Below are 130,106 nucleotides of genomic sequence, written 5' to 3' on the forward strand. Positions count from 1 at the left end.
AATGAGGTGTTGCCGTTCCTACATTACATACAGCATGTGTGGCAATATATTTCACAAGGAAAACTTGACTTACTGTAAATTGACTAAAGCTATATTTCAAACCTGTAAATTGAAAATACTATGGGTTTATCACATAATTCACGAAGCTTTGTAGTAACCCTGCCTAAAAACTTCTCAGGGTTAGTGTGAGCTGAAGGTTTGCTACACAAAAGCTACTTGTCTCTAACTTAATAGGATGCACCTAAAACACGGACAACCTCATGCCCTCCTGGTTGAATGCAACATTGAAAGGTATTTTTCAAGAATTCAAAATGAATTAAGTATGTCTGAACTAAAGTACTGAAATATGTAACAAAATATGAGTAAAGCACATGTTCACATCCCCAACATCCAACAGAATACATGGCAACAAATACAGATCTAAGCACTCCCCAATACCACAGAGATATGTCTGATCTCAGATAAGGTGAGATAACGCAATACGGATCATAAGATTTCAAAGTCACAAGCTAGCCTTCCAGTATAAGCACTATGGAAAATATATCTTGGGGGTATCATAATCACAAGGGCAAGAAAGTATGACATTTAGTGTGAATATGCAAATTAAGTAGGCTTGAAAATATATGTAACGTGACTCTAAACAATAGTCATTTCAGAAATAGTTGTCTTGTGTTATTCATAACAGCAACAAACTGCAAATGCTAACATATTGGCTAGTGTGTTGATACATAGATGTTAAATTAGAGACAGAGATTACCGATCATCTGTTCCGGGTGAATGAATGGTTTAACCTTGAGCTACTCGCTACAGAAAAAGGGCATTATTTTTAAAACAAGGGATAACTTGTAATTCCTAGTCCAGTGTTGATTAGTAGTATTTTATGAGTTACTCTTTGTAATTAAGTAGGAAATTTTGAAGAAAAACAAATGAAAAGTCAACCCCACAGGAAACGTCACTGAAGTTAGTGATGTTATGAACATAGAAGTGATCTTACCTTCATGTCAAAATGTCCAGACCTGATTGGTTAAGTGACCTTAATATAAAATATTATATCTCACTTGGGAGGTAAATAAATTCTGAGTGTATAAATCTGTTTTACCCAACTATGAAGTAAAATGCTGCCAGTTGTATAGGAGTCAATGAAAAACACAGCACAAGTTAACCTCTGCCCAAACAAACAACCATTGTTTTTATCAGTTTCAGTAAATTCGTTTACAATGGCAGATAGAAACATCCCAGTAATATATATTCATTATAGCAATATCACTCAAGGTATAACAGTCTCTGGCTTGTGGTATAAATCTTAATGTGGGATGCAGAAAATGACACATACCCATTGTGAGGGGCTCCAGATAACAGGGCTCGAGCGGTATGTATGGATAAAAATATGCACTATCACGGAGGAAATAAATTAGCAAACGTGAGCAGATAATAAATTACAGCAATGTAGCAGATACGGTCTTAGAATCATTTACAGACAGTACGATATCTGAAAAAGTATTGTTTTATTGTTTATTGACCTACTTACACAAGAGTAGCAATGTTGTGGTGCATATATGAAACAAAACACAAGATTACTGATACTCCATTAAATTCCATTCAGTACTCTAAATGAACTCTTAAGTTTATCCAGTAGTGCCATATTGAAAAAATAAGGAGTACATACTCCTAATGTTGAAAAATTATCTGGACCCTTGTTATAATATAATATCTTGTCTTCTTTAACTAAGCAGTATGATGTCCTATTGCTTAAATGACCAAATCTGCATTGAGAAGCAATAAAACGCACATGTGTAACTATCACAATGTATTTTCACTGTCTTTCTACCTCATGGTCATACAATGTATATTGTGAATAATATACCTCCTTTACAATGAAAAACCCATGTCCAATGTTATATTTCTTGAAAATATTTCACTTGAAATAAATGTCTCATTTTACACATTGCCAGTGTTTCAAGTGATTGTGTCTAGGTATCAGACATTGTTATCATCCCCAGGCTCAACATAATAAATAATCAAACAAGAAATGAAATACACAACACAACAACATGATGCTTGGCAGGAAAACAAAGCGATTACACTGCTGCATGAAATCAGAATGAGTTCGACAAGATGTTCACAACAGCATCTCTAAAAACTAAACCATACATACAAATGAAGGCATCAAACATAGATATTTTGTGATTGAAGTTTCTACAAAGTACATAAAGACTTGGGATCCTGCTGAAGTTGAATAATAACAATAATAATAATAATAATAATAACAAGTGTCCTACACAACTGTTGTTGACTTGTACTATAAAGACCGATAAGCTTGAAAGAAACCCAATACAACCACACAACCAGGGCACAGAAAACCAACAGTTGGAAGGCTGTGTGTTGCCTTTCCAGCTGTCTACACAAATTAACTATGGTCCTATGAAAGAAACCGTATGTTCTGTAACTTCCTTTGAACTATACATCATTACTGACTCTTTCTAAATCCAACATGTTACCATGGTTACACAGAGTCTGAACATCTTATCCAGTTGAGTCTCCCCTTACAACAGCCTAGGGTTGTATTGTAACCTGAGTTTCCCTTCGAAGATGTGTCTTAGTTGAAGTAGTAAAGTCACCATGCTCTACCTGGGATACATAGTGACATTATTTGTTCAGTAGGTTTATAAACTAGTGAGGACCATCAGGGGCCATGACTGATTTTACAACTACATATTAGAATATATTTTGGTCTTGGTAACCCTAGCAATACAAACTATTGTTCATGCCTTCTTTCTTACGGTGGAGGACTAGCAGGAGGTTTGAGACACTCCTAATAATGTTGACAAGAATTCTAAACATTTCATGAAATCCTACAGTCATGAAATAATCCATAGTCCACAGAAACAGCTAGTGAATTCCTGCTTATTTTATCCTGCTCACAAAATATCCACGTTGATACACAAATGCACTTGATACCCATCATGGTTCATGTCGTTCCTTTCCATATCATCAATTTCCCATATCATCAATCCATTTCACATACGATCCATGCCTGTCCATATGATTGATGTCCAGGTCCATATGATCCATGTTCCACCCATATGAGTGATCCATGCCAGAATGGTCCATACGACCCATGTCCAACTATACCATCCATGATCAGTCCAAATGATCCATCTCACACATACATGAGGCACACAGTGACTGGGTGAGACACATTGCTAGCTCCCGTTCTGCTGCTGTTGCTGCTGATTGCCTGCCTTCCTCTGCGAGGCATACTCCACAGTGGTCTGGAGAATCTTCTTCTCACAAGTCCTGAGTTGGAGAGCAAGAAGTAGAGCTGGGGACAAGTCCGACTTCTTCAACTGCTCCTCATCAGCCTGAGAACATGAAGATTCATGTGATTGATTAACACAAAGTCTCTAATTCAGGAACTTAACCAGGATTCTAAACTAAGTGCCCACTGCAGGCGATTTAGGCAAGAAATTGTTACTTTGTCCGAACTGGTCAGTTATCATTATATGATATGAAATAGGAAAATCATAAATCATCTACAGGTGGCTTATTAGATCACTGAGTTTCACAACCAGTAATGATAAAGGGCCCAGAGAGCTGGTAGCCCTCACCTCTAGTGTTGTTGGGTAGGCTTTGAGCAAGATGGCCGCCCTGGTCTGCAGGAAGGACCACACCTTCTGTTCATTCTCCTCTGTTACAGGAGTCTCCAGGTCCTTCAGCTGCTCCACGTCTTCCTGACTCGCAGCACTGTTGTACCGGGACTTCAGGGGGTCTGGCAAGCAGCACAGTGTTATTCTACATGTTCTGGATGTGGCAAGTTTAACTCAAGAGTAACAAAGAAATTGGGACAATATATTAAAGCGGTCAAATGTTTGAAGAAGGTGTTTCAGATAACTTTAGGAATAAAGATCTGATGAATGACTGACTGACTGACTGACTGACTGACTGACTGAGAGTTTGGTTTTATGCGCTTTTAGCAATATTCCAGCAACATCACATCGGGGGACACCAGAAATGGGCATCACACATTGTACCCATGTGGGGATTTGGACCCGGGTCTTCGGCGTGACGAATCAACACTTTAACCACTAGGCTACCCCACCGCCCCTCTTATGAAGGATGTGACTTATGTACAGGAAGACTCATACCACTAGCCATGTTAAAGCAGTCATATAAACATCTGGATAATGACCCTGACCCTCAATCCTAGACTGACTGAATCTGTTTACAAGTCATTAAATAAGTGGAAGACTTACCTTCCTCCATGTTGAAGACCCGAAGGAATGCTAGCAGATCTCCATCAACAGGGTTGTCACCCACATGTAGGAAGAAGGCTCTGGACCTGAAGACACAACACATCCGTCATCATCCTCATCGCCATCAGCATCACCATTGCTGGCAGCACCATCACCAGCATCCTCATGCTTACCATCTCACCATCATCCTCATCGCCATCAGCACCATCACCATTGCTGGCAGCACCATCACCAGCAACCTCATGCTTACCATCTCACCATCACCCTCATCGCCATCAGCAACATCAACATCACCATTGCTGGCAGCACCATCACCAGCATCCCCATGCTTACCATCTCACCATCACCCTCATCGCCATCAGCAACATCAACATCACCATTGCTGGCAGCACCATCACCAGCATCCCCATGCTTACCATCTCACCATCACCCTCATCGCCATCAGCAACATCAACATCACCATTGCTGGCAGCACCATCACCAGCATCCCCATGCTTACCATCTCACCATCACCCTCATCGCCATCAGCATCACCATTGCTGGCAGCACCATCACCAGCATCCTCATGCTTACCATCTCACCATCACCCTCATCGCCATCAGCAACATCAACATCACCATTGCTGGCAGCACCATCACCAGCATCCTCATGCTTACCATCTCACCATCACCCTCATCGCCATCAGCAACATCAACATCACCATTGCTGGCAGCACCATCACCAGCATCCCCATGCTTACCATCTCACCATCACCCTCATCATCAAATCAACATCACCATTGCTGGCAGCACCATCACCAGCATCCCCATGCTTACCATCTCACCATCACCCTCATCCCATCAGCATCACCATTGCTGGCATCACCATCACCACCATTGCTGGCATGCTTACCATCTCACCAGCATCCTCATCGCATCAGCATCACCATTGCTGGCAGCACCATCACCAGCATCCCCATGCTTACCATCTCACCATCACCCTCATATCAGCAACATCAACATCACCATTGCTGGCAGCACCATCACCAGCATCCCCATGCTTACCATCTCACCATCACCCTCATTATCACCAACGCCCTCATCACCATTCCCCACAATTTGCAGTTTATATCATCATCGTGATCCAAGAGATTGTGCCAAAATCAGTCACATAAACAGTCCACAGTAAATGATCCTATGACAGTAAGTTTTCTCAATGACTCAATAACATTCAGAGCCTGAACACAAACGGCTGTGTGTATAAAACAGACCTTGACAACCAGCACATTTCACCAGTTGCCGAGTCCACTGGATGGAATGATCCAGAAATTCAGTTTATTCACAAACAGCTTTGAAGTCACATATCACAAACACTGTACAACAGAAATGTCAACTTACGGCTGCAGCCCTATCCGGTTCAGGACTTCGGCCTTAGCTGCGAAAAGCGAATCTCCCTTGCTGATACCTACACAATGTTACAAAATCACATTTTGTGGTTAGTATAATGTATTTCTAAATGACAAATCTGACATCAGAAGCTGTTCTGGCACAAAATGAAATACCATATTTCACGGCTGGGAGGTTTTATTTCAAGAAATAAAGAGTCATATTATTCAAACTGGTTCCACATCATGACCACTTTCGGCTGACCAGTAACAAAAGCCACAAAAGACAACATTTTCAAGTGACTCACCTAGTTTTAGACACAAGCGATCATGTTCATTCTCTGGGTACACAAACCCATTGTGTACAAGGAACTCTGCATTGGATCGAGCACCATAGAAAATGAAGATCTGTGAAACGGATAGATACAAGACATAAACAGTCTGAGGAGGTGAGGAAACGACTTTTAAGAGAATTTAAGATTACAGTCAAATTCTAAATAGGGTCAAATATTTTGAAAAATCAAAGAAAATGGAACATGATTTGAGACCCATAATTAACCCTAATCATATAAGAACATTTTAGATCAATGAGAGCAAAAAGGATGAGAAGTTTCATTGCTCTGTAGCACATTCTAAGAGTGAGTGAGTGATGGTGAGTGAGTGAGTGAGTGAGTGAGTGAGTGAGTGAGTGAGTGAGTGAGTGAGTGAGTGAGTGAGTGAGTGAGTGAGTGAGTGAGTGAGAGAGAGTATGTTTTTACGCCTCTTTTAGCAATATTCGAGCAATAACACGGTGGGGGACACCAGAAATGGGCTTCACACATTGTGCCCATGTGGGGATTCGAACCTGGTTCTCCGGCGTGACGAGCGAACGCTTTAACCACCAGGCTACCCCACCGCCCCACATTCTAAGAGAACTGAAGAGCATGGTCAGAGTGCAAAAACAAACCAGAATCAATGGGACATTGGTACACTGGCAACTACAAATATACCAAACTTCATACCTATTTTAAAGAAATGGCTGTCTTGCGACTGTCTTGCCTTTTCAATATGGCTACCATTGCAGTCTATTGAAAATCAGATTCAAACCTTGTAAACCATCTTGAGATTTACTCTGCAGGTATCAGCACTTGTCTCCCCTATATATCTAGGACTGGCAAAACCTACTGAAAGGGCTACAGTTCCTCTACAAACTCTCTTCGATGTGTACTTGTTCCAGCTCAACAAAAGAGATCAACTGCAGCTTAACTCACAAGATGCATGGTGGTTGGATGTGTTTTGGCTATACATGTTATGGAAGTGTTTCTCTGTGTGTGTGATATTTCCATTCAGATCACAAACAACAGAACGAACTTGCATCATGTTAAATGCAGAACAGGTACATAAACATTAAATATATCTCACCTGTTCTTCAGATTTGAACTCTCTCAGAGTGTAGCATTCACTACAATCCTTCTCTACATTGTAGTCAGCTGTGAACTGAAACAACAAGCACCACTTACAGTTGGCTACAGATACTACATGGCTCAATACCATATCAGTCAACTATCATCCACAAAAATAGGAGCTGTCGTAAGTGAATGAGAACACATTATTTCATTTAGTTTATTTGTTTACTGCTTCGGTGAAACCAAGCACAGGTAAGGTGTTGACAAACCAAGAAACACAATCAGAGGCAATCAAACCCATGATCATGGGCTACAAGCACTCCCAAGGGTTACAAGTCTACATAGTGAATTGTGGTAGACTCAGACAACTGGACCTTCATAAACGAATGGAAACAGCAGCATTTGTACTCACATAGCCATTAGAGTGATTGCACATGTCCCAGAAGGGGATGAGACCAAACGTTGCCTGAGACCCGTCCTTGGTAGGTATCTGGTTCTGCCTGGTCATCACAGTCGATACTGCCCACCTGAAGCCAGAAACAACTCATGTCACCAGAGTCTCAACTGAACCATCAGAGTCTCAACTAACCATCAGAATCTCAACTGAACCATCAGAGACTCAACTGAACCATCAGAGTCTCAACTGAACCATCAGAGACTCAACTGAACCATCAGAGTCTCAACTGAACCATCAGTCTCAACTGAACTCAGACTGAACCATCAGAGTCTCAACTGAACCATCAGAGTCTCAACTGAACCATCAGAGTCTCAACTGAACCATCAGAGTCTCAACTGAACCATCAGAGACTCAACTGAACCATCAGAGTCTCAACTGAACCATAAGAGTCTCAACTGAACCATCAGAGTCTAAACTGAACCATCAGAGTCTCAACCGAACCATCAGAGTCTAAACTGAACCATCAGAGTCTCAACTGAACCATCAGAGTCTCAACTAAACCATCAGAGACTCAACTTAACCATCAGTCTAAACTGAACCATCAGAGTCTCAACTGAACCACTGCCCCATTACCACAACCTCAAGTGACTGGTCTTACAACACACACTGTTTTACGGCCTGTTTTACCAAGCTCCTAGACTAACAACTAGTCTCTGAAATGAACATATTTTACTGAAAAAAGTTCATAGTAAAAAAGTATAAAATATAATGAAAAGGAGCCCTGAGACCTTCTTCATTTTCAGAAGCTGAGGAAATCTAGACTTGCCACATTTTCTAGACTTGTGTGGGCTTTCTTGGATATATTTGCTTCAGGGTCTGTACGAGAGGCTACCAAGCTCCCTGTAAGGGCATAAAGGAGAGTGGCTTGGCCTTAATAGGACACATAAACAACAAACAATGGTACTGTATTCCTGTTACAATGAAGTAGGAGATACTTATACAGACTATTTATAAGTGAATACAGAGGAGAACCTGTAACTGTTCCAAGAGCAAAATGGAATGGGCATAGCAAAGAGTGCAATGACAAAGGGAGATAACTCCTGGGCCTAAGTCAGGGAATAACCTGTATTCTACTTCTAGTACTTACTGGGTTAGAGTACTTTTTCATCATGAACTTGCAATCATTAATTATCAACTAATGCACTCCACCAATAAATACTTGAATACACCACAAGTTTCCATTGTTGCTTTAAGAACATTTCCCCAAACTAATATGAGTCATAAAATGTTTGCCTTTAAGTTATTTTACAGAACATCTGATATGCAATCATGACCATTGCTAGCATGTGTTAACAAATTCAAACATGCTTTCTGTTTTCCATACCTGATGGAAGTAAGTCAGAGATTGATAGGTACTTACCTATATTCATCGAATGTGAAAATGTCTTTTATAGGAAGATTACTGGCTTTGGGGTTTTTCTGAAATCAAAGAAGAATCTGTGTATAGATAACCATGAAGAGAATAATGTCATATATTTTACTGACTCTACCGAAAGTGTACAGTTTGATTACTAGCCTTTGTTGTTGGACAAATGCAGGTAAAATGTTAGGAATAACAAGAAGAGTAAAACTGAAGTGCTTGTTGATTTTTGACTGTTTAATGGAACACTCAGTAATATTCCAGCTATATAAAGGTGGTCTGTAAATAATCCAGTCTGGCCAAACCAGTGATTGAAGTCATGAGCACGGATCCAACCCTCAGGATACAATGACATAAACCTGTCAAAAAACTAATCCAGTTACAGAAAATACAAGACAATACTGAAAGAATATACAAAATTTTACCCAATAATTTCAACTGTACCCATGGTAACCTACCTGAAGTAGCCTATAGAAGTAGGCGTACTGTCGGGAAATGTTTCGGTACTGGTTGAGGGAATCCCCTGAAATAGACAGTCCCACATGTCAAGTTCTTACTACGTTACCAGAATGAGAAACAACTCAGCACCTTACAATACACACATTCCTCCATATTGGTGATAACACAAACACATAATGTTGTTTGTGCCACAGCGAGCAATTTATCAGCCATATCATGGAAAATAGTATAGTTTGGTTAGTCACACTTAGAGACATAATCCATGTTAACCTTGATTCAAAAAACACAATTATAGGTTCCTGGTATGTCCAAGGGACACAATTCTGCGAGCATATTGCCATGGCCTGAGATTACTGGCCATTCATGCCGCCCCCACCCACAAAGAGAAGAAACCTACCCAATGCTGGGGAGCCCTTGAACTGCTGGAGCTCCTCCTGGCTGAAGTACAGTGGAGTTGTGTAACTTGTCGGCATGATGTCTGAAATGAAGAATTCAACCTTGTGTCAAGTATTACCTCATAGTGTCAAGAAGAATACCATGGCAGCTACACTAGTGTCAAACTAATCAAATTTTTACATACTCCTAGGCCAAATGTAGAGATAACATCATTATCAGGTAATATGATACACCAGGCGTTATCACCCATACTGCATATCCTGATCATGTTGAACACCAGTGCTTGTCATCGTCCATTAAACCATGCAGTTAATACTCATGCAGTTGGTCTATGAACATGTGGACACTGTTTCAGCAGTGGGGTAAACCTTGTTTGTTTTCAGCAAACTGATACATCCTGTATCTAGTTCCACATTGACAAGAATCTCTGGAGGGTGGGAGTTGTCATACCAATTACTGGATAACGCTTTTACTGCTGCTGAGAGATCCTAAAAGATAGGGACTTTTCTAACATTTGGCCTAGGACTATACAGTAGTACAAGGCATATCATTCTGTACAGTGGAAAATGCCTCAACTTTATATGAGACAGTATACTTACACTGCGAGTGTGTGGCATCTTTATGTCACTCTGCCCAATATTTGCCTTACATGACATAATATAAAGAAACAAAAGTGCTACAGATTGTATGAATGAACATTTTTGTGAAACACATAATCTGTAATATACATATTAAAATCATGTTCACCAGATCCTGGAGTTGGTGAGGGAGACAACCCTACATAGTGACTGTACCCTGGTACAACAACTGACCTATGTAGGGCTTCCACAGTGAGTCTGGCGCCCACTTCTCACACAGTAGGTGCAGAGCTAGAGTGATGTTGGGCATTGCCTGGAGTATCTTGTCCTCACTGATCAGGTTTCCTACAAAATGATGCAGCATTGTGAACAAATGCAATATTTCTGCAAAATGTTTAGGATGATATATAAACAGCTCTCTCATTCAAGGTGAGGTGAAATTGGGTTTTACGTCGTGCTTGAGAATATTTCGCTCATATGACGACGTGCATGTGTGTGTATGTGCGGCTGCTTGTACTAGCCCAGACTTAAGCTGGTTTTATAGTGCTAGCCCACTGAGATACCATGCCGCAGTGAAGCATGAATACCCCACTCAGACACATTATACTGACTCCAAGACTACTGACACCATTAATGCCAAGCACCAGGCAGGGACCAACAAGTACCATATTTTAACGTCTTTTGGTTTGATGCGGTCGGGGATCGAACCTGCAACCTTCCGCTCTCCGGGCGGACGCTCTAACCACTACACCACGGAGGCGGTCCTCTCATTCAAAGACATTAGATTAAATGTATTCCTATCCAGTATTCTGCATATGAAATGTGACTGATTCAATCCTTTTCATCACCAACAACAGACAATACAGTATTCAGGTGCTCAGTTTATCTTGTCAGCTGAAGTCTGCTCAAAACATGTTCGGCAGGTGCTTCTTACCAAGGACAGACTTCTTGGCTGAATCCACAGTCAACATCAGCTTCCTCGGGATAGACAGGAACAGCTCTGATTCCTGTAAATCAACACATATTCTAATATCAAAGAAAATACAAGATGCAAATCAAGAGAGAAGAAACTGAGAGCCACTTGACAATGATCTTAACAGATACACTCCCTGCACAAAACAAGGGCAGTTAGGACTGGGACACTGCTGATATTTCACTTGTTATATAAACTACAAGGTGCTTAAAATTAAGAATGAGTGAGGGTGGTGGGGTAGCCTAGTGGTTAAAGCGCCGCTTGTCACACTGAAGACCTGGGTTCAGTTCCCCACATGGGTACAGTGTGGGAAGCCCATTTCTGGTGTCCCCCGCTGTAATATTGCTGGAATATTGCTAAAAGCGGCGTAAAACTAAACTCACTAACACTAAGAATGAGTGAGTGAATATGGTTTTACAACACTATTAGCATTAATCTAGCAACAGCTTCAGAAATAGCTTCACATAATGTACCATGTGGAGAATAGACTGACTGAGTTTGGTTTTATGCTGCTTTTAGCAATATTCCAGCAACATCACGGCGGCCTTAGAGACTTTGTAATAAGATTTGGGGTGTCCCTAGATGCAACAGAAAACATTAGGATTCCAGGACATACACTGATAGAATTAATTTTCAGTAACCCATGCCTGTCATAAGAGGTGACTAATGGGATCGGGTGGTCAGACTCGCTGACTTGGTTGACACATGTCATCGGTTCCCAACTGTGCAGATCGATGCTCATGCTGTTGATCACGGGATTGTCTGGTCCAGAGTAGACTATTTACAGATTGACGTTATATAGCTGGAACATCGCTTAGCGTATTACGCTGCCACATAAAACTAAACTCACGCACTCACTCCAACACTGATATAACCTATTAGTCATTGTCATAACTAATGTCACATTTCTTATCAGCACAATGCTTATATGTACTAAGCAAACTGAGTATGCAAGGTAGATGATCTGGTGTACAATGTCATGTCAAAGATAACCCAAACAGCAACATGTAAACACTGCTTGTTTCGCTACGTGTACTAATCTGTTATAGTGCCAGTCAATTTGTTGATCGTGCTGGAGCTGATCACGGATGCCCCACCCAGATACAGCATACTGACACTCACTCCTTGTCTTATCACATTAATGCTGAGCACAAGGCAGGGTAACAACATGTACCATCTTTTAACAGGATTTTAATGGCTAGATACTGAACCAACGACCATCGACTCCCTGTACAGACACTCTATCCACTACCAGGAGGATGTCCATCAGAGTGTATATAATAAATAGGGCTGTGCAATATTACTGGTAAACTGGTATATACCGGTACAGTACCTTGCGAAATGATTATCACGATATAGTTCAGATTCTGCAATATATTGGGTCATCCAGAGTTGGCTCCCTTTGAATCATATGCCCTTCACTTCCATGCCAACAATATGCGTTCTAAAAGAGCTAAATATTCTACCAAGTTTTGTGGGTTTGGACGTTTTCATATGTGATATTTTGGAGGAATTAAGTGGTATCAAATGGGCCAAAGTTTCATTTGGACTTATTAGTAGACCCTCTGGCTCTGAGTGACCATTTCACAGTTCAAATTATTTGAGTATTTTTGTTTGTTTCATACTGGGACAAATGTTATCAATTTATCATAAAGGCCTAAGTCTTATAAATTTTGTAGGACTGTATGATGACATTCTAGTCCAGGATCTCAGTCATTAGAGGTCACATGAGATTTTAAGCAAGTAGTTCACCTAAATCATGTTTTTGTTTCATTTTGCAAAAGTTCATGTTAACACATGTTATACTGGTATTGAATCTGAATGAATCACTGACATAACGTAACAATAATTACATACTGCATTGAAGAGCACTCTATTTAAGTAGTGAGTATGATTTTATGCCGCTTTTAGCAATATTCCTGCAATATCACGGCGGGGGACACCAGAAATGGGCTTCACACATTGAACCCATGTGGGGAATCGAACCTGTGTCTTCGGCGTGACAAGCCAACGCTTTAACCACTAGGCTACCCCACCGCCCCCTCTGTTGAAGCAAACAACACTGACCATGAAAATCATGTTATACTATTACCTTTATCATTATGTTTGCAAAACTTTGTTGCAATACTTCAATTAAACTTTCCACATTAAGACTCTATGTCATTATATTTATCTGTAAACCATTGGCATACAGCCATACACCATGGGGACGGGGAGCCTGAAAGTATGGTGTAACAGCAACTGAGAAGATGATGTCGCACACAGAGACCTATTATGAATTTATGATGTACGCACATGGGCCTTGACATTATTATATCTCTTAAGTTATTGCAATATATCGCAATATGAAAATCAGGGCAATATCCAGCCCTAATAATAAACACACCTTGAGATCTTTATTTGCCTTGAGCCCATGTCCCAAGTCTTGATACTGCACAATCTCTGCTGATGTTGTGTCCACGCCATTGTTGGCTAACCACTCCAGGAATGCTGGGAAACACTGATCTCGGCTCTTTTCTGGTGGGGCTATGGCTGCAACAGAAGAGGAGATATGTCCATATGTTGATATCAAGAGTACAATATTACATGACAACATCCATTAAATATGACAGCTGTCAATGTGTCATAACATGACAGCCATTTACCATCAGAAGGAACAACTAGAGATCTAAACATAGTGTGTCAATGTTGCTGATTCTTTTACTTGGCAATATTCCAACTGGATCAAGGTACACTGTTAAAAATGAAAACCTGGGATTGATATTATGAGAACTTTCCACCTTGACTGGGTAGAAGAAAATGTCACCAAGCAGTTCACCAAGCCTGAAAAGCACAGAGTTCATGTCCACAGAATCACATAGCACTCATGTGAAGTACCTGATTGTATTTTTCGGATTTTCTCCACAAGTCCATGTATTTCTGGGAAGTCATCCCACTCCTTTGACCCAGTGGCTGGTGGCTTGGAGCAGACTGCACAGGAACGTTACAACACGCCATTAACGATAATATCATAATATCTCCATTGCAATGTGCCAAATTCCACTGGTCAAACATAAAGTATATAAAGTACTGATAATTAATCATTAATATCACTGACATATACAATAAATGTTTGATGGTTCATCAGAGCATACAATTCATATGTGCCAAATTCCACTGGTCAAACATAAAACATCACATAAAGTACTGATAATTAATATCATTAAATTACATATCTCTTTGACATATACAATAACCGTCCTGATGATTCAGGCTGTCCCATCAGAGCAGAAATAATGTCCATTATATTATTGATGATTACTTTTTTTTTAACCGTCTGTATTCATGATATTTATGGTACATATGATATGTTTATTACAGAGAGTTTCACTGGAGCTGCTGTAATATGAATTTAGTGTTGATACATATATGAAATTGAATGAATGCTGTGAATGAATCAATTTCCATATATACACACTGATACAGTGTTGACTTTAAATGTTTCCTAACATCATTACCACTATGTAACATCATCCCTACTTTGAGCATGATAAGTGTAAGGAAGAATACATGACAGAGAAACCATTTAAACAAGTTGAACAAGCTCCACTGTTTTGCTTGTTCGTCTGGTACTCACTGTCAAGGAGCTGGTTAACTAGCTCTGTAACATCTCTCTTGGCAGCCTTGGGTAGGACCTGGGTTTGGCTGGCCCCCTCAGTACTGGTGGTGTTCTCTTTAGCTGCCTGCTTTCCACCTCCACCTTTTCTGCTTTTCTTCCCCATGATGATGTTGTTTACTACTTCTGCCAAAAAAACATCATTTGAAACATAACATTAGTAAAACATTGTCATATCTCAGAAATATAGTTCTCTCTACCCCCATGTATAGTGTAACAAATTACCTTTCCCCCCGAACTATTATAGTGAAAGTACGAGGACGCTATACCCCCATGTATACCCCCCTACGTTAAGACGCACATTGCCGTGAAAACTAATGATAAACAGTTAGAAGACGGTTTAGTTCGGGTTATATATCTTCTCTCTATTACTTTAGTTACGTCTGTGATTATCGTAAATCATATGGGGCAATATGAACATCGCACTTCTGCTTTAGTTTAGAACAGTAAATCCAGATGAAGTTGACTAGTTACATGACATTCCACAGATGCATTGTGGGACTGTGTACATAGGCTTAGTCAGCGAACATTGCTGTGTCGGTATTTAACTGTGATTCGAGCAGACATTTGTTCGTCAAAAAAAAATTAAATGTAACGTTTCCACTAGTGATGTTAGCCGTGTGAAGCAACTGCAAACCAGAAAACAGGGTGCTACAGAGTAGTTTAGAGTAGGAGTCTGTGCGAGGCAATGACAAATGACATGCATTGTGACATCAGTTACCAAAGGTATGCGTTTCATTATGAGGGGCAGATGAGAATGGCGTGAGTGATGTCAATACAGTGTGACGTAATTTCTACATCTCAGAAATTATTACACTGAGGATATACCAATATTTGTTCTTATTCTCAACTTTTGGTGATAGGTCTATAATACTGTGAAAGGGAATAGACACTGCGAATAATCTCTTAAGTTTAACAAAACTCTTCTGGGACTGTCTGAACAAAACAATTCATGAATTTACACATTTACCCATGTGGGCAATTGAACCTGATTTTTCATGAATGACAAGCAGTTACTTAATGACTAGGCGACCCCAACAGCCCCTCGAAAATGAGATGTTTAAAAGTGAGTGAGTGAGTGAGTGAGTGAGTGAGGTTTTATGCAATATTCCAGCGATATTTACAACAGGGGACACCAGAAATAGCCTTCACACATTGTACCAATGTGGGGAATCCAACAGGCCTACAGCGTGACAAGTAACGCTTTAACCACTAGGCTACCCCACCGCCCAACTGAAATTAGTGAATGGATTTAACTGAATGGGTTAATCTGTTTGACCCCAGGGTTTGTGTTACAGGTTCACATATATTCTGTAGGGGTTCCATGCAGTGAATGCACAATAGATCAGAACTGTTCATAAAATAGTTATTAGGAAGTCATATTTCTGATCAATGTTCCATTAATATGCTTTTCTACAGAAGTACAAAAATTAAATAAAATGTTTGTATAATCACACAAATACACCAGTATAGTATAATACTTATCAAAACAATCTTGAGCTTTTGTGTATCTTGTCAAAAGGGCTACTGTGAGGATAAGAACTGGCTATAGAAACATGTTCACTAATATTGACATTAGTGTGATAATTTGATTTGGGGCAATTTGACCAAATTTGCTGGGGCATTTTGTAGCTGTCACTACTTCCTATATAATAGATAACATTATCTTAAACACAAGCCATTATTCAAGGATTTACATTACTAATTCTGTGGACGCAACACACCCGTTATAGCCAAAATGATTTAATATTTCAAGTCGGCAGTATTTCACCCCAATCATGACGATTTTAGCCCGAGAAGGGCTATAAACCTATAAGCCTATTTGATGATAGTTTTACGATGTGTAACGGGATACACCCGAACCGGCCTGAAGCCGAACCGGCCCCTGGATATTTAACCCAAACCGGCCCTTGGATATTTAACCCAAACCGGCCCCACACCCAAACCGGCCCCTGGGTTAATTAACAGGAATCAGACAGACAATTAATCAGACAGACATGAAGATTTCAATTAATTTATTTAATTTAACGCAAGAATCGGACACGTTATCCATGATGAACAAATTATGAATCATGTCCTTCAGATAATGTCTTTTATAAGATTATACGAAAGGTGAAGATAACAGTATACGGTGCAGTTGACACTGAGTGAACGCAATCAGTGTCAAGTAAGAGCATACGCTTAAGACAACATGTACATTAATTCGCTCACGATAATCCGTTCAAAGAAATATTAAAACAACACATTCACTTTAATCGCTCAGTGAGACGTGCGTAAAATAACACTTTAATTTTGGAGCTGAAGAATGTTTTAGTTTTCATAATGTTAGCAGAATTCACTCTGTGAAAGGTGGTTAATGTGTGTTGAAAATCTTGACAAATGTTCCAAGCATGGAAACATGCAAAAAAGATGAAGGACGACATTATTTTTCGTTACTGGAAACTTGGGCATAACAAAGGTGAAACGTGAATTCATTATATTGGATTTATGTGCTATTCTTGTATTGAATTAATGTGTCAATTCTGTGGATACGATACAACGAAATGTAAGTACACGTTTTACTTTAGGATTGTTTTGCAATTGATCTTTTAGATTCTTAAAAGAATTACATAAAATGTCCTCTGCCACGGGATCTCCGTGATCAGCAGCACTTGCATGCATCGACACTAATATTCGCTAATATATTTTCAAAATTGATATTACATGTAAAGACATATGAGTAATATGTTTTCGTCATTTATGTTAAAGGAATTCATATGTCAATGTTGAAATATTTACTTTTCGGGCCGGTTTGGGTCAAATATCAGGGGCCGGTTCGGGTTAAATATCAGGGGCCGGTTCGGGGTAATTCTGTGTAACATACTGCCAGAGATCGGTATATATGCCGCTCTGATACATTGCGTAGTGACAGTTCTAGGGTTGGATTTCTATCCATGAGCAAAATCCTAGAAAGACAGGCAATATAAACATCATATAAATACCTCTACAGCATAAAACAACAATTCAATAGCTGTTCCTTTCCATCAAGATGCTGTACACGTTATTTGCGTTTTTCAATGTTTGGTGCTGCACGTAAGGAATATGATGAAATTATAATCTAAGCCGGCATAATTGTCCGTATAAACACTCGCATATAGAAATATTACAGTTTCCCTCGATAACGAAATGTAGAGAATTACCTGTCAATAAATACCTGACTGTATGCAACCCTTCTTAAGTTTACAAGCCGACTTCCTCAGAAGGACTTGACATGTGAATACCACAACACGTCATCAGTTTGTGTGCACAACGGTATACCTATCAAATTTCTTGCATGGTTCTTCTCTGAACGTTTTCGAATTGATAATTAAGAGATTTCCATCTCTGCATTGCTAAATTCATTTAGTTTTATTATTTCAAAAGTGTAATTGGTAGTGTTGTAGATACATGCAGACTTATGACCAATATTTCAAGTATATTAAGTATAAACAGAAACTTCTCCCATGACTCAGTTACCTCCCCTAGTGGTGATAGAAAATTCAAATTCTACCGAAATTAGCTGAGGACATACCACCCCAGCTGTGTAGTTCTATCAATTGAATTATCTTGTTGTACAAAATATCAAGTAAAAACTCAGACAAACACTGAGATATCCCATGTTTGGAATAGTGATTAGTACGTTAATACATCCAAACATCTCTATCATGGTCCAGTTTCCATTCCAACTTTTAGACGAGTTGGCGATGTCACACTGTAGACTGGTTTTTGTACAGATAGTCGCAACCGATGCGTTCAGTAGGCAGATTCTATTTCATGTTCACGTCACATTACAGTTTTTATTTAAACATTCATGTCAACATTCTAAACGTTTGGAATCAAACTGCCTAAATGCAGTAGTGTTACATAATTTTCGCCATCTCATAACATCTGGTTAATACTGCTCCCGTGGATATTGCTAATTATTTGTGCCTCTGCCAGTTGGGCACTTATAGTTCAGATGGCCGTTCATTCTAGTGAAATATGATAACCCCACCGCGCATTTGTGTCTGTATTGTACTAACTTACGTGCCACGCGGCTTATTCCGCAACCTAGGTTAAAGTGGACTTCTATCTTTAATAAAAGGCCAATCATCTGATCATTTCAGACCTCGAGTACGAAAGCGGATCTACAGGAAGCGCTCGTTTAATCATCAATATCAGGGATACTCTACAACATAGTCTTATATAGTCTCCCTGTCAATATACACCATCTTCTTCAAATGAACAGGAACGATTTTTTTTATTGATAGACAACTTCTTTGTTGCAATGGATGCGACGTAAAGAAGTTGTCAATCCATTAAAAAACCGTTCCCGTTCATCATACCGGCTTCTAAATGCCACTTGAATTTAAGAAGTTGTCTTCTTCAAATATCGCAGGCGCTCGTCATTTACTTCAATCAGATCCCATGTACTAATATATTACATTGTCTCTGCTTAAATAAAGGCATCAATTAAACAATCCAGAGATCTGTTGTCTTCCGTTTGACGACCTGCCCCTGATAGTTATCTCCCTTTGTGGTAGAACTGAACGTAAAGCAACGTAAAATGCAACTTTCACTCTCAAAATAGTTTTTGTTTTACTATCGGATAAAATGTGTAAGGAAGGGGCAGATACAACTTTTTGAGAAAGGTGTGTGTGTGGGGTGGGGGTTGCACACTTCATTTTCACGAGTTTCAATGGTCATTTAATAAACTTTCAGGACAAAGGGGGGTGGGGGGTGGTAAATGCTTTGTATCTGGATCCGCCTATGGGAATTTCAACAGAAATCATGGGGTTTTTCGACATAAAATGACATAAAAGGTAAAAGTAAGACCGGCCGGCCGACACATATTTTTTTTAAAAAGTGATGAGAAACAAGAATATTTTCTTCTCTAGTGTGCAGAATAAAACAATCTTAGGGACGGGTCGCACTTTTAGGTCGGGCGGTATTTAGAAACAAGAATATTTTATATAAGTTAAAATACGCCTTGTCATAATCCAACAATGACATTTACTGAAACAAGAGACTTCAACTTTGTGTATATGGTGGTGAATTTATTTTTAGTGAAAAGTTTTTTTAGGAGTGACATGAATATAAAAGAATCACACTTTTTCAAGTCGTTTGATATAATGCCTACACTCTGTTTTAACCGCGAAAGAGCCTGGTATATAAGCAGGTCCAGCTCGCCCCATGTCTTATCGTTTATAACTCTCGATCAAGATGGATTTAGCTCTGCTTCTAAGCAGTATTTAGTATTGGACAGTGCATAATTAGAATGCATTATATAATTATATAGTAACCTAATCAGGTGCGTAATTATTTTGTCGATCGTTAAATTTAAAATCTTTTACAGACGCTTTGAAAAATAAAAATCAACATTTTTGGTGGCTTATATCAACCATCGCCCCATCCTACAAATCGATCTTAGATCCTCGACTGTCTTACTTTCAAAGATTTTATGTAACTGAATTTTAATATCTAACGCCGAAATCTAATGATTTTACGACCGCTTTGCTCATTTCATTTTCAGGCGATGGATACGGTTGCCCAGTCTGTTTCACGGTCAGACAATCAAGTGTGTCCCAATAGTAAATGGACGTGAAGATGGTTCAGGAGGCAGAGAAGGAAATACTGGCATGTATTTCACCGCGGATCAGACATATGATCGAAGCCTTGATGCTTGAAGGAAAAGTTGGTGTGTGTTTTGGGAAGGTTCGAGTGATTGACACACTGACAAGGTAACTGTTTTGATTTCATCAAACGTCAGAAGTGATCCTCATCCGATAATGACATTTCATTGATGAATCAGTTGAGCATTTGTTTAATACAGTCCATACAAAAACTATTTCACCGTCAATATTTCTGGCATTTTGGTCATATTATGTCAACATGTTGAAATTGGTAACTTATCAGAATTGTAATTTACTGTTTTGAAAAGTAGAAACCGGTCAGGGGGTAAATGCTTTGTATTATAGCCAAATAATATTTCATTCTTGGCTCGAAAAATGATCTGACAGGATATTAATATTCATATAAATATAAGAGAATCTATTTTCAGTTGCGCCTCAGTTCACACGTACCCCAACTGCGACAGGTTCAAGCTTATCGTACCATATGCTGGCCAGTCCATCACATGCAAGTGTATATTTGAATTAATTGTAATGACTTATTTCCTGTTCATTGCCATGAGAGAGTTTGGAAATGAATAAAAGAATACATTCTGCACTGAAAAATAATGTGTTTTCATCTGGTTGAGTTAATTTCCTGCATCAAGTGCGTTGCAGGGCAACATATTCCTCTTTTTTTCCACAGCTTTCTGATGCTGAACCTGGTAAAACTTACAATATGATGTGGCTGTTGTAATATTTCAGTTGTAATGGGAGTATGTTTGATGTTTTAGGGGAAGTATTGTTTGACTGCAACCATCCGAAGGATCCTCCAGATTTCATATTTGGCCCAGATGATGATGAGTTTTGTCCAAATTTGGAAGATCTACAGGTATGTTACAACACTGATGCGCTGTTTATAGTGGGATGGAGGTAATGTATTCAGTGCAGCTTTGAACAGTTGTCATGTCAGTTGAATGTGGGAGGAAAATGTCAAGTAATGCAGGTCGTAGAAACCCAATAAAATCGTGGAAGGTTTTCCCGCTGTTACACCAACAAACCAGGGATCATATTTTGAGCAAAGATAATATTCAAACACTTGGGCAACAGCTATTGGCTGGGCTAAGGGATTGTCTGATCCAGCCTGCACCACACTATCATTCAGGTAGAATATTGCTGAATACAGGCATACAAAAACATACAAAACAAAGGCAGTCTATATTTCCACTTCAAAGCTTTGAAAGTAAACTGGCAGGAATACTGTCTGTACATTCTCTTAAAGGTGGGGCGGTGGGGTAGCTCAGTGGTTAAAGCGTTCGCTCGTCACGCCGAAGACACGGGTTCGATTCCCCCCATGGGTACAATGTGTGAAGCCCATTTCTGGTGTCCCCCGTGATATTGCTTGAATATTGCTAAAAGCGGCGTAAAACCATACTCACTCACTCACTCACTCTTAAAGGTATTGCTTTTTGATATTTTGTCAGTGTTTGCATGACTGGGACTATGATGACTCGCGATCGCTGTTGGAGATGGTGTCAGAACTACTGGAGAAGTATCGTCTACATCAGCAGACGTTGATAGAGAAGAGCTCACGACTCAGTTTTGACTTCTCCTCACTCATGCTCCAGGAAGAAATCACACCAACAGATGTCGAGATCATGCTTTCTAAGAATGAGGTAAAGTACTGATGAATAATTATTGTGTTTGCTTTCCTTGTTTCAGTGATTGGGATTGGCTCATGTGAAATTATCTTCAGTAAACATAGTTCTTGTGTATACTGCATTCCTCAGATATTCTTGCTTCCTCTGGGGCGGTGGGGTAGCCTAATGGTTAAAGCGTTTGCTCGTCATGCCGAAGACCCGGGTTCGAATCCCCACATGGGCACAATGTGTGAAGCCCATTTCTGGTGTCCCCCGCCGTGATGTTGCTGGAATATTGCTAAAAGCGGCGTAAAACCAAACTCAGTCAGTCAGTCAGTCTTGCTTCCTCTATATGAGGAATATGGACATTGAACCCGTGTAGATTTGAGGTCACAGATGTCCATCTGCTATGGGGAATGTTGCACGAGACATATTGCTGATGTAATTAGAATATTCGTTGATCATTGATAGCTGTTTTCCCTCTCACTGAACCAGGATCCAGGTCATGCCTTAATTTCTTAGTTAAACATTGCTACTTCACTGAAAAGAGGATATTAAAATTCATGGGCAATGGAGGTATGTAGTGTAGACACCTGTAATATTTTGCTGGTGGAGGTATGAACTGACAATGACATGGAACATGACTGACTGCAGAAATGACTTGTTGGTCAGATGGGACAGTCCATCTTGAGCATTGTCAGTTTGATCAGTTTGATTGTTGATGGAATAGAACTATCCAATGTGATTATCATTTGCAAAAGTGACTTATGCCCCTGAAGATCTGGGTTAGAATGGCCTTCAGCACTCCATGCTTCTTGTAAGAGGTGTCTAATGGCTTGCTGACTTGGTTGATGTGCTTGAGGTCAATCACTGGATTGTCTGGTCCAGGCTCAATTATTTACAGACTGCTGCCATACAGCTGCAGTGTTAAACAACAAACAGTATTTGACTAAGACTATTTCTCATGTTTTAACTATCACATTATTTCATCTTGCCCTATGCTGCTTCTATTGTTTATGTTTCATCCAATGTGTGTAGTTACTAAATTAACTCAATGCTATACCTTTTTCCTTTACAGCATGGCAAGATGGGGTCAGTGAAGTTCCTTGTGAAATTGTCCATAGATTTCTCAAAGATTCCGGCATATTTAACAAAGGTAGCTCTCATTTTAATTATTTGAATTTGACACTAAAATTTAACTGCATTTCAATCAACAATAAATATTTGTCCATATATTTTAGGGTCTGTCATTTGACCTGTAGTTTTTGTTAGTAACAACTCTTTTTGAAGATGGTCATGTTCAGTGACATGTTTGATTGCGTATCAGTATAAATAATACTCATCACTTGAAATGTGTGTACTACCCGTGAAGGTCTGGGTTAGAATTGATCTTCAGTAACTCATGCTTATCGTAAGCGGCGACTAACGGGATCGGGTTTCCAGGCTCGCTTTCTTGGTTGACACATGTCATCGGTTCCCATTTTGCGCAGATCAATGCTCATGCTGTTGATCACTGGATTGTCTGGGCCAGACTCGATTATCTGCAGACCGCCGCCATATAGCTGGAATATTGCTGAGAGTGGCATAAAAGTAAACTCACTCACTCACTGTATGTACACTTAAGTACATTTATGTATATCTGTGTATAAATATATGTGTGTGTTGTTTGTGTTTTCAGGACAACCCGGGAGAAGACTCGGCAATGTTGTTGTTAAGTCTTCCATCTCCAGAGAGTTCACGAGTCACACCCCAACTGTTCCTGTCACCCAAAGTAGAACAGTAGGTGCCTTTCAGGCATATTGCTGATGTTATGCAAAGTAGAACAGAAGGTTGCATGGTTTTGCGATAGGTTGCACCAGTGCGGGCCAGATATGTTTCACCTGTTGTTCACTAGTAACTATTATCATCACAATTTTCTATTGATGCATGAACACAAGCTTATGGTGTAGGCAGAATCATACAGTTCACTCAAATATGTGAATGAAACTGAATGGCCAAATTTAGTAACTTTGTATATGAAACCCACCAGAGATTTGTCTTCTTCGTACCTCAGTGACTTGTTTGAGTAAGTGAGTGAGTTTAGTTTTACGCCGCACTCAGCAATATTCCAGCTATGTGGCGGGGTCTGTGAATAATTGAGTCAGGACCAGACTATCCAGTGATCAACAGCATGAGCATTGATCTGCGCAGTTGGGAACCGATGACATGTGTCAACCAAGTCAGCTAGCCTGGCCACCCGATCCTGTTAGTCGCCTCTTACGACTTGTTTGATGTTCTTGAACTGTTTTCACGTGATTGCAGCGCCCTAGGTGGATCATCCAGTCTGCGGATACCCAACTTTGTATCAGGAACACCCTTAGGGGATTATGTGCATAAAGTATGTCAACTGTTGAAAAACAAGGTACGTAGTCAACGTAGGTATCAGAAATCTTATTGTATGTGAATAAGACAGTAATCTCCCCTTGAGGCATCGGATTCACTGACTAACTAAGTCAGAAATATGGCAGACCAATAAAATTCCAGTTTATTTAAAATCAATGGCGAGTTTAATCGTCATGCTTTCAAATGCAGACACAACTGCATGTTTGAAACAGTATGCTGAATGCCTTATTTGCTCTGGAACTACTGGTACATGGCACACGTTGTCCTGGCCATTGCACTGGCTACGCTATTCAGTAAAGTTAGGCAACATTTGTCTCCCGAGTTTAGTGGGTGACCGTGTTGGGCATGTTGACACGTGAAAGTTTCGGGGGTTTGTCCTCACAATAGTAGATCCAGCAAATGTAGCATCTTCACAGACAAGTGACAAGTTCAAAATATGCCTCATTTCATCCATCAGTGAATGGGTACCCAGTAGGATGATATGGTAATGTGGCTGTTAGTCTTCTGTCACATCACAAGCAGTTTGTAAAATGTACGTTATTAAGCACAAACAGTGAGACTTAAGTTGAAAACTTTTAATAAAATTTGAAACAAAAATATACATGCAATACATCCAGCCATAATCTCACGCTACAGATCAACACAAAGTATCGTCATATAAACCTGTATAGCGATAAACATTATAATGAAATGTATGAACCTTCAGTGATAGAAGTAACACACAAAGCAGGAGTGATTATTGTTTGTTTCGTATTTTTAGTTTCGTATCACTGGGCTGTGCTCATAACTACTGTTTTTGTGTACTCCCCTGGGAGCTGAGAATGAAAATCGAGTGCACACCAATCCATAGACCAGGCTAATAATGAATGGTGAATGGTGACCAGTAGTGAATAGAATCTCTCTCATTATTGATAGACCAATGTGACATTAAATTCTCTGTAAGTAGGAGAATCGTGAGATGAAGTTGGTGACATGACTTTTGTAACAAAGCCTTGATGGACAGAGCACAAGTCTGATCGGCTGGACATTGGTTTCAAATCACGAATAACACTCCCTCATTGGATGGTTTACAGGTGGATATAGTGATACAAGGCCACGACAAGAAGAAGGAGTACCTGGCTTCCTTCTTAAGCCTGTATGGCAGGTGAGTCTCAGTGTAGTCATCACAGCCCTGACTGAAGTTTTACCAGACTGAACTACAAGCACAACATGGACTACTTAGAACATGTACAAAGGGAAAATACCTTAGAAGGAACTTCCATATTTATGTCTTTATGAGGCATCAACTGAAGAAACCATGGTCACTCTGTAGCATGGTAGATTTATGCAAAGGGTGCACACCATTTCTTATGTTATTTTTATACTGAATAAATACATAAATGTTACCTTTTTATGAATTTTTATATATTCCAAAGATTCCCACCGTAATAAATTCAAGGGCTGGTTATTAATCATTAGCAAAGAGATAAAAACTATACAAAATCAGTGACATGTTAATGGACAATAGTGTAACACAAGCCTTACACATTCTATTAATAGATAATCAGGAAACAGTCGTTTATTAATAGCTCTTCTAGTTATGAGATGTGGAACAGTTCTATTATCGGCTGTTGATTTCTGCTGCAGCTCAGTGTTAATGGTATGTTGATATGTCCCACCTATTTTCTTGTACTTCTGTTTCAGATCGGTTCTTGAATATGACATGGAGAACTTTAACAAGATGTCATACCTGTTTGAGTGGAATGACTTCTTCTTTGTAATCATTAGTAAGTAGAAGTCATTGTTCCAGAATATGTAGTCGTCAATAAGTAGTGAAAGATACCTGTTATGGATAAAAGCAGTGTAATTCTGCAGGTAGATCAACATTGAGGTTTAATATACTGATCTTGAGGCTCAGGATTTAAATACTGTAGCAGCAAGTCTCAAGGAGGGCTCGAGCACCCTTTAATGAAATGTATGAAAGACTTTCAGTGCATTCTGATGCATAGAATCATTTGAGATGAATCACTTCACTGTCAAGGAGTCTGTGTAATAACTATGTTGTTAAAAGTAAAAAGACTCTCTCACTCTGCATAGACATTATTGTCATTAATGTCAACCAAGACCATTTTACATAAAAGTAACATTAGTACAATTTAACATATAACTATTGTTTTCCACACATGTCAGGAAGGTTATGCTTTCAGATATATACCAAAGTTTTCAGTGTTTACTATGCGGCCATACCAATTTCTCATAGGTAATTTTACCTGCTGCAACACTCCATTGATGTGAAGTCATGATGTTCTATAACAGTGATCTGTATCATGTGTTTTGTATGATAAAAAGGGGTCAGAATATCCGTATGTAGCATATACATCAGTAAGGTGTTTGTATTTCAGTTGAGATGCCACTCTTCTTCCCCAAAGAGCAGCCAGTGTTCACGTTTCAGTCTATATACCACGAACACAAGGGCAAACCATACACGGAATCCTACCACGACTACCCCTACAGCCCTCGCTGGAGTGGCACCGAGATGGCCGAGAGGGCAAGGTGAACTGCTGTTTGTCCAGACTTCCACTGAGCCATCTAGGCTTTGACATTTCCAGTTTCTTGATTTACAGATATCAGTGTATGAAATAAGGCCTGTCCGACCTCCCGAGACGGGCTAGATTTCTGCCGTACGGTCTAATTTTACAGCTAGCCAGCCCGATGGACGGGTGAAAAAATATATTCAGATAACGTGTCCACTGGCACTGTCTATGTAGTATTTAAGAGGGTCTGGTTAAATCTCTTCTGGGCTGGTAAGTTTTTGAAGTTACCATCCCAGATGTCTGGCTGGGGTTTTGGCTTATTTCATACACTGCAGATGTCTATTTTTGCAGTTTAACAGACGTAGTATGCTATGGGCCTTTTTGTGCCCCCACTGGATCTGTAACATAATTCTATGTTGAAGTATACTGAGTTGCAATAGTTTTAACAGTACTAATGTTGGGATTCTGTGTTGAGTTGTACAAATATCTGTTTCAGTTGTACTAAATTGTTTCATGTCCTTTCAAGGTGATTTATTCTTTTTTCAGATCATTTATTCTTGACACAGTAGGAGTCTTCCAGAGGACTTCAGTGCAGAATGGACAGTTTTGAGATTGCCATACACTTAATTTTCAACAACCTTAGTGCAATGCGACTTCCACAGTCTTCGGTGCTCAGTGGCTCCCAACACAAGAGAAAAATCAGGATTTGACATTTTTATCTGAAAGAAGATTCCACATCCTCTGTAACATTTTGCCATCTGAATTTGAGATGCTTACTTGTGCGTCATGCATAAGAATGTTCAGGTGGGTGGGTGTTGGGGGTTCATCAGCTTGATGTCGACCAAGTCATCAATTCACTTAACCACTGATAACGATGTGATTCTTGCAGTGCCAACAGTGACCCCTCAGTTCTTAGCTTTACAGCGGAAGCTCTTAAAGGGAGTGTTTCTCTTTATTGTGACATGTGACTCACTGCAGTGCATGAATGAGATATATTATATGATACGTGCTATTAGATATACTTGTTCATGAATGATCCAACATTTTTATGACTTGGATCAGTTGTGAACTTTTTGTACGTTTGTAACTTAGTTTTACTTACTGACGAATAACACTAAAATGTCTTAGTTGTGATGGGGAATCAGGACATACCTTTAAAAGTAACATCAGGAATGATGGGGTAGTGCAGTGGTTAAAGTGTTCGCTTGACATGCTGGAGTCCTGGGTTTGTACCTCACATGATGTATGAAGCCCTAGGTCCCCTGCTGTATTATTGCTTAAATATTCTGAAATATTCCCAGTTAAAAGCCACACTCACTCTCACACCAAGTAATATCATTGTGACAACCCAATCAATTGTTCCATGATCTCTTTCATTCAATGATTTCCCTTAACTAAGTACAGCTAAGTGGTTGTAACCGAGGATATTTTAAGCTTTAAGTTTGCAGAACCAATTACCAGTGCTACAAACTGTCACTGTGCAATGAAAGCGGACATTTGACCGATCTGTGAGTGAACTGATAAAATACAAAAAACTTATTTAGAAACATCAGTTTCACAAGTACATTATTAGAAACCATATTATAAAAACCAATAAACTGAATATGGGCATTAATGTATGTTCTATGTTCATTCCACCAGCTGGTTAATTAACAGATATGAAGTCATATGCTTTAATGAAAAATTGACTTTTTTTCTGTAAGTATGTATGCACCTCCATAATAAGTGAAGACCAGAATGACGTAAAGTTTATCATGTTGAATTGCTATTTTTGTGGATGTGATTGAGATGGTATACGTGACAACTCCGGATCCTGACCACTGATCTATTTGGTTGCCTCTTAAGGACCTGTGGGACTTATTCTGACCTGGAATCCCCCTGAGGGAAAGGTATCGTACAAGGGATTTGAAACAAGCATACTTTCAATCACAAACAGTATTTTATTTCATTTGCTTTTGACTCTTGAATATCTTTGGGCAGGAGGATCCTCACAAGAACACAAGGTCCTTGTGTTGTCTTGGACTGAGAGCATACATCATAATCTACGTGCAATAATTAAGGTTATCCCGTTTTGATGTAATACAAGTATAGTTCTAGAAGCTTGATGAGTTAACATTAGGAGACCTAAACTGTAATAGTAGGGCATTACTAGCTTCTGCCAACTACCATGGAAGTCTTACAGGCTTGTTGATGTATAATTTCACTGTCAGATCCGGAAATAAAATATATAGTCTCTTTATAACATAAATACTTAATTTTAGATATACAAGAAAGATTTATGATGAAGAATAGTTATTAATATGTGTTCATAGTACCTCCGCACCTCAAAGACTGCAGTGGTGGTGTTAGTGCTTGCTTATTAGCGAAGCCGTATGATTACAAATTTACCTTGATCATGTTTTTAGGTTCGTCAGCAGGAACAACTGTTCCGGTATTTCACCAATATTGGTAAATGTGTGAGGACTGCATCAGTTTGACCATTGCCATGTGGGGATTACATGAAACACTGTTCAAATCGTCTTGAAGTCTCACCACCACACTCTTATTGCTTGTAGCAAGGCATGCAGTTGATCATCAAAGCTATACGCAAACGTCATATTAACACCAGTGTATCAATCTTGCTTATGTAAAGTGATGTAGAAGCCAGCTTTCTTCCACTCGTATATATCCACAGATTTTATTGATCGGTATTTTTCACGAGATAAAAAACGAGAACCATTCTATCAAACATACCCTGGAAATGTATGTAAAAACGCCATGGAAAATACGTGAGACATCTTGTGTCACTAATGCATTCAATTTGGAAATAGTTTTTGGTTTTTATCTGCTAAAGCCTGGAATGTCATAACTGTTGAGCAAGAGTCGTATTCAACCTGTGCAGAAAGGGCATGCTTGATTTTACTTGAAATGTAGATATTTGTCGGGAGTTACTTGAACATTGCTCAACATAAAGTTGAATATTGGAGGTTGAAGCCTTCCTTCTTGTCATACTGTCCTTTGGACAGTTGGTTATTTTTTACTCTGAATCTTTGATGATAGATATATATTTTAAATGATGCGTTTTAACTTGTCTCGGGCAGTGGGGTAGCCTAGTGGTTAAAGCGTTTGCTCGGGACCCGGGTTCGATTCTCCACAGGTACAATGAATCCCATTTCTCGTGTTCAACGCCTTGATATGGCTGGAATATTGCTACAAAGTCACTCGCTTTACTCCCTGGTCTCCTATACATGTATTTGTAGTTAATGCGGGTCATCCCATGGAAGGGCATTGGCTTTGTGGCCAATGTAGAACGATCTCAGATCATCAATATACCTGAAGCTCGAGTTAGAATATATAATCAAGACTTTGGGGGCAAATTCCTTTCTTTTTGAATTTGCTAATCAGATACAGAAATTCCGTTTCGTATGCATAGAAGAGACCGGCAACCGAGTGATTTTTAGACGTCTCAAGCAGGATGTCCCAATTTTCGATGTCTCCAATTCCACATTGTACCATATTTCAGTTATATCACGGAGGGTGAAAGAAAAACCGAAACTGATGCGAATCAGGAATTCAGACCCACACTTGTGGAACTCATTAGCGGGCTCCTCATTTCTGTGGGCGCTTATTTTACCCACTGTATTACCGTTTTTATAATGTAAACCAAATTTTGTGTGTTTTCATATATTTATCCATATCTTGTATGGTCATGTTCTGATTTACAGTTTAGTCCTGTGCACCAATTTCTGGATTTAATCACTTCATACTTTGAAATCACTTCCAAGCAGTATGATGTGATATCTTCCAGCGAATTCCTTCTGTAATTTGGTGTCTTTTGGACAATACCAAGAACGCAAAGGTCAAATCAAGGTACAATATATAACCCCTTGAACTAATTCAGGTGTCATCAAGAATGTTCTGGAAGCATCACTGGAAGAGGCCGATAGTTGGCCCTAAACAAGGGCTTTACCGTTTCTATTCTGCCTAGACGTCCGAGTGTGTTAACGTTATAATAGTTCAGGGCAAAAGTGTACTTTATTACACTATACGTAGGGGTAGAGCGAACTGTATTTTTTAAGTAATTTGGCCAGCGTAATTGTTTTGGATTTAGAGCATACCCCTGGCATTTGGAATGACCATGTTATCTGCAGAATAGTTCCCTGGTATTCCAGAGAAACTGAGGTGGCCAGACAGGTGGAGCTGGCTTATAGTACACCCACACTGTACAGCATTTGCATGTCGTACAAGGCCCCAGGTAGTCTGATGCTGTTCCAAGATAACACTTCATGACAGGAAAGTCTTGAAGTGACATGGCAGCTACACGACTATATCGTTCAGGATCGGGGTATCATATCTGTAGTTAGGGTCGATGTCTTTGACACGATTCACATTTGCATGAGTGTCCATTACCGTGGTTTATTTAACAACATGGTAACCACGTGGGGCGTTCCTAGAATGCGTCCCCGGCAACCAGCGTTCGAAATTAACGTCGGGCCTTACAACTTAAAACCACTCGGAACCACAGCTTTTGTTTTCTGCAGGTCCTTACGGCCGACAGCTTTTTCATCCCGAAAAACTAAGAGCATTGTTTCCATATTAAAATATAGGGCCTACACATTCTGATCAGGACCCACTACTTTTAATTGTTATGGGTCCTTAGGGCCTGCAACCTTTCTGGGTGAAGGGCAAACACTGCCAGCAACCTAAGTTCGCCTTTAGAGGAGATCAGTGAGTGAGTATGGTTTTACGCCGCTTTTAGCATTATTCCAGCAATATCACGACGGGGGACACCAGAAATGGGCTTCACACATTGTACCCATTTGGGGAATCGAACCCGGGTCTTCAGCTTGAGAGATAAGCCATCTCCGGCAGGTAGGATGTAGCTCATAATGTCGGTCACTTGTTGCCTGTCTCAGGTATTTACAGACCGCAGTAGTATAACTGGAATATTGGTCAGTGCAAACAAACGAACGAACGAAGAGATCCTAACATGTTTGCAGAGCGGTGTTTTAAGTTTTCATTTTTCTTCAGTTTTTTCTTATGTGTACACGTTGAATGAATTCGTGCATGGCAGATACGATTTCTCTCACGTTTGAAATGTAAGACGCAAGACTTCATGGCTTAAGACAGGTTAAATTTAGCAGGAAAGTCGGCGACTCGGTATATATTACCTAGCAAGGTGTACTGACAGATGTGTCAAGATAGCACAACAAGCATCAAACACATTGATTGGTGACGTAAGTTCGCTAAGGTCGAACAGATTGTAGAAGCATAATGAAACGTTGCAAAAGTGTGAAAAAAAGTGTAAACACGTCGTCGTTATTATCATCAAATACCGTATTTTTATCCCCCGCAAGGGGGGTATTAAAATGGACTCCGTCCGTGCGTGCGTGCGTGCGTGCGTCCGTCCGTGCACTTTCGTCTTTTCCGGAGCAGAACTCTAAAACCGTTCACTATTTCTTCACCAAACTTGGCACATAGATAGATCTGGTGGTGTACTGGTGCCTTTTGGTAGTTTTGGAATTCTGAATAAGATATTTTTTTGGCATTTCCATGGCAACAATTTCGACTTAGACTGAAATTGATGGTAGTGCTCTTTCCGGAGCAAAACTCTAAAACCGTTCTCTATTTCTTCACCAAACTTGGCACATAGATAGATCTGGTGGTGTACTGGTGCCTTTTGGTAGTTTTGGAATTCTGAATAAAATATTGTTGGCGTTTCCATGGCAACAAGTTTGACTTAGACTGAAATTAGTGGTAGTGCTCTTTTCCGGAGCTGAACTCTAAAACCGTTCACTATTTCTTCACAAAACTTGGCAGATAGATTGGTCTGGTGGTGTACTGGTGCCTTTTGGTAGTTTTGGAATTCTGAATAAAATATCTTTGGCGTTTCCATGGCAACAAGTTTGACTTAGACTGAAATTAGTGGTAGTGCTCTTTTCCGGAGCTGAACTCTAAAACCGTTCACTATTTCTTCACCAAATTTGGCACATAGATAGATCTGGTGGTGTACTGGTGCCTTTTGGTAGTTTTGGAATTCTGAATAAAATATTTTTGGCATTTCCATGGCAACAAGTTTGACTTAGACTGAAATTAGTGGTAGTGCTCTTTTCCGGAGCTGAACTCTAAAACCGTTCACTATTTCTTCACCAAACTTGGCAGATAGATTGGTCTGGTGGTGTACTGGTGCCTTTTGGTAGTTTTGGACTCCTGAATAAAATAGTTTGGCGTTTCCATGGCAACAAGTTTCACTTTGACTGAAATTGGTGATAGTGCTATTTTCTGGAGCAGAACTTTGAAAACCTTTCAATACTCCCCTTCCACTTTTCTATATACACACCTAAATATTTGACATAATCATAACTCGTAGACATAATCATGAAGAGTATTTTGCCATTGCGGGGGATATTGATGACTTTGTCTTCTTGTCTCAGTTAAAGGGGCAGTGGGGTTGGGTGCTGGTTCAAGCGTTCGTTCGTCACGCCGAGCTCCCCGATACATTTGCTTTGGGTCTCCGCCATGCTGCTGCTGGAATGTTGCTATAAAGCTACTAATTTCCAGATTCGCGTCCCAACTTTGATAGTCATCAGAAGTATGCTTTTAAGAGGAATTTAATTTATTATCTACTGCATCAGTGATATATAGGTCTGTGCAATCAATATCTACCGCATCAGTGATAATATATATGTCTGTGCAATCAATATCTACCGCATCAGTGATATATATATATATGTCTGTGCAATCAATATCTACCGCATCAGTGATATATATATGGCTGTGCAATCCGTAAACTCCAACCCAGGTCGTCAAGGTGATAGAGGTGGTTAATGTATTCCATAGTTACCACCCTGATTAAACGTTCGAGTACGGTCTGCTTTAGATAAAGCAAATCAAAACTAATCAGCGGATTCTGACACGCCGAAGGGGCGAAACTCTGGATGCGTCTTGGACGACAGTGTCACTCATGTTACCGTCATTTGAATTCAAGACAGTGGCAGGTTGGAAGTTAAAAAGTACATACATCGTTGTCCTAGGAAATATCTGACAAATGTTTCTCCCACGCTGTGTTTTCTGATTGTTTTCGCCAGTTTGACAGCTAAATATCTCGAATCTCTTCACGGAAGATAAACTTCCACATTGTTTTCGAGACATCTCCAAGTGATGATTTCAATCTGAACAGTGACTCGGATACCAACTTACACGACACCAAGTAATCATGTCGGTTGATATAATTTAATACCTCTACAGATAGTTTGTGCGTGGTCAATCTCATACGTCCATCTGATCAGAGCCTCCAAGGCTGCACGTCTCCTCAAAGATCACGCAAAAGAAATGCGCTAAGTAGTCTTGTACTGGAGACCTGAACAGTAACATCTCAGAATGTCAGCCAGATTAATATTCCTCATCGTCTTGAGTGTTCCAGCGGTTACCCCTCAGTTCTCATTTTCCAAACCAGCTTTCGTGGCACCTGCGAAAACAACCGCTACATCTCCAGGTGCAAAGAAATCCAAAAGCAGTACATTTTCCAGTATAGACACCCAGGACGTTAAATCCAACAGTTTTGACCTCTCGGAAAGTGTATCTCTCATAGCAAGCGAGGATAATTCAGGGACGTTTACACTGGACAGCTGCAAGAGCCAATGTTTGCAGGAGGACCTGTGTGCCGTCGCTGTACACTGTGAAGCAGAGGCTGGTGCACCTTGCATACCGCCGGCCTGTATGAGGTTTACCATCAGGGGCATGGGGCATTGCTATATGTATCAGATGTCCAGCGCAGGAGCAGCAGCATCGTCCATCCAAGATACAGATACCTGCAACTTCATGGTCTACCGTAAGGAATGCTTAATAATGAATTTTCTTTTTTTTTCACGGATCTGAAATGTTGGAAAATCATAAATTTGAGAACGATATTAGCCTGTTAACTAATATCGGTAATAGCATAAATGGTTAGAAAGTAATACTCGCCTTATAACATCTTTTAAATATCAACAACTTTACGGATGTTGATAACGAAGAATAGTACCCAATCAATTAAAATCCTTCACTTGAGAGTCTGACAGAGGTAATTTTGTTGTTAAATAATAGCGACAAAACCCTTTCTGACATAACAAATCCAGCATCCATTGTACGATAATATCAACGACTCGTGTTTACGCATTAACATCAAACACTGATGACACCTAGTGTTTCTTGGGAGATGAGAGTACCCTGCTGAACTGATGGCACTATTCACAAACACGTGCCAAAAGCAAGTCAAGCGTTTCCCTGCAAAACACGGGATCAGATTGTACAAGTCAACACAGGGAATTAACTTGGTGCACTGGTCATTGGTGCATCAAACATGTCTTTAATAGAACGTTACGAACGCTGAATCTTAAACCATGATCAAACAACTTTTAGATAAGAGTAGTATGCCTCTCATTGATAACGGACCCGGGTTAGAATTGGTCACCAGCAACCCGTGCTTGTCGTAAGAGGCGACTAACGGGATCGCTGAATTGGTTGATACACGTCATCATATCCCAGTTGATCGATGCTCATGCTGTTGATCACTGGATCATCTGGTCCAGACTCAATTATAACTCTTTGATGACTTCCTGGAAGAGCATGCTCGATAGGTTGGGTGAATTGATCGTAAGCCTCATAAAGCAGCTTTGGCTTACACCCCAGAGTGAGAGGAGAATGAAAATCGATTGCAAATCGATCCATTGAATAAGGTAATAATATGCAACTTTAGGCATTCTTCAATGTGTAGTTATGTTCTTCCAATCGATTTCAAATGTTCTATATCGATTTAAAATGTTCACGGTGAGTTGCAGGTCAACCTCCTCAATTCTATGAAGTAACTTAATTTCAAAGACATCTCTTAATCAAGAACGGTATAATACTGCATGCCTCTAAATACGAATAACTCCCAAGGGCGACAAGACTACATAATGTTTTCTTTTATTCTTTTTGTTAGATCCCAACTGTCGGAGTTCGGCGCCAACACTAGCTAATGCGAACTCGAACCTCCGTGTGTTTAAGACTGGTGGCTTGGTAGAGGTGAAGTACGCCTGTAGACCTGGTCATATCGTTAAAACATTTGGGTCAGCCGTCGCCACATGTGACAAGAATGGTGTATGGATTGAACCCACTGTTGTATGTGACAGTAAGTACAATGTGACATGTGACAGTAAGTTGTGTTGTATGTGTTTCTTTTGTCTTATATTTTGTGTTTATTTATTTTGTGTGTGCGGTCATGTGTACGTGTATGTGCGATGTGCCTTGTAAAATTGAATATCTTAATTGTTGGATTTCGTGTTCTAATAATGATGACATATTCTGTCAATTCTCTCTGCCGGATACATCCTATTTACCTATGTGTCTTCGTCCTCCAGGTGAGCGAACATCCAACACCGGCCCCAGTTCCGGAGGGCTTGGACAGGGACCAATGTTCAACAAAAAAACGAGATAAATCCAATTGGCACTGGTAATTATTAACTTATTTACCGTTACACGTTCAAACCATTCCAATGATCTCTTCTGAAATTGCGAGGTTTCAGTTCCAGAATGAGGATAGACCACCAGCACGGTAAGGTGCTGGAATGGTTATGTCTGTACCTCCAGGCGAGTCTATGGCTCCACAACAGTAGTTCTGAAACACACTGTACTGGCTAGCGAACAGTTATCGCCGCTGTGCCAATACATCAGTATCACACGTGCCCAGTTCCGGTCAGTTACATTTCTGGTATTGTTTCCCCATGGTATTTGACAACAATAAAGGACAGCAAAAGAAAATTATTCACTGTAAGTAACATAAGAGAAAAATTAAAGATGACGTTATGAATGATGTATAATATTTTTAACTTAGTCGGTTGATGCCCCACTACCTATATAATAACAAGTTCAAGTTCACAAGACATCTGTTGTTTCATTCCCTATCAATCTACTGTAAAAGAAACACTCAAATAGTCACACAATCAATTATTCGAGGTTACTGTATGATATAGATATATATATATTATTCCACGAATGGCATGAGAAATTCGGAATGGCGATAACTGTTACAGTTAGTTGTCAGAAAACATTTATTTATACCGCCATGATTCCCTTCCGCCGCGTTATATAAAAACATGATCGGCGGCAGTGAACGGGCTGGACACATCGGTGAATAGCTAATTAAGTATCATAATTAATTCTGTTTAATTAATTTAACAAACGGCGGAGTACGTTTGTAAATACCGCTAAAATATGGTGATAACTGTTTGGTAGCCAGTAACCAACTTTCAGATTCACTGCTCCCTTATTGACCAGTGATTCACCAACTTAGTTTTGTCCCTAATAGACGGCACCCTGAAGGTTCCGACAAACCGATATCCCAGATACAGAATTGGAGGGCATCGTTTGTATATGTTTCCGGAAAATAGAAAGTCCCCACGATCCAAGGATATCTTTGATCAGGCCTCGTGCAATCGGCCTCGTTGTGTCTCATCGAATGGGTGAACCAGGGATTTACCTGCTAAGCTTGAATATCGCTGACTGAATAGTAAAATAACATTTAGTCACTTCTGTGGACAAAACACTCCAATTCTTTCGCCTCCAAGATATTGTACATCATGTAAATCTAAAGGTCTTACCTATATTGAAGATGAATTTCATGTACTGTTCATTTGTGAATCCTATTCACAACTAAGAGAGAGGTTTATTACAAAATGTGTTAAAAAGTCTTATACAGTATATTCTTTAGCAAATCGTTTCAAGAATACTAATGAAGACACTGTAAAATCTGTTGCCTTGTATCTATTTTATGTTAAAAGGATTATTATAAACACACTTGAATGATCATTGTGCCCCTGACTACACTGGAATTTCATTGTGAATGTATTTTGGGCCTACGGCCTTTTACTGGAAATAAACTCTGTCTGTCTGTCTGATCAGAGGTATATATCATTGTTTCTATTCCAGATGGCAGCGGTAGCGGAGAGGGATCAGGTAAGATAGTCCTTGTTTTCTGGCTGGAAGAATCATCAATAATTATTTATATTGTGCAGGGGGTGGGGAGAAATTATTGGAGAGCTTGCCGAATGTCCTGTTTGTCTTCAACACAATCTCGCTCACTGTCACCAGGTACGTTGACAGGCAGGTCATGATAAGGTCATTATGTATTGTTCATAGTCGGAACATGGCTTGAAAATAAGTTGTGAACATGCTCATAAAGGGCCTCCACGAGTAGTACACATGTATCTCTTCATCTTGACATGTAAATATCCAGTCCGGTGTGTATTTCATATGTGATATTTACACTACTGTTCAACTGTATATATACTTCTCGTCAAAAGTTTAGACTCACTAGTGTAAACATAGCCACTTACTTCAGGCAACTGTTCTAAACTAAATTAATCAAATATTCCATACTGTTTAAAGGTACTGTTTACATATGAACTGATGTATTGTAAAACAAATTCATAACGTTGAAAATATTGGCGAATTCTTAACAAAACTTTACACCAAAACGCAGCTTATCACATGCATACACGATATTTGCACTCGCTTTTCAGCAATTTGATCTCCGTGCAATTCATCTGCATAAACTTTGCAGTTGGTTCCCCCAAGTTAGTGGAGAAATCAATCTTTGATGTAGCCACACACACACACACACACACACATATATATATATATATATATATACATATATATATTTATATGTATTCAGACACTTGCAGAGCAAGACGCAATGGTTGCACATTGAATGAATCTGTAGCTCGTTAAGGACAAAGCATACAGACAGTTGCAGGACAAGACACAACGGTTGTACATTGAATGAATCTGTAGCTCGTTAAGGACAAAGTATACAGACAGTTGCAGGGCAAGACGCAATGGTTGCACATTGAATGAATCTGTAGCTCGTTAAGGACAAAGCATACCCACAGTTGCAGGGCAAGACGCAATGGTTGCACATTGAATGAATCTGTAGCTCGTTAAGGACAAAGCATACCCACAGTTGCAGAGCAAGACGCAATGGTTGTACATTGAATGAATCTGTAGCTCGTTAAGGACAATGCATACAGACAGTTGCAGGGCAAGACGCAATGGTTGTACATTGAATGGATCTGTAGCTCGTTAAGGACAAAGCATACCCACAGTTGCAAGACGCAATGGTTGCACATTGAATGAATCTGACGCAATACCGGTTGCACATTGAATGAATCTGTAGTTCGTTAAGGACAAAGCATACCGACAGTTGCAGGGCAAGACGCAATGGTTGCACATTGAATGAATCTGTAGCTCGTTAAGGACAATGCATACAGACAGTTGCAGGGCAAGACGCAATGGCTGCACATTGAATGAATCTGTAGCTCGTTAAGGACAAAGCATACAGACAGTTGCAGGACAAAACGCAATACATTGAATGGTCTGCAGGGACAAAACGCAAAAAACAAAACGCAAAAACAACAACTACATTTGTTTGGCGTTATTAATTCAGAACTTCTCTAACCTTCAGACGACGGCAGTGGCGAGACACCACCGTAGGCCCAGCATGGACATCTACACCACGGAGACGACCCGGATGTATCTGGATGTTACTCTACAACTCTATACCATATATGTTAGGCAACAAGATCACAATTACATTTCAGTTTCCCCGCATGACCCGACGATAATGTTAGAATTGCATCAAATATATTTGTATCATTTTTGTGACAAAATATTTCAAGGTAACAACACCAACAAATGTAATCAAAAGAAACACAACTCTCGCGAGAGATCTTTCTACAACTTGGTTTAAAGATTGTTAAACAACCAACAGAGAAATATTCTTTTATCTGTCTAAGTAAACTTAGGCTCAGTATTATTCGCTACACTGCTATTCAGTATAGCAGTGTCACGAATAATACTGAGCTTAAGTTTACTTAGACTGATTCTTTTATGGACCCATACATAACTAACCGTCGTCATAACGTACCTATCCCTTAACAGCGAACAAAGACAATCAAAATTAATAGATGTTTTTAATATTTGGCATCTTCAAAATGAAACATTGCATGCACGCACACGCACGCACGAACACGCACACACGCACATCTTAGCTCGTCTGCCACATGGCATGCATGAACATACACACGGCTGCATCTCAGCTCGTCTGTCACGTAACACCGGGTAAAGTAACTAATATCAACCGACGATCCGACAAGCCGCATCTAACAGTACAGAGAATCCTTTACACTTGACCTCAGCAACAGAAGTATCGGTCTGGTCAAAATCATGAAGCAAGGTTTCGAATTAGTGTCCCTAAAGTGATATTACACGGAAAAACTCATTTCAACTCATTAAACTTCACAGAAATACTTAAGTGAGTTAGTTACACATTCAACACGCCGTTTGTCAGCTGACAGCTATGACATGTGATGCATGTTTATATAAAGGATCTCCTGCTACTTGGCAAGTTAAACCGGTGATTAAACGCTTACTAACCTATTGCCATGACATTTAGTATTAATACCAAGCATTTGGAGAAGAGGCTGTGCAAATAATAAAAAAACTCTTGTCAAGACTCCAGTTTCTTATCATTTTCACTACAGTAAAAAATCAAAAGGAAGCACAGTGTGACTTGTTTTCATCAACGTAGAATATATTTCCATCTCCATATATGATATTATAACCGTACGTATCATTACTGAGACCGTGAAAGTGTGTTGTGAAGTAGCTTAATATTTTGAAAAAACGTTGGATTTAGTTTATAGAATGTATATATGGCTTATTTAAATGTTTGGCATATTCTTAGTCGTTTATTTTCATTTGCCCCTTGTATTTTCACAGCTTACTGAAAACTTTTGAATTTTAAACTTAAAATGCCAAAATCCTCAAATGATTTTAATTTAACACAGAATCGACCCATTTAAAAGTAGGGTTGCTTTATGTAATGTTCAGATAGTGCCTCGATAAAGTCATATCAAAGTTGAAAGTCAAAGAAATCAGTCATTATTTATTAAGCCAGATGTTACACAAAACAGACCCAGAACTGTTTTCGATCAATGGGAAAATATTCGATTATTCGACAACTTTTTAAAGTAATATATACGTAGATTTAAGTATCACATCTACCTGTAAGAAACTGGTGTTCATGCCATTTAACCTCAGCACTATTTGAAGGAAATAGGTATTTTTCAAACAACAAGATCGTACTTCATTCAGTTTTGTTTATATGGTTAAGCTCTCTCATATGATTTACACAAACGCGCGTTGTACATGGAAGATTGGTCATCCTAATCAGATTAATTGTTTAGCTGTTTGATGTGGGATGACGTCATTTATGTGCATATGTGTGTGGATATATTTGTATGAGTTATATTTGCGTGGCTTCCGCTCTCTCTCTCTTCTTCCCCCCGCCCCCCTTTGGCTACTTGTCCTTGTCCAGAATTATGGTCTGCTTATAGTGTCAGTGGTTGCAAGGACTTGGATCAGGAGTGGGCGCAAGAGGAAGGCAGCGTGTCTCTCTTTAACACCTGACACACCGGCCATACTTTACAAGAAGAAATAGTGTATGTTGCTCTCAACCTTTATTGGATTAAACGAGCAACATATGACAAATGACAAGACATAACATGATAAAACAGTAGCCGAATTAAAATTAACATGTTACAAAAAATGAAATGGTTGGTCTCTAAGTAGAAACCCCCCCTTATAAGGTTTACAGGTCTTGCAAGGAAACCCTTCCAGCACCTTCGGCGTTATGTTGTCCAGACTGTTCAGGTTAGTAACCTGATCTACACTACACTAGTGTATATAGGTAATGCTGCTACAGAAGGGATTGGCCATTTGTTTATCGGAGATATGTATTCTAGATACAATAACGCTAGGTTATGTAACTGTAAAATCAATCGAAACAGAAGTACACTAGGCACTATTTAAGGACGTACATATCATTACATGTTTGTAGCTAGGGTAGGAAATACAAACAAATGATTTATGTATCTCATTTTTTTCGCTTCAGTAAATGTAAAATTGTTTGGGTTGACGTGAAAACAATGATTGTGTATTTGCATTTTCACTGTTGGAGAAGAATCAATGTTTCAGGTACGGAGACTTATAGTATGTATTCAGTGCATTTTATGTGATCGGTTTTATTAACTGTTCATTTGATTTATGTTTTTTTTTTGTATCTGTATGTTTTAGGTCAAAGATGAATGAATGTGAAAAAACATTATGCTTTATTTTCTGATTATAGTTTGTGGCTCCTATTCATGAACAGAAATATAAAATATGCCTTAAATTGCAACTTTAGAAACGCATTTGAACTTTCCCACTCATCAGCAAAACACTCTAATGAACAGTCAACAAAACCTTGATCATTTCGTAACACTTACATGTATGACTCTATGTGAGTGTTTGACAATACACACGTTTACATCGGCGTCCATACCCGTCCAATGTCCCGGCATCTGTGCTATGTAATATGTACCTGGGGTGGCGATAATATATGACATTTACGTGCGTGCACATACAAGTCGGAAGTATATATGGACACTGAACGTTTTCAAACCTTAGAAATAAACATTTCCTTTTCATTGCCTGATACAGATAGTATTAAGAAATTGAACAAATCCAGATGTTTCGCGCACGTTTGACATACAGAGACACGATTGATAAGAAACATAAGCGACATCAATGTATGTCGTCAAAACTGTATGCACGTCTGTAATAGTGTATTTAGTCAGTGCAGATGTCTTCATTTACGTCAAACATACTTCTTGCTTATATCACAGTTAAAAGCGATTTCTTGTAATATTTTCAGTTTAGAGACTCAAGTTAAGTCTACATACTGGTGTTTAAGCTTCCATACCTTGATAACCAGTAGCATGAAGTTGACCCGCATGATGCAACCATCACCTAGTGTAACTTGAAACGTTCGCTCATATTTTGCCAGGACCTTACACTCTGAACACGAAGGAGTTTAGTACTTTCAGTTGGATACATGTAAAGCCACATGTAGAGGGAATTTATTGAGATTGCTTTTGAATTTGAGTTTCTTTTTGAATAGCACCTTTACATGACATTCAAAATAACCATCGCCCAGTCGGCGTTACTTAGATTTCTACATACGGGTGTTTCTAACCATGAAGAAGTAATGAAAATACTATGTTAGACATAATCCAGGATTATTTCAAACCGTTTTGAAACCCAATATGTTAGTCGCCTCTTACAACAAGCATAGGGTGCTTAAGGAATCTACCCCGGATCTCCACAGAAGGGCATATCTCTAAATGGCAAATATGTGTTTTGTGTCCACTTGTGGTTGTGTCACATATGAAATGACTTAATTGATCTTGTGATCTGTGAGTTGGTTGACTGTGTGTTATCGCATCTCTGCGGGTGGTGTGTTGCTCATAATATCTATCACTGGTTTGTTCGGACCAGATTCGATCTTTTACAACCCTTTCGTAAAATTCATTTGCGAGCAGAAGAAAATATTGAAGAATATTTGCCGGTGGCTAAACTTCAAATACAAAGTGTATTCTGTGGAGATGAGCAAGCAAGCAAACAAATCCAATCTGGTCAAGAAGGCTCGCAAAGAAAGCAACAAGAAAGTAACACCAACATGTTTTATTTCAAGAGAAAAATCAAGGAATATAAAGAATATCCCCAAGGCTTTTGTTGTTAGAGAGACTTTTTTTATGTTTGCACAGCCAGAGCGATCTGGCGTTAGATGCGATGGAAATGCCTTCCTAGATAATGGACGTAGAAAACGTTTTGGTCCACCAACAATCCTATATCAATCCTCGGTATAAGAAGTTAACATAATTGAAAAGCGCGTTGTAACAGTAAAAGAAATATCCCTGATTGTATAGGCATGGTACTTCCAAACGATCCCTTAGTATCCAACTGAATATGAATAAATGTTGTAGATATGCAAAATAGGATAAACATTATTTACATACAACCCATACCTGCTGTACATTAAAACTCATATCAGCACTCCAATTTTTATGATTTTTACAAGTACGGCTGATTCCAGTGATTCTCACATCCCATGATCCTGTTTGCAAAACGATCTTAGCCCCAAGACGGTCGTAACTTTACCGTAACATCTTAACAGTGGCTTACTGCAGTCGTTCGCTAAGACCGTTTTGCGGAAGCCAGAACTTCCAGTTAACTAGGTTTCAGTGCACTAGGATAAGGAATAATGTCTCAGTCCATCTGCCTGAGTAACCTCCTGAGGATCTTCCCACTAGGGCTCTTGGGTATCTTCGAGAGGAACGTCACTCCCCCACGCAATCGTTTCGTCACAGAGACATTACCTGCAACGCGGAATACAACTCTGACTACTACGATCTAAATAAAAGCATGAAAGAAAATGATATAGAACTGAAGAATAATCATTTAGGTCATTTGTAGCAGGAATCAAAGACCAACCTTATATATATTTTAGGAAAGGAAAGTAAACTCCTCCGTTAAAATCCGGGAATGTTTGTTGGTTGTGTAACGCCGCACACAGCCCAGCTAAAGGACGGCAGCATCGAGTTAAGACCAGACAACCCAGTGGGTCACGTCACCCCATATTTAATAATAACTTACGTTAAATATAGTTCATTCAACATTTAAAGATTCACTCGGGGCATATCAAATCATAAACCTCCTGCCTGCTTCCGGTTCAACGGAGTGAAGGAACAAGAATAGGCAGAAATTTTAGAAGAAATATCATATTGCCTAATTTTTAATTACCATTAAACTGGTGATGATTATTTATCTTACCTACCGTAGTTATTGTTATAATTTTCGTAACATTTATTCTAAAATAAACCCATTTCTGACGACATTACAATAGAACTTTGGACTTGTAACATAGTCTTTGAGCTTCTTGTCCAGTCAACACAACAATAGAACTTACTTGTAACATAGTCTAGTGCCCAGCTGACATTGTCCAGTCAACACAACAATAGAACTTACTTGTAACATAGTGTTCAAAAGCTCTTGTCCAGTCAACACAAGCAATAGAACTTACTTGTATCATAGTCTAGAAGCTCTTGTCCAGTCAACACAACAATAGAACTTACTTGTACTAGTCTACTTGTAAGCTCTTGTCAGAACGTACTTGTATCATACTAGGAGCTCTTGTCCAGTCAACAACAATAGTCTAGTCCAGTCAACACAACAAGAACTAGCTCTTGTCCAGTCAACACAACAATAGAACTTACTTGTAACATAGTCTGGTCCAGCAACACAACAATAGAACTTGTCATAGTCAACTCTTGTCCAGTCAACACAACAATAGAACAATAGAACTTACTTGTAACATAGTCTGGAAGCTCTTGTCCAGTCAACACAACAATAGAACTTACTTGTAACATCATAGTCTGGAAGCTCTTGTCCAGTCAACACAACAATAGAACTTACTTGTAACATAGTCTAGAAGCTCTTGTCCAGTCAACACAACAATAGAACTTACTTGTATCATAGTCTGGAAGCTCTTGTCCAGTCAACACAACAATAGAACTTACATAGTAACATAGTCATAGTCAGTTCAAACAATAGCTTACTTGTCCAGTCAAGCTCTTGTCAGTCACAATAATAGAACTTACTTGTAACATAGTCAGTCAAGCTCTTGTCCAGTCAACACAACAATAGAACTTACTTGTATCATAGTCTGGAAGCTCTTGTCCAGTCAACACAACAATAGAAGTCTAGAACTTACTTGTAACATAGTCATGTCCAGTCAACACAACAATAGAACTTACTTGTAACATAGTCTGGAAGCTCTTGTCCAGTCAACACAACAATAGAACTTACTTGTATCATAGTCTAAAAGCTCTTGTCCAGTCAACACAACAATAGAACTTACTTGTATCATAGTAGTCCAGTCAACACAACAATAGAACTTACTTGTAACATAGTGTTCAAGCTCTTGTCCAGTCAACACAACAATAGAACTTACTTGTATCAACATAGTCTTACTTGTAAAGCTCTTGTCCAGTCAACACAACAATAGAACTTACTTGTATCATAGTCTAGAAGCTCTTGTCCAGTCAACACAACAATAGAACTTACTTGTATCATAGTCTGGAAGCTCTTGTCCAGTCAACACAACAATAGAACTTACTTGTATCATAGTCTTCAAGCTCTTGTCCAGTCAACACAACAATAGAACTTACTTGTATCATAGTCTGGAAGCTCTTGTCCAGTCAACACAACAATAGAACTTACTGGTAACATAGTGTTCAAGCTCTTGTCCAGTCAACGCAACAATAGAACTTACTTGTAACATAGTGTTCAAGCTCTTGTCCAGTCAACACAACAATAGAACTTACTTGTATCATAGTCTGGAAGCTCTTGTCCAGTCAACACAACAATAGAACTTACTTGTAACATAGTGTTCAAGCTCTTGTCCAGTCAACACAACAATAGAACTTACTTGTATCATAGTCTGGAAGCTCTTGTCCAGTCAACACAACAATAGAAGCTAGTGTTGTCCAGTCAACACAACAATAGAACTTACTTGTAACATAGTTACTTGTAGTGTTCAAGCTCTTGTCCAGTCAACACAACAATAGAACTTACTTGTTCAAGCTATCTTAGTCCTCTTGTCCAGTCAACACAACAATAGAACTTACTTGTATCATAGTCTAGGAAGCTCTTGTCCAGTCAACACAACAATAGAACTTACTTGTATCATAGTCTGGAAGCTCTTGTCCAGTCAACACAACAATAGAACTTACTTGTATCATAGTCTGGAAGCTCTTGTCCAGTCAACACAACAATAGAACTTACTTGTATCATAACATAAAGCTAGACACAACAATTTTTGTACTCCAGTCAACACAACAATAGAACTTACTTGTAACATAGTTACTTGTATCATAGTCTGGAAGCTCTTGTCCAGTCAACACAAATAATAGAACTTACTTGTAACATAGTGTTCAAGCTCTTGTCCAGTCAACACAACAATAGAACTTACTTGTAACATAGTGTGGAAGCTCTTGTCCAGTCAACACAACAATAGAACTTACTTGTAACATAGTGTTCAAGCTCTTGTCCAGTCAACACAACAATAGAACTTACTTGTAACATAGTGTTAAAGCTCTTGTCCAGTCAACACAACAATAGAACTTACTTGTATCATAGTCTGGAAGCTCTTGTCCAGCCAACACAACAATAGAACTTACTTTTAACATAGTCTTGAAGCTCTTGTCCAGTCACTTCCGATCCTGGCTTCGTGACAATAAACGCTTTCGGCAACTCTCCCGCTTCTCCATCCGGGACGCCGACTACACCAACGTCCGCCACAGCGGGATGACTCAGCAGAACGTTTTCCAGCTCCGCAGGCGCCACCTTACGGCCGAAAATAAACAACATGTGAAACAAACTTCGTCATGGTTATTCGGCGACACTCTGCATTTTCCGGTACACAGAACAGACACAGGCTAACCAAAAACCATAGCCACGAGTCTGTATGTATAGTGACAGTATATTTAGTTGAACCATATCCGTAATGAGAAAATGGCTCACACATGGCACCGAGTGGGCGCATCCTGCTCCATCGGTGGCACCATCACAAACACACGTAAGGTCAAAGTTCACCTAATCAAACACGGGATGATAGCTAAAAAGTCACTTGCATCGGACATACTTGTGGTCAATAATGCCTCATATTTGGAAATATCCTTATTGCGTCCATATTTAAACACAATGTCACGTGCAAGTGACGTGATCCCGCGACAGAAGTGAGTTCACAGTACCTCGGGTAGCAGTATAAGTAGTGTAGCAATACTGCATGAATTCAATGTTGTCGGGCGTGTAACGCCAGATCTCTTCGTGCTTGTAAGAAGAGACTTACAGTATTGGATAATCAGACCAGCTGGCATAGTTGATAAATGTCATCGTATCCAAGTTGCGTAGATCAATGCTCATGAAGACAGTTACTGACTTGACAAGCCTCGATTATTTACAGACCCCTGTCATACAGCTGGGATATTGCCGAGTGAGGCGTTAAGCAACAGACAAAGTCAATATGATGTATATATTAAATAGTATACATATAACAGTATGTATTAAATACCTGGAACCCCTTGTACTTGATGAGTTCTTTCAGACGATCCACAATGTACAGAATTCCCTCATCGTCCATGTGGCCAATGTCACCTATATAAACATAATACATATTAATATTCGCTGCTGTAATTCGATTCCCAAATGAGTACAACCACATTTCTGGTGTCCCCAGCCGTGATATTGCTGGAACATTGCTAAAATCGAGGTAAGACTAAACTTTCTCACTCACTATAAAAGAAATAGGCTTCAGACAACTTGTTTCTTCGGCGCCACTTAAACCACTAGGCCAAGCTAGAACCGGGTCAATAATTGATACGTTTGTGTAGCATTGATACGTTTCGGACGAGTGATGGGGGAACGTCGTGAAAGCCTGAATACAAAGTGCCATGTATAAAGTGGTCAAATGTAACATATGTTAAATTTGGTGTGTTATATTTGGGATTACATACCCATGAAGGTCCGGGTTAGAATATTGATCTTCAGTACCCCATGCTTGTCGTAAGAGGCGACTGACGGGATCGGGTGGTCAGGCTCGCTGACTTGGTTGACACATGTCATCGGTTCCCAATTGCGTAGATCGATGCTCATGCTGTTGATCACTGGATTGTCTGGTCCAGACTCGATTATTTACAAACCGCCGCCATATATTTGGAATATTTCTGAGAGCGGCGTATAACTGAACTCACTCACTCACTCACTCACTAGGATTACACTGTCGTAATAAAGTACAGATTCTAGCACTTTCAATGGGTTGAGTCACATCCGGGACTTGAACCCACACTCTTAGAGTCAGGCATCTAATCTTCAGCACACAAAGTGGAAGCTGCGGTTGGTCAGCACGTTAGGCGACATACTATGTTGGCGATTAGGTGCCTGACTCTGAGGGTGTGGGTTCGAATATCGGATGGGACAAGGGTACAAAAGTGCAGGAAAATGTATTCCCAAATATAACATATGTTACGTCTTGAAAGCAAACCCGTGACCCACTGACGATGTAGACTCACCTGTTTTGACCCAGCCGTCCTCATCAAACATGGCGGCTGTAGCTCCAGGGTTAAACTTGTAACCCTTCATCGCAGATGGGCTTCTCAGACAAACCTCGCCGTCGACATTGGCGGGGACGGGCTTTCCTGTTGCCACGTCCACTATCTGGAGAAGGAAAGTCTGACGTCATGTAATAATACTCTCTACAGATGGTGATGGTGGATGGATGGATTTGGGTGTGTTTGAACTCAAGTCATAGGAGGAATAATAGTAAGAAAGAAGACCAGTACAGAGGACTGACTGACTGACTGACTGAGTTTGGTTTTACACCGCTTTTAGCAATATTCCAGCAACATCACAGCGGGGGACACCAGAAATGGGCTTCACACACTGTACCCATGTGGGGATTCGAACCCGGGTCTTTGGCGTGACGAGCCAACGCTTTAACCACTAGGCTACCCCACCGCCCCCAGTACAGAGGAGAATGCAGGGTTTAAAACACCAAAATCGTAACACCGTGGCTGATAGTGCACTAAAACATGTATGGTGTGAGGGAAACAGTAGAGTTGGGTTGGTGGGAGATTGGCTAATTATCATACATACGTATGTTTACTATTGTTTATTTACGACTAGTTATCGCGTTGGATGGGAGAAGGACAATTAGAATAAGAGACGCACATTTTATGTATTAACCATCACTACAGTATACCAATCCTGTCCGCCACACTCCTTGTCTTAAACTGAGATGACCATTGTCCGAGGCCACATTTCATCCCCTGATTATGAAGATCTGATTTAACAGGGTCACTCCAAAAGTGGTGCATTAGGAACAACAGCATACCTTACACTCGGCACAGGGCAGGACATACCCAGCTGACCCAAACTTGTGTTTTCCTCCGTGTGAGAGATGCGTCACCTGCACCTCCGTCATCCCGTACACTGAAACATCAAACACGACCATTTGGGCAACACCATCATACTGGAAACCAGGATTAAGCTTTATTTCACATTCCTACTTATCAACAACTCCAAGAAGAATAACAGTGTGCGAAATTTGCGCTGGTCCTGTGGTCCCTTACTAGTAAGAATTCATCAGGACCACTAAATGATAAGTTTGCAGTGGTCCAGTGATTTGTTTATCCCATCTAAATAATTAAAATTGTCTTTAAACTAAAAAGTGAGATCGTATATTTAAGCGAGGATTCAAATAAACTAATTTATACTCTCAAGTCAAAGCGCATGGGAAAACAGGAACCAGTTTTACATTCGCAATCACTTCAGTGGACCCGTGAAGTACAGTCAGGACCACTAATTCTTGTCCACTCACTGGTCCTGTGGTCTACTGGGACATTTTGAAAGGTTTCTAACACTGGAATAGGAAGGGAGAGGTTCAGGAAAGGTATTTGTGGCAAGAAGCAAAGCGTACCTTGTGTTATGTAGGTCAAATGAAACATCACCAGTATCTTGGCCTCGATATCTGTGCTCAAAGGGGCAGCTCCGCAGAAGATTTTTTGCACAAAGCTCAGGTCATACTGTGAGATGCTTGGGAGATTGGTCATGACTACCAGGACTGGCGGAACCACGTGCAGCACCGTTGCCTGGATACAGCAGACATTAAAAATGTATTAATCAGCACTACAGTGTACCAGTCCTTTTCATGCTTGAAAATGGTATAGGTGTCTATACCGAAACGTCGCTTGTGCAACATAGAAGTTGGTCATCCATAAAGACTTGTAATTCCGACTGAAAATGGTATAACATTCCATTTTGTACTCTGCTTATATATAATGGCTATGACATGTGATGCTTGTGTAGGGCTATGACATGTGATGCCTGTGTAGGCTTATATATATTGGCTATGACATGTGATGCTTGTGTAGGGCTATGACATGTGATGCCTGTGTAGGCTTATATATATTGGCTATGACATGTGATGCTTGTGTAGGGCTATGACATGTGATGCCTATCTGTGTAGGGCCTTCATATAAACTGTAAATATTAATACCATCCGGTCGGGTTTTTCCATTTCTGTTTCCTCTTTTTCAGTTTGTGTATTCTACGAACGAGTCACACACTGCGTTCCTAGCCCTCTTTGAAATATATTCAGTAGTTTCATTAAAGCTTTATAACGACATCAGAAATACTTTAGTTGCTTTCATTTCATGTTCTTCATCAGAAGTTCCTACCCTCCAGCACTCTCCGCCCCCCTCATACCTTACCTTATACTTCTGTATGTTGTTGAGGTACTCATGGATGTCAAACTTGGACATGATGACGCTCCTAGCGCCGCTGTACAGGCCGGCTGAGATGACAGGACCCAGCCCGTAGATGTGGAAGAATGGTAGGAATACCAAGTAGGTGTCATTTTTTGTCAGCTCACCTGAAGACCTGGGAACAAACAAAGAATGCCTTGCGTCTAGCCAGCAGTGTTATCTCACGGCGCGTCAGCTTCAAGTTGGAGGAGAAGAAGACATTTATTGGTGAAATATTTGCCGGAGTTTGGTCTTGATAAACGAAGGATCATAATTAGGGTGAATTTGCGATTCAATTACAATATCAACGGATCCTGATACATCTAAGGGCCCTAATAACAAGAAATACTAAGCGTCTTCAAATACTAAGCAAACTGTGTGCCTGAAGTCAACAAGTCAGCAAGTTTTTCGGGGACAAACGCAGTATTTATGTCACCGCTTTCGTTTTAAAATGCAGAAAAAGTACACAAACAGGAATCTTATCATATCCTTTAACGCGTTATGTACTTACAGAACCTGTAATACATTCGAAACCATGGCATAGTGTGTCAACTGAACCCCTTTCGGCTTTCCCGTCGTTCCGCTCGAAAACAAAATGGCAACGACGTCATTTTCCGGGTCAATGTCAGGGTCATTGATTGGCTCGTCAGAGATATCAGGGGAGATAAGCGAGGAGAAACTTGTGCATCCTTCAGCCTTTCCAAATACAATAATCTTCTGAAAAGTTAAGAATGAAGTATTTATCAGTGTTTCGTTAGAAACGTCAGTTTATGAAAACAGAATTAAAATACAATAAAGCTGTTGCTGTTTTTAATTTTTGTTTTCCACTCGCTTTACTGAAACAAACTTAACGTCTATCCATAGAAACGTGGATGAACATGGATGAAAATGGAGTCGACATGCTTAATTGTATTGACAACAGATTCTCTCCGAGAAGGAACTCATTTTTAGACTGGCCAACTCAAATTTATATATATTATAAACTCTGTCAAAAAAGAAACGCAACCCCTGTCCTCAGATATGAAAAATTCGTTTGAATGAAGTTATTGCTTCCAAACTAAATTTTATTCGAATGTATTGAAATTATACACGTAATTAATGAAGATTACCATCCAAACAACTGCATTTGTACGCATAAGTGTATTTTATTGCTTATTCCGTCACAACGCATGAAATGACCCTCATGGTGACTTCGCACAAAAAAAACACATGCAAATCATGAAAATGGCAGTTAATGTAGGGGTGTATAAAAGCCCATGTGCTTTCGTATTATATTCATTCATTTGTCGCCGAAAAGCTGTGTTAAAAATGCCACGATTGAGTGCTGCCGACCGAAATATCGCCATTGGTCGTGTTCAAGCCGGAGAAAGTTTTGGAACTGTTGCACGGCACCTAAATGTTCACAAAACAACGATATCCCGACTTTGGAGCCGCTACAACAACTTCAATTTGACCAACGATCGCCCGAGAAGTGGAAGGCCAAGAATCACGACCCCCCTTCAAGATCGGTACATCCGGGTCCATCACCTACGTAATCGGCATGCCCTACCAACCGTGACTGCCACACAAATACCAGGTTTGAGGAGAGTGTCAGCTCAAACGATTAGGAACCGTCTGAAAGAAGCGGGTTTACGTGCCTGTAGACCAGTTGTTGGACCTGTACTACGCCCCTACATCTCCGCCGACGACTCAGGTGGTGCAACAACGTAAGGATATGGACTTTACAAAACTGGAGGCGCATCTGGTTTTCTGATGAATCCCGTTTCTTTTGCAACATCACGACGGAAGAAAACGTGTGTATAGGAGACGTCATGAACGTTTTGCGCCCATCTGCGTCCGACAGGGGACAGATTTGGCGGAGAAAGCGTTATGGTTTGGGGATCCATCTCATACAACCAGAAATCAGACTTGGTGATCGTTGAAGGGAACCTGACAGCCCAACGTTACATCAACCACGTATTACAGCCTCACCTTCTCCCGATTATTGACCAACAGACACAGATTTTTCAACCAGACAACGCCCGGCCTCATACTGCACGTGCAACAATGAACTTTCTGCAGAATTCCAACGTCAATGTCTTGCCATAGCCCTCTAAATCACCAGACCTCAACCCTATTGAACACCTGTGGGATACTCTGGGTCGACGCGTACGTCAACGTCAGCCGCCGCCACAGACGCTGCAACAGCTCGGCGTTGCACTGCAGGAGGAGTGGAGAGCCATTCCCCAGGAAAGAATCCGGCGTCTTATCCGTTCTTGTCCAAGGAGTAGCCGTGCAGTGATTGCAGCTCGTGGTGCTCATACGAGATACTGAGAAAGACTGTGAGATGACTTTTGAAATGACAATTTTAAACATGCCCATCTTGGTTATTATTATGCCAAATTTCAGACTTCTGTCTTAAATAATAAAAATGCTGTGTCGTCTTAAAACTTCAGATCAAAATCTCTAAAATACAGGGGTTGCGTTTCTTTTTTGACAGAGTTTATAACTGGGCAAAATCTACAAATGGGATTCATTTTTCTTTCGTTTTATTTGATATACCTGCAAAACTGTTTTAACATGCATGTATTTCAAATTCAGGTGAATTGATAAAGAAGTAGGTTTTGTGTTCATTAATAATATACTAGCCACATAAAGAAACTGTGCATTGTCAAAATATTATCCCAGTGGATAAGTACGATAACAATGTCAAAGGAACATATAAACTTTAATGGAGGGATCATGAGACCGTAACAAGTCGGGAGAATTTCAATTGAAAAGTCAATCACAATGACGTAACGAGTCCACAAGCGGGACAGGGGTCAAACAACCATGTCACAAGCTCAATAACGGGTATGGCCACCATCGGCATTGAGAACAGCAGTGCATCGCCAAAGCATAGAGCTAAACCAAACGTGCAAGGAAGGCTTGTGGGATGTCACACCAGATTCTCTCAAGTTCTGTTGCAAGGTCAAGGACGTTATCTGGCGGATGAGGAAGACGGCATAGACGTCGATCCATCTCGTCCCAAACATGCTCTATCGGGGAGAGATCCGGTGAATTTGCAGGCCAAGGCAGTAAGTCAACGTTGTGGTGTTGCAAGAAATCCATAGCAACCCTTGCCGTATGAGGGCGGGCGTTGTCCTGTTGGAATGTTAACCCAGGGCCATGACGTTGCAGAAAAGGAATTGCCACAGGTCGAAGAATCTGATCCCTGTAGCCCACACCAGTTAAGTTGCCCTGAACAATCAAAAAAGGAGTTCTTTGGCGTGCTGTTATTCCACCCCAAATCATCACGGAACCACCACCAAAGCGATTCCTCTCCAAGACACAGGCCTGTGCATAACGTTCTCCCACGCGTCTATAGGCACGTTGACGTCCATCACTATGGGAAATGTTAAACCAAAACAAGGGTCTGCGGACATGATTTCGGCACCACATTCGGCGAGCTTGTCGATGACGTTGTGTCAGGATAGGCCGCATGGCAGGACGTCGTGGTCTGATCCCGTGATGACCTAAACGTTGTCGAACTGTGTTGGGGTGGATACGGCGAAGTCCTGGGATGGTTCGGGCAGTCATCACTGCAGTCTGAAACCTGTGGCGAAGATGGGTCACCCTTATCCATCTGTCCTGTCTTGGCGTTGTTACACGTGGACGTCCAGAACGTGGCCGATCGATGACGCCATGTGTGTTCTGGTAGCGTCTCACTAGTGCAGAAATGGTGTTCCTGTGGCAGTGGAAATGTGCTGCCACTTGTCGTTGAGACATTCCCCCCACGGACCATCCCAATGGCCTCATGACGTTTTGCAGACGTGAGCCTTGGCATGCTATGCGGTTCAATAGCCGTGATAGTGATAGTATTGTGTGGCATTCATTTGCTCTGTTTCTCTTTCCCGGAATGCACGTGCAACAACGTATTGCACGTCTCAAGGACGAACCCACTGACGTCACGGAACGTGGCACGTGCATGCATGTTGGATACATGTCACTAATCTCTGAGTTTGAAATCTTATGTGTCTACACAGGTTTGATAAATTTAGATTTTAAATTTTTGTATGCACAGTTTCTTTATGTGCCTAGTATAGTCCACTGAAGACATATACAAGGACTAAGCTGGGTCATGCTGGATCAAAGTCTTTCAAAAAACCACTTGGTCTGCTTCGTAACGTCCAATATCGGATTCTTGTCACTGTATGACGTCATCAATTGACGTTGTAGATCGTGGTCTAAGCACGTAAATGCGCATGTTTTTATCCATTTGCTACATCAAAACTAATACTAGTATACAGAAATGAGAAATGTTTCCTATTACTGAACGCATTATTCTCGCAACAGAATCTTTAACGATCATCATACGAAACTGCAACGACGTTAAGTGATGCTTATTTGTTTTCTTAAACTGACCTCATGTTTACCTACCAAATCAAGCACACGTGGTAATGTCATTTTCATAGTGTGAACGTGCTCTGTATTTATTGTCTGAATTCTCCCAGGAGGGTGACAACTGGAAAAAATATTACCCGCTGCCACGGTAACCGCCAAGCTCTCCGCCGAGAAGCTGAAGCGCTAACAGTCATATAACGTCATAATATGACGCATGCAGTGCCCGGAGTTCGAAAACCGTTCGATGAGCTGTTTTTGTGTTCACTTTGTACAGATTTATTTTATTATCTTATATAGAAACGAGTTCCGTCCGTCCGTCCGTGCGTCCGTCACACTTTGTCCGAAGCATATCTCCTAAACTATTGGGGATAGCTTAACCAAACTTGGTAGATAAGTCATCCATGATCCCTAGAAGTGCCTTTTGGGTGTTAGACCCAGATGCGAATTTTATTTTTTGCGGTTTCCGTGGAAACATGACTTAGGCTGTGACTATGGGGATGTCATCTTGTCCGGAGCAGATCTTCCAAACCATACATGCTAGCTTCATCAAACTTGGTACATATGTCAAGCACGATCCCTACATGTGCGTTTTGGGGTTTAGACCCCGATATGAATTTTATTTTTTGCAGTTTCCATGGAAACGTGACTAAGGCTGTGGCTATGAGGATGTCATCATGTCCGGAGCAGATCTCCTAAACTAAACATGCTAGCTTCATCAAACTTGGTACACATATCAAGCATGATCCCTAGATGTGTCTTTTGGGGGTTTAGATTCAGATATGAATTTTATTTTTCGTGGTTTCCATGGAAACATGACTTATGCTGTGACTATGAGGATGTCATGTTGTGGTAGTGCTCCTTTTCTGAAGCAGATTTTGGAGTATCTTGCCGTTGCGGGGGATATTGATGACTTTGTCTTCTTGTTTATTTTAAGCTATTTTATACATTGAGTGGTTTGCACACTCAGCTTAAACATAATTGACATTTTTTATAGCAGTTTTATGCTTGTCAGAATATGTTTCACTGATGTTAAAAATCCAGTCGAGAAGCAGACGCCATTTTGTTTGCATGTCATATCGTCGGTAGCGATCTTTAACATAAAATAAAATGATATTTTGTACATTTAACAAGGCGGTAAGATAAATACGTTGTATGCTTCTCCCTCAGGTAATACGGTCTGATGTACGTCTCTTTGTAGCAGTGTCATACCTCGCCTACCGGCTCGGGAAACAATTTATAAGTATTGAAAATCAAAATGAAATTGTAGTTATGGTAATGTACATATGGTTTCGTTTTGAAACAAAGCCCTCACACACACACACACACACACACACACACACACACACACACACCTGTTGCCAGTTGAAGTTGTGAAGCCCCAAAATTGGCCATACCGATCGCCCAGTCTCGTTGCGCTTGCGTAAGTTTTGGCATTTTCGTGGTTGTTTACTGCATGATTACTGCATGCTTGCTTTGTCCAACCTCGGTATTTATGCCACAATCATGCTCGTGCATCTGGACCAATATCCTACAATTATGTTTTTCACGTTTTGAAAAATGCACGATTCGTACGAGGTTTTCGGACAGCTGCGTTGGTATCGGGACCATGTTGCGTTTGGGCGAATGTTTCTGCTTTGTTTCAAAACTGTACTCGCGGTTTTTTATACAATAACATATACTTTAAAAGTGTTTACTTTCTATTGCCCGGTAGTTTTATCACTATAGTAAAGCATAAACCTGGTTGAGAACTACAGCTTAGCTAATAATTAGAATGCACTCGGACCGTTTATTTAGTTTGAAACTAAGGCTAGTTTAGTTTTGACAAAAATAACTAATAACCACTACTGCAAAGAGACTACCGGTATATCTAAATTTCACATTTGATGTTGATGCAGCGTCTAGAAACTACAAAACCGTACCAGGTGAGTGACCACATCCTCCTTCAAAGGCAGTTATTGGAAAATAAACCTAACCTAGATGTGTAACAGTGGAGCTGACTTACCGCACACGTCATCAACGTCACCAACTCCACTTGTATCTAGGACTTATTTCAGAAGAACCATAGCGACACTTCAGATACCACATAGATGTAAGCCTCTGTGATGACACCTACCTTCAGGACATTACCAGCAGCTGCCCTCACTGTTGGAAGCGAGGCTGGGAAGGTCACCACGAATTTACTCTTGCAGATCTCAATTGTGTCCTTGAGTTCGGCTGAAAATTAAACCAGATTTTTAACTCGTCAGTATAGCCAAGCGCTTGAAAATAGTTATTTTCGTACATAAAGATTTGTTTCCGCTTCTCAACGGCAATTATAAGAAATATGGAATTAAATTGCGATCTGCAACCCGGCTTCCACATTTAGCACCGGTACCATTCCAGTAGACATGTCATTTACCAAAATGTCATACGCCTGTATCTATTTGATCTTGAGCCGCCATTTAGCTGGAATATTGCTGAGTGCGGCGTAAAACTAAACTCACTTACTCTTTGATCTTGACTTAGCATATTTAAGCAGATGTGCCATTTTATAACTGAAATTCTTTCAAAATTGACGTAAGTCAGAGCTCACCCAGTCACCCTTTAAACAAATCACTCACTTGCATTGTAAGTTGGGTTAGTGGCATGTAAAACCCCGCCAAGGGAGGCAACTGCGTAGAAGACGATGGGATACTCCATGACGTTATGGCTAAAGATACAGAGAACGTCGCCCTTCTTGAATCCGAGATTGCGCAGCCCGCGGGCCAGACGACGTACTGTTGAGGCGACCTGTTCGTAGGACATAGTGCGACCGGTTGTGGCGTCCACCTACAAACATATACATCCTGCATCAGGCGGAGATTCCTGGTAACAGCAGGTACTTGGAAATAAATGGTCTTCGTATAAAAGGCGACTAGGCTGGTGATTTCGCCTACATGGTTGATGACGTGCTATCGTATCCGACGTCCTGGGACTTAACTCATAATTCACTGGATTGTCAAGCTCAATTATTTACACACCAGCGTCAGTATATGCCGCTAGAATATTTTTAAAGGCTGAGTCAAACAAACAACAAGCACCGTTCTATTGAGTTAGCATGGGTAGGAATTGCGCCGACTAATAGAAGCCTTGGTGACGTTTGGTCACGATATAAGTATCATGTCGTGAAGTCATGTATCGAAATATTGCATCGTATTCTGAAACAATACATTTAATACTGATTTCAGATGGCATGTGTAAGCCACAGTTAATACAGTTTGGGTGGGTAATATCCGTTTGTGATCAAAAACGCCTCATTATGTATGGTGACCGAAATGAGACTCCGATTTCAATATTGATCTGGAGAAGGCGATAAAGTGATAGCACAAGGAGAGAAAGAGATAGCACGAAGAGAGAAGGTGATATCACGAGAGTGAAGGCAATAGCACGAGGACAGAAACCGATATAGTATACAGATTGCTCGTCTTGTGTTACCACATTATCGGCTTTATTCAAGTCAATAGAACACTGCCCCCTACCGGCCACCATAATTAACTCCTATGAACGCCGAGCCTTTATCATGTCATGACAGTATTATCGTTATACAGCAATAAATAAGATTATTAAGGTATGTTTGACTTGATGGAAAACTTATACCAGTGTTATTGAACATGACACAGTTATTAAATGCTTGTTCAATTTTCATTTCGTCCAGTAAGTAATACCAGAGTTGTACTTTTAGAATTCATTTATGTTTTATTAATTTCTTACAAACACATAATTAGCTGGAAGTGGTATACTCAGATGTTACAACACAGCGTCTTTGTCCAGGTTGTCCTCTGACTGACTGACTGAGCTTGGTTTTACGCCGCTTAAAGCAATATTCCAGCAACATCACGGCGGAGGTTGTCCTCTGTGATTTACTAAGAAAGTGTAATCCCAAACATAGCATGTGTTACATCTGTGATAAGTACTACAGTTAAACGTCCCCTGAACACCTAGGTTAGAATGTGCCTTCAGTAAGCCATGCTTGTCGTAAGAGACGACTAACGGAGTCGGGAGGTCAGGCTCGCTGACTTGGTTGATGCATGCATAGGCGCCCGACTCTGATATATTTATAAGCATGACCTATATATATAAGATATAAGAAAGGTGTGTCAGTAAATCGAAACAAAATGGCGGCCCGGCTCGGCTCGGCTCGGTTTCGTTCTGACAAACGCTTCCATCGCTTTGACCGTCCATTCTCGGACGAAGTCAGGATATATGCCCGGAAGTAAACAAACCTCAGGCTACAGACCCGCACCGAATAGTAGAGCGAGTCTCTAATTGGATAATATAGTTGCACGTTAAAAGAGGTGGGAATAATAGAAGACGCTATCCAATCAGAGACTCGCTCTAACGCCGCCAGATGATCTAAACACCGACCTTCCGTTCTCCTGGCAGACGCAACATCCACTGCGCCACATGGGCCGTTTAATATAATCTATCATAATTAGAAATTAGAGTTGAATACCCACCAAGGCTACTTTAGTCCCATGTTGATCGCACATCTCCGTCATGAACGTGCCCAGCGGCACACGGGGTAGGTCCATCGTCTTTCCTTTCAGTGACATCATCTTGAAATCCCTCACGTGTACTTCAGTGAAATGATATGTCTTGGAGCTCTTGGGAACTGTTCGTTATTGTTTCTTATTGTCAGACTTGTGGCATAATCCAGTTAAGAAACCTGAGGGTGAAATACACAACGCTGACTGACATTGTATAAAGGTTACTGTAATGACGTAGGGTACATTCAACAAAACACCCGTTCTGTCACACAAACGAAATATTTAAGAACCCGACAGAAACATTCAACACAACACTCGTTCTGTAACACGACAGAAACATTCAACCCAACACCCGTTCTGTACCACGACAGAAACATTAAACACAACACCCTTTTTGTAACACAAACGAAATATTTAACAAATCATCGTTCTGTATCACGACAGAAACATTAAAAAAAAAATCGTTCTGTAACACGACAGAAACATTCAACAAATCACCCGTCCTGTATCACGACAGAAACATTCCACAAATCACCCGTTCTGTATCACGACAGAAACATTCAACAATATATCGTTCTGTACCACGACAGAAAGATTCAACACAACACTCGTTCTGTATCACAAACGAAATATTTAACAAGACATCGTTCTGCACCACGACAGAAAGATTCAACAAATAACCTGTTCTGTATCACGACAGAAACATTCAACACAACACCCTTTTTGTAACACAAACAAAATATTTAAGAAATCATCGTTCTGTATCACGACAGAACATTAAAAAAAATCATTCTGTAACACGACAGAAACATTCAACAAATCACCCGTTCTGTATCACGAAAGAAAGATTCAACAATACATCGTTCTGTATCACGACAGAAACATTCTACAAATCACCCGTTGGGTATCACGACAGAAACATTCAACAATACATCGATCTGTACCACGACAGAAACATTCAACACGACACTCGTTCTGTATCACGACAGAAACATTCAACACCACACTCGTTCTGTATCACGACAGACACATTCAACCCAACACTCGTTCTGTACCACTACAGAAACATTCAACACACACTTGTTCTGTACCACGTCAGAAACATTCAACACAACACTCGTTCTGTACCACGACAGAAACATTCAACACAACACTCGTTCTGTATCACGACAGAAACATTCAACACAACACTCATTCTGTACCACTACAGAAACATTCAACACAACCCTCGTTCTGTACCACGACAGAAACATTCAACAAATCACCCGTTCTGTATCACGACAGAAAGATTCAACAAATAACTTGTTCTGTACCACGACAGAAACATTCAACACAACACTCGTTCTGTAACACAAACGAAATATTTAACAAGACATCGTTCTGCACCACGACTGAAAGATTCAACAAATAACCTGTTCTGTATCACGACAGAAACATTCAACACGACACTCGTTCTGTATCACGACAGAAACATTCAACACCACACTCGTTCTGTATCACGACAGACACATTCAACCCAACACTCGTTCTGTACCACTACAGAAAGCTTCAACACACACTTCTTCTGTACCACGTCAGAAACATTCAACACAACACTCGTTCTGTACCACGACAGAAAGATTCAACACAACACTCGTTCTGTACCACGACAGAAACATTCAACACAACACTCATTCTGTACCACGACAGAAACATTCAACACAACCCTGGTTCTGTACCACGACAGAAACATTCAACAAATAACTTGTTCTGTACCACGACAGAAACATTCAACACAACACTCGTTCTGTACCACGACAGAAACATTCAACAAATAACTTGTTCTGTATCACGACAGAAACATTCAACACAACACTCGTTCTGTACCGCGACAGAAAGATTCAACACAACACTCGTTCTGTATCACGACAGAAACATTCAACACAACACTCGTTCTGTACCGCGACAGAAAGATTCAACACAACACTCGTTCTGTATCACGACAGAAACATTCAACACAACACTCGTTCTGTACCACGACAGAAAGATTCAACACAACACTCGTTCTGTACCACGACAGAAACATTCAACACAACACTAGTTCTGTACCACGACAGAAACATTCAACACAACCCTGGTTCTGTACCACGACAGAAACATTCAACAAATAACTTGTTCTGTACCACGACAGAAACATTCAACACAACACTCGTTCTGTACCGCGACAGACACATTCAACACAACACTAGTTCTGTACCACGACAGAAACATTAAAAAAAATCGTTCTGTAACACGACAGAAACATTCAACAAATCACCCGTTCTGTATCACGACAGAAAGATTCAACACAACAGTAGTTCTGTACCACGACAGAAAGATTCAACAAATAACTTGTTCTGTATCACGACAGAAACATTCAACACAACACTCATTCTGTAACACAAACGAAATATTTAACAAATCATCGTTCTGTATCACGACAGAAATATTGAACACAACACTCGTTTTGTACCACGACAGAAACATTCAACAACACTCGTTCTGTACCACGACAGAAAGATTCAACACAACACTAGTTCTGTACCACGACAGAAACATTCAACACAACACTCGTTCTGTACCACGACAGAAACATTCAACACAACACTCGTTCCGTACCACGACAGAAACATTCAACACAACACTCGTTCTGTATCACGACAGAAACATTCAACTCAACACTCGTTCTGTACCACGACAGACACATTCAATACAACACTAGTACTCGTTCTGTATCACGACAGAAAGATTCAACACAACACTCGTTTTGTACCACGACATTCAACACAACACTCGTTCTGTACCACGACAGAAAGATTCATCAAATAACTTGTTCTGTATCACGACAGAAACATTCAACACAACACTCATTCTGTAACATAAACGAAAATATATAACAAGACATCCTTTTTATAACACTCAACCCAACACTCGCTCTGAATCACGACAGAAACATTCAACAAATCAACCGTTCTGTACCACGACAGAAACATTCAACCCAACACTCGTTCTGTATCACAAACGAAATATATAACAAGACCTCCTTTTTATAACACGATAGAAACATTCAACCCAACACTCGTTCTGTTTAGCGACAGAAACATTTAACAAATCACCCGTTCTATACCACGACAGAAACATTCAACCCAACACTCGTTCTGTATCACAAACGAAATATATAACAAGACCTCCTTTTTATAACACGACAGAAACATTCAACCCAACACTCGTTCTATATCACGACAGAAACTTTCAACAAATCAACCGTTCTGTACCACGACAGAAACATTCAACACAACACTCGTTCTGTACCACGACAGAAACATTCAACAAATCACCCGTTCTGTATCACGACAGAAAGATTCAACACAACACTAGTTCTGTACCACGACAGAAAGATTCAACACAACACTCGTTCTGTATCACAACAGAAAGATTCAACAAATAACTCGTTCTGTACCACGACAGAAAGATTCAACACAACACTAGTTCTGTACCACGACAGAAAGATTCAACACAACACTCGTTCTGTACCACGACAGAAACATTCAACAAATAACTCGTTCTGTACCACGACAGAAAGATTCAACACAACACTAGTTCTGTACCACGACAGAAAGATTCAACACAACACTCGTTCTGTATCACAACAGAAAGATTCAACAAATAACTCGTTCTGTATCACGACAGAAACATTCAACACAACACTAATTCTGTATCACGACAGAAAGATTCAACACAACACTAGTTCTGTACCACGACAGAAACATTAAAAAAAATCGTTCTGTAACACGACAGAAACATTCAACAAATCACCCGTTCTGTATCACGACAGAAAGATTCAACACAACACTAGTTCTGTACCACGACAGAAAGATTCAACACAACACTTATTCTGTATCACGACAGAAAGATTCAACACGACACTAGTTCTGTATCACGACAGAAAGATTCAACAAGTAACTCGTTCTGTAACGTGACAGAAAGATTCAACAAATCACCCGTTCTGTTCCACGACAGAAAGATTCAACACAACACTCATTCTGTACAACGACAGAAACATTCAACACAACACTCGTTCTGTAACACGACAGAAAGATTCAACAAATAACTTGTTCTGTATCACGACAGAAATATTCAACACAACACTCGGTTTGTACCACGACAGAAACATTCAACAAATCACCTGTTCTGTACCCCGACAGAAACATTCAACAACACTCGTTCTGTACCACGACAGAAAGATTCAACACAACACTCGTTCTGTACCACGACAGAAACATTCAACACAACACTCGTTCTGTACCACGACAGAAACATTAAACACAACACTAGTTCTGTACCACGACAGAAACATTCAACACAACACTCGTTCTGTACCACGACAGAAACATTCAACACAACACTCGTTCTGTATCACGACAGAAACATTCAACTCAACACTCGTTCTGTACCACGACAGACACATTCAACACAACACTCGTTCTGTATCACGACAGAAACATTCAACACAACACTCGTTCTGTATCACGACAGAAACATTCAACTCAACACTCGTTCTGTACCACGACAGACACATTCAATACAACACTAGTACTCGTTCTGTATCACGACAGAAAGATTCAACACAACACTCGTTTTGTACCACGACATTCAACACAACACTCGTTCTGTACCACGACAGAAAGATTCATCAAATAACTTGTTCTGTATCACGACAGAAACATTCAACACAACACTCATTCTGTAACATAAACGAAAATATATAACAAGACATCCTTTTTATAACACTCAACCCAACACTCGCTCTGAATCACGACAGAAACATTCAACAAATCAACCGTTCTGTACCACGACAGAAACATTCAACCCAACACTCGTTCTGTATCACAAACGAAATATATAACGAGACCTCCTTTTTATAACACGATAGAAACATTCAACCCAACACTCGTTCTGTTTAGCGACAGAAACATTCAACAAATCACCCGTTCTATACCACGACAGAAACATTCAACCCAACACTCGTTCTGTATCACAAACGAAATATATAACAAGACCTCCTTTTTATAACACGACCGAAACATTCAACCCAACACTCGTTCTGTATCACGACAGAAACTTTCAACAAATCAACCGTTCTGTACCACGACAGAAAGATTCAACAAGTAACTCGTTCTGTACCACGACAGAAACATTCAACAAATCACCCGTTCTGTATCACGACAGAAAGATTCAACACAACACTAGTTCTGTACCACGACAGAAAGATTCAACAAATAACTCGTTCTGTATCACAACAGAAAGATTCAACACAACACTCATTCTGTACCACGACAGAAAGATTCAACAAATCACCCGTTCTGTTCCACGACAGAAAGATTCAACACAACACTCATTCTGTAACACGACAGAAAGATTCAACACAACACTAGTTCTGTATCACGACAGAAAGATTCAACAAATAACTCGTTCTGTATCACGACAGAAACATTCAACACCACACTCGTTCTGTAACACGACAGAAACATTCAACACCACACTCGTTCTGTAACACGACAGAAACATTCAACAAATAACTCGTTCTGTAACACGACAGAAACATTCAACAAATAACTCGTTCTGTATCACGACAGAAACATTCAACACCACACTCGTTCTGTAACACGACAGAAACATTCAACACCACACTCGTTCTGTAACACGACAGAAACATTCAACAAATAACTCGTTCTGTATCACGACAGAAACATTCAACAACACATCGTTCTGTAACACGACAGAAACATTCAACACAACACTCGTTCTGTATCACGACAGAAACATTCAACAAATCACTCGTTCTGTATCACGACAGAAACATTCAACAAAACACTCGTTCTGTATCACGACAGAAACATTCAACAAAACACTCGTTCTGTATCACGACAGAAACATTCAACAAACACCCGTTCTGTATCACGACAGAAACATTCAACACAACACTCGTTCTGTATCACGACAGAAACATTCAACAAAACACCCGTTCTGTATCACGACAGAAACATTCAACAAACACTCCGTTCTGTATCACGACAGAAACATTCAACAAATAACTCGTTCTGTATCACGACAGAAACATTCAACACAACACTAGTTCTGTAACACGACAGAAACATTCAACACCACACTCGTTCTGTAACACGACAGAAACATTCAACAAATAACTCGTTCTGTATCACGACAGAAACATTCAACACCACACTCGTTCTGTAACACGACAGAAACATTCAACACCACACTCGTTCTGTATCACGACAGAAACATTCAACCCAACACTAGTTCTGTACCACGACAGAAACATTCAACAAATAACTCGTTCTGTAACACGACAGAAACATTCAACAAATAACTCGTTCTGTAACACGACAGAAACATTCAACAAATAACTCGTTCTGTAACACGACAGAAACATTCAACACAACACTAGTTCTGTACCACGACAGAAACATTCAACAACACTCGTTCTGTATCACAACAGAAAGATTCAACAAATAACTCGTTCTGTATCACGACAGAAACACTCAACACAACACTAGTTCTGTACCACGACAGAAACATTCAACACAACACTAGTTCTGTACCACGACAGAAACATTGAACACAACACTCGTTCTGTACCACGACAGAAACATTCAACACAACACTAGTTCTGTACCACGACAGAAACATTCAACACAACACTCATTCTGTAACACGACAGAAACATTCAACACAACACTAGTTCTGTACCACGACAGAAAGATTCAACACAACACTAATTCTGTATCACGACAGAAAGATTCAACACGACACTAGTTCTGTATCACGACAGAAAGATTCAACAAGTAACTCGTTCTGTAACGTGACAGAAAGATTCAACAAATCACCCGTTCTGTTCCACGACAGAAAGATTCAACACAACACTCATTCTGTAACACGACAGAAAGATTCAACAAATAACTTGTTCTGTATCACGACAGAAATATTCAACACAACACTCGGTTTGTACCACGAGAGAAACATTCAACAAATCACCTGTTCTGTACCACGACAGAAACATTCAACAACACTCGTTCTGTACCACGACAGAAAGATTCAACACAACACTCGTTCTGTACCACGACAGAAACATTCAACACAACACTCGTTCTGTACCACGAGAGAAACATTAAACACAACACTAGTTCTGTACCACGACAGAAACATTCAACCCAACACTCGTTCTGTACCACGACAGAAACATTCAACCCAACACTCGTTCTGTATCACACGACAGAAACGCAGAATAACCACTCCCAAGTATCCGCTGAAAGAGATTCACTTGAGAATAAAAGGCAAAATTCTGCATGAACGATTACTACATACTGAAAACATGCACACAATTCCTTGCAAAACCGATGGACATGAATGAGAGAGAGAGAGAGAGAGAGAGAGAGAGAGAGAGAGAGAGAGAGAGAGAGAGAGAGAGAGAGAGAGAGAGAGAGAGAGAGAGAGAGAGAGAGAGAGAGAGAGACTCACATACCTAAAGGTTTATCCCAGGTTCAAAGTATCAAAGTAAGACATAGATCGAGCACATTCATGCCTCTCCCCTTTGACCCCACCCCAGGCCACACCCACCCCTCAACCTCTACCTCCATCACACGTGACCATAAAGCCCTAAAACCTGTTCTGACGTCTACAACCAATACCTCATTACCTTACTGAGACTCGCATGACAAACGTTATTGATAGTGTATTCAAATGGCACATTGAACGACCCGACACACAAACAGTAATTGCTTTTTAAGCAGGTACGTTATCAAAATGGTTAATTTGCGACTATTTATTGACAATTTCGACCAACTGTTTGACTCTGTATATTGTGTGTCAATTAGAACTGTCTACATTGATTAAATATCGCACGTTTATTGAACATTCCGAAATTGTCGAGCGCGAAACGTATACAAAACAACAGTTTGAACACAAATAGAATTCCCACATTAATACTTATTCACAACCTCAAGGGCAAAATGATGATGACATATCTACAACTGACATATTGTATATGGAACATGTTCCACACGGTGTAGATTGTTCATCGAAACATATACATGTGGACAGATGTGAAAAATAAACGTTTACTGTGAAATTACCGTGTTTCTTCGCTTTTGTGAGATTTAAAATTAAAATCAATTTTAATTACAGTTAATTAACAAAAGAAATATGATTTCCATTACAAGTTGTATGTATTTAGGGTGTTATAGTGACAATTGTGTTAACATATGTTCATCGCCTGAGATTGGAAATTTAGGGTTCCAGAGAAATAATCAAAGAAAATCAAAGCGTTGTAATTATCAATGCAAGAAAAAAGCTTAGAAATTGTGTCTATATATTCAGATGTTACCTATTATCACCTGAACTGATTTGTAGACATGTAAAATTATATTGCATGAGTCTTCTCGCGACTAAACAATGGATTTCTATTCAGCCCCGTTTAGACTACTTGTGTAGATTGCATTTTTGTAATATCGAACCAGTCATCGCGATTGGCAAGTATCCATTAGCTTTGCATTAACGTGACATACTTCAGCGATTGGGTATTTGTGCACGCACAGTAGCTGTTGATTTAATTTCTTTTCTCAATCACTAAACCCTTGCCAATACACAACTGGAGATTTGAAAACTGAAAATCATATAAGGATTATGATTAATTGAATAATAAATATGTTAATATACTGAGGGAAAGAAATAAGGGAACATCAGGTCAAAGCAGTGTTCCTGTCTATATTCTCAAGTTTTCACCTACAGTGAATACAAGGCTTGAGAAGAAACATGGAAAAGAATAAAGGAACACTTGTGCTTTCTTGTGTTCCCGTATTTGTTTCCCTCAGTATATGTGTGTATTTTACTCGTTATTCAGATAAGTCTGCAGTTCTGCTTTTATCACTCAGTAATGGAATGAAGAATTTATTCAGTATAAAGACCACAGGCCCATGTACATTACATAACAAACAATACATACAGACAGCGTGGTATGGTAACCTGAAAAATAGACAGTGTCCGCACCTTGCTATTCCGAAACCTCCGCATTTCGGACTTTTAGTGAAAGAAAGGTTAGACGTAAGGGGCGTTACTCAGTAGAAGACATTCACACCGAAAACGGGAAACGAACTCTCCGATTAAATAACATTTCATGGCATGTGCCACAAGAAAAGCCTGTAAATAGGCGATGTAGGAGGCACCTGAGTAAATTAAGAAATTTAGTAAAAAGGCAGGAGATGATTTTGGGAGTGAAGCTGATTCCAAGAGCATTACGGTGGTCATACACCAGTCTGTTAGAGCCTTGCTCCTATTAGAGACTGGTGCTCACATCACAAATACGGTACTCTCATTGCAAGCATATGACATTTCATATCAAAGATCTTTGTCATGTCTAACCATGTCTGGAAATGAAGTACTAGTGACGGACGGAGGAAACATGGTCCTATATGTTGCTTCTATTTTATGGCGGATGGTAACGAGTCATCAAAAGATGACATATCCCCCCGGCCTCCGCTTATTTGCAAGCGTCATGTGAATCCTAACCCTTTATAATTCACCTAACTCAGCACCCCGCGGTACTGTTACTGAACCCGCCTCACGAACCGATTCCAGGAAAGAAGTCGGCCTTTCGCTAAATTCCAGGAAAAGCTAATGGGTGCTACTAAAATGGAATGGATTTTCCGATTCTGCAGTTCGAAATTATGCACTGAACTAGTACAAGTGTGGACTATTACGTGTAAAATTGTTTTGAATTGAAGTGTATCAGTTTAGTAAGGTTTTTGATCAGTAAAAGCACAGAATGTGTTAAAACTAGAAATTTACAGAAAACTCGATTTCCGCCTTACCTATGAAGTAAAGCAGGACAAATATTTCTGATTACCCACATGGTCACGTGGCTCCTAATTTGCTACAGATATGTTCATTGGTCATTTGGAATTGTCAAAGAAAAAGAGACTAAGTATGTTTGGCTGAAAGTTAAATTATTCACTTGAATAATCCGAGTGTATATTGTAGAGAGAAACTTCATCTGAAAGACAAATGCAGCTTCATTAACAGGTTGGAGGCGTCAAACTACTCTTTAACAATTCCGTGTTTTGGGGACACGTTTCAAGTTATTTGTCTACTCTGAGTGGACCTAAATATGTTAACTTCAAAACAACTTGATGCTCAACCCCGTTTTTATGCATAACTAATATTAATACGTTAATAAGGTGACTGAGTAAAATAATGGCAAACAGTCAACAAAACTATGACTAAACCATTTGATATCATATTTGAAGCATAATCACAATTCTGAATACAAATTGGCAAATATGAAATGCGCCCTTTCTACCCGTGCTTGTTCCAGTGAGTCATGAAATTCACTTCAAAGGAGGCTTTACAATCCATTTTTACGGATCATGTGGGGTATTATCATCTGTCAGACAACCTGGTGTCGTTCGTTGCAAGATTATTCTGAGTGTAAGCCTTTTTCATATTTAGGCCAGTATTTTGTTTCACCACTATCTGATAGCGAGTCATTAACACTTGTACCCTACTACAGTCGATATCATACAACAGACACTGCTTTTATTAGAAACTTCAAATATTTCATTTTGATATTACAACGTTTCTTCCCAGTCGGAATATCCCTGGGGCTTTGACAAGTTGATATCAAGTCTGTATATAAAAAACTACGAAATCTGTTGTATTGAATATATATATCGAAGTTGGGTCCAAGCCCAAATATTGTCGATCAACGTGTTTTGCTGATGTCACAACACATTCAAACATTAACAGAATAAATGTAGTCCTGGGTTGATGTTATTGGTCTGTCATCTCAAGATCAAGTCATGAAATATGTTCTAGGTAATCCATAGAAATAGAAGATGCACGTGGACCTCGTTCTATGAACACAAACACCGAAAGGTCAATTGTTATAAAACAAACAAGCAACTTTCGTTAAATAAATATATTACTTACGGAACGCCAGATCTGACAAGGGTCAGTTTTGGCGGAGGTGAAAACCGGTCTAACGTCGTGTTGAGAGGGTGAGTGAATCTAGTTTTACGCCACGTTTATCAATATTCCGCTATATCGCGCGGGGGACACCAGAAATGGGCTTCATCCATTGTACCCAAGTGGGGAATCGAACTCGGCTATTTGGCTTGACGAACGAACGCTTTAACTACTACGCTACGCCACCGCCCCTAACGTCGTGCTGAAGATGTCTGGATGTCACGTGGATGTACATATGCGTGTATGGCTGTATGTTTACCGGTCACTTAGAGAAAGGTTTGCCCAGCATAGACACATTATACTGACGAGCCGACAAGTCTTTGTTCTCTACCCTTAATGCCCAGTGCCAGGCAGGTCTTTGGGTACGACACCACCAGGGTACGAACTAGCGTCAGTACACTGGGCAAATGCTCTGTCAACTACACCACGGGTCTATATGTAGAAGCCATGCTAAGAGTCATCTAACAAATGTATAAATCATGCCATTGGTAAGAGAATATGACATAAACATAAATCCGCTGCTGGTCTTATCTGTCCATTCCACTACCCGAGACAATACGAACTATATCTTCAGTGTGCGTATGTTTAAATACAGTCCAACTGTGATGTTAATGGCCTTGAGGAAAGGACAACAGTGGCAAGAGGCTCTTGAAAGATAATGGGTTCACAATGCCCCGGATAATTTACACTCAAAATCAGTATTCTTTGGGAGCAGGCGGTGTAAATCTGGGGCAGCCAGAAGTTAGCAGCGGGTTCGTTATTCGTTTTTCGAATAACGAATAACGTGCTAGCTGTGGTTCGTTATTCACTCTGTGTCGATCAGTTCCATCAAATATAACATAGTCTATATCCCATCCACTGTTTATTAATTCATCACTTCCGAAGAGCACAAAACAGACCAGAACCGGGTTCGTTATCGGTGTATGTATGCCCGTCAAGTCTATGATAGTCTATCTCCAAACAAATGTCAAGTAATTCAGTACTTCTGAATAATGCAAACCTAACTATCCCCGGATTCGTTATTTATTTTTCGAATAACGAATAACGTGCTAGCAGTGGGTTCGTTATTCACTGTATCGGTTCACTCAAACATAAACTATAAGATACAACCTAACCAGCACTGAGTTTGTTATTCAGAAATGGATTAATAATTATTAGGTTCCAGAATCCCAGCAGATCCGTGTTTCGTTATTTGTATGTCGAATAACGAATAACGTGCAAGCAGCGGGTTCGTTATTCAAGGTTGCACAGGAAACATCTACAATGGCGTGGTCATATACACTGAAACCCATGTAATGAAAGACAGCAGATCCCTTCTACAGGCGAACTAACGTGCAAGAGCTGTTTAGTTATTCAGCACTGATGAATTACGAAAAACTAGCAGTCATTCAGCGTATGTCCATCAATTCTATCGAAATATTTAAATGAGGCATTTGGATGACTTACAGTGATCGTGAACATACAGAGTTTGATTAACAAATCATCTGCTGTCATGTTTTCGTTATTCGAGAACAAATAACGTAAATAGAATAACTAATTGGAAACACCGTATCTTATATTCGTTGTCCCAAGTCTGAACAGTTAATCCGGGGATATTTAGTTTTTGAATTTGTAGAAGTTCTGATTTTCTTGACAGTTGTTTGGAGAAAGACTATCATAGAGTTGATGGACACACATACACTGAATAACGAACCCGGCTCGGGTCAGTTTTGTGCTATTCGGAAGTGATGAATTAATAAACAATTGTTGGGATATAGACTATGTTATATTTGGTAGAAGTGATGGGCATCGAGTTGATAACGAACCCACTGCTGCATAGCTTACATCTTATATTTTATATCTGACAAAACTGATGAGCGTAGAGTGAATAACGAACCCACTGACAGCACGTTATTCGTTATTCGAAAAACGAATAAGGAACCCACTGACAGCACGTTATTCGTTATTCGAAAAACGAATAAGGAACCCACTGCTAGCAAGTTATTCGTTATTCGAAAAACGAATAACGAACCCACTGGGAGTACGTTATTCGTTATTCGAAAAACGAATAAGGAACCCACTGCTAGCAAGTTATTCGAAAAACGAATAAGGAACCCACTGACAGCACGTTATTCGTTATTCGAAAAACGAATCCGCTGCTAATTATTTCTTAGTCATTTCTTAGTCATTGATTTACATTTCTTTCTGAGACAGGAATATCCAGATTCCGGACGTAGGTAATGTCCAGCGACCAGTTTATATTTGGAGTTAACTCATAATACAGAAACAAAACATATTTTCATAAAGTTCCCAAGGGCCCCGTCCAAAAATATCAAAAGGTGATCAGTCCCTGATAAAGAAGGCTAGACGGACAAGCAGAAGTGATTGTACTCATATGAAGGACAGTTTACAACTTTTACATGAACATTTTACGAAAAAAAAATGAAATCACGTCCAATTCGAACAAAGACATATGAACATCATTAAAAGCAGAGCTAACGAAAAGTCACACTCACAGCCATACACTTGCCTTCAAACACAAACATGTATATTTACCTTTGAACTGCGTTTACATCCGACCTGATTTTTTCTTATTCTCCAACTTCATCAATGTCTCGACAAAAATAGTCCCCGTTGTCACGTGACCCATGACGTTTGTGATCACGTGACGTCGTTAGACAGTTGAAAGCTGGTGTCAGTGCTGGTACCATGTGCGGTTAGGGAGGGTTGATTACTCTTCAGCCATTTGTCCCTCATGCCAATAACAGTTGCTGCTCCAGTGGAAATTGGATGTTAGATAAGGTTTGCAATTTGAAGTTTAATGTGTTTAACGGTTATTGTATAATTGACTGATTTTAAGTTCGTATTCAGAAAATGGCCTTAAACAAATGACACTATTCAAACGGATTTAATAATGGTAACATACTGGCATAGAGTGGTGCATTGGGGTAATATGTAACGTTACATACTTCATAAGTATAAATAAACGTATTTCAGTTTCATTAATGACACTGTGCACAAACACAATGCATGCAGTTGGTGCAAGTGATACACATAGTATAGCCCAGTGTCAGCTGGTAGTAATACATGAATACTCATGAGTAATGTAACTCATGTAAGAGAGATGTTCTCATGTAACCACAGCGTGATGTTTCCATGTAACCACAGCGTGATGTTCCCATGTAACCACAGAGTGATGTTTCCATGTAACCACAGCGTGATGTTCCCATGTAACCACAGCGTGATGTTTCCATGTAACCACAGAGTAATGCTCACAACATATGTGTCCCATCTAACCACAGAGCGATGTTCCCATGTAACCACAGAGTGATGTTATCCATGTAACCACAGCGAGTGATGTTCCCATGTAACCAGAGCGATGATGTTCCCATGTAACCACAGAGTGATGTTCCCATGTAACCACAGAGCGATGCTCCCATGTAACCGCAGAGTGATGTTATCATGTAACCCATGTATGAGTGATGTTCCCATGTAACCACAGAGCGATGTTCCCATGTAACCACAGAGTGATGCTCCCATGTAACCACAGAGTGATGTTATCTTGTAATCCATGTAAGCGTGATGTTCCCATGTAACCACAGAGTGATGTTCCCATGTAACCACAGAGTGATGCTCCCATGTAACTACAGAGCGATGCTCCAATGTAACCACAGACTGATGTTCCCATGTAACCACAGAGTGATGTTCCAAAGTAACTCTTGTAAGCGTGAAGTTTCCATGTCACCACAGAGTGATGCTTCCATGTAACCACAGAATAATGCTCCCATGTAACAACATATTAATGTCCCATCTAACCACAGAGCGATGTTCCCATGTAACCGCAGAGTGATGTTATCATGTAACCCATGTAAGAGTGATGTTCCCATGGAATCACAGAGCGATGTTCCCATGTTACCACAGAGTGATGCTCCCATCTAACCACTGAGTAATGTTATCATGTAATCCATGTAAGAGTGATGTTCCCATGTAACCACAGAGTGATGTTCCCATGTAACCACTGAGTGATGTTCCCATGTAACCACAGAGTGATGCTCCCATGTAACTACAGAGCGATGTTCCAATGTAACCACAGAGTGATGTTCCCATGTAACCACAGAGTGATGTTCCAAAGTAACTCTTGTAAGCGTGAAGTTTCCATGGAACCACAGAGCGATGCTCCCATGTAAGCACATAGTGATGTTACCATGTAACTCATGGAAAGCGTGATGTTTCCACGGAACCAAAGCGTGATGTTCTCATGTAACTACAGAGCGATGTTCCAATGTAACCACAGAGTGATGTTCCCATGTAACCACAGAGTGATGTTCCCATGTAACTCATGTAAGCGTGATGTTTCCATGGAATCACAGAACGATGCTCCCATGTAACCGTAGTGTGATGTTTCCATGTAACTCATTTAACCACAGAGTAATGTTTCCATGTAACCACAACGTGATGTTCCAATGTAACCACAGAGTGATGTTTCTATGTAACCAAAGAGTGATGTTTCCATGTGACCACAGCGTGATGTTCCCATGTAACCACAGAGCGATGTTACCATGTAACCACAGCGTAATGTTCCCATGTAACCACCTCTATCTCCTCCTGGCATGTACAGGTCACTCGTTTACCCCAGAATGGTATTGCCTGGATGTCCTGAAATTTGGGCTTGGTAAGATGTGTTTGGGCAACACGTACACGCTATTTTTAACTTGTAAGTTACAATGAAATCACTTTTCAAAATATTTACGTTGTATTAATCTCCAAACACTAGGATATCTTGGGTTAAGCACATCTGTCAACATTTATACCGTTTCTCTACCGCACTCAGCAATATGTGTACCAATGCTGTCACTTCCAGTCGTGAATCTACAGACTCTAATATGAAACAATACAGTTAATCATATTGTTTATTCTTACCTCAAACTCTCTAAATCATTTTTCGCCATTTTATGTATAATTCCTTTTTGAAATAATACAGTCTAACTAATGTTGAAATACTGACCAAGATCAAGATCTGTACCGTGGCTTTCTAACGTTGTTGAAAGAGAGACCTACGCGTCGCAACCTTTGTTGCTGCACGCTGTCATGTTCAGAATCACCATTCACCACTAATTAAACCGCACAATCAATGATTGTATACACGTATCCCCAGCTGGGCATGTTAATTGTTAACCCGATCCCAACAGCCGTGTACAGTTAATGCAACACATTATCTATACTGTTCAGACAGTCATTGTATGTGAAATGTGAAAGATACCTCTCATGAAGCCACAGTTACCAGTCCTGTAATCAAGCTAACGTACCCGTGAAGATCCAGGTTAGAATTGGTCTTCCCATGCTTGTCGTAAGAGGCGACTGACGGGATCGGGTGGTCAGGTTTGCTGACATGGTTGACACATGTCATCGAATTCCAATTGTGTAGATCGATGCTCATGCTGTTGATCACTGGATTGTCCAGATTCGACTATTTACAGACCGCCGCCATATAGCGGGAATATTGCTGAGTGCGGCGTTAAACAACAAACCAACCACCCAAGTTAACGATTAATTGCCTGTATTACCTCCAGTAAGGCAGGACCGCCTCCGGTACTTGTTGGTCCCTGCCTGGCGCTCGGCATTAATGGGTACACCAAGGACTGGTCGGCTCGGAGTCAGTATAATGTGTCTGAGTGGGGTATTCATGCTTCACTGCGGCATGGTATCTCAGTGGGCTAGCACTATAAAACCAGCTTCAGCCTTGGCTAGTACAAGCAGTCGCACAAACACCTACACACGCATGAATGCACGTCGTCATATGAGCGAAATATTCTCAAGCACGACGTTAAACCCAATCCCACCACCACCACCAGTAAGGCAGAATACAATTTGAGGAATGCTGACATCAAGCCTTAGAACTCAGACCCAGATACACAAGTATGGCGTGTACATGACATACTATAGCTAGGGGGGAAGACAGGGACCTGGGATCGGCCATGCACGCACATGTAAACATGCTGGTTATCAGATGTAGGATATGGGATTTGCGGTCCCGCACTGTTTGGTCGGATATTTCTACTGCAATAGAGTGAGTGAGTATGGTTTTACGCCGCTTTTAGCAATATTCCTGCAAAATAGTATGTGCTTCACACAATACACCCATCTGGGTAATCGAACCCGGAATGTATCCGTGACAAGCGAACGCTTGAACCACTCGGCTACGCCACCGCCCTCCGCCGTAATGAAGGATGCTGTACACTTTTGCTACAAATGATGAAGCGGTACGAGGCGTTCCTGGACACAGTTGTAACACAGGGTCGGCTTGACTTTGGTTTGACTTCAGAAGTACCATGTTTTGGGTAGCGATACCAAAGGCTAAAGATGACATATTAGGGTACACCTGAAAGAGAAAACAAGCACCGAGGGAGTAGCAGTCACCCTGTGCGGGCAGCAAAACCTTGAGAATCTTGGCCTCATGGAATTGTTCTGGGTGATCTCTTACGGGGAACGAAAACGACATGGAAAAATCACTTTCTGTCTGAAATACGTGACATTATTGCTCTATGTGAAGCTTTTAAAACTTATTGAGAACAGGATACATACAGTCGGGGCATACCATGCCATGGCCAGGAAGTGAACGCATGCAAGACAAAGCGAAGAAATATGTTTTTCTGATTCCATGACAGATGTTAGATTGTTTGAAAGTGTTGGACATCCATTTGATGACGTTAAAGAACAGCTAAATCTGAAGCATGTTGGTTTAATTATGTGTGTGTTATCTTTGTCCTGTGAGATCATCGTATATGTGTTACGGTGAAATGTTCATTAACATTTTAAGAAACCCTATCTGTGGTTGAAATGAGAGAGGCCACTGTGAATGTATATGACGATGTCAATGTCAGACCGGCCGGTAGTCTGACCTGGACCTTCTCTGGTGCTAGAGAATGACGATCTGTATGTTGATGAAGAATAAAAGTTTCAGAAACAGGTGCCTGAAACCAATCTGTACACCTTATTCTGCTGTGGACAATAGTTAAAGGGAATACTTTTTACTGTTGTATAGATTTAATTGGAGATTTTGCAAATGTTAACATTGATTCTTTCTACTTGATACCAGGGAGAGTAGAAGATGCTGTAGATTATCCCTGTTGATACTGATAAGGATCGCGACCCGCTCAAGACCCGGGTTCGATTCCCCACTTGGGTACAATGTGTGAAGGCCATTTCTGGTATGCCCCGCCGTGATGTTGCTGGAATATTGCTAAAAGCGGCCTAAAACTACTCTCACTCACTAGCGAAAAGGATCGGAGCTCCTGGCCGCACGGGAAATACATTTCATTGATAAGTGTAAGTATCTGTTGGATACATATAAACTTGGACTTAAGGAAGATGAGTGTTACAAGCTTAAGACGTTTCGACGCACTTCTCCGCGGATCAGCTTGCTGGGTTGGGATGATACAGAGCCTGCGGTTCCTTTCTGGGATTTTCCACGTCGACTTCAAATTTTCCTCTGATATGTGACATGGGTTGGAAGAGTCTCTTGACAAAACATATTATTGAAATATTGAGATTTGCAAACTGTCAACACAGAATACAACCCAACACGACATTGTTAGAAATGGTCAAACCGTGGCAGAACATCTGGGAGTTGTCTCCTTGCACCTAAAACAAGTTTGAATGTGGATTTTATGAACGTTTCATGTGAAAATATTTCTCCAAACAAAGGCAGAGGTTCTGGCATTGCGGTTTGAAGAATTGAGGGTATTCACCACATGGCAATAAAAGTACAGAAGACAGAGTGGCAGAGACCACCTTCTATAATAATCCAGCCATGAGTGAGTGAGTTTAGGTTTACGCCGCTTTTAGCAATATTCCAGCAATATCACGGCGGGGGACACCAGAAATGGGTTCCATACATAGTAGCCACCTGGGGATTCGAACCCGGGTCTTCATAGTGACGAGCGAACGCTTTAACCACTAGACTACCCCACCGCCCCTATCCAGCCATGACAGAAGGATACTTGCCATAGCGACAAGCCTGAAACAGGTCGTTACCCATGACCTTTAACCGCTTTACTATACCCGTTTGTCCTGTAAATGATGATATCAGATATCAACTGTTCAATCATTAGTGTATATGGACTAACTAGACCCCATCTCAGTAGAAACAAACTGAAATTGATTGTGCAGTGTGATGGTTTATGAAATACCCCAGCAGACCACTCAGTTGCTATGGAAACAAGCATATAATTACCAAAGTATCCAATTACATGACATATTGTCATTGTGATATCATTCATATGTTCACGATACTCGGCAGGCACTGTGATCCGACATCAATTATTCCACGCTGCTAGAACACATAATATCAATTACCGGAGACTTTAGAAGCCTGAGTACACGAGATAACACGAGACAGATGCAGCCATGGGCCACTTGTGATTCATGTATGCAATGCCATTGTACATGGTGTCGGCACAGCCTGACATTGCAGTGGCATGACATATAGAATAGTTGACAAACATTTACCTTTTGATAGGCTTCTATTGCCTTCCTAGCACCATATCCGGTTCAATATCACTAATAACTGCCAAAAATAACGTAATTGCATTTCCGCTTTTGAGGTACAATACAACCTTTCCCTTGGGTGATTAATATGAATGTCGTAGTGACAGATTTAAACTATGAAACATGTGGGGTGTAGGGATACCTTTTCATGTGCATATATGTAACACCATTTCCCTCTACAACTTGGGCAAACCGTATTCAGGTAATAGTATTTCTTTAGAAGAGTGAGTGAGTTTAGCTTTACGCCGCACTCAGCAATATTCCAGCTATATGGCGGCTGTCTTGTTTAGAAGAAACCCAGTTTGTCGCTTGAGTAAATCATCACACTTTCTGGAGCATCCTGTTAATGAATGTCCGATAAGCTTTTCCGCATATGAGAAACGTGTCTGCGGGCGTCTATGAACAGTGCTCAGCAGCCACATCCTGCTAAAACAACTGTATTTGCACCTGAGTAATCAGTGTGCAGTGTGAATTTTGTGTGAAGATGGGCAATTGTCGATTTGTTCTCATGCCCCACAGTTCTGATCCAAGATTTTCTCATCAAACGTCATAACGCCGTGTAGTTACACCATGCAACCAGTGAAGGTGTTTCGGTCCAGGACTGGAGTGTGTGACTGCAGCAAATATACTTCAAAGGTCGAAGAAAGCAGTCGAATATAATCGCTGTTATACCATAAGTATAGTTTCATTGCTCCTTGCTGGCCCGGAAGAGCATGGTGGTATGTCAGTGGAACAAACTGGAGTTTTGTACAGTAACACCTTACATTACATAGTAACAGAACCGTGAAGATCTGGGGTAGAATAGGTCTTCAGCAACCCATGCTTGCCACAAAAGGCGACTATGCTTGCCGTAAGAGGCAACTAACGGGATCGGGTGACCAGGCTCGCTGACTTGGTTGACACATGTCAGCGGTTCCCAATTGCGCAGATCGATGTTCATGCTGTTGATCACTGGATTGTCTGGTCCAGACTCGATTATTTACAGACCACCGCCATATAGCTGGAATATCGCTGAGTGCGGCGTAAAACTAAACTCACTCACTCACTCACATAGTAGCAGCGGGGGCATGTCCCCTGGAGCGTCATTGTGACTCAGTGGTCCAGCGTATGGTCTGCGGGATGTTTGGCCATCCATACATTTTGTGTTTCTCATTTCCACCCTCAACAAGGAAGTGAGTGGGTGACCGAACAGAAAATAAGACAAATATTCCACGTACTAAATATTGTACACTAGTTTAACAAAATTATCAGCCGTATTATACCATGAATTCAATAAATACTGGATTGTGACTGGTTAATGGAAGTCATTCAGAGGTATAATCACGTTATAAACCTCTGATTTACATATGCCTATGTTTATGTCCTAAATACTGTAAATCACGTAAATTTTGCGTCACGATATTTTTTGCGAGTGGCGACCAACAGACATTTTTTGCATCATGATATAACAACATGTTACATTGTGAAATATTCTTCACACATTATATAGTCCTTGTATGTACATCACACTAATGAACGTGGAATAGGGGGACTAGACATGGGCCGACATTGTCTTGTGAAAAGGCAGTTTGAAAATATTCTGATGTTTGGTGAATTAAAAGTGCTTTGAGATCAATATTAATTCCCAGAAATGCGAGGGGCCGTTTAAGCTGCGACTAGTAAGAAATAGATCAGAAAACACATTTATTATTTCACGCACGAATGAAAATTCATGGAGGGCGGGTGATGGGAAACACAGAAAAACTAACCAAAACCTCATGATAAATACACACGCTAACATGACTGTTATTTATCACCAATTGGAAAGACAGGACACTAAATAAAGCCACACAGTGTGTGAGTGAAATTCTGAGTACAGTTGGAACCTTTATCGTCACATGATGGAGATCTCGTCGAGGATGTCGTACTCAGACAACGAGGTAGATTGATATTGCTGTCAGGCACCGGTTTGCTTGTCCCAGACACGATTATTTACAATATTTGAAACGCTGCTAACAAACATTTATAACTGGATAGTATCTCATTATGTAAATGCATATACGTACACATGTATACAGTACTTGAAGAAGTTATTTTTACAGAATGGTATATTAAGAGTTGACAGTACATCAGTCTTCCAAGCCTGCCACTGACCGATATCAACAAGGCAGTCGCCATGTTTTTTGATAAACAGGATGTTGATATCGTTATTGGACTATGCATGGTCTCATTAGTACAACCAAACAAAAACTCGGAAATCCTCATCAAGTTCAGATTGGAGACGGGACTTTAATGTTCAGGTCAATCCCAGGGTCGACGATATCATGGGTGCGTGTGTATGAATCAAATTGTGATGACACCTGGTATGGCCAAAAAGATGACGATATCTTCCCCACCGATGACACAAACACACGGAGAGGCAAGTCAAGTGTTTACTGTGAAGTGTGTGTGTGTGTGTGTGTGTGTGTGTGTGTGTGTGTGTGTGTGTGTTTGTTTTGGGGTTGGGCGTTCCCCCCTCCCCCTTTGAAAATGTCTAAAGATCTTGATATTGTAACCCTAATCACTCAACCTTGCAGCAAGATTCGTATGACGCTCTTTATTTTGTCGTACAATAAGATGTTGGATTGTAAATCAAATTGTGAAATGCAGCCACCCAACAAATATAGACGTCAACACAGTCTCGATGTCCTCCGAAACAAAGACAAATTAGTGGTGAAACGTACATGAATAGATCACTGGACTACCGAAAGGCTGGACCTGATTGTTGAAATATTCCACTACACAGTTGACACAAAGTCGAAGTCATCCCTCATTTTACAGCTAGAGCCTCGTGGACACTTCAGTGTCAAAGTGTCAAATGTGAAACAGATGAAGCGGTTACACTGATCTCTTATATTTCTAGCTCAGGTGGATATATTAGATGAAGGAAATTATGCTTATTTAAATATTTGTACCACTGCAACCCTTTGAAAGTTTACTAATTGCGGCAGATATTATGTATGTATAATCAGTTGTTGGACAAGTGTGAGGAATGCAGAATCTTATAGAAATTACCCGGCCATGGGGCAAGGTCAGAGGTTGTTTTAAGGTGACAATGATAGACAAGCCCATGGTAAGTATATACAGTGACTTAAGCTGGACGCGTTACTTCATTTGTCGAGACGTCCTTCTTCCTGTGGTTATAGGGAATTATCAGTCCAGACATGGTCAGTAATTCATTTTCATAATATATTGTTTATTTATATAATTGTCAACTATTCTTGCTGCACTTGCATATAATTTCAGTATGTGGTTTTTAGAGGTCATTTGTCGATTCAACGCCCATCAAAACAGTGTATCTGATCACAGCCCATTGTCAGGAGATTCAGTGTATCTGATCACAGCCCATTGTCAGGAGATTCAGTGTATCTGTATCTGATCACAGCCCATTGTCAGGAGATTCAGTGTATCTGATCACAGCCCATTGTCAGGAGATTCAGTGTATCTGATCACAGCCCATTGTCAGGAGATTCAGTGTATCTGATCACAGCCCATTGTCAGGAGATTCAGTGTATCTGATCCAGCGTTGTCAGGAGATTCAGTGTATCTGATCACAGCCCATTGTCAGGAGATTCAGTGTATCTGATCACAGCCCATTGTCAGGAGATTCAGTGTATCTGATCACCCATTGTCAGGAGATTCAGTGTATCTGATCACAGAGATTCAGGAGATTCAGTGTATCTGATCACAGCCCATTGTCTTCAGATCTGATCACAGCCATTGTCAGGAGATTCAGTGTATCTGATCACCGCCCATTGTCAGGAGATTCAGTGTATCTGATCAGTGTATGTGATTCACCGTATCTGATCACAGCCAGTTGTGAGGAGATTCAGTGTATCTGATCACAGCCCATTGTCAGGAGATTCAGTGTATCTGATCACAGCCCATTGTCAGGAGATTCAGTGTATCTGATCACAGCCCATTGTCAGGAGATTCAGTGTATCTGATCACAGCCCATTGTGAGGAGAGTCAGTGTATCTGATCACAGCCCATTGTCAGGAGATTCAGTGTATCTGATCACAGCCCATTGTGAGGAGATTCAGTGTATCTGATCACAGCCCATTGTCAGGAGATTCAGTGTATCTGATCACAGCCCATTGTCAGGAGATTCAGTGTATCTGATCACAGCCCATTGTCAGGAGATTAGTGTACTGTACTGTGATATACTGCACTGTGCTGTACTGTGATATACTGCACTATGCTGTACTGTGATATACTGCACTGTGCTGTACTGTGATATACTGCACTATGCTGTACTGTGATATACTGCACTATGCTGTACTGTGATATACTGCACTGTGCTGTACTGTGATATACTGCACTATGCTGTACTGTGCTGTACTGTGATATACTGCACTATGCTGTACTGTGATATACACTGCACTTGCTGTACTGTGATATACTGTACTGTGATGTGATATACTACACTATGCTGTGACTGTGATATACTTTGCTGTACTGTGATATACTACACTATGCTGTACTGTGATATGCTGCACTATGCTGTACTGTGCTGTGATATACTGATATACTATGTTGTACTGTGATACTGCACATATACTGCACTGCTGTAACTGTGATATACTGCACTACTGTACTGTGATGCTGCTGAACTGTGATATACTGCACTATGCTGCTGTATACTGTGATATATACTGCACTATGTTGTACTGTGATATACTGCACTACTGCTGTACTGTGATATACTGCACACTGTGCTGTACTGTGATATACTGCACTGTGATATACTGCACTATGCTGTACTGTGATATACTGCACTGTGCTGTACTGTGATATACTACACTGTGCTGTACTGTGATATACTGCACTGATATACTGCACTATGCTGTACTGTGATATACTGCACTATGTTGTACTGTGATATACTGAACTATGTTGTACTATGATGTACTGCACTATGCTGTACTGTGATATACTGCACTATGCTGTACTGTGATATACTGCACTATGCTGTACTGTGATATACTGCATATACACTGTGCTGTGCTGTGATATACTGCTGTATATACTGCACTATGCTGTACTGTGATATACTTCATATATACTGCTGTTCTGTGCTGTGCTGTACTGTGATGCACTGTGCTGTATTGTGATATACTGCACTGTGCTGTACTGTGATATACTACACTGTGCTGTACTGTGATATACTGCACTGTGCTGTACTGTGATATACTGCACTGTGCTGTACTGTGATATACTGCACTGTGCTGTACTGTGATATACTGGCACAGTCAGGCTGTTAAGGCTCATCATCAGCTCAGGGCCCTTGCCCCCTCTACACGCAGCCCAGACGGCGCATGGGACGTCTCTCAGGAAGCGTTGTCTAGTTAAACCCACCAAGAATTTTCCGGAGAATATGTACATCCCCATAACACTGCAGCCTTCTGCATTACCCAGAGTGTCAGAAGGACAGTGCTATCGGTGGGGAACCCGGGCACTCTCCTGATCTGCTCCAAGAGATCAGGAGGTACCAAACCAAGGGCACCGAGAACAATGGCCTGACAGTGTACATGGGGTGCATGCGAGACATTTCAAAGGCGAGGCCCGCATAATTTGCATGCTTTTCCTGAATCTTGCCAATCACGTAGCTGTCAAAATAGGCAGAAAATCCAATAACATAAATAAATTCATTGGCTTTATCAAAAAGGACAAGATCAGGCTTGTCGGCCGGAATTCTGCTTTGGCTGTATATGGGCCTATCTAAAGAAGTTTCCATGACGCCCTAAACGTGTTCCGGGTCGTACCATGGATGGACCTCGGAGTCAAAGCCACAGGCATTGCGGAAACGATAACAGAAGCAACGAGCCAGGCCATCATGACGTTTAAGATATGACATTTTTGCCAAGAAAGGGCATCCACTGACAAGGTGTTGGACAGTCTCAGTAAATTTATTAAACAGTCGACATTTCATATTAGTATTGTCTTCAAGAATCACACATAGCGATAGCGAGTGGGGAATGACTGTGTTGCACTTTCAAGACCAGCCGACTTCATCCAGGCGAAGCAGTTGAATTGCTATTCTGTTCCACACACTGCATATATACACGATTCAGTGGTTTCTCAGAAAGCTTCTCCACAAATGACTGACCCTGTTCAGACCTGGTGAATGGCTTCACCTGGTTTACTCCCATCGCTGTACCGTCCAGCAGTACATCGCCATAAACAAAATCCATCTCAAATTTAAGATTCCGTCCAACAACCTTGGCACTCTTAAAATAGCTGTGGAATTCTTTGCTTTCGTTACGAGCATTGAGAGGCATCACCAGACGGTCGTCCGATAAAGAAATATGTACAAAAGTACACAATACAAATTTGTTAATCAAACTCCGACCTCACGAACTGATTGGCATATGTAAACAATTGAGAGAGGAACGAGGGTGGAGGGCTCTGTTGTCAGATATGATCCTTCTAGTAAAGGGGTCAAGACTCTGGATCTCTTGTTTTGTCCAATCAACTACTCCAAAGGAATAGGAAAGGAAAGGCACAAGTATTGGTAGCTTTGACCTTGTTTCGAGCATTTAGCTCTGAGCTCCTGATTTTCTTTCAGCAAGATTTATACTTGGCCCGATTTTTTTCTTGAGTTTGGGCATTCTTGAGCTTGTCTCGAACTTGCATTCCCAAATAGGTGTCGTCCTTATCTTCCACAAGATAGTAGTCATGTGAAGCAGTACTACTTTTTATTGTCTATGACGTCACATAATGTCTTGCGCTGTTCACTGTTATTAATAAGATTACTTGTAATTTTATTCATAGTTATGTTCTGCTTCACTATGACAGATATATAATAAAAGAAGCTACCATATTCCAAAAACAATTACGTATTTAGATTACACTATCAAATTATAAAGTTCAAATGAATTAAAGCATCGTTGCATTAAATCGACTCTCGCGCCCTCTACCGACCCGGACATTATTTTAAGCGAATCCCATAGAGTAATGTCCCCTGGAGCGCTCTTTACGAATATCCTATAACTCCTTTGGAGACAGAACTCAGTCCTAGACAAAAAAAACATACGTGCAACTTGTGATGGAAACCATTTCGGCAAATACCGACAACACCGCGTGCGACAGTTTTCGATGTACGGAGCAATTGTTTACATTTAGACTCAGACTCGTTCATTCAATCTTGCAGGCCATATGACCTAAGGTACATTTACACCAGAACATATTATTTTGTCACGTGGCTTTGATATCATGAACAAAACTAAGAATTAAAAACGGCGTACATCAAATACACACTTCAAATAGTGATAGTAATTTGATTGTTTATGGATTTTGTGAAGAAATAAGTTCGATGAAGTTACATTTCTTTGGTACAACAGAGGTTAGCTAAGGTAAATATTTCATTCGCAGTGCAGAATATTTTGGACAGTAAAATAGTATGTGAGCTTCACGTTCGATGCAGAGATCCATGCAATGTTCACAGTAGATGTTATAGTCGTACTGTTGTTTCTCCTTCCGGTATGCATTTACCTTCAGATTGTTCAATGCTATTCTGAATAACATAATGCACGTACCAAAGACTTGTCTTGGAGGCAGGTAATATATGTTTCTGTGTTAAAGTCAGATTTAAATCCATAGTAGAATGACAGATAATTTGAGGTAGAAATAGACAAATGCCAATCCTGGATAATATATATATTGTAACCTTTGTTTGAATGTGCTGATAAACAGCTTCTCGTCACCAACTTGTTGTGATAACCAAGTCCATGCGAAACCTGTTGAAAAGAGCAGAGATCTGACCACCCGGCACCCAGTTATGTCTTTCATTATCATCTGGAGATTTGAGAAGAAGATAGCTCTGTCTTGGATATCTAAAGGAGTCCATTCGTAGTAGTTTCAACCAGTAGTTGATTATTCTCATTCTGGTATACACAAACACACTACAGCGACCTGTTTCACCCAATATTGCTTTGTTTGATGCAAGTTTCCCAACAGATATGAATCGTTTAAGGAATGAGGTATGGACCTTTTCAATTGCTTCATTGTATAGTATTCCCCATATCTCGAAGCCATAAAGAAGGGTTGGTAAAATTTTGCCGTCGAATATAATTCCATATATGACAAGTGTTCTCTGTGTGGAAGCTGTTCGCCTCGAAGTTTCCAATTACCGATTTCAGGCAAGTCGTAAGGGATTATAAGTCTTTTATTGCAGTCTTTAGGAAGCTAAAGTGAGTGCATATGCCCTTATATATACTGAGTCAAAAAGAAACTTCACAAAATGTAATTTGAAAAATAATGAATAGTTTTTCTCTGATGATACATCTATGTATCCGAAATGGGATCCCTATCTGTCGACTCTAGAAAAACGTTAGCAAAACCCACTCAAACCCATCCATTCACCGTGCAAATGACGTTAGTGTGAAATCAGGTTTTGCACGTGCAGTCGATCACGTGATCTTCGCATCGAAGTTTTCTTCATATGCACGTGTTTGCATTCGCCTCAAGAATTGAAAAAACAATTTTAAACCACAGTTCTAAAGGTACTTGAAATGCCACGATTGTCAAATGTGCAACATGAACGTGCCGTTGGCATGTTGCAAGCGGGAAGATCAGTTATTGACTTCGCAAGAGCAATGGGATGCAGCCGTCGTACTGTGTATGACTTGCGAGGTCGTCTACAACAAACTGGCACCACTTCTGATCGCCCAAGGTCGGGTCGTCCACGTGTGACGTCACGAGCAGAAGACCGTCAAATCGTCCTACGTCACCTACGTGACAGATTTCTGCCGGCTACACGAACCAGGGCTGAGATGTTTAGAAGTCGACTGTCCTCACAGACCATTCGAAATCGGTTGCGGGCTGCCAATCTCAATTCTCGACGTCCATATCGTTGGCCAATATTGACGCCATTTCATCAACGTCAACGTCTACGGTGGGCCTAACGTCACCTCCGATGGACCCAGAGAGACTGGAATCGAGTCGTCTTTAGCGATGAATCCAGGTTTACCCTCAGATTCGCGGACGGCAGGCATAGAGTCTGGAGATGACGTCGTGAACGGTATGCCCAATGTTGTGTACAGGAAGTCGACAGATTCGGGGGCGGAAGTTGAATGGTGTGGGGTGCTTTCTGTGGGAACAACCGTCCCCGACTTCTGGTCATCCGTGGAAAGCTCACAGCTGCTGCTTACCGCGACCAGGTGCTCACCCCTGAACTCGTTCCTTTCATGGCGGCTCATGGCCCAGGTCTACAGTTCCAGCATGATAATGCTCGGCCGCATACCGCGATGTTGAATTTTCCTTCACAACTCTGGAATCAACGTCATGGACTGGCCATCGAGGTCCCCTGACCTTAATCCAATAGAGCACGTTTGGGATGCACTTGGGAGAAGGCTTCGTGGTCTTAGGAACCAACCTCAGAATTTGCAGGAACTTGGCGCTGCCTTGCAAGAGCAATGGCGCAGAATCCCCAACCACGTGTTCACAAGCATCAGGCAGTCGATGAGGAGACGGTGTTTGGCAGTGGTGAATGCGCGGGGCGGCCATACACGATATTGAACTGAGAAATTTCGCATTTTTTATTCTTGTGACTTGACATTCCGTATACCCATGTTTTGGAACGGCGGTGTAGCCTAATGGAACTGATTATGGCACTGTCAGTGTATCGAGTACATCACACAGATCTCAGCAATGAAATAATAACAATTTAACCATCTTACCATCTCTTGTTCTTTTATAGTGCCCTAAAGAAAGAATGTGAAGTTTCTTTTTTGACTCAGTATATAATATAGGCATAAATATTGTCGAAAATGTATGAAATTGTGCCTTTGATTATAATGATGTGATAACAAGTAAAACACATTTGCCTGCAAAAAACATATTTTACCACAAAGGGACTTTTCTCCTCACAAGGGAAACACATTTGCCTACAAGCATGTTTTATGTAATTTATATCACAGTATTATTAACACAAACGACAATACTAATGAAACACCATTACTTGTCGAGTTCGCTTTAACGTCACCAGGAACAAGCTGCTACATGAAGCCTAGGATTTTAGCTTTTTTGTTGTAAAAACAATTATTCAGGCCATAAGTGGGGCATCAGCTAGTGTGCTGAAATGGCTTGATCCGGTTGATCACAATTCAAAATGATCATACCACTCATAGAGTTATAAAATAATCCACCATATAATTATGCAATTAGTGTTAAGTGGTGCTTAACATTTTTAATGTTGAAAGAAGCGTAAATATGGAAGGCTGAATACTATCAACCGAAACGGGGATAAAAGAATAAATAAAATATCTACCTACACGTAGTGAATAATTTATTTTTGGAGAACTGCCCTATGGTATGCTGACATGACATAGTTATCCCAATCAGTGATGCCTGGTCCACCTAAGGGATGTAGCTCTGTACCGCAGTTTGCCGTGAAATTATTGTACTGTCAGTTATCATAATTGAATCTTTTCCAAATACATGTTTGTCGTTAGAAAGTTTAAATAAATATGCCAAATATCAGATTATCTTCAAGACCTCTGTTAAGCATTAGTAATGCATTTGACATTGTTTTATCTAGCGTCTAGCGAGAATATAATTGAATACAAACAAGTTGTTATCCGTAAATCGTCAGATTTACATGCATTAGCATAGACTGAAAACCTATGAAATAACTATGTTAAATGTAAAATTTTATTTGTAACCAATGTATATAAAACTGAACGCCAAAAAGAAATGTTACACCTCTGAACATTAGAATATCCTAAAATGTTATATGGATAGAAGACTCTGGTTTGGTATGTTTTAACAACCAATCATGTGACTCTATTGAGTCAAAACATCAGACTGAGGAAGTCATTGATAATTAGGATATCGACATGTTTGTTTAGGTGGGGTCCATTGTCCTATTTTCAATCATGTAAAAATTCAAAAGTGTAAAAAACAGTTAAAAATGGGTCCAAATGATATTGTTTATGATGATAATGCATGCACATTCACAAAGAGTGATAAAGTTGGGTTTTGGATATGAAAGAATGGTTGTTTACCGTAAAAAAGGGACCCAATGCTGAAATTGGATTTTTGTCTCTTTAAAACACATTCCAACCACTTGAGGTTTAATTTTTGGATCATCATGACTTTCGACTGTTTTAGGAAGAGTCGTCAAACGAGAAAAGACTAATTTTTCCCTTAGATGCTGTAAAATTTTGCATATTTCTGTCCTTGTATAAGGAAGCATAACGCCAAAACGGACCCATTGTAACTTCACCTTGCATGAAATGCACGTGAAAACTGTTGGAAACGGGTATATAAGGCCCTTAGATTTATCATTTCACACCATACATTCACTACAATGCCGAGATTAACAGCAGAAGAGCGGGAGAGGGCCATTGGAATGCTGCAGACTGGGTCGACTGATCGGGAAGTGGTTGTAACTGGTGGCCTCACGCTTCTGGGTCTGTCTCTAGTTGTGCCAGTATTCTGGAATCGCTGACGCAGCCTTAGAATGGTGAGGCGATGACACCCGAATGCAGCAGCCACTTCCCGATCAGTCGACCCAGTCTGCAGCATTCCAATGGCCCTCTCCCGCTCTTCTGCTGTTAATCTCGGCATTGTAGTGAATGTATGGTGAGAAATGATAAATCTACGAGTGTAACGAAATTGCAGTTGTCAGTGGATCACTGAAAAAATGAGTGAGTGAGTTTAGTTTTACGCCGCTTTTAGCAATATTTCAGCAATATCACGGCGGGGAACACCAGAAATGGGCTTCACACATTGTACCCATGTGGGGAATCGAACCCGGGTCTTCGGCGTGACGAGCGAACGCTTTAACCACTAGGCTAACCCACCGCCCCGATCACTGAAATATGTCATGACACCAGGTGTTCGCGATGGTAGTTATATAAAACATGCAAGGTCCTGCGGCTGCGCCAAGCAATTACACAAATTCCCTAATCAGTAAATGTTTCTCTGTTGTCCGACACGGCAGAGCAATACTCCTCCCAAACTCAGACTGCTTGTACACAATCCAGATATTAAGTTGTCATAGCGACCGATATAAGACAGAAATTGTGGGAATCTACAATGAATTCATAGGCTAATTATTTACACGTCTATTTCATCCTATATATTCTATTTCGTCCAGTATATCTATGACTAGGGCTGGATATTGCCCTGATTCTCATATTGCGATCTATTGCAATAATTCAAGAGATATTGCAATACATGTTGTGATATATTGACTGGAAGGTTTCTGCCCAAAATGTGTACATCATAAATTCACAATAGCTCTCTGTGTGCGACACAGCTGCTGTTACACCATACTTTCAGGCTCCCCATCCCCATTGTGTATAGCTGTATGCCAATGGTTTACCGATAAATGAAATTATATAGAGACTCAGTGTGGAATGTTATTGCAAAAAGAAACAACAGCATGATTTAGGTGGACTACTTGAGCTTACAATCTCACGTGACCTCCAATAATTAAGATCCTTGACTAGAACTAATGCTGTCATCATACAGTCCTACAAAAAAATTACGACTTAGGCCTTTATGATAAAAATATGAAACAATCAAAAATAATAAAATAATGTGAATTGTGAAATGGTCACTCAGATCAAGAGGCACTACTAATAAGTCAAAATATTGGTCCATTTGAGGTAACTTAATTCCCCCAAAATGTCCCATATGAAACCATTCAAGCCCACAAAACCTAGAGCATTTGGCAGAATATTTGGCACTTTACGAGACACTTATAGAGATACTTCCACTTGTAAAATGTTACATGAAACCAACAGAAATAAAAGTATATTTGGCACTTTCAGATTATTTTGTTGCTATGGAAATCAAGGGCAGATAATTCAAAGGGAGCCGACCCTGGATGACCCAATATATTGCAGAAACTGAACCATATCGCGATAATCGTATCGCGAGATACTGTACCGGTAATCTTGCACAGCCCTATATATGACACGTATCCCCATTGTTATAGTCTGTTTGCAGTGAAAACGAACCGATGAATTTCACGTTAAAAAGTAAATCAAATAAACTGAAATTAAAATTGCGAATCCCTATAGTTATTTAACAAACGATCATACTTTCAAATCACTATTATTGGTTTGTATTACAAGGGGGATAAGCGCAGTAGTTGGAACGATGAAACAAATGCACGTGCGGTAAGTGATGAGCGTTAACTTAGACTACCGTAGAAACCAACCCTTCTTGTTCTCGGGGTTTCATTTAACGTGCATAGCCCCTGTAATACAAACCAATAATGGCGATTTGAAACTATGATCGTTTGCTAAACAACTTTTATCCTAAGTTGAATAAAATTCTGAGATTTTAATGTTCAGTTGGCAAGGTAAAGTTATGAGGAATCGCAGTCGTAATTTCACTTTATTTGATTTACTGTTTTGTTTAAAGTGAAGTTCATCGGTACGTTTTCACTGAAAACAGACTGTACTAATTCCAAACACGATTAACTTGTATATTAGCCTGTCAGCCAGTCTGAGCTACCTCTCATTAATTACTGTTATTTGACACATACATACTTCTTCGAATTCTCACTGCGTCAGCTGGCACCCCATTACTCATACGACCCAGTAGTTATACGCCTTAAATACACACTTCATGGATGATACCGCTTACATATGACCCCTTAGTACCTCTGTAGGTAATGGAATGACCCATATAAAACGACCACAAGAGAACTTTTAACAAGCACATTTTATTTATTTTTATTACAAGTATAAATATATGAAAGGAATAATGACGAATAAGTGACGATTCTTCCATCTTAGGTCAATATATATATGTAGTTATTCTCAACCAATCTGCAACATGAGTTAACTCCAGTATTTCCTTAAATCTGCATAATAGTTTACTTCGAATGGGAAATGGAATTATATTATATATGTGTAAAGTGTACAGGTACACACATCTCGGAATACATATTGAGTTTGTATGATCACAATATAGCCTGGGTCCTTAAAGTTAAAAAAATATAGCAAACTTTTGAAATAGTGAACGCGAATAAATGTAACTTATCAACCACGAATAAACTCCAGTCCAAATGTGAAGACATGTTCAAGCATTCATTTAGTGATTCCCATACATCCAATAACACAATGATTGGACCAGTCATCTATAAAACTTATATAGATGACCTAAAAAACTATAAGAATTATCTATTTCATTGTAAAATCAAAGCTCATAGATCATGTTTCTCAAAACTATGGTTAAGTAATCATAAACTCAAAATTGAAACTGGTAGATATACAAAACCTGCAACACCACGAGAACAACGTCCCCGTGCAATGTGTAATGTCTTAGAAGATGAGCAACACCATGTAATATCCTGTACAAAGTATAGCAAAGAAAGAGAATCACTTCTACAAACAAGCCTTAATCATGATCAAGAATTTGATACACTCTCTAAAAATGAACAGTTATTAACAATTTTCACAAACAGTTGTCCAGAAAGAATGTCCATAATATGTCATCATATTTACAATTTTAAATGAATTCTGTGTAATACCATAGTCTCCTCATATTGTAATACCATAGTCTCCTCATATTGTTTTAATGTGAAATGTATCTGTGTAGTTTTACATCTGTGTACCTATTGTGTTTATTTGTAGTTTATAGAGTATTGCCACTGTTCCTTCATGGAATGCTATCCAATAAATATTCCTATCCCGCTTTTCTAAGGACATAATTAAAACAATCGGTATTGCAGAGTAGACATATTGACTTATGTTTGACAAGCAGTTGGATCTCACACAAGAAAAGCGGGCGAGTGTCTTATATGGTAAGGTGCACGACCATTGTTGTTTTAATTAATCCGGTCCGGTCCGTATGACGAGTGGCCGTACGAGAAATGGGCGTATGGGCTACAATCCTGTGTCAGCAGACACGCCTATGTGTCTCATGTCCAATGCCAGTTTATAACAAGGCATGAACATATAGCCATATAGATAGAAGTGGGAAAACCCTTTCCACATATTTTTGTTTGTTTTTGTTTTGTTTTTTTTGCTTTGTTTTTTGGCCGTTTTTTGTTGTTGTTTTTGGGTAGGAACACCACTCTTTCAAAATTTCTATTTTTTGTTCCCCCTCATCTTTTAATTAGTGTACTACCCCGTCGCCGAAATACCTTAGTTAAATAAAACAAATAACTCAGGGACCGTTCATAATTTATGGCGTGTGTGTGTGTGTGTGTGTGTGTGTGTGTGTGTGTGTGTGTGTGTGTGTGAGTGAGTGAGATGATGATTTTTATGGAGAAGTATGTACAATGTGAATGACCCCCCCTGCATGTCATGTACAAAATCAGTGACCCTCCTGCATGTCATGTACAAAATCAGTGACCCCCCTCCCCTTCCCATAATTTCTAAGTATAATTTTATACATATTTAATGTACAAAATTGCTGAAACCCCTAGCTCCCAAGAACAAAATGGGTGACCCTTTAAAATCATCATCACCCCCCACCCAGCCATAAATTATGAACGGTCCCTAACTAACTAACTTTTCCAAATCCATAGGAAATTATAAGCTAAAACCAGAGTCGATTGTATATTATGTCTGCCAGTGATTCCCGAGCACCTGACCCCAACTCCGTGTCCCAGACTTACGTTTCGTATCCTGGAACTTCCCCATCTATCTACAGACACCGAAATGTGTAGCTTTCCGTATTTCCGTGGAATCCACAATGGGTGACCGGGATAGGCGGCTGACTTTGTGTGCTGGCGATTAGATGTCTGACTCTGAGGGTGTGGGTTCGAATCCCGGATGTGACTCAACCCAACAAAAGTACAGCACCGTGCCAAAAGTGTTGCAAGAAATATGGCCGCAGAGGTTCTCATCTGAAATTTTCAAGCAATGAATACGACTTTAAAATCATGTTTTTCTAACCTTGTTTTGACGGGTGGCTTAATGCCAAAGGAGTGAAGGTGAGGTGAGGTGAGGTGAGGTGAGGTGAGGTGAGGTGAGGTGAGGTGAGGTGAGGTGAGGTGAGGTGAGGTGAGGTGAGGTGAGGTGAGGTGAGGTGAGGTGAGGTGAGGTGTGAGGTGAGGTGAGGTGAGGTGAGGTGAGGTGAGGTGAGGTGAGGTGAGGTGAGGTGAGGTGAGGTGAGGTGAGGTGAGGTGAGGTGAGGTGAGGTGAGGTGAGGTGAGGTGAGGTGAGGTGAGGTGAGGTGAGGTGAGGTGAGGTGAGGTGAGGTGAGGTGAGGTGAGGTGAGGTGAGGTGAGGTGAGGTGAGGTGAGGTGAGGTGAGGTGAGGTGAGGTGAGGTGAGGTGAGGTGAGGTGAGTAGAGGTGAGGTGAAATTGGGTTTTAACGTCGTACTTGAGAATATTTCGCTCATATGACGACGTGGATGCGTGTGTATGTGTGGCTGCTTGTACTAGCCCAGACTTAAGCTGGTTTTATAGTGCTAGCCCACTGAGATACAGTACAACCAGAAATTATTGAGAATTTAAAGATTGTACAATTTTTAAATTTTACACTCATTATTCACGTATTAAATGTGAATATTAGCAGAACATAACTCCAGATTCAAAGACAGGTGAACAGTTAGTATTTTGTCAAGTCACCATGGGCAGCAATGCAGGCTTCAATGCGGCGGGGCATACTACTGATCAAAGAAATTAGAAAGTCGTGGTCCATGCTGTCCCAATATCGGACCACCTCTTCTTTCATTTCAGCAATATTTGTCAGATTCTTCTTATTGACACTTTCCTTCATAACTCCCCAAACATTTTCTATTGGATTTAGGCCAGGGCTATAGCTTGGCAAATTTAATAATGTCATATTTTGGGTCCGAAACCAGGCATGTGAATGCTTTGAACGATGTTTTGGGTCGTTGTCCTACTGGAAAATCAAAAAATTTCCATAGAACACGTGAGCAGATGGAAGTAAATGTCCCTCGAGAATACCTGTGTACCGCTCACCGTTCATATTCCCTTCAAATACACAGAGGGGCGTTGCCCCTAACACAGATATGCCACCCCACACGTTAAATTTCGGACTGTACTTTGGGCGCTGATACAAAGGTTTTTCAGTTTGTTTGGCCCAGAATTACAGTGTATTAGGAAACAGCCACACAGAAGTTTCATCTGAGAAAATCACATTGTCCCAGTTAAAATTTATATGCTGTAAGCAACAGTTCAACCTTCGCTCCTTTTGTTCAGGTTTCATGATCGGTTATGGAATTCCTCGACTTGTCTGCATGCAGCTCAGTTCTAATTGTCTCCTTACAGACAGCCACAGTTCCTCTATCAATCATATCCAGCCTTAAGTTTTATACATTTTTTCGTTTGTTTTTAGAAACAAGAATACCAAGCCGCCTCCTGTCACCGACAGTCAATTTTCTGGGACTACCTGCGCCTCCCTGGTGCTCAATGCCATATCCATTTGCAATATTTTTCAAAACACGATAAACAGTGGACAAAGGGATACCTGTTCTACTTGAAATCACTTTAGTTGATCTGATGTCCTTGTTATAATACTCTAAAATCAACTTCCCCTTCTCTAAATCATCCATACTGAGGATAACTGAAAATGTCGTCTGCTACAAAGTTAACAAAGGGGGATAACTCTTCACAAACTAAAGAAAAACGATTAACGGAGTTGTCTCTCTTGAATGAAACCAAGCACTTGATAGCTGGTCAAAGTTGTTTCTACTAGAAATCCAATTAAACATATTCTTAAAATTCTCAATAATTTCTGGTCATACTATATAACCTCTCTGAATCACTACACTTCTCAATCTCCGTGGAATTGACTGGTATAAACTAGATACATGTATATACACTGGAATCAGGCTTTACCAGATCCTAGATACACAGTCTATGAGGGCCTGGTGTGTTTTGAGGCCGACGGTTTCTTTATTCAGTCTAAGTTTGACACATTTCCACACATTTTTTAGACTGAGTAAAAAAAGAAACTTCACATTCTTTCTTCAGGGCACTATAAAAGAACAAGAGATGGTAAGATGGTTAAATTGTTATTATTTCATTGTTGAGATCTGTGTGATGTACTCGATACACTGACAGTGCCATAATCAGTTCCATTAGGCTACACCGCCGTTCCAAAACATGGGTATACAGAATGTCAAGTCACAAGAATAAAAATGCGAAATTTCTCAGTTCAATATCGTGTATGGCCGCCCCGCGCATTCACCACTGCCAAACACCGTCTCCTCATCGACTGCCTGATGCTTGTGAACACGTGGTTGGGGATTCTGCGCCATTGCTCTTGCAAGGCAGCGCCAAGTTCCTGCAAATTCTGAGGTTGGTTCCTAAGACCACGAAGCCTTCTCCCAAGTGCATCCCAAACGTGCTCTATTGGATTAAGGTCAGGGGACCTCGATGGCCAGTCCATGACGTTGATTCCAGAGTTGTGAAGGAAAATTCAACATCGCGGTATGCGGCCGAGCATTATCATGCTGGAACTGTAGACCTGGGCCATGAGCCGCCATGAAAGGAGCAGCAGCTGTGAGCTTTCCACGGATGACCAGAAGTCGGGAACGGTTGTTCCCACAGAAAGCACCCCACATGCAACTTCCGCCCCCAAATCTGTCGCCTTCCTGTACACAACATTGGGCATACCGTTCACGACGTCATCTCCAGACTCTATGCCTGCCGTCCGCGAATCTGAGGGTAAACCTGGATTCATCGCTAAAGACGACTCGATTCCAGTCTCTCTGGGTCCATCGGAGGTGACGTTGGGCCCACAGCAGACGTTGACGTTGATGAAACGGCGTCAATATTGGCCCACGATATGGACGTCGAGAATTGAGATTGGCAGCCCGCAACCGATTTCGAATGGTCTGTGAGGACAGTCGACCTCTAAACATCTCAGCCCTGGTTCGTGTAGCCGGCAGAAATCTGTCACGTAGGTGACGTAGGACGATTTGACGGTCTTCTGCTCGTGACGTCACACGTGGACGACCCGACCTTGGGCGATCAGAAGTGGTGCCAGTTTGTTGTAGACGACCTCGCAAGTCATACACAGTATGACGGCTGCATCCCATTGCTCTTGCGACGTCAAGAACTGATCTTCCCGCTTGCAACATGCCAACGGCACGTTCACGTTGCACATTTGACAATCGTGGCATTTCAAGTACCGTTGGAACTGTGGTTTAAAACTGTTTTTTTCAATTCTTGAGGCCAATGCAAACATGTGCATATGAAGAAAACTTCGATGCGAAGATCACGTGATCGACTGCACGTGCAAAACCTGATTTGACACTAACGTTATTTGCACGTCGAATGGATGGGTTTGAGTGGGTTTTGCTAACGTTTTTCTAGAGTCGAAAGATAGGGATCCCATTTCGGATACATAGATGTATCATCAGAGAAAAATTATTCATTATTTTTCAAATTACATTTTGTGAAGTTTCAGCCAATGGGATTACAGGAGCCAGTGACGGTCAGCCAGTGGGATCCTAGGAAGCAGTGATGGTCAGCCAAAGGGATCCCAGATCCCAGTGACGGTCACGGGTCAGCCAGTCACAGGGATCCCAGGAAGCAGTGATGGTCAGCCAATGAAATCACAGGAGCCAGTGACGGTCAGCCAATGGGATCCTAGGAAGCAGTGATGGTCAGCATGTGGGATCACAGGAGCCAGTGACGGTCAGCCAATGGAATCACAGGAGCCAGTGATGGTCAGCCAATGGGATCACAGGAGCAAGTGACGGTCAGCCAATGGGATTACAGGAACCAGTGACGGTCAGCCAAAGGGATCACAGGAGCCAGTGACGGTCAGCCATTTGGATCACAGGAGCCAGTGACGGTCAGCCAGTGGGATCCTAGGAAGCAGTGATGGTCAGCCAAAGGGATCCCAGATCCCAGTGACGGTCAGCCAATGAAATCACAGGAGCCAGTGACGGTCAGCCAATGGGATCCTAGGAAGCAGTGATGGTCAGCATGTGGGATCACAGGAGCCAGTGACGGTCAGCCAATGGAATCACAGGAGCCAGTGACGGTCAGCCAGTGGGATCCTAGGAAGCAGTGATGGTCAGCCAGTGGGATCACAGGAGCCAGTGACGGTCAGCCAATGGGATCACAGGAGCCGGTGACGGTCAGCCAATGGGAACACAGGAGCCAGTGACGGTCAGCCAGTGGGATCACAGGAGCCAGTGACGGTCAGCCAGTGGGATCCTAGGAAGCAGTGATGGTCAGCCAAAGGGATCACAGAACCCAGTGACGGTCAGCCAATGCAATCACAGGATGAGGAAATAGAATTCAGGATCCGCCAACAAATAAAGGTATTATGTAATCGGTTGTACAATTGGTCAGAAATCGGTTAGCTTTTGATACCAGAGCAGGCTGGGTTTTGCAGCTGTTTTTAGACTCTTGGCAATATTTGATCTAGACTCAATCATTACACATTATTTAGCTTTGTACAAGGATGAGTGGCATTTAAAAGCAAATGTCGGTGAAGACAAAGTTATTGGTTTCAGGAAGACAGGTAGGATTAAGAAGTAAATTTACAAAAATCTATTTGATGGTAATCCTCTGGAAGTCGTTTTGGCTTAAAAATACCTCGGAGTCCACTTTGGATACTCAGAGTCGTGGTTTACATCACAGAACGACTTTCTGAACAAGATCTGCAAGTGCTGCGAATGACCAAATTCAAATGCATAATTTCACAACGTTTCATATATTATTTAACATATTTGATGTCAATATACTACCCTTGCTGTGAAAAGGAGATCTGGGGTTTTCATCCTTCGTAATGGTAAGAGCGACTAATCCTCTTTACGCCCATAACTACATGCCGCTCAAAACAGTCAACTGCACAATTCCGGCAATAAAATGAGCATGTTTTTGTGATCTTATGCACGGCGTGGTTTTGCAAGCTGTCACATGGTTATGTGAAAACATGGACTACACTCATCAAATATTGAGAAGGGTGAATAAATAGGTCGAAAGCTATGACAATATTACTATAAATATTGGACAAACAGTAGATTATTCCTTGGATGGGATTCTGTGCTTGGATAAACAACTGGATTGTCATCGTGGTTGTAACATTCATATGGAAGGTCGTGTCGGATACGTCAAAGTGAGTACTCTTTTACCATTTACAGAGATTCTGATGCGCATTGCACTCATTGTACATAGGCAATTTACTGTTTATATGGGGCGGTGGGGTAGCCTAATGGTCAATGCGTTCGCTCGTCACGCCGAAGACCCGGGTTCGATTCCACACATGGGTACAATGTGTGAAGCCCATTTCTGGTGTTCCCCGCCGTGATATTGCTGGAATATTGCTAAAAGCAGCGTCAAACCAATTTCACTCACTCACTACTGTTTATATCATGTGTTGTCCTACATTCCCCCAACTTCCATCGACATACCAAGCTAACCGTCATATCAACTCCATCACGTCGTCGTGAACATGTGTGAGTAACAGTCCCCCGACTCCACACAAACGGAATCATTTTGTAAACGCACCAGGACCTTTTATCTCCAAACAATCACAAGTTTGAATTTCTAACTCAACTTCATTTCTAAAATAAAAAGCCAAAATAACTCAAGTAACCTATCTACTAAATTTACTTGTTTACGATGTTTGAGTTAGATATCGATTTCACTTTATTCCGGGAAATGCATTTTCTCAAATTTGATTAAAACCGTTAACTTAAAAAAAACCTCAGACTTTGTTTCGAGAAATCGGGGCCAGATCATTGTCTGTAAGTAATGTTTAGCTTGAAAGCGTGTCTGTTTTCCATCATCACGTTCCCAATGTGGACACTCCAGTGGTGTCAGCCGATCTCACGCCCCGCATTACTGAAACGTTCAGTTCACCAGTACTATTATCAAAGCTGTCAAAATTTAGTCACCATGTTACTAGTGAGCAAAGCGAGTCTTGATGACAAGTTTCGATATACATGTACTGAGCAGAAATACGTTTTGAAATAAAGCAAAGTTTAAGATCTTGGAAAATAGTGGTGGTGGTGGTGGTGGAATTGGGTTTAACGTCGTGCTTGAGAATATTTCACTCATATGACGACGTGTATGGCCGAATGAGCCACCATACATACACATAAGTACATACCACATATACACACAAGGGCTTTCACGAGTACTCGGGTACTCGGGGCCGAGTCGGGTAAAGCAGGACTCGAGTCCAATTGAATGGACTCGAGGACTCGCAGGGGAGATACCTCTAAACATCTCATGCTATCAAGATGGATGATCGTGAGAAAAAATCCAATGTCTGGACGCATTTGTATCTTGATTTAGTGGCCAAAATACGAAATGCCGTCTTTGTGGCGTTTCCCTTATTTACGCAAGCATTTGTCCTGTAAGCACCCACAATAAGCACTGTAGACAGAAAACCAGCTCAACAAGCAACGCTGGGGCAGTTTGGTAAGTTTGATAGCAAAAGTCGCAAGCCTGTTGACAGGAAATGGTATGAAGGTATTACGCAAAAAGCAATGCTTATGCGCGTTAAGGATATGCGACCATTAAGTCTTGTTAAAGGGGAGGGTTTCAGGGCTTTCTGTGAACCATTGAAGCCAAATTACCAGGTCCCATGTACTGCCGCAATTCACAACTACCTCATAATGTCGTATGAAGTTTGCAAGGAGAACAAAATATCAGTACCCAAAACAGTACCTGCCGTTGCCCTAACTACGGACGCGTGGACAAGCGTAACCACTCACGGCTGTATCACTGTCCCTGCCCACTATACCTATGTTTGAACAACTTGTTTTCTACATAGATATTCAGTCGTTCTTATCCAGCGTATTTCAGTGTTACATATTCAACAATCTACACATACATACGCATTCAAAATAACATTCACACTTGGAGACCTATATCTTTAATAGTGAAAATTTTAATCACAATGAATACCATTGACGTGATCTCCGTTCAGCAGAGTTTCGGAAGAAGAAATACAGCGTAGTGGTACTCAATAAATGGTTAGTCTTTAGTTTGAAACCAAACCGTTTTCATTATAAGAAGTCTCAAATAAACATCAATCCTGTTTTACATATTCTTTAAGTTCCATAGTCGATCCATCTTTACAAGATACTAGTATCTAATGCAGCACCAATCAATGAACGCTTTATCTATGTATCTTCCAGCTTTGGAACGTGTTTTGACACATTTTAACCGTGATTAAGGTTAATTGATTATGTGACTTATCGTCCAGGTGAATGTTTAAAAGTTGCTAATATGTCATAACTGCAACGACATATTAATATTAGATAATCTTGAAAGCGCAGTCAAACCTAAAACCAAAAGAAAAGAGAAGTAGATTGATTGGTTTCTTTTCCCGGACACATCCAATCATATTACAGCATTTACAGGCGTAATAAGGTATCACCGGCCCAGCTCATGAATATTAATCACATAATTGATCGCGTAGAACTGGGTCACAGTGACACTTACGTTGCCTTCACATTCTGTTTGCAAATAAAAAGGTAATAGATACTTCCATTGACATTGAATACCAATTGCTTTATTCAGGAACGTTTGTATTCACATATACATGTTGCATTATTCGTAGATTGGAAGTTGGAACAGCTACGTGTATGCTTGAAAGTTGGTTTCAGATAAGCATCCAAATTGTCGGGTACTCGGGTCCGAGTCGGGTCTGACACCTCGAGTACTCGAGTCCCAAATTTTGGACTCGTGAGAGCCCTACACACAAGGTGAATATATCGCTCTTTCGCCATATCGTAGTATCGCTGTTTCGTCATGTCGAGTAACCATTTCGCATTATCGCAATGTCGCTTTATCGCAGCATCGCTATATCGTCATATCGTTATGTCGCAATATCGCCTTGTTGCCTGTTTATATCGCATTATCGTCCTATCGCCGTTTCGCCATTCCGTGTCTTGCTATCGCCATATCGTGTCGTGTTATCGCTATTTCGTTTTTGGGGTGTATCGCAATATCGTGTCGCCATATCGCAATATCGTGTTATACTATCGCTTTGTCGCAATATCGCCTAGTTTTTTCAGGTGAGGTGAGGTGAAGTGAAATTGGGTTTAACGTCGTGCTTGAGAATATTTCGCTCATATGACGACGTGCATGCGTGTGTATGTGTATGTGTGGCTGCTTGTACTAGCCTAGACTTAAGCTGATTTTATAGTGCTACCTCACTGAGATACCATGCCGCAGTGAAGCATGAATACCCCACTCAGACACATTATACTGACTCCGAGCCGACCAGTCCTTGTTGTACCCATTAATGCCGAACGCCAGGCAGGGACCAACAAGTACCATATTTTAACGTCTTTAAGTATGACGCTGTTGGGGATCGAACCCGCGACCTTCCGCTCTCCGGGCGGACGCTCTAACCACTACACCACGGAGGCGGTCTGAAAAATAGTTACAAAGTTGACCCGAAGGAAGGAATCGAAAGATGCTCGAATTGTTGAACTGTACCAATAAGAAGGACGTAAGAACGTCAAGCATACCACAGAACATGGCGAGAATACAGACACTAGAGCGATAAACTTATTTGCAGAACTTGTTATCAAAGTTGAACTTGGAAACATCTGATGATCCCATGGAATTGGTGAATGGTGACCCTCTCAAATTCCCTGAAAATCAATGCCCTATCTTGGTCTCTAATCGAGACAAAACACGAGGTGATGAAGAACATATCAAAACTTTTGAGTCACGAACCAAGATTTTACATGACGATAACCTAACTTTCAAACAAGCTCGAGTGGGAGTTCGTAGGCTTGTTGCTGATAAACGCCTCTCTGGAACCATTATTAAAAAATTCATACATGACCTGGTTGGAAGCAAAAACACCCATCACTTTGCTGCCGTGGTCCGTTCTGTTCACCCCTAACGACCCGACGTGAAAACGAAATAAGTAATCAATTATATTTCTCTCATGCGCGACACAGGGCTATTACTACGAAAGCCTACTTTTAAAAACTGACGCAACGGACGAACTGAGTGCATCCATACTACATATATATGTTGACAACCATATCGGAGTGTGAATGATACATAGTATTATGATTCGTACGTGAAAGGGGTTAACAAAACAACAACACAACAATACTACCTTATATTAGGCAGGTTGTTCGCCTGTGTTTCTGGCATACTTTTTAAATGGTAACATTCGATAAGCATCCAAATTGTCGGGTACTCGGGTCCGAGTCGGGTCTGACACCTCGAGTACTCGAGTCCCAAATTTTGGACTCGTGAGAGCCCTACACACAAGGTGAATATATCGCTCTTTCGCCATATCGTAGTATCGCTGTTTCGTCATGTCGAGTAACCATTTCGCATTATCGCAATGTCGCTTTATCGCAGCATCGCTATATCGTCATATCGTTATGTCGCAATATCGCCTTGTTGCCTGTTTATATCGCATTATCGTCCTATCGCCGTTTCGCCATTCCGTGTCTTGCTATCGCCATATCGTGTCGTGTTATCGCTATTTCGTTTTTGGGGTGTATCGCAATATCGTGTCGCCATATCGCAATATCGTGTTATACTATCGCTTTGTCGCAATATCGCCTAGTTTTTTTCAGGTGAGGTGAGGTGAAGTGAAATTGGGTTTAACGTCGTGCTTGAGAATATTTCGCTCATATGACGACGTGCATGCGTGTGTATGTGTGTATGTGTGGCTGCTTGTACTAGCCTAGACTTAAGCTGATTTTATAGTGCTACCTCACTGAGATACCATGCCGCAGTGAAGCATGAATACCCCACTCAGACACATTATACTGACTCCGAGCCGACCAGTCCTTGTTGTACCCATTAATGCTGAACGCCAGGCAGGGACCAACAAGTACCATATTTTAACGTCTTTTGGTATGACGCTGTTGGGGATCGAACCCGCGACCTTCCGCTCTCCGGGCGGACGCTCTAACCACTACACCACGGAGGCGGTCTGAAAAATAGTTACAAAGTTGACCCGAAGGAAGGAATCGAAAGATGCTCGAATTGTTGAACTGTACCAATAAGAAGGACGTAAGAACGTCAAGCATACCACAGAACATGGCGAGAATACAGACACTAGAGCGATAAACTTATTTGCAGAACTTGTTATCAAAGTTGAACTTGGAAACATCTGATGATCCCATGGAATTGGTGAATGGTGACCCTCTCAAATTCCCTGAAAATCAATGCCCTATCTTGGTCTCTAATCGAACAAAACACGAGGTGATGAAGAACATATCAAAACTTTTGAGTCACGAACCAAGATTTTACATGACGATAACCTAACTTTCAAACAAGCTCGAGTGGGAGTTCGTAGGCTTGTTGCTGATAAACGCCTCTCTGGAACCATTATTAAAAAAAATTCATACATGACCTGGTTGGAAGCAAAAAACACCCATCACTTTGCTGCCGTGGTCCGTTCTGTTCACCCCTAACGACCCGACGTGAAAACGAAATAAGTAATCAATTATATTTCTCTCATGCGCGACACAGGGCTATTACTACGAAAGAATACTTTTAAAAACTGACGCAACGGACGAACTGAGTGCATCCATACTACATATATATGTTGACAACCATATCGGAGTGTGAATGATACATAGTATTATGATTCGTACGTGAAAGGGGTTAACAAAACAACAACACAACAATACTACCTTATATTAGGCAGGTTGTTCGCCTGTGTTTCTGGCATACTTTTTAAATGGTAACATTCGATAAGCATCCAAATTGTCGGGTACTCGGGTCCGAGTCGGGTCTGACACCTCGAGTACTGAGTCCCAAATTTTGGACTCGTGAGAGCCCTACACACAAGGTGAATATATCGCTCTTCGCCATATCGTAGTATCGCTGTTTCGTCATGTCGAGTAACCATTTCGCATTATCGCAATGTCGCTTTATCGCAGCATCGCTATATCGTCATATCGTTATGTCGCAATATCGCCTTGTTGCCTGTTTATATCGCATTATCGTCCTATCGCCGTTTCGCCATTCCGTGTCTTGCTATCGCCATATCGTGTCGTGTTATCGCTATTTCGTTTTTGGGGTGTATCGCAATATCGTGTCGCCATATCGCAATATCGTGTTATACTATCGCTTTGTCGCAATATCGCCTAGTTTTTTCAGGTGAGGTGAGGTGAAGTGAAATTGGGTTTAACGTCGTGCTTGAGAATATTTCGCTCATATGACGACGCATGCGTGTATGTGTATGTGTGGCTGCTTGTACCAGCCCAGACTTAAGCTGGTTTTATAGTGCTACCTCACTGAGATACCATGCCGCAGTGAAGCATGAATACCCCACTCAGACACATTATACTGACTCCGAGCCGACCAGTCCTTGTTGTACCCATTAATGCTGAGCGCCAGGCAGGGACCAACAAGTACCATATTTTAACGTCTTTGGGTATGACGCTGTTGGGGATCGAACCCGCGACCTTCCGCTCTCCGGGCGGACGCTCTAACCACTACACCACGGAGGCGGTCTGAAAAATAGTTACAAAGTTGACCCGAAGGAAGGAATCGAAAGATGCTCGAATTGTTGAACTGTACCAATAAGAAGGACGTAAGAACGTCAAGCATACCACAGAACATGGCGAGAATACAGACACTAGAGCGATAAACTTATTTGCAGAACTTGTTATCAAAGTTGAACTTGGAAACATCTGATGATCCCATGGAATTGGTGAATGGTGACCCTCTCAAATTCCCTGAAAATCAATGCCCTATCTTGGTCTCTAATCGAACAAAACACGAGGTGATGAAGAACATATCAAAACTTTTGAGTCACGAACCAAGATTTTACATGACGATAACCTAACTTTCAAACAAGCTCGAGTGGGAGTTCGTAGGCTTGTTGCTGATAAACGCCTCTCTGGAACCATTATTAAAAAATTCATACATGACCTGGTTGGAAGCAAAAACACCCATCACTTTGCTGCCGTGGTCCGTTCTGTTCACCCCTAACGACCCGACGTGAAAACGAAATAAGTAATCAATTATATTTCTCTCATGCGCGACACAGGGCTATTACTACGAAAGAATACTTTTAAAAACTGACGCAACGGACGAACTGAGTGCATCCATACTACATATATATGTTGACAACCATATCGGAGTGTGAATGATACATAGTATTATGATTCGTACGTGAAAGGGGTTAACAAAACAACAACACAACAATACTACCTTATATTAGGCAGGTTGTTCGCCTGTGTTTCTGGCATACTTTTTAAATGGTAACATTCGATGGGTATCGGTTTGATATTTGCCATGGAACGCTACAGACCAAACAAATATGAGAAAAGGGATTCATATGACAGTGGTCCGATGACTTGTGACATGTGGAGAATGAGGCTAAGGGCCCCGCTTGAGCAACGTGATCGTTCAAATTACTTCAATCTGAGACTTCATAAAGAGGGTTTAGGTAGCTATAACTAGATATATCTACAATTCAGGATCCATGTGTGATGTTTAAGTTTCTTATTATGGCCCGGGACAAGTCAGAGACTTAACACTTTTGATAGAGGCTGGATATGTTTGGAATGGAGGGGGGAAACGGGCTTCACTTTAATCTTTACATGTGGCATTTTGTAACATTGAAAATTATATTAAGGTAGATATAATACTGATCTATGGATCTAAACAAAATTCAAGATACATGTGTGTGAGATCTATGAAGCTTTTGACGGCCCGGGCCAAACAGAACCGAACAATTGTCAAAGTGTGGGAGAAAGATCGTATCATTTACCTGTGGGCATGCTTTAAATACGATGAACAGTGAACTGAGGTAGTATTTGTAAAATCCTTTGCAGGCCGACAGAAATGTATATAGGGATTGACTGAAGTATTTATACGTTTTGAATCCTGTTTCATTTAACGACTTCTCTTTTAGACGTAACCTTGCTTGGCCACTTTCACAGGCCACTCGTCTTCCTGAGTTTTAGGCGATTTACTCGTAATAAGGTTATTATGACACATGTGTGTGGCTTCCTGCTGCCCATATTGCCATGGATGTAAGCTGGATTAATTAATTGTAGACATGGTTTTCGATAATCAATGTTGTAGCCAATTATATACTTGGCCCACTTTGACCCGGCTCGGCCCGGCCCGAGTTTTAGGATCGTCCCCTTCGTTGTTTCGAGTATTTTTCTCGTTCCTTCAACTTTCTTTCAGAAACTTGAAGTAACGAGAAAAGAACTCGAAGTAACGAGAAACTTATTGAAATAACGAGAAAATACTCAAAATTTCAAGTTTTTGACAGAAACTTGAAATAACGAGAAAATATTTGAAATTTCAAGTTTTTGATAGAAATTTGAAGTAACGAGAAAAGAACTCGAAGTAACGAGAAACTTATTGAAATAACGAGAAAATACTCGAAATTTCAAGTTTTTGACAGAAAGTTGAAATAACGAGAAAATATTTGAAATTTCAAGTTTTTGATAGAAATTTGAAGTAACGAGAAAAGAACTCGAAGTAACGAGAAACTTATTGAAATAACGAGAAAATACTCAAAATTTCAAGTTTTTGACAGAAACTTGAAATAACGAGAAAATATTTGAAATTTCAAGTTTTTGATAGAAATTTGAAGTAACGAGAAAAGAACTCGAAGTAACGAGAAACGTATTGAAATAACGAGAAAATACTCGAAATTTCAAGTTTTTGACAGAAACTTGAAATAACGAGAAAATATTTGAAATTTCAAGTTTTTGATAGAAATTTGAAGTAACGAGAAAAGAACTCGAAGTAACGAGAAACTTATTGAAATAACGAGAAAATACTCGAAATTTCAAGTTTTTGACAGAAACTTGAAATAACGAGAAAATATTTGAAATTTCAAGTTTTTGATAGAAACTTGAAGTAACGAGAAAAGAACTCGAAGTAACGAGAAACTTATTGAAATAACGAGAAAATACTCGAAATTTCAAGTTTTTGACAGAAACTTGAAGTAACGAGAAAATATTTGAAATTTCAAGTTTTTGATAGAAACTTGAAGTAACGAGAAAAGAACTCGAAGTAACGAGAAACTTATTGAAATAACGAGAAAATACTCGAAATTTCAAGTTTTTGACAGAAACTTGAAGTAACGAGAAAATATTTGAAGCAACGAGAATTGTATCAGAAAAAAATATTATGCTACAAAAGTGGCAGCATTAGGCTTTCGTATATTACAGCCCACCAATGCCATTATAAGTTTCCAACCTTGAAGTTAAATGGTATACTCCTGCTCGGTCTAATGGACAAATGTCTACATCTGTAGTATTACGCCGAACGGATGAGCCTGATGTTTGATACTTTGTTACCAAATGCACTCTATTACGGAGATTTGAGGTCCTGCCACACTTCTGCGTATCCTAATCCCTTATGAATTGCGCATTGACATTTCTTTCCTACGCAGTCGTACGCACAATACGCACCTCATATGCATCTCAGTGGTTTTCTGTAAGTTTTACGTACTCGTACGCAGGCATGCGCACAGTACGGCCCAGTACGCCTGATAGTTTGGGCATGCACAAAACTACGCTGCGTACGCTGTTACGCAGGTCATAAGTTATAAATACGCAGTGCATCGGTCCCGCATCGGTCAAGCGCAGCACGAGTATGCTATGTATTCGTGGGGGATAAGCGGTTCATACACAGTAATACGCTGATCTCCCGGCTCGGGCTATTCGCCGAATTATATTGGATGTATGCACAACGTACCTGCAGCGCAGATACAACGCACGCTGAACGAAATCATAGCGAAAGACCAAAGCTCATGCTGTTGATCACTGGATTGTCTGGTCCAGACAATTATACAAAAAGGTGTTAAACAACAAACAACGATGCTCATGCTGTTGATCACTGGATTGTCTGGTCCAGACTCGATTATTTTCAGACCGCCGCCATGTAGCTGGAATATTGCTGAGTGCGGCGTAAAACTTAAGTCACTCACTCACTAGATTAACACGCCCACTCTAAAGGCTTCTATCACTCGGGTCACGTAACAAGGCTTGTGATAAATTGTTAACTATGAACAAAGGTGAATGACAATGAGTTGTACAGCTTGTTTAACATGCACAGCACAAATGAGATGAAGATTAACTCACTACACGCTTTCATGGTGGATTTTATCGTCAGTTTAGTGAATGTAGACATGTGTCAGGTTTTGAATGAGACCGTATTTCACTTATTTGCTCTGAACAAGGATTCATAACACAAGTCCCTGGAACACATTCCACGTGCATCGCGGACTTCCTCCTTGATTTGCCCGATATCGAGCTCCCGGTTATATCGCAAACTGGATTTCAATCAGGTTTGAGTGTAAGTTACATTTCACATACATGTGTGTTTGTTTTTGTTAAGTTTATGTTGTTCCTATTTATACTGTTTTGGTTGTTGTTTAACGTCGCACTCAGCAATATCCCAACTATACGGCGTTCATATTTATACAGGGCCAGTGGGGTAGCCTAGTGGTTAAAGCGCCCGCTCGTCACGCCGAAGACCCGGGTTCGATTCCCCACATGGGCACATTGTGTGAAGCCTATTTCTGGTGTCCCCCGCCGTGATATTGCTGGAATATTGCTAAAAGCGGCGTAAAACTACACTCACTCAAATTTATATATAACGGTTTCAGTTGTTAACATGTCAATGTTTTCCTCCATCCTGGCCCATTCTCAAAAGCTGCTCGTTCCCATTCAGACCTTGATGTAGTACTTTCCTTACGGGACGTAAAGGAGATATAGGGTAGTACAGTGGTTAAGAGTTTGATCGCTACGCCGAAGAACCAAGTTCGCTTTTCCACAATGAATGTATGAAATCTGTTCTTGGTTCCCCCGTCGTTTGAGATTGTCATATTACTAAGAGGGGCGTTAAACACCCCCTCTCTGCTCTGACCTTGGCCTCCTTTCACAAAGCACTAAGGTGGTCGTAAGTCACTAAGGTAACCTTAGTGCTATGTTAAAGAATGGGAGATAATGTTGACCTTAGTAAAGGTTGCTTCGTGAAAGGAGCCCTGGTTCTGTGGAACAGAACATCAAATCATGTACACATGTATTTATGCTATGAACACTGGTGACCCACCTGTCCTAGGGTGTTACTGTACACTGGTGGCCCAACTATCTTATGGTATTACTGTACACTGGCTATCCACCTGTCCTAGGGTATTACTGTACACTGGTGGCCAACCTATCTTATGGTATTACTGTACACTGGCTATCCACCTGTCTTAGGGTATTATTGTACACTGGTGGCCCACCTATCTTATGGTATTACTGTACACTGGCTATCCACCTGTCTTAGGGTATGACTGTCCACTGGTGGCCCACCTGTCCTAGGGTATTACTGTACACTGGTGACCCACCTGTCTTAGGGTATTATTGTACACTGGTTGCCCACCTGTCCTAGGGTATTACTGTACACTGGCTACACACCTGTCTTACGGTATTATTGTACACTGGTGGCCCACCTGTCCTAGGGTATTACTGTACACTGGTGACCCACCTGTCTTAGGGTATTACTGTACACTGGCTACCCACCTGTCCCAGGGTATTATTGTACACTGGCTACCCACCTGTCTTAGGGTATTATTGTACACTGGTTACCCACCTGTCTTAGGGTATTACTGTACACTGGTGACCCACCTGTCTTAGGGTATTATTGTACACTGGTTACCCACCTGTCTTAGGGTATTACTGTACACCGATGACCCACCTGTCCTAGGGTATTACTGTACACTGGCTATCCACCTGTCTTAGGGTATTATTGTACACTGGTGGCCCACCTATCTTATGGTATTACTGTACACTGGCTATCCACCTGTCTTAGGGTATGACTGTCCACTGGTGGCCCACCTGTCCTAGGGTATTACTGTACACTGGTGACCCACCTGTCTTAGGGTATTATTGTACACTGGTGGCCCACCTGTCCTAGGGTATTACTGTACACTGGCTACACACCTGTCTTACGGTATTATTGTACACTGGTGGCCCACCTGTCCTAGGGTATTACTGTACACTGGTGACCCACCTGTCTTAGGGTATTACTGTACACTGGCTACCCACCTGTCCTAGGGTATTATTGTACACTGGCTACCCACCTGTCTTAGAGTATTATTGTACACTGGTTACCCACGTGTCTTAGGGTATTACTGTACACTGGTGACCCACCTGTCTTAGGGTATTACTGTACACCGATGACCCACCTGTCCTAGGGTATTACTGTACACTGGTTACCCACCTGCCTTAGGGTATTACTGTACACTGGTGACCCATCTGTCTTAGGGTATTATTGTACACTTGTGACCCACCTGTCCTAGGGTATTATTGTACACTGGTGACCAACCTGTCCTAGGGTATTACTGTACACAGGTGACCCACCTGTCCTAGGGTATAACTGTACACTGGTGACCCACCTGTCCTAGGGTATTATTGTACACTGGTGACCCACCTGTCCTAGGATATTACTGTACACTGGTGACCCACCTGTCCTAGGGTATTATTGTACACTGGTCACCCACCTGTCTTAGGGTATTATTGTTCACTGGTGACCCAACTGTCCTAGGGTAGTATTGTACACTGGTGACCCATCTGTCCTAGGGCATTATTGTAGACTGGTGACCCACCTGTCCTAGGGTATTACTGTACACTGGCTATCCACCTGTCCTAGGGTATTATTGTACACTGGTGACCCACCTGTCTTAGGGTATTACTGTACACTGGTGACCCATCTGTCTTAGGGTATTATTGTACACTTGTGACCCACCTGTCCTAGTGTATTATTGTACACTGGTGACCCACCTGTCCTAGGGTATTATTGTACACAGGTGACCCACCTGTCCTAGGGTATAACTGTACACTGGTGACCCACCTGTCCTAGGGTATTATTGTACACTGGTGACCCACCTGCCCTAGGATATTACTGTACACTGGTGACCCACCTGTCCTAGGGTATTATTGTACACTGGTTACCCACCTGTCTTAGGGTATTATTGTACACTGGTGACCCACCTGTCTTAGGGTATTATTGTACACTGGTGACCCACCTGTCTTAGGGTATTACTGTACACTGGTGACCCATCTGTCTTAGGGTATTATTGTACACTTGTGACCCACCTGTCCTAGTGTATTATTGTACACTGGTGGCCCACCTGTCCTAGGGTATTACTGTACACAGGTGACCCACCTGTCCTAGGGTATAACTGTACACTGGTGACCCACCTGTCCTAGGGTATTATTGTACACTGGTGACCCACCTGTCCTAGGATATTACTGTACACTGGTGACCCACCTGTCCTAGGGTATTATTGTACACTGGTTACCCACCTGTCTTAGGGTATTATTGTACACTGGTGACCCACCTGTCTTAGGGTATTATTGTACACTGGTGACCCACCTGTCTTAGGGTATTACTGTACACTGGTGACCCACCTGTCCTAGTGTATTATTGTACACAGGTGACCCACCTGTCCTAGGGTATAACTGTACACTGGTGACCCACCTGTCCTAGGGTATTATTGTACACTGGTGACCCACCTGTCCTAGGATATTATTGTACACTGGTGACCCACCTGTCTTAGGGTATTACTGTACACTGGTGACCCACCTGTCTTGGGGTATTACTGTACACTGGTGACCCACCTGTCCTAGGGTATTATTGTACACTGGTGACCCACCTGTCTTAGGGTATTATTGTACACTGGTGACCCATCTGTCTTAGGGTATTATTGTACACTGGTGACCCACCTGTTTTGGGGTATTATTGTACACCGGAGACCCACCTGTCCTAGGTTATTACTGTACACTGGTGACCCACCTGTCTTGGGATATTATTGTACATTGGTGACCCACCTGTCCTAGGGTAGTTTTGTACACTGGTGACCCACCTGTCTTAGGGTATTATTGTACACTGGTGACCCACCTGTCCTAGGGTATTACTGTACACTGGTTACGCAACTGTCTTAGGGGATTACTGTACACTGGTGACCCACCTGTCCTAGGGTATTATTGTACACTGGTTACCCAACTGTCTTAGGGGATTACTGTACACTGGTGACCCACCTGTCCTAGGGTATTATTGTACACTGGTTACCCACCTGTCTTAGGGTATTACTGTACACTGGTGACCCACCTGTCTTGGGGTATTGTTGTACACTGGTTACCCACCTGTCCTAGGGTGTTACTGTACACTGGCACCAAATATGCATGTCTAAAGGCTAAAAGTTATTTGTTTTTTCAAAAGAAGAAATACGCAGCCAGTTCAAATACAAACATTTTTTCCTCCCATGAAATAGGCCCAAAGGTATTTAATACAGGGAGTCAACACGGTACGTTGTACAAACATTTCATAAGCTTTAAGGCAAACATTTTATTTATTTTCATAGGTATAATTTTCAAATTTCAACCAAAATGTAATAAAATGTGTCCATGATTAGAGTGGTAACAACCCGTTCCCAATGTGAACTGGAAGACGAAAGTAAATTGTATCTCTCTTGTCTGGTTTATGTATTCAGCAAGTATTGTACATGTCCCTCTAACCGTTATGTCCCGGGATAGATTGGTTGGTTGGTTTGTTGTTTAATGCCGCACTCAGCTATATTCCAGCTACATGGCGGCGGTCTGTAAATATTCGACAATCCAGCCAGAGCATCGATCTACGCACATGGGATACGATGACATGTTTCAACCACAAGCATGGATTACTGAAGACCAATTCCTTGCGGGCCATGGTAATATTTCGATGGAATTGTTCTCTAACTGGGTGATGACGGATCGAGAGGCCTGGCGTTATCATCCACGAATATCGGATGGTTGGCAAGGTGTCACCAAGGCTGAATCCGGCACGTCCTGTCAGTAACGTTGACTGTTGTGTACCCCAGTTATTGTAATTGGGTCCATACGAAACACAGCCCGACGCCATCACTGAGCCACATCCAAAGGGTTCAACTGCCTGGTGATAGACGTCGCCATACGACGACGGCCGTAGGAAAAGTGTAGAAGATAGCAACTTTCATCAGACCAATGAGCCCTACACTATTTCCTCATGTTGCAGATTTCTTGGAGTGTCTGTGTCGATAGGTGACGGAGTGGTTTTTTGCCGCGTTTAGCAATAGTCCAGCAATATCTCGGCGGAAGACACCAGAAATTGGCTTCACACATTGCGCCCATGTGGGGAATCGAACCCGGGTCTTCGGCGTGGCAAGCGAACCCTTTAAAGGTCACATAAACCCTAGGGGGTAAAAATACATAAATCACTAACTGGCATCCTTATAAATGAAACCCCGTCATTAAAACTACTCATTTCGACCTTTAATTGACTTAAATCGACCTTTTTGACAACAGTGCACAATTCTCACCCGCGAACGAAATTTCAACCAATCAGAGCGGCGCGACTCTGTGACGTCATATGAGGAATAGCTTTGAGGGCCGATGCAGAATTCATCTACATTTTAGGGGGTAAATTATCTTGTTTACAGGCTTGTATAAACCTGAAATCGTGACAATTGTTGTGGAAAATGAAAGCTATATGTTCTCACAATCTACTGGCATTTACTTTTGTCTCCTGCTTTGCCTAGTTTCCGAGTTACAACTTGTTTTCATAGACGCTTCTGTCACAATTGATTGGTGTCGTTAGGCCCTATTTGTATAATGACTGATCCAAATTGATCCCATTTCTGTGTTTTTTACCTCGATATTTAATCATGTCATGTAAAAATCTGTTTGTATTCTCAAAACAGTGTCGGCTCATAAGTTTTCACATGCAATACAGCAATTAATACTCCCTTGTTGTAACCCGTGTTTGGTGGTATAAACCTACACATGTTATTTGTCATCATTCACTTGATGGTCAGTTAATGAATTTATAACAGGTATAATTAGTGGTAACACACTTAGATTACCCGACAAAGGTTCCCATTTGGCATTTCTTGTGTCTGGAGTAAATATTCAACATTATAAACATCGATCAAAGGATTAACCGATAACACGCTGATTGATTAATTACTTTTATCTTACACAGCGGATTTGTCAAAAGGTAGTGTTTATGTATGTAGATCTACTAATCTATACTGAATACACTCTGCCGTGTCTGTGTCTGCGTAAAAACAACGTCCTTCTTTCAAAGGATTAACCGGCAATACATTGATTGATTGCCCATTATTGGCTAACTAAATTACTGTTTTTAAAGAAAGGCGGACATTATGCAATTAGTTGCCAGGTGTGCTATCTTGGGTGACCAATGAGACTATACACCAATACCTGAAAAGATTTATCACTTTTTCGTATATTAAACTGTTAAAAGACACATCATTTGGAACAGTTTTGTGGATATTGATGGATACATTCCTCAAACAAGGTAATGGCCTGATATTGTTCCTATAACTTTAATCTGTTTTAGTTTTAATATTTGCATTTTGTTTTTTATTCATTTGTCGTAGCATTCAACAGAATCATTGTTTTCGCCGTGAAGTGTAATGAGACAGACAACATACACTAGGGTATGTGTGCGAATTATGATTCACATTGGCAAACTATAAAATGTCTAGATATTACAGTTCTGTTATAAATTCACTATAAGTATCAGCAGATCGCCAGCTTTTTATTTAGTTTCAAAATGCATAAAAGTATGATAATAAACTAATTAGGATTATAAGACCAAATATAAAGACGCACATTGACTAGTATCTACATACTGGTGAGTGGACATTAACCATGTGAATGTAGCAAGAAATTTATCGCGCAGTATTGTGACTTCAACCCCCACCTCGCTTCCGTGGAAGAAATCGTTATGTTATAAGTTGTGTCATGCAAAATCCTTTTGGTTATGATTCCAATACATATTTAACTACGAGTAGAAAGTAGTTTTGATTTTCTAACTTGATGAAAACAAACTATAATCTCATTAATTCTAACAGATTTTACGATTTTCAAAAATGGCGGCGCCCTGTCGGGAACATCCGCCAGTCTGTGGATAAATGCTATTTAGGTTTGTTTTCACCGAGTTACAAAATCAAAAGTACTTTCTACTGGTAGTAAAATATGTATTTGATTGATGGCCAAAAGGATTTTGCATGACATAGTGTATAACATAACAATTTCTCTCGTGGAAGCGAGGTGGGTGTCAATATAATACTACTTACAATATTATTGTTACTTCGACCACAACCTCACTTCCGAGGAAGAAATCGTTATGTTACAAGTTGTGTCATGGAAAATCTTTATGGTCATCAATCATATACATATTGTACTACAACTAGTAAGTAGTTTTGATTCTGTAACTTCCGTGAAGCGATCTGAACACAAGTAAGATATCGTTTCAGGCTTCCACAACGCTCGCTTCGCACTCACAAACATAACCCATTTAGCACGAACTGCGGGGTCCTGTGGAAATCTGTGCATGGTGACACCATCACCCGACCTCTAGGAGCAATTGACGACAAAGCAACGATTCGGCATGTCGTCGTTCATGTCGAGAAATCATCAAAATGATGAGCGTGCTACACACTTTCCATACAACTAACTGAAAATCGTTCCTCATATGACGTCACTGCAGTGCTCTGGCGACAGAGTTACGTAACCTGTCTGTGGTTTCGTTGGTGGGCGAGAGGGAAGCAGGCGACTTTTTGGCCACTTTTAATCGCTCGGTATTAATTAACCACAAGTTTTTAAAGAATAAATTTGGTGTTCCGCATAAGACTGACCACAAATCTTTCATATGTAATGGTTAAAAGAGTAACAAAATACAAAGTTTAGTGGTTCTGATCGGACGACTTACCCTCAGACAAGCAGCCTGCAGCCTCCTTCTGGTGGCACTGATGCTTCACTCCATTTCAGTTATTCAGCGGTGTTCATCATATTGATGTCTTTTGGACCCGGTCATCATGGTCTTGGGTACTTCTCAGTCTTCCAGGTCTTGGAGGTTCCATTACTTCACTAGTGGCCACATGCATGCTTCCTCCTAAGCGGACCAATAACGGAGTGGTTAATGTTCAAGTTAGCACCGATGTTGCGACAGGATATCCCTGCGTCATGCATGCCAATAACTTGTCATCATGTCAAGAAAGGTTACTTTTAATTCAGTTCAGGAAATTGTAGTACACATACTGCAATTTGGAAATTTAAAATCCACTTTGCTCGGCACCTTCGCGGCATGTGAACATGTCCATAAGGAAAAGAACAGTTTGAGACCTGTAGAAAGGGACGTCTTGTGGACAGACCAAAGCCTGTCAACAGTGTTTTTTCGTGCTTTTCATGCTGCACGAGATTCTGCCCGAAGGTCGACCGCGTATGATAAACATATGCTAGACTTTTAGTTTTAGGCGCTTGTGACCGGTTGTTAATTGGTAACTCTCCCCAAAAGATAGATGTTGAACTAGCAAGAAAAGCATAGATTAAATAGAAATAGAAATACACATAGTTGAGAGAATTATCCATTAACATTTTGACAGTTGTTAAATAGACAGTTTCTTCATATTTAGTTTAAACTTCATTATTTATTAGTTTATTTCACATTTCTCATTGCGTTAAAAAGGGGATTTCACGTTTAGTTGATTATAAGGGGATTTCACGTTTAGTTGATTAAAAAGGGATTTCACATTTAGTTGATTGAAAGGTAAGTTAAAATTTATGTAGTTTAGTTTAACTTCCACTACACACCATAGATATATTAGTTTAATTTCTACTGCATACCAGATGGTAAAGAAGAACTGGAAACAATGAAGATTGACATAGAACTCTTATCCAGAGACCCGTGAAGGTCCGGGTTGGAATGAACCTTCAGTAATCCATGGTCAGGCTCGCTGACTTGGTCGACACATGTCATCGGTTCCCAATTGCGCAGATCATGCTGTTGATCACTGGATTGTCTGGTCCAGACTCGATTATTTACAGACCGCCGCCATATAACTGGAATATTGCCGCTGTTACAGGTCATTGGCTCCCTCCCTCTGCAAGCCGTCTGCGGTCTGATGTTTATTTTGTTGACAGTTACATAGACAGATTCTTTAATACAAATGCATAAAATCGGTGATTTACAGTGTGATTAGGTTGTCTGACAAAACATCCACTTGCACAGTTTGAGATCGATTGGGTCATTGGATGAAGAGATATTTACAAAAAACCGGGTCCACATGCATTTCATGCCAAACTATAGGTGGGTAGTAGGTTATAGGTATTTTTGGGCATAAGATCTCAATCACTCAGTAGGTAGGTAGGTTTGTGGCACAACACCTATATCGCTCACTACTATTGAGATAGTGTGTGTGTGTGAGTGAGTGAGTGAGTGAGTGAGTGAGTGAGTGAGTGACTGACTGACTGACTGACTGGACGGATGAGTGGGGACAAAAGCACTTGTGAATGTGGATAGCTATGGGATTTATAGTTGAGTCTATATAATATTTGTATCATGTGTGTTTTCCAATGGTCAATGCTTTCATGTATATGTTCTGATATACAATGTCTTCCTCAGTTAACATACTGGCCTTGTATGTGTCATTATTTGATATGTCACGTATACTAAGCTCCTTGATCAAACAATGTTTGTAAGAATGTTTACATATATATGCAAAATTGATTGTCTGGTCCAGACTCGAGCCGCAAGACTCAAGCAGCCGCACATACACATACACACGCATGCACGTCGTCATATGAGCGAAATATTCTCAAGCACGACGTTAAACCCAATTTCACCTCACCTCACCTCAGAAATTACTTAAATTTTAGGCATCAATTCCCTTGTTTCCGGACCATGCGGTCTTTGTCTGATTCGGCAGAGTCTGTTTCTGGTTTGGCCAAACGTTTCACAGCAGCAGCAGAACAATACTCTCCAGTCGATACTGTGGGCTTTAGTTGTCTGTCGATCTCACCCATCAGCCAAGTTGCTTAATTCGGTTAATTTCTTTTAATGACCCAGAGTATAGTCTTGTTCTTACTTCGTGCAGTCGCAATGGTGCCTCAACTCTTCCAAATGAATGGTACCATTTGGCCTTCGTCCCTTCTTGTGACCATGGCTGCATCGATGTCTTTTGGATTCTGGAAACAGACGTTGACGGTTCTTCCGTTAGAAAGACTATCAACGTCTATCATTTTGTTATCACATCCATTTGGCTCATTGCTATACATAAGACATTTTCTCTTGACATACTGTTAGGTCGACTGCATTTAAGGCTATCAGGATGATGGTATGTGGTATATCCCGAAAGTGGACATTCAATGTCATATATGACGTTTTTGTAACCCATCGAGCTAAATTCAAAGTCATGAAGGCATGTCATGAGGCAGTGTAACCTTGTACAACAGTGTTTCAGCTGTTGTTGAAGTCAGGGGCAGTGATGTTCTTGTTCTATATTTAAACACAGTTCCATAGCTAATGTCTTCCACCTCAGAATATTATATCATGACTTGGAAAGGGCTTTAAGGACCTTAATCCAGAACCATCTACACCCCATTCCACAGAGATTTCTGGATCATCGGTCACTCATCGGAAACAAAGTTCTTTTCTTCCAGTAACCCACCGAAGAGTATCGTATCACAGTCTGATGAATCCGATTTGTGTTTGTCGACTATCAGGTCAGTGTCCGACGTGTCGGGCGTGATCCGATGAGACATAATTGCCATCGGACGCTATTTCCAGTCGCAAAAATCGAGTCAGTGTCGGATGAATGTCTAGTGCGTCCGATGTGTGTCAGATTCAAGTTGTGCAACTACCGGACATGTCTAGCCGACGTCTGACGGCAATTTGATAAGTGTCTGATGAATAACAGTCATCTGACGCTCATCGGATTGCAATCTGCGGTCTGAATGACGCGCCTGATAGCCGCCCATAACCAATTCGATTCTCATCGGAAGGTAACACGATATTTAGCACCGGCCGATTGCTATCTGTTGTGACATCGGTGGTAATCGCTCATTAACTCAACTGCCATCCGACACATATAGCATAGCAAGCGCTGACATGGGACGGCCAACAGACTACAAAAGGAGGGTCAGCCGACACTTTTCATCGGACACTACAGCACCATGATTGTGCAGATCGGTCCAAGAAAGAACAGAAATGTTCGAGAACAGACTACAAAGAAGCGGCCTACATCAATAAAAATTGATTGAAATTTTCTTACACACATATGAGTCGCCGTTCAGACTTTTAACATATAAAGTACATATAAACAATAAATCACGAACATTGCTCAATATGAAAATTAGCAATGTCAACACTCAATATTCATTGGAATACTTTAACAGTTGTTGGTAACAATACTGTCTATCCGTTGTCATCTTACTCAAGTCCACTTCAGGTAACAAAACAGTCTGTAATCAGTTATCCCAAATCATTCTCTCTTACCAAGGTACTGCTCCTCCAAGAGGGTTGTTGAAGTACAGTCTTGGGGTTTCATGCTGTGCTTTGACCTCTGCTGTGTTGCGGAAGGGTCCTCTGGGAGCTGGTACTTCATGAATGGGAGCCATGTTCCTCCGTTCTCCTGATATGATGTTGGGGTTGGCATCCTCTGTATCCAGCTGGCCATGGTGCATGGCTGGGTGTCGTATTTGGCTCAGGTTGTGGAGGAAGACACAGGTTTCTATGCTGTTACGCACAACGTCAGGTTGTTGCTGTAATGTTCTCAGAAGACACTGGAATCTGGCTGCCAGTATTCCGAAAGTGTTCTCCACGTCTCTTCGGGCTCTACTTAAGCGATAGTTACATATCCGCTCTGTACGAGACAAGTTCTTTCTCGAGCATGGCTTCATCACGTGGGTTCGCAAAGCAAAGGCGTCATTCCCGATCATGAAGTATGGCATATTCTGGTTGTCATTGGTTCAGGTGGGGGAATCCAATTTGACCACTCACCACTGTCTCTTTGAGCTCAGATGCAATGTATATCAGTGCGTCAGACATGTGTCCTTGGCCACCGGTGTCTATCCACAAGAACCGGTAGTTTGCATCAACAAGTATCGCTGAGAAGAAATGTTTGTAATTATGGTAGAGAGTGCCTGAGTTCTTCGGTTTCCTGAGTGCCACGTGCTTGCCATCAAGTGCCCCCATTACATGTGGAACATTCCAAAGCATCTCGTATTCTTCAGCAATGCATGCCATTCTTGTTCAGTGGTGGGATACTGGATCACTTCAACAGCATAATCATCCACTATGGCTTGACTGACTTCCGGGATAAACTTTCAAATGGTTTCTCTAGCAACCCTGAAGCTGTATGACAGTGATGGATACCGATCGCCAGCTGTAAGGTGCCTTTGGCTGGAGGCTAACAGGCTCTCCTGGCATTGGTATCACCCTGCGTGAGTCTTGGTGCGAGTCTCTGGAGTAGTTCATCAAAAAGTTCTGGCGTAACTCTTAAGAAATTGAAGAATGCCGTTGTACCCTCCATTTCCAGTTCATTCATTAGTCTGGTGTAGTGCCCATATAACAGTCTTCTATCAGCTTGCTGCCATGGTCGAACCCAATAGCAACGTTGTCTTCTCAGCCTCTTTCTCAGCCTCGTTGCTCAACATAAAAACAAAGCCCAGGGCTGCAGCGTTTCGAGGACGTTGATCCATGACTAGTCCTGTCAGGAGGTGCAGCCCGCTTTTATACTCGACTGCCGATTTTGGCGAATAATCCCACCAGTATTGGGTCAGTGTCCGATTACCCTACGAATAGTAACCGATTTAGCGGATTGGTGTCGGGAGAATTTTGGAAGCGTCAAAATAGTGTCAGGTCACCCTCGAATTACAATCCGACCGCAATCGGATCACTCGGACGCCGCCGATGAATATGGCGGACAGACTTCGGGCCACTACAAGTCTTTCATCCGATTAACCCGATCAATGTTGGATCTCTATCGTATTTTACGGAAAAACAGGACCCAAAGAAAAGGATGTCGGGTGAATTTTGATCGGAACTTATCGGAACGCTGAAATTTTCTCAAAATTGGGATGAGATGGGCTTCAGATGAGGTTCCGATGGTCAGTGGAATGGGGGTGCTAGAGAAGTATGTGAGGGGAGCTAGTTATTGCCTCCCATCTCACGTCACAAGAAGACCATCATTTTGTGTGATTGCTCAATACCCTGAGACAATCTCTGCTTAGCCCTTTGTTCCAAGTTGTATAACTGTAGCTGACGGGGGAATATAACCATCATATTCCTTATTGCTATAATCGGTGCTCTTGTATATGTATTATACTACCTATGATTGTGTACTGCCATAGTGATACCATTTTCTTGATTTGTGTACTGAAAATTTAGAATACAATTGTTAATAACAGCAGATTTCTATTGTTTTCTTACGGACTGATTGCCGGTTAATCGTTCAGTTTCAACTTGGAATCAACAGGTAACAGTATTTAATACTAAAGGAGCTCCAGTGTTGTATCAGCTGTATATGTGTATAGTTATGGAGTCTCACATGTCAAAGTTTGTGTTACACGGGATCGAGTTAATATTAATTTATTACTTGCCTTTTAAAACTTCTGTGAACCTGATTCAACTGTGGTAATGCCATAAACTAGGTCATGCTTATGAATACAATATTTCACCGCCGTGTGTAAATATGCAGACATCGTAGCGAATGAATCAGCAAAACACACACTGCTAAACGTTCCTAGGCCAAGGTCCGAGGCCAGGAATTGTAAAACGTGCATTAAAATGCTGATGAAGGTTAGAACTTTGATAGTTATTACTTATGCATGCTATATATGATGAAAAACAATGTTCTATCCAAATTACGTGTTCATTAATTAAATATTAGCATTTTTTGGTAATTTTGTTGCATTAACCACAATAGCTGCAGGAAACATTAACCAATCAGAGATCAGAGATAGAGTTTGTCCTGACACTCCAACATGGCCGCACCGGTGCTGCAATGTGTTGGTCACTTTTTACATTTTGGATGAAACCAAACCACTGTGAATAGATCCGGGTGTTTTAGATAGCCAAAAAAGCAAGAACATGCGATAAAATCGCTGGCGACACTGTTGGCTTTGTCATTATATAGAAAATAGATTAGTTATATCCAGTGCATGTGTAATGAGGCATGTCATCTGACAGTAAAACTGCTCCTGAACGGGACCAGGTAAACAATAATTCATCAGTGACAGCAAACAGCACAAGCAGAACGTGCTCAAATCAGAGTTTCTGTGCATGTTCCAAAAGCCGTGTGCATCAACCAGTGTATACACAATACCACCAAATGGGCAAGTGAAGGTTGTTTGATCTGCTCTGGTACGTTGTGCTGCATGGCGATGTGCTATGAGAGATAGTGTTCGCCATGAGAGAGTGGGCACATGATATGGCAACTAAACATGCTCAGGAAAGCAGCTTCCATCTTCTTCCTTGAATCCGCCGTGATGTTGATGGAATATTGATGTTGATGGACGGCTAAAAACGGCGTAAAACCAAACTCAGTCAGTCAGTCTTCCTTGAATTGGGATTGGCAGTAAGGAATTTGGTTGAACATTGTGTTTCACAATATGTCATGTCATGAAGACTTTGCTAATTTTGCAAATATCTCTGCTGAACTAAGAACTATGGCGAAGTGTGATGAGCGGTTATAGCGGTTTGGAGTTTCCAAATAATGTCTCTTGTAAACATGGTATTTCAGGTACGTATATTATTTCATATTTTTAAGTAGAATACCATTAACATGTGGTATGTTTCATATACATAAAAGCTATTACCAAGTGATTTAATGTTTTGAAAAATATCTTGTACGTTTATATTTCGCCCGCCTGATGCTGGATGAGGTTGGAAATGGGAAACGCATAATAACTAATACGGGTGGCTTAATGCCAAAGGAGTGAAGGTGAGGTGAGGTGAAGTGAGGTGAAATGGGGTTTTAACGTCGTACTTGAGAATATTTCGTTCATATGACGACGTGGATGCGTGTGTATGTGTGGCTGCTTGTACTAGCCCAGTCTTAAGCTGGTTTTATAGTGCTAGCCCACTGAGATACCATGCCACAATTACGCATGAATACCCGACTCATACAGTCCGAGCCGACCAGTCCTTGATGTACCCATTAATGCCGAGCGCCAGGCAGAGACCAACCAGAACCATATTTGAACGTCTATTGCTATGACGCATCCGCGGGGATCGAACCCGCGACCTTCCGCTCTCCGGGTGGACGCTCTAACCACAACACCACGGAGGTTCAGTGAAGGGAGTCATGCTGTGTTGATCGTTACCTAGGGTAAGGACTGAATATTACCTTCACTGAAAGGTAACAAGGCATCTTATGTCATTCAGACAAAAGCGTTATTGTTAAAAAAACCATTTTTAATCATATGAACTGAAACAAAGTTCGAGTGACTGGTGAGAATTTGACGTTCCCGATCTTTTCTCAAAATCAAATAGAACAGGCCTTTAAACATAACTGCTGGAGATAATTTTCATGTATAGTTAATTTAACACCACAAGCCTAGTGGTTATTTAAAGCGTCCATTCGCTTGTCACGCCGAAGACCTGGGTTCGATTCCCCACGTGGGTACAAGGTGTGAAACCCATTTCTGGTGTCCCCCGCCCTTATATTGCTGGAATATTGCTTAAAGCGGCGTAAACCAAACTGACCCACTCACTATTTTGGAAACTAAATTTAAACATGTTAAAGATCACATATACTCTAGGGGGTTACAAATACATAAATCACTAACTGGCTACGCTATAAATGAAACCCCGTCATTAAAACTACTCACTTCGATCTTTTATCAACTTAAATCGACCTTTTTGACAACAGTGCACAATTCTCACCCGCGAACGAAATTTCAACCAATCAGAGCTGGGCTTCTCTGTGACGTCATATGAGGAATATATATGAGGGCCGATGCAGAATTCATCTACATTTCAGGGGGTAAATTATCTTGTTTACAGGTTTGTATAAACTTGAAATCGTGACAACTGTTGTGGAAAATGAAAGCTATATGTTCTCACAATCTTCTGTCATATAAGTTTGTCTCCTGCTTTGCCTAGTTTCCGAGTTACAACTTGTTTTCATATACGATTCTGTCAAAATCGCTTGGTGTCGTTAGGCCTTATTTGTATAATGACTGATCCAAATTGATCCCATTTCTGTGTTTTGTACCTCGATATTTAATCATGTCATGTAAAAATATGACATCTATTACGTATGATATTAAAAATTGACATTTGATTTATTTTAATCCGTAAACTAAACAACCCTATTTTGCCATTGCTAGAAGAATCTGAAATTTTACTTAGGTAAATAGGTACATACAGTTTTGGCACACAGCAAATGCTTATTTGTATTTCTTATGCAACAATGAAGTTCTAATTGTAATCTCAAAACAGTGTCGGCCCATAAGTTTTCACATGCAATACAGCAATTAATACTCCCTCGTTGTAACCCGTGTTAGGTGGTATAAACCTACACATGTTATTTGTCATCATTCACTTGATGGTCAGTTAATGAATTTATAACAGGTATAATTTGTGGTAACACCACTTAGATTACCCGACAAAGGTTCCCATTTGGCATTTCTTGTGTCTGGAGTAAATATTCAACATTATAAACATCGATCAAAGGATTAACCGATAACACGCTGATTGATTACACATTACGTTTATCTTACACAGCGGATTTGTCAAAAGGTAGTGTTTATGTATGTAGATTTACTAATCTATACTGAATACACTCTGTCGTGTCTGTGTCTGCGTAAAAACAACGTCCTTCCTTCAAAGGATTAACCGCCAATACAGTGATTGATTGCTCATTATTGGCTAACTAAATTACCGTACCGTTTTTAAAGAATGGCGGACATTATACAATCAATTGCCAGGTGTGCTATCTTGGGTGACCAAAGGGTCTACTCCCATTTGTGAGAACTCCTAGTTGTGAGACAGTGCAGTAGGTAATTAGCAAAGAAAACACACCTTACTCCCCTATCTGATAGAATGGATTAACCCCAGCTAATTATGGATTAGCTAAAAAACTGAATCTTGTGGAGGTAACTTAATGAATCTCTAAAAGATAAAGTAATTAACCTACTCAGGTAAATGGCTTTAAAAAATAAACACTTTGTGTAGGTAACTTCGTGATCGTTTGAAAGAGAAATTAATTTCACCAGTTCACGATAATCTTTTTCAGTATTTCAGTATCTATTGAAAACAATAAATGCTCTTCAACGAACAATGTCTTCTGTGTTAATTAACTCATTAATGAACTATGCCTCCTGCGGGTACTCTTCAGCAACAGGTCTGTTCCCACTTTCATAGTAGGGATGGGGAAGCACCACCTGTGTGCACTTAACCATTAATTAATGTGTCTCACAACTGGGAGTTCTCACAAATGGGAGGACACCGACCAAAGAGACTATACACCAATGTGACATACCTGAAACGATATATCACTTTTCCGTATGCTAGACTGTTAAAAGACACATTACTTGGAACAGCTGCAGATGAATGGCATATCACTCGTTTTTGTGGATATTGATAGATACATTCCTCGAACAAGGTAATAGCCTGACATTGTTCCTATAAATTTAATCTGTTTTAATTTTAATATTTGCATTTTGTTTTTATTCATTTGTCGTAGCATTCAACAGAATTGTTGTTTTCGCCATGAAGTGTAATGAGACATACACTAGGGCGTGTGTGCGAATTATGATTCACATTGGCAAACTATAAAATGTCTAGATATTACAGTCCTGTTATAAATGCACTATACGTATCAGCAGATCGTCTGCTTTTTATTTAGTTTTAAAATGCATACAAGTATGATAATAAACTAATTAGGATTATAAGACCAAATATAAAGACGTACATTGACTAGTATCTACATACTGGTGAGTGGACATTAACCATGTGAATGTAGCAAGAAAGTTATCGCGCAGTATTTTCACTTCGACCCCCCACCTCGCTTCCGTGGAAGAAATCGTTATGTTATAAGTTGTGTCATGCAAAATGCTTTTGGTTATGATTCAAATACATATTTAACTACGAGTAGAAAGTAGTTTTGATTTTCTAACTTGATGAAAACAAACCATTATCTCATTAATTCTAACAGACTTTAGCCCGTGACTTCACAATTTTAAGAAATGGCGGCGCCCTGTCGAGAACATCCGCCAGTCTGAGTATAAATGCTATTTAGGTTTGTTTTCACCGAGTTACAAAATCAAAACTACTTTCTACTGGTAGTAAAATATGTATTTGATTGATGGCCAAAAGGATTTTGCATGACATAGCTTATAATAACAATTTCTCTCGTGGCAGCGAGGTGGGTGTCAATATATAATTACTACTTACAGTATTATTGTTACTTCGACCACAACCTCGCTTCTGAGGCAGAAATCGTTATGTTACAAGTTGTGTCATGGAAAATCTTTATGGTCATCAATCATATTATTTTACTACGACTAGTAAGTAGTTTTGATTCTTTAACTTCCGTGAAGCGATCTGAACACAAGTAAGATATCGTTTCAGGCTTCCACAACGCTCGCTTCGCACTCACAAACATAACCCATTTTGCACGAACTGCGGGGTCCTGTGGAAATCTGTGCATGGCGACACCATCGCCCAACCTCTAGGAGCAATTGGGGCGGTGGGGTAGCCTAATGGTTAAAGCGTTGGCTCGTCACGCCGAAGACCCGGGTTCGATTCCCCACATGGGTACAATGTGTGAAGCCCATTTCTGGTGTCCCCCGCCGTGATGTTGCTGGAATATTGCTAAAAGCGGCGTAAAACCAAACTCAGTCAGTCAGTCTAGGAGCAATTGACGACAACGCAACGATTTGGCATGTCTTCGTTGATGTCGAGAAATCATCAAAATGATGAGCGTGCTACACACTTTCTATACAACTAACCGAAAATCGTTCCTCATATGACGTCACTGCAGTGCTCTGGCGACAGAGTTACGTAACCTGGCTGTGGTTTCGTTGGCGTGCGAGAGTGAATCAGGCGACTTTTTGGCAACTTTAATCGCTCGGTACTAAATAACCACAAGTTTTTAAAGAATGAATTTGGTGTTCCGCATAAGACTGACCACAAATCTTTCATATGTAATAGTTAACAGAGTAAAAAAAACCAAAGTTTATTTGTTCTTTAAAAGATTACATACAAGTTCATTACGAGCAACCTATGTTATATTTGGGATTACACTTTCTTAGTGAAGTACAAATTCTAGTACTTTTGTGGGTTGAGTCCCATCCAATCGCCAGCACACAAAGTTAGCCGCATATGGCATATGACACTTGAAAGACATTATGCCATGACGTCACAGTCAGCAGATAATAATAATAATAAAAATAATAATATAAACGACATGGTGGCATGGCTCGTTGCTTTTACTACCGTCTCCGCCATGCCTGTGGCTTTAACTCCGAGGTCCATCCATGGTACGACCCTGAACATGTCCAGGGCGTCATGGAAAATGATGCTTTCAAACTTCTGTGGAATAGGCCCATATACAGCCTCAGAAGAATTCCTGACGACAAACCTGATCTTGTCCTTTTTTGATAAAACCAATGAATTTATTTATTTCATTGAATTTTCTGTCCCTTTTGACAGCAACGTGATTCGCAAGAT

At 40.7% G+C, this 130,106-nt stretch overlaps 4 protein-coding genes across 8 annotated transcripts; 2 read left to right on the plus strand and 2 right to left on the minus strand.

Annotated features, from left to right (window-relative positions):
- Positions 1-3,053: 3,053 nt before the first annotated feature.
- LOC124287368 (actin-histidine N-methyltransferase-like) lies at positions 3,054-18,194 on the minus strand. Of its 4 annotated transcripts, none has more exons than XM_046723879.1 (16): positions 18,073-18,194; positions 14,841-15,005; positions 14,102-14,194; positions 13,611-13,756; positions 11,186-11,258; positions 10,486-10,596; positions 9,675-9,755; positions 9,277-9,341; positions 8,819-8,877; positions 7,414-7,528; positions 7,018-7,092; positions 5,925-6,024; positions 5,630-5,696; positions 4,254-4,339; positions 3,609-3,769; positions 3,054-3,362 (listed from the first exon to the last, which is right to left on the minus strand). In XM_046723879.1, the coding sequence occupies exons 2-16, from the start codon at positions 14,983-14,985 to the stop codon at positions 3,204-3,206; spliced, it is 1,536 nt and encodes a 511-aa protein (XP_046579835.1). In that variant the 5' UTR covers positions 14,986-15,005; positions 18,073-18,194; the 3' UTR covers positions 3,054-3,203. The 4 variants fall into 4 exon arrangements, with proteins under 4 accessions (XP_046579835.1, XP_046579836.1, XP_046579834.1 ...); XM_046723880.1 differs by having other exon boundaries at positions 14,841-15,002; positions 18,059-18,194; XM_046723878.1 differs by having other exon boundaries at positions 18,059-18,194.
- Positions 18,195-20,427: 2,233 nt separating this feature from the next.
- Positions 20,428-28,635, plus strand: LOC124287380 (BRISC and BRCA1-A complex member 2-like). Its single transcript, XM_046723905.1, has 11 exons — positions 20,428-20,617; positions 20,938-21,014; positions 21,280-21,377; positions 21,970-22,161; positions 23,204-23,281; positions 23,804-23,904; positions 24,427-24,526; positions 25,581-25,651; positions 26,191-26,273; positions 26,889-27,039; positions 27,567-28,635. Exons 1-11 carry the CDS (start codon positions 20,472-20,474, stop codon positions 27,628-27,630), a joined length of 1,161 nt encoding a protein of 386 aa, XP_046579861.1. The 5' UTR covers positions 20,428-20,471; the 3' UTR covers positions 27,631-28,635.
- Positions 28,636-33,966: 5,331 nt separating this feature from the next.
- Positions 33,967-40,531, plus strand: LOC124287381. Its single transcript, XM_046723906.1, has 5 exons — positions 33,967-34,830; positions 35,962-36,150; positions 36,380-36,471; positions 37,947-37,973; positions 39,484-40,531. Exons 1-3 carry the CDS (start codon positions 34,380-34,382, stop codon positions 36,454-36,456), a joined length of 717 nt encoding a protein of 238 aa, XP_046579862.1. The 5' UTR covers positions 33,967-34,379; the 3' UTR covers positions 36,457-36,471; positions 37,947-37,973; positions 39,484-40,531.
- Positions 40,532-43,568: 3,037 nt separating this feature from the next.
- On the minus strand, positions 43,569-73,822 carry LOC124287379 (4-coumarate--CoA ligase 1-like). Of its 2 annotated transcripts, none has more exons than XM_046723903.1 (12): positions 73,723-73,822; positions 60,100-60,308; positions 58,225-58,432; positions 57,738-57,838; positions 51,774-51,979; positions 51,230-51,398; positions 50,437-50,608; positions 49,852-49,949; positions 49,031-49,175; positions 48,034-48,116; positions 47,141-47,306; positions 43,569-44,278 (listed from the first exon to the last, which is right to left on the minus strand). In XM_046723903.1, exons 2-12 carry the CDS (start codon positions 60,196-60,198, stop codon positions 44,169-44,171), a joined length of 1,557 nt encoding a protein of 518 aa, XP_046579859.1. In that variant the 5' UTR covers positions 60,199-60,308; positions 73,723-73,822; the 3' UTR covers positions 43,569-44,168. The 2 variants fall into 2 exon arrangements, with proteins under 2 accessions (XP_046579859.1, XP_046579860.1); XM_046723904.1 differs by lacking the exon at positions 73,723-73,822 and adding an exon at positions 67,691-67,731.
- Positions 73,823-130,106: the final 56,284 nt, after the last annotated feature.

This window comes from Haliotis rubra, unplaced genomic scaffold (genome assembly GCF_003918875.1).
Source record: "Haliotis rubra isolate DU_JTF1 unplaced genomic scaffold, ASM391887v1 Scf40, whole genome shotgun sequence".
Classification (NCBI taxonomy): domain Eukaryota; kingdom Metazoa; phylum Mollusca; class Gastropoda; order Lepetellida; family Haliotidae; genus Haliotis; species Haliotis rubra.

What these genes read in the sequence shown, in the direction of transcription:
- LOC124287379 (XM_046723903.1), bottom strand. Translation starts at nt 60,198, where the DNA reads ATGATGTCACTGAAAGGAAAGACGATGGACCTACCCCGTGTGCCGCTG. An exon ending in TGCCCTGTGCCGAGTGTAAG is followed by an intron (nt 49,176 to 49,851) that starts GTATGCTGTTGT and finishes TTCCTTCTCCAG; the next exon opens with ATAGTGGACGTGGCAACAGG. An exon ending in GCTTCAAGACTATGTTAAAA is followed by an intron (nt 44,279 to 47,140) that starts GTAAGTTCTATT and finishes TCCGCGTTGCAG; the next exon opens with GTAATGTCTCTGTGACGAAA.
- LOC124287381 (XM_046723906.1), top strand. Translation starts at nt 34,380, where the DNA reads ATGTCAGCCAGATTAATATTCCTCATCGTCTTGAGTGTTCCAGCGGTT. An exon ending in CTGCAACTTCATGGTCTACC is followed by an intron (nt 34,831 to 35,961) that starts GTAAGGAATGCT and finishes TCTTTTTGTTAG; the next exon opens with ATCCCAACTGTCGGAGTTCG. An exon ending in ACCCACTGTTGTATGTGACA is followed by an intron (nt 36,151 to 36,379) that starts GTAAGTACAATG and finishes TTCGTCCTCCAG; the next exon opens with GTGAGCGAACATCCAACACC.
- LOC124287368 (XM_046723879.1), bottom strand. Translation starts at nt 14,985, where the DNA reads ATGGGGAAGAAAAGCAGAAAAGGTGGAGGTGGAAAGCAGGCAGCTAAA. An exon ending in AGTTAACCAGCTCCTTGACA is followed by an intron (nt 14,195 to 14,840) that starts GTGAGTACCAGA and finishes GTTCCTGTGCAG; the next exon opens with TCTGCTCCAAGCCACCAGCC. An exon ending in AGCCAAGAAGTCTGTCCTTG is followed by an intron (nt 10,597 to 11,185) that starts GTAAGAAGCACC and finishes ATCATTTTGTAG; the next exon opens with GAAACCTGATCAGTGAGGAC.
- LOC124287380 (XM_046723905.1), top strand. Translation starts at nt 20,472, where the DNA reads ATGGACGTGAAGATGGTTCAGGAGGCAGAGAAGGAAATACTGGCATGT. An exon ending in TGCTGGCCAGTCCATCACAT is followed by an intron (nt 21,015 to 21,279) that starts GCAAGTGTATAT and finishes TTGATGTTTTAG; the next exon opens with GGGAAGTATTGTTTGACTGC. An exon ending in GAGATGGCCGAGAGGGCAAG is followed by an intron (nt 27,040 to 27,566) that starts GTGAACTGCTGT and finishes TTCTTTTTTCAG; the next exon opens with ATCATTTATTCTTGACACAG.